The sequence below is a fragment of the Thermobia domestica genome, chromosome 1 (assembly GCF_964235325.1).
Source record: "Thermobia domestica chromosome 1, izTheDome1.hap1.1, whole genome shotgun sequence".
Classification (NCBI taxonomy): Eukaryota; Metazoa; Arthropoda; class Insecta; order Zygentoma; family Lepismatidae; genus Thermobia; species Thermobia domestica.
The window spans coordinates 363,374,548-363,518,726 of NC_137454.1; the positions used below are offsets into that span (position 1 = coordinate 363,374,548).

The window sequence follows — 144,179 nt, forward strand, 5'->3', positions numbered from 1 at the left end:
CGTCCACGTGCGTCCCAGATCTAAAAAGATCTTATTCAACCAAATTCTCATAACCTCAATTCAATCATGATGACACGAAACAATGTCACTTTCTTGATGTCCTCATTGTCCGAAGAAAAGTGTGGATGTTAACAAATTTATTACATAACATTACAAGCTCTTGTTGATAGACTAGAATTCATACAATTTGAAGTATACACATACTGTATTCTTTGCACATATCTCTTTAGAGATAAACAAGAGTAAATTAGGTCTCCTGAAACTCAAGACCGTACTACAATTAAACTAAACAAATTAAACCAATAATTAATAATTATCTATGGTCTTGACACCCCCGCCGACAAGACTCCAGCTTGCCGTCGCAAGTGGACGCCAAGAGCAATATATGAAACATCAAAATCTTTAAGATATATATAAAACAGTATTAATAAATATAAAATTGAAAATAATTGACTAAAATACAATATTGAGTACGATAAAACCCATAACCTCAAAATTAATGCAAAATTTATCAAAAGTGTATAAATATTGATATTTTACTGTATAAGATTTACAATGAAAATTAAATCATTACTTGATTTCTAAAAAAATACTATTGTTACTATATTTACATAAATTTCGCAGTACTGCTAAGTATCTGCGTGAAAAAGGTTGGAAACCAATAACCAATACATAACATTTAGTATATATATATATAGCATATAATATATTGAAAATAAACAGTTTATTAAATATATTGAAACATCTTTTTCATCCATGGCTCTCTCATTTGATTTAAAACCAAGTCTTTTAAAGAATAAGCTTGAGCCATCTGTTGATTTTTTCTCGTATTATGTTCGTTGAACAATAACTCACACATATCACACTTGTTGCTGTTAATTCTTCCTCTTAAAAGAAAGAAAGAAATGCAGTTAATGCAAGAGAGAAAAAGATGTGTATATATTTCAGTTACTCTTCTCCTTGCTGATGAAAAGGAAAACAAGTGCAATGAAGAACAAGAGATCCGACAAAGTCTCTGATAACATAGGTGTGGTTTTGCACTTTGTACCGATGTGGTCTGACTGAGTTACTGCTGACTAAGGGATCTCATGCTATAACTCCACCAGAGTAGAAAGCTCATTTATTTTTTCACTATGTTTAGACACAAATGAACACAGTGGGAAATAAAATTTCACTTTTCCCTCTTCTTCTATTTTTAACGTAACTAGGTACACTACACAGAAACAAAATATAGTACATATTATTCTTCACTATAATGAATGTAATAAGCTATACAGGGTGGCTGAAAACACTAGTTTATTTTCGCTCATTGTCCCCCTGTAATAACATTAACTCTCATCATATTTAGCAACACTAGTTCACATCCGGTCACTCTGGATGATGAAATACTTCGGAAGCGTCACTTCAACATGGGGCTTCTTCCGTTATAGACTCCATGCTACTCGAAAGTCTGATTTTTAGCGTTTTTTGTAGAATAACTGGACTATATTAATCGTATATTGCACGGGATTATCGCACTTCCGTGTTGTAACTGGAGAAGTTCCCTTTGAATTACGTAATTGTAAAATTTTACATATTTCGGGGTGTTTCTCAAAACACACTCCTCCACTAAGTCCAGTTCGGGCGTGGAAATCAGCTCGGGGACGGTGTTCTGGCTCGACTTCTTTGCTTGTGCTGTGCTCCTAGTGCTTTTATCGTGTGTCACTTCTGTGCTTTTTATAAATTCTGTGTTTTCAGAGTTAAGTGTATACAGGAAATGAAGACTGTCTAATTTTGCTTGAGTAAGAGGGGAGGGGGGTGGTGGAAATGAATTTGAAATATTGTTCTGTTCGTTCAAGATGGCTGTATTGTGCATTAGTGACTCCTCATTGTGCATAGTTGTGTGCGTGTCTGAAAGTTCCCCCTTATTTGTGTTCATGAATGAAGTATATCCCTTTTCAGTGTCGCAGTGTTCATTCTCACTGTGAAAAAGATTCTTGAATGAAATAATGTCATCATCATTGTTGTGTGTTGTAGAGCTTATGCTGTTTCGCTCTTTGCTTTGTGGTGAGTCCACTATAAAAATATGTGGAATAGACGTCTCACAGGAAATTACCTTCTCCGCTTTTCTAGTTGCTTTCTTAAAAAGACATATGCCTATCGCTACTAACATAATGCCTAGGAGGGAGGTTATAGCGATTGCTGCCAAGAAAATAATTACTAATTTTTCCATTTTTCTTTTCTGTAATAAAGACAAAATATGTTTTCGTCAGGCTTGTTATATCCCTAAATATATATATTGCTAAATTCTAAATACTAAATACTTTTAAAACTAATATATTTATTGACATATTCATGTACTTAAATCTGGCTTTTATTAGCTACTGAATCTCGCGTCTCACGAGATCATGCATTGAGCTAATTTACATGTAGGTTCTGTTTCGATATTATATACTGAATCAACCTCAAAATTGATTTATTAGAATAATATCTATTTTGATTTCAGACTTGAACGTAGTTACTTTTGATAGGCTAATACCTCATCTATTGTCTACGTAATATTTTCTTCTTTTTTTTTTCCATTCATATTTCATATTTATTCTTCATATTACACATAATAGTCAATACTTATCATTAAATACTAATATAATATAACGGTAAAATAAATAGTAATTGCCATTATTAGTACAAATTAGATACCTTAAACATCTAATACATATATATATGTATAAATTCTTGTTTCTATCACCTATAAGATTACATTGATAAATATCAGGCCTATACTAATAAATAATAAATCATCAATTGATTGATAGGTGATACTAATTATCAATAATTATTGATTGATTGATTGATTGATTGATTGATTGATTAGGTATTGATTGATTACTTATTGATTTATTGATCACTTATTGATTGATTTTTTTTTTTTTTTTTTTTTTTACAACCCATTACCAAATAACACATTTTTACTTTAATACTCTATTACTTATTTTAGCTTGACGAAAAACATATTTGTGCTCTATTCATTGTAGCTTATTAATGTATAACTTAACCTAAATCTACTTCTTATCCTTTCCCGTTTTCCGCGGTTCGCGATTTCTTTCAGTTTTATATAGCCGTTCGGTAACGTACCATGCATGTTTTATTGTTTGCAATTTTTTTTTTTTTTTTTTTTTAATTGTTAATTTAATGTTTGTTTTCCTTATTTATTACATTTGCAGAACACTTCTATATTTCCAAATTTTCAACTTTTATTTATTTATTTTATTTTTCTCTACTCATTTCAAAATTTCATAGTTAAAATATTTCAATTTAAACTGAATTTCCCACTTAGTGCTAAAACATTATGTAGATTCAATACAAGCAAAATACACTTGTACTCATTAGTAAAAATAGATTTTGCCTATGCAGTTTAAGTTCAATTTTAAATAACCTTAGCACTCTATTAAAATGTTGTTCAAGCTTTATTTATACTTATCATTAATTATTTGAAATCTATGTTCAAAATTTTGGACACATGTTTCCCTTTTTACGGTTTATCATGCTTTATTTCATATTTTGAAATGAGTTTAGATACTTTAACGTAAATAAAAATTGATAATATAATAATAATAGATAATACTCCTAAAAGTCCAATAATTGCATACATCATATAGTCATTTTTTAGTTGAAGATTTGGAACTACAGAATTTAATTTTAATTTTAACAATTTTTCAGCCAAGACATCTAGTTCTTGCGTATTAGCTGTAACATTTAAGTGTTCGTCTGAGCAGTTCCCTACTAAATTTATCATTTCGTTTGAGACTTGTAAAATTTTCTTCGTCGGAATTACAATGTCTCCAAAAATGAGATTATCAAATTTTTCATATGAAATGAAATATGATCTATTACTTCCAAATTGAATTTTTTCCGAATGTACTTCTTGTTGCTCACCTAATTTTGTCATATAGCCTGGTTCTAACGCTGAATATAACACTCCAGCATGAGTGTAAGAATATGATATGTTTGACTGATATTTCTCTGATTTTAATTGACAGTGTTCTACCGAATTTTTGAATATTAAATTATTCAAACATTTGGACTCCGAATTTAAATTTACATTGTTACAGAAATACAAAAAACTTTTAAAAGTACATTCATCTTTTTCTAGGCTATAGAATTTTCCTCCAGTAAAATATACCATTTCCGGTAATTTATAATAATATCGTCGATTGTCAATGAGAAATCCCATTGATATTACCTCATACATTTTCGATATGCTAGTTTCATAGACAACTGGTGTGCGTAATAATAAATCAACATTATTTTCATTATAATAAAATTTTAACAAATGAACACTCGATATTCTATAAAATAATCCAATGTCTCGAGAATATACTGTGTGTTTTAATACATCATGAGAATTTATGAAATCCAAAATTTCTTGATTACTCAAAATATGATATGTTAATTCGTTAGATAAAATATTTTTCAAAATTTCGGAAACACGTTGTTTCGCCATATGCAAAAATAAATTTGTTAAAATTTTCCGATGAGCTTGGTGCATATAACAGTAAAGTTCTTGTAATTTTGACCGAAAATCATCCAATATGTGCTTGACCTTAACAATTACACCATGAACTATACTAATTTGACCATTCACAGATTGTTTTAATCTTCTGACCTCATTTGTTAATACATTTTCGTGTTCGGTTAATTTATTTATTGACGCTGACATTTGTTGTCCATGCACTAAGTTGTAAGCTGATAGTCCAATGGAAGAAAATCCTAGAATCCATGAGAAAATAGATCTCCTTGTCCTATTGTTATTCATGCATTGTGCTATACCATCCTTGTATAAAAATGCACATGGGATGGAATTTAAAATATTTGTGCGAAATTCTAATTCTTGTTTTCGAAATTCTTCGGAAATATCTGGCACTTCCGAACAAACTTCATGAATTGGAACTGATTCATGAAAGTTTAGGTGTAATTTAACGGTGGTATATACCTCATTTACCGTATGTACTGCGAACGAATCTTCGGAAACTGCAATTCCTAATTTCTCCAAAGTGTATTGCTGATGTTCTGCTGCTGTTACAACTGCGATGCCGACTAATATTAATATTCCAAACATGATGTGACGGTTTTTTTTTTGTTCCACAATCTGTAATTTATGGAAAATTTACCTCTTATTTATTTATTTATTTATTATTTTGCCGTGTTTATGATTATTTCAGACATTTACAATTAGTTTCAATATTAAATATTATTTTACTTTACTTATTTATTTCTCTTTATTTTCCTTATAAGCATATGACACTGTAAGAGACGAGACCATTTCCTGTCCGTCAATGCGTTAGCCTTTGGTTCTTTGGGATATTATGTGAACTCTAAGTTCACTACCCAACTAGGTCGGGCTGACTCGACCTAGGTCAGTGCTCATACTTATAAGCAAAATAAAGTTCATGTTTTTTTTTTTCAGTCACCTAGCGTTTCTTCTTCTAATTCATCCTCAATATATGGTTTTAATCTACGAATTTCGACAGAGTCATATTTCACCTGTCCTTTATTATTATAATATTTCACCTTATAGGAATTATTATTTAACTTTTCAATTATTTCCGCTCTAATATTATATTTTTCTGCGAAACATGCTGGTGTCCCTGGTGTTGGCATCTGACGCACTAGAACCTTTTGGCCAATTTCAAAAGTTGGTTGGTCAAATTTCTTTTCCATATATTTCTTTTGAGATTTGAACCGTTTTTGCAAGTTCTTATATGCTAAATTTCTAGCTTCTTTTAATGCGGCAATACGTAACTCGTTATCTTCGTGTTCACATGGAATGTCTAAAGAATTTTCAAGAGGGGTTCTAGCCTCTTTACCGAATAACAAATAATATGGACTATATTTCATTCCGTCATGTATTTGTGTATTTAAAGTAAATACAATACTCGGTAATACAACGTCCCATGAATTAAGTTTCTTATCACAGTAGTGTCTCATTACTGTTTGTAGAGTTAAGTTCATTCTTTCCGCTTGACCGATTTTATAGTGGGCTCCTGTGTTAGCAAAGTTTAGATGAATTCCAAACCGCTCGGCCATTTCTTCCATTAGTTTCCCCCGATGTGAGGACAACCGATCTAGCAGAATCTGCTTTGGGATGCCATACTTTAATATTAGTTCTTCATATATAGTTTGACATATCGTTTCTGCGGACACATTTGGAATGGATTTCGCTATTAAATATCTAGTAGCTTGGTCTACTATAACTAAGATATATTTATGCCTATGAGTGCTTGATATCGGAAATGGTCCAGCCTCATCTATCACTACGCTATCCCACGGTTGGTACTGTGGGTATGTCTGTGGATGTAACGGAATACGTCCAGTCTTCCTCTTGTTTACTTGACAACTTATACAGGATGCGCACTTATCGTGAAAGAATTTCTTCATATTAGGAAAATAAATTTTCCTAACTGCTCGTGCATAACACTTGCTATAGGAGAAATGTCCTCCTCCGTATTGTTCTACATGTAATTGTCTAAATACGTATTCACGCAACGAAAATGGAATACACAGTAGATATTTCTTTGCATTCGCAAACCTATGTATCCTATACAGTCTTCCTTCTCGTATTTCATATATTCGAGCTTGTTTTTCAAGTTCCGGTGTACATTCATCTGGATGTTCTATTGCATTAATCAACGGTCCGAATATTTTGTCTTTTCTCTGTAATTCGGCTACATCTATATTATCTTCAAACGTTAGAAATGTATCGAGTGTATCTAAATCGAAATCATTTTTATCGGGAGTTATTGTTGTGTTTCTGCTCAATACATCAGATGGATTTTTACTTCCTTCACAATGAACCAGGATGTACCTGTATTCTTCGAGTTCTAAAGACCAACGTAAAAGCTTTGGTGATAGTTTAGGACATGTTTTTAAATACGTAAGGGCACGACAATCCGTATACAATTCAAATTCATTCGCATATAAATAAAAATTGAATGCTTTGCATGCTGCTAATATACTAAGTAATTCCTGTTCCACAATATGTCTTGATTGTTCATTTGGTCTTAATAGCCTACTATAGTATCCCAATGGTGTCCAGTCACCATTTTCTTGTTGCTGTAGCAACACTGCGCCTACGGATTTTGAACATGCATCCGTGCATAACCGTAAAGGTCTTCCCTGGACATATGGACATAACAATGGAGCAGATAATAGAGCAGCTTTTAATTCCTCAAATGCTTTTTGGTGGTTTTCATTCCACACGAACTTTTGTCCCTTTTTCAAAATTTTTTGTAAGTCTGATGTTAGATTCGCATAATCCTTACAAAATCTTCTTACATAATTTGTCAGTCCTAGGAATGATTTTAATTCCTTTGGTGATTTTGGTGGTTCAAACACCTTAATTGCCTTCATTATTTTCTCACTTATCTCGTATCCACTCTCGCTTACTAGATGGCCTAACGCTAAAACCTTTTCCTTCATAAACTGACATTTCTCTACTGACAGTTTCATTCCAAATTTTCTTAATCTTTTGAAGACATTCTCTAAAACTTCTAACATTTTCTCCTGCTCATTAGTAAATAGGAAAATATCATCCATATAATAGGATACAGACTCAACCGATATGTTCGCCAACGCCATAGCCATTATTCTAGAGTATACCGCCGGTGCGCTCAAGTAACCTTGAATTAGTCTAGTGAATCTATAACTTCCTAGACCCGGGATATTGAATCCAGTGCAATCACGTGATTCTTCTGTGATTGGCACTTGAAAATAAGCAGATTTTATATCCAACACAGAGTACCATTTATGACCTCCCATACATGATAAAATCGAATGTATAGGCGGTAAAGACACCGTGAAAAATTCTGCGTGTTTATTTAATTGTCTCGCATCTAATACACTTCTGAGACTCCCGTCTGGCTTCCTAATGAATAGCATAGGGCTGTTATAAGGGCTTGCAGCCTCTTCTATAATATCCTGTTTTAGAAGAACATTTATGTGCTCTCTAACTTTGTCTTTTAAAGCTACTGGTACTGGATATTGTGCGCGCCTAAACGGAACTTTTGTCTTTAACTCTATGTGATGGCTGTAGTTTTTAATTTTCCCTATACTCTCTTTTCTCCATGCAAATACATCTGAATATGCTCGACATAAAGTTTCCAATTTTTGTCTTATCCTATCTTCCGTTTTTTCACCTATGTTTAACTTCGTTTTATCAAACTCTTTTCTAGATTGTATCACTTCGTCAATCTCTTGCTGTGTCAAACCCTGATCTATCAACTCCTGATCTTCAACATAATCTTCTGCTTTTCCGATCTCTGTATTACGAGTTAACCATACCCGTTTCTGAGTAGGATTTACTATTTCCAACAACGTTTGATTTGGTGCTAATAGTGCCCTAGGAATAAAAATATTTTTCCTCTGTTCCGTTTCTCTATTTGGTTCCAATAAATATTCTTGATTTGTCCACGAATTTACCAATTTTAATGGAACAATTACTCTACTTCTGGGAGCTAAAAATGTTTTCTTTGCTACAACAAATTTCGGAACCATGCATACCCTTAGAATATGCGATATTCTTTCAGAAACATTTAGTGGATTATTATTATTCCTATTTTTGTTTGGAGGTCGACCAAATCTTTGTAAAATAATCTGTCTCTTGCCGTAATGAATTTGACAATTGTGCGGGTGTAAAAAGTCATTACCAATTAAAATTTGATTAGGGAAATCCTTAATAACTCTAAATCTATGGTGAAAATTGTTACCATTTATTGTAAATTGAACAATTGCTACTTTATCAATTGTCAATGAATTTTGCGTGATGCCTCTAATTTGAGTTTTCTCCGGAATGACTATTGCGTTTGTCGGTAATAATTTATCACTTATTATTGACAATTGTGATCCCGTATCAATTGTTGATCTTATTCTTCGGTTTGCTATGTAAACTGGTAAAAATACCATTTCATTGTCACAATCTATTGAGGCTACTATTTCTCTAATCTTCCTAACTCTATTACCTGTAAATGTGCCTCGTTCATTTACAGTTTGTTTCAGTTTAAAGACTGAGTAACTGGATTATAATATGTCACTCCATTTAATTGTTGTGGAACCACTGTTGGTACCGCAGACTGCGACTGTGGAGGTTGTTGAGATACCATTGGTATCTGTTGATAATATTGCGGCGGAAAATTAGGCTGAAATTGCGGATTATATTGATAATTATTCGGGAAATTATTTTGAAAACCTCTTCCGCGCCAATTTCTCCTGAAATTTCTTTGTCCTCTTCCGTTACCGGATCTGTAATTGTTTCCACGACCTCTATTATTTCCATTATTATATTTACCATTATACGACTGATTATTGTCATAGTTTCTATTGTTTCCCCGAAATTTCTGATTTCTAAAATTTCTTCCTCTAAATCCTTTTCCTCGATCTGACCTATGTTCTCTATTTTGGCCTTGATCCTGACTACCGTTTGACTCCTGACCTTGATCCTTATTATGATTGAACTGTGATGCATTCGTTAATGCTACTTGTAAATCCTCAATTTTCTTTTCTAATTTTGAAATTTGCGCAACACTAATTGGCTCTTTCTTAATTTCTTTGTCTTCTTTCTTTCTGATTAATAGCTTATCTATTTCTATGTCACTATCGTCACTTTCTACTTGTTCTTTCATTTTCTTTAATAAATCTTTCACCGTTACTTTCCTATCTTTATTATCTCTCTTCTGTCTCCTTTCTATTTTACACTTATTTTTCTCTACTTTTTGTAATTCTTCTAAGAATTCTTCTAATGATACAAACGTTTTTGTTCCTACTTTTTCCATAAAATATGGCAAAAGTCCTGCTGCTATTAATCCTATTTTCTTTGTATCGTTCATTTTCTCGTCTATTCTATCTGCTAATGTAAGAATATCATACGCGAAATTTATCACAGGTTCATCTTCTCTCTGTAACCTGTCTCTAATCCTGTCTTCTAAATCTAGGTTAAAATTAGAATTTGTAAATTCTTCTATCAAATCCTTTTGTAGATCTTTATAGGAAATGTCAGCTACATTTTTTCTTTTCAAAAATAGCTTTACCCATTGTCTACCTACACCTTTGAAAACTGTGGTTAGGAGTGTTTTCCTTTTGTCTTCATCGTACCCTGCTATTTCGCAAGCGTCATCGAACTCATCAAAGAACGCAACTATGTCTTGATCCTTTATTAAGTCAAACTTTGGTAATCTACTCATATCCGTAAATATTGCTACTCTTCTATCTGATGTCGCCATATCTTTATTTTCTAACCCTATTTTAGGTTCTTCCTGTTCCTTATTTATTTTTACTTGTTTTCCTTCTTTTATATCTGGATTTATTTCTTCAAATTCACGTGGGAAATCAAACGTTTTTACCGATACAGGACTACCTGGAAAATTTGAAACTGGACCCGGTCTAAAACTTGGTGTTCCTATTGTCTGATCTACTACACAGTCCTCGTTTAACTTCTTGCGTCCCCGCGGTGGTGTTAATAAACGTACTAACTTATCGACTCCTACGTCTACACCTTCTAATGCTTTCTGTGCTCTAGTTATAATTCGTCTTTCCGTCATTAAACTATTCTAAAATATGTATACACACATTATATAATTCTAAACCCTTCGTATAAGCTTGTACACAAACACCTTTTGTATTAATCATGTAATAAGGCAAATATACTTTTATAACACAGCCATTTCTTAATAATTCATAAGGAATTCTTATGTTTACTTCTAACTTATTAACTACACACATAATTATTGTTACCAAATGGAAAAATTAGTCATTATTATTATTATTATTTAACTTCATCACTGTTTTACACATTTCGCGAGGGTGGGCGGGAGGGTTTAGCAACTATCAAGCAAGAATGCGGGATGTAAACAACCATGCCTTGGTGGTTATATAATCTTATGATAAACTAGTTTCGCCGGGAATCGAACCCTAAGCATACTCCACCATGCCAACCTGGGTTGCTCTTGATAAAATTTTAGTAAAACTTGAATATGTAGAGCACTCTGAGCTCCCCAGATTGATCTAATTTGCATGAAGCAAATCTATATCTACTCGCATTTATATGAGAGGTAAGTTTGGGGATACTCCACCACTGGTTGCATTGATTGAGGGCCAACCAGAGCCCTATTAAAATGATAACAACAATGTCTACTTAAACATGTGTATTTTAACAGAACTAGTAATCATTTATGTGTAAAGTGTTGTTTGTGTAATGAAGACTTAAAAAGTGTAATTTAATGTGTAAATCATGTATAACGAATTGGATTAGCACAGAATTTGGTTGTGACACATACCTGTTGATGATTAGTCGAACCAAGCACTGAATGATCGTATACCAGTAACAGCAGTCGGTTGTATTTCAACGTTGAACTTCTTAGACTGTTCTCTTAGTATTTGAAGTTAATAATGTTTTAACTTGACGAATTGTAGAACTTTAAATGCTACGTCTCTAATATTGATCCTCTGACAGTGATCCTCTAATAATACTACTCTGATACTGATGTCATTGAATAAAATAAAAGGTTTTTATACAACTCAAACTGCTGACGATCCAGTAATACGGTTTCAGTACTCGGGCCGATTTTCGTCCACGTGCGTCCCAGATCTAAAAAGATCTTATTCAACCAAATTCTCATAACCTCAATTCAATCATGATGACACGAAACAATGTCACTTTCTTGATGTCCTCATTGTCCGAAGAAAAGTGTGGATGTTAACAAATTTGTTACATAACATTACAAGCTCTTGTTGATAGACTAGAATTCATACAATTTGAAGTATACACATACTGTATTCTTTGCACATATCTCTTTAGAGATAAACAAGAGTAAATTAGGTCTCCTGAAACTCAAGACCGTACTACAATTAAACTAAACAAATTAAACCAATAATTAATAATTATCTATGGTCTTGACAATATATATATATATATATATATATATATATATATATATATATATATATATATATATATATATATATATATAAGGAGTTTTGGTAATTCAAACTCTTTAAAAATTGAAATGAAATCTTTATTCTAAGGAAGACGGTCGATTAACACAAGTATATGATGATGGAAGAAATGATGGAATGAAATTGTGGGAGTAAACAGGAGTATCTCGAGAAAATCCACGAACACGATGTTGTCCCCCACAAATTGGCCGGAGATCGAACCAGGGGCTCCATGCACTAGAGGTAAGGAATATACCACTAAGCCACCGTGCCCCACAATACAAAACTTGAGATAACGTTATTTCCTTACAGTATTTTATGCATGCAATACAGATCTGAATTCAACTATTCTAAATGCTAAACATATTCTTACTTCTTGTTAGAACACAGAACGTGTGAGTTTTGATTCCAAGTCCTTTATTTATGCTCTTAGATTTTTATTCCTTAAAATGTCTGTGTGCTCTTTGTTGGAGAGTAAAAAATGGCGATAGCATAAATTTTGTAGAATCCACTTTAAGTTTCAGTAGGTTTTTTGGACAAAACGCTCGGAATGAGTTAGGAAGTGGACGGAGATCCCTTCTATACTTTTTCTCTGCCTGGTCACCGCGTTGCAACTCCATAAATTTTTCACTTTGAATCTTTCCGAGAAACCGTTAGTTCGATCCTCGAGATTGTCTCTGGTGTCTGGAGATTTCTTAGTGCTTTTCTCTACTCTTAAAGGAAACACATTCTTTCTTTACATTCACTTCCTTATGTATTGTTTATGTTGATAGTGGAAAACTTGAAAATAAATACATAAGTTTGTACTTCATTCAGAGTATTGCAATGTGAAGAGCAGTGAAATTTCAACAATATGATGTTCAAACTCCAGCGAGGAAAATTATCACAAATGTCCCATCTACAGAGTGGCCCAAAAGTAGGTATACACTCCTGGATTGATTAAGTATACTATAACATTCTAGTTTATGAGTTTATTTGCTTCGGATGTTCTGAGCTTAAGGTAGAACTAAAAAGATATTAACAACAAATATTAAAGAAACTAAGTCTATCTGATGGATAACAATAAGAAGTTACATAAAATGCAATGAGCTGTTCAGTACGGTACTGTAGGCTATACCTACTTTTGGGCCACCCTGTATAATAATTTCTTTATCTCCCTGAAAGAAAGCAACTGAAGCATTCCTATCGGGGTTGCTTGTTTTCTCCCCGAAACCACAATTAATGATGGAAGTTTCAGTATATTATCTATTACACTGTGGCCGCGCTTAGCGTAGTTGCTTATGCTCTCGTCTTCAGTGAGAGCGGTCCCAGGTTCGATTCCTGGCGGGGATATTTGGACGAAAAAGTAAACGCTTTTTCAGGTTAGCTATTCCGAGTGAAGTTTTCCTAGGTTTTCATCATTCACATCAGGCAAATGCCGGGAAGGTACGTAACGTACAGATCGCTTCCTTTCTTCCTCAATTCTTAATTGGGTAAGTACACCAAGTTATACGAGAAAGTACCATCTTGGTCGTTTGGTTAGAGTGTAGCGTCTCTTTCAGCAGCGATTCTGTATGAGAGGTGGGTATAGACCTTAAAGTGGAATCCGAACCACAGAGACAACACTAGAGCAAATTATACATGTATAGTATTCAAACTAAGTTTACAAGTAATAATAATCAAAATTTACTTTTGTACATCGAGCGGTCCCGGGTTCGATTCCTGGTGGGGACATACGGTGGGAAAAGTAAAAGGTTTCTTAGGTCAGTCATCCTAAGTGATATTTTCCTTTATTTCCCTCATTCATATCAGGCAAACGCCGGGGTGGTACGTAACATACAGGTCCCAGGACACTTCCTTCCTTCCCCAATCCTAACTTTATTCTCTTTCCCCGGATAGTGTGATCGCCGAAAGACGTCATCCCTCATGCGTGTGACGGGCTAACATGACCATAGATGCCGAAAGCCCAGAAATCTAATTCCTAATCCTAATCCTAACATGACCATAGATGCCGAAAATCCAGAAATCTAATTTTTAATCCTAATCCTAACATGACCATAGATGCCGAAAGCCCAGAAATCTAATTCCTAATGCTAATTCTAACATGACCATAGATGCCGAAATCCCAGAAATCTAATTCCTAATCTTAATCGTAACATTACCATAGATGCCGAAATCCCAGAAATCTAATTCCTAATGCTAATCCTAACATGACCATAGATGCCGAAAGCCCAGAAATCTAATTCGTAATCCTAATCCTAACATGGTCATAAATGCCGAAAGCCCAGAAATCTAATTCCTAATGCTAATTCTAACATGACCATAGATGCCGAAATCCCAGAAATCTAATTCCTAATACTAATCCTAACATTACCATAGATGCCGAAATCCCAGAAATCTAATTCCTAATCCTAATCCTAACATGACCATAGATACCGAAAGCCCAGAAATCTAATTCCTAATCTTAATCGTAACATTACCATAGATGCCGAAAGCTCAGAAATGTAATTTCTAATCCTAATCCTAACATGACCATAGATGCCGAAATTTAGAAGAAAGGAATTTTGGGATAAAATATGAAAATCCTGGGAATTTTTTGTGGTGGCTGATTGACCAATATAAATCCTTAAATTTTTCTTTGTTCTTCAGAAATAAATCAATAAAATAGCAATAGGTGTGTGTGGTGTGTGTGTGTGTGTGTTCAAAGTAGCATAATTATTGTATCCATTATTGCGTGTGTTTATTTGTGTGCAGGCGCGCACGAAGAAATTTTTGTTGGGAGGGGTCCGACACTACAAGCCACTACGTTTGTGAGTATTGAACAGGTATTATTTTGCACATGTAATTGTAAAATACTTGCACCAGTAGCGTACCCAGGAATTTATTTCGGGGGGGGGTTCAAACTAAATATGAAGCTATTTTATATTAAAATTGCTAAAATTGCCCCTAAAATTAGGCTAAATTTTTAAAAAGTCGAAATTTCGGGGGGGTCCGGACCCCGTGTCCCCCCCCCTTCCGTACGTCCCTGACTTGCACCTATATTTTTAGAAAAATGATTGATTGTTTTTATAAGAGAAAGAGTATCGATGAAATATAAGACCAAACTTTCATGCTACATCAATCATTTCCCTGGTAAACAAGTATAGTTTTATTCAGAAAGTGTACAAATGTATATTGAATTAGGAAGTTTTTTGGGGGTTCGGACCCGTTCGACCCACCGTGGGTGCGCCCCTGTTTGTGTGTATTTTTTGTGAAAAAAAGTGAAGGAAAAATTAAAAAAGAAAAATATTAGCAAAATACAAATGAACAAAACAAATGTGGTTGGCACTGCCTTTAACATAGCTAAGTTAATCTTATCACATAGCTTCTGTCATAAGTTTTTAATCCTCAACAAACTACGGAAAATTTCATAAGAAAAGGAGAAAATTTTGTGTCAAGGAAAATTTTCTTAAGAGTCTTTATCCCGGCGAAATTAAAATACCGCTAATTTTACAGTAATTAAGTGATATCTTCAAATAGATAAAAGATAATTGAAATATGGAACAAGAGCAGCCTAGACAATATTATCTTGCGTGAGGTACCGGTACCGTTATCACAAGTCACCTAGCGGCTTTCCATTTTCAGCTGTTTAGAAACGCGAAAATAAATGCCAATTTTAAAATGGCTCGAAATCGAAAACAGATAAGTGAGTTGTGATAACGGTTTTTCATGTAAAATAATATTGTCTAGGGCGCTCTTGTTCCACATTTCGATTATCTTCTATCTATTTGAAGATATCACATAATTACTGTAAAATTAGCGGTATTTTAATTTCGCCGGGAAGAAACCTACGAACACTGCTAAGAATTATTTCATCTTCAAACCTCCGTCCTCTTGAACCTTATTATTATTAGCAAACTGAATTTCCTAAGTTCTAAATGTCGCTCATTCTAACTTTGGAACAGATTCCCTTAAATAAAAATAAAATCAAAATCAGAACAAAGTAAATCACTTTTAATAAATATTAGTAGCTATAATTTTGTTAATATTAGTGTTACAGTTTTCATTGTCTTGTGTGATAGTGTGTTTGATGAATTAGATACTACGTTGCCAAAACTGAAACATTAAAATTGACTTTGTTAGGTCAGATTTGGGGACACGGTGGCTCAGTCGTAAAGCCTTAACGTCTGGTGCGAGAGGTCCCTGGTTCGATACCTGGCCAAGTAAGTTTGTAGTGGACAACATCGGATCTGTGGGTTTTCTAGGAATACTCCTGCTTCCTCCCACACTCTCATTCCACCGATTTTTCCATCATGATTCACTTTAATCATCCCTGTTCCTTAGCCTAATAGGACATAATTGTGAGACGTTAACCTCCATTAACAAACTGCTCTATAGCTACCTATTGCAAAAAAAAAAAAGAAAAGAAAAGAAAAAGAAAGAAAGAAAAAGAAAAAAGAACGTACATATCAATACAAGCTCTGTTGAAGATAGTGGAAAGAATCAGGCCTAGAAGTTTTAATTTCGTCCGGTAGATGTCAGCTATTTCAGAATATTTGGTTTCATGTAACTCCGTAACTTCCAACATTATATACAATTATCCATCTTTGTTTCAATACATGCTTATAATTTTTAAACAGGATTTCAGCAAGCAACCAAAAAATTATTTCTTGTATTTTAACTTGTGGTTATTTTCTTTGATTCTTTATAATAATTTTGATTTCTGAATGTTTTAATTGATTTTTTGTTCACCTCTATAATAATTTTGGGTTCTCTTGTGATGGATTTCTTTTGCTTCCCTCTTGATTTGTTTTGATTTCTCTTTTTGATAATAGTTTCAAAAAAATGGGATATGGAGAGCCAAAGTTAAAGTCAACGATATCCGTGAAGATTAATGTGTAGTGGTTAGAGCATTGGACTCACGTCCGCGTGATCCCGGGGTTCGATTCCCGACAATGCCTCTTAATTTTCGGTGTCCGCCCAACGTCGTAAGGTAAACTGGTGAATCAAATAAATAAAAGACGTGACGGCCAGTAGGTCTAAAAAGTTATTGATGCGCCTGTTAAGAACACGACAGGCTGGATATAGTTCAGCCGGTAGCTAAGAGATGGCGTTGGGGCGGCTCAGAGTCACAAAAAGGGCTGATATGCCAAGTGTTTTGGTTTTAATGTGTCACTGATACTAATTTTGTTTATTTGTGTCACTGATACTAATTTTGTTTATTTGTGTCACTGATACTAATTTTGTTTATTTGTGTCACTGATACTAATTTTGTTTATTTGTGTCACTGATACTAATTTTGTTTATTTGTGTCACTGATACTAATTTTGTTTATTTGTGTCACTGATACTAATTTTGTTTATTTGTGTCACTGATACTAATTTTGTTTATTTGTGTCACTGATACTAATTTTGTCACTGATACTAATTTTGTTACTGATATTAATTTTGTCACTGATACTAATTTTGTCACTCATATTAATTTTGTCACTGATACTAATTTTGTCACTGATACTAATTTTGTCACTGATACTAATTTTGTCACTGATACTAATTTTGTTACTGATACTAATTTTGTCATTGATACTAATTTTGTTACTGATACTAATTTTGTCACTGATACTAATTTTGTTTAATGTGTCACTGATACTGATACTAATTTTGTTTATTTGTGTTTTAAATTTCTTTTAAAGTAAGTTTTAATACATACAAGTTAGGGATGCGCACAAGACAAGATTTGAGGCTGTCTCGTCTCGAAAATGTGCTGTAAAACCGATGTCTCGACTCGAAAAAGGTATATTTCTCTATATTAGAAGAGCTTTGTCTCCACTCGAATTTTGTGAGAAAAAAAATCTGTCTCGACTCGTCTCGTGCGCATCATTACGGATACAAGTATTAACTAATAAAATCTCAAAAGTAATTTTTAATAAACAAAGAATTTTTCAAAATAAAGTACTATTCAGATATTTGTGATGAATTCGATTGTATTTCATGCCTATTCTATACGCTCTTTGGTTTATATCCTATGAAGGGCTAAGAGCGGCCACATGACTTTTAGTTGAGTGATGTAAGCTGAGTACATTACTTGCTATGGACAGAGATTGCTAGAACCGCTTACAATTAGTCAATTAGAGTTGCTCCTCAATTGCCTCACGACTCTGTTTACCAAAACGAAAAAATCCAGGTATTCACGGGGATCAAAATGCGCTCTAACCGTCCTTCTAATAAATAATAATAATAATAATAATAATAATAATAATAATAATAATAATAATAATAATAATAATAATAATAATAATAATAATATGTAATACTGATTCATTAATAAAATGAACGCACAAATTAAAAGAATTTCATATAGGAAAAGGATATTGAAACACCTTTTAAAAATTCCCTCCAAAACTTGTTTCTATTGTAATGTCCAACATCAGTTGGCAACACTGTGTATAATAATATTCAACTGGTTGACTTTACTTATCTTTTACTTAAAACTAAACAACAGATAGATACGTTAACCGTTTCTTTACTTCTTATCAATATTTCTAGTCTAAGAATGCTTTATCAGACAAACTTAACATTGTAAATATTTCACACAACCTTTTTAAATATGCAACTTTACACAATTGCTAACGGGAAATCGTGAACGAACAAATAAATCTAAAAGTAAATATGTTTATTAGATTTTAGATAAAGACAGTGGTCAGTTAAGAAAACAGTAGATACGTACGTAACACGTAAACGGGAACGTTCCCTTTTTTGCAGCAAAGTGGACTAACGCGCGTGTCTTATGTGTGCATGTTCTGGAGTTAGATTCCCGTTGTTACCTACCTCAGCCGAAAAGTTGTTCGGATCCCATTTATAAAACAATAGGTACTATCTCATATGGCTTGGGTGGTTCGAAAGCCTATTTCAATCAATTGGTATAAACGGGCATGAGGGCTGCCGTAGCCCAATGGTAGCTCGTTCACTTCTAGTGTGTGGGGTCGCTGGTACCACTCCCGCTTGCGCCAAGTGACCTTTGTGGTGGTCAAGCACCTGTGGTGTGTTTTCTCAGGGTTCTCCCACTTTCTTCACTCCACCATTTCATTCATTTCTCAACATCACCGTCTTTGATTTGTTATGATTGTAAGTTCAGCGTCCCGTCAAACAGCGAGGCTATACAAGACAAGGACTTATAGTTTAACTAAAGGAGCTGTCGAATCGAACCTGGACCTCCGATGCCAAAGGCACGTACGCTAACTGCTAAGCCAAGATGAACAACTCCTATAGACGATACATTCGTGGGACGTAAAACTGAAAGATTTCAATTTTATTCAGACGGACATGATTTAAGACAGTGGTTTCCAACCACTGTCTCGCGACCATGCGCGTACCTTCAATTTCTTGTTGAGAAAGGTCCAAAGTTTTTTTTTCGGGGGGGGGGGGGGCGGGATCCAACATCTATGTAGTATTAAACCTGTGTTATTCCGCACCCGAAAATACGATAAGTAATTGTTAATTATTGCCACCTGTATTCTCAGAAAATCTGATAGAACTAGATTAATTTTATAAGGAAGGTGTAAAATCAAAACTTTAGGCTACATCAATCATTTCTCTGATAAACAAGTATACCCAGTGGCGTATTTAGGGGGGACTTCAGGGCTTAAGCCCCCTCCCCGAAATCTTACTTACTATAATAAAGTGTATGAAATATCTTGCAGAATTTTTACAGTTTCAGGCAAAGCCTACCCCCGAAAGAAAATCGTAAATACGCCACTGAGTATAACTATATTAAAAAAGTGAAAATATTAGTCGTGTTACGAAGTTTTGGGGCGGGTATTCCGTACTCGGTGAACGCTCCGTGGATGCGACACACTGGTGTATGTTACGCAGCCTCACGTCGCGAAATTTTAAAATTTAAAATTCTTGAAGCATTTTATAACTAGTTGAAATCAATTTTGAGACATTTTCAATCAATGTTTCCAAGTGCACCAACCATGCTTAGTACTTGATGGAGGCATAGCTTTAATAAATAAATTTATAAAAGATGGTCAATTCCGGAATTTTTACTTTTCGGAATTCGGAAAGTAAAATCGGAAAATTCCGGCTTTCGGAAAATTTCCACAATTAGGAAAAACGACAGATTTCGAAAAAATTTCGATATCGGAAAAAATTCTAAAATTCGAAAAATTCCAAATTTCGGAAAAAATTCCGAAAAATTTCAATTTTTTCCGAATTCCGGAATTTTTTGAATTCCGGAATTTCTGAAAACCCTGCCGCCATTATTATATCAAAATTTAAGTCATATTTATTATTGAAGTGGGTACTATGTAATGATATGTGTTTCTTTAAACGTTGAAAAAAATGCTCTTCAGTGTGTTGGCATAATCACTTTATCACTTTATATTTTTTCATATTCATAATATGAATCCCGGAACACTAAAACAGTGTTTAAGATCTAATGCTTGGGTGAGTTAGTGTTGCATACGAGACACGAAAAATTTTCCATCTCGTCTCGATTCTCCTCTAGAAAACGAGACGAGAATTGTCATGCTTCTTGTCTCGGTTCGAATTTTTTAAAAAAATATACATATTCTGAAACAAGGTGAGAATTTTCTCTCGTCTCGGTACAACACCATCTACAGCCGAATTTCTCAAATTAATCGGTTATAGAATAGACACCGGTGAAACCAGTGAGCCACCGTACTGAACTGTTTCATTTTGATGAATAACAGTTAAAAACAACCATTTCGTTTTAGAGGTGAGGACCGTCTCACTTCCGTGCTCCAGTAGTGTCCCTTAACTTTATATACGCACATTTTTTTTTTCGATCAGTAAGTCATGTTATATTTACTGATAATTGATTGTATCATTAGATTGATCGTGATACGCAGAAATAATAATCATGATGGCGAAAGAAATCTTTAAGAGGAAGTTGGCGAAAGTCTGTTTTGTAAAGAGTTGAGAAAAAGACTCATAAAATGCTTCGTATGGAATATTGTACTGTATGGGACAGAAACATGAACATTACCTAAAAATGATGAAAAACAACTGGAAGCTTTCGAAATGTGGGTGTGGAAAAGAGTGAAGAAAATTTGCTGGTCCGAGAGTAAAACGAATGAAAGGGTGTTAGAAATAGTGGGAGAGAAAATAATAATTTTAGATATTGAAAAGGAGAAAAGAATCTGGTTGGAACATTAGCTGAGAAGGGATTGTATCATGAGGGACGTGCTAGAGGGAATGGTGGCAGGAAAGAGAGGGAGAGGCGAAGTAGACTACAATTGATGGACGATATCAACACAGAGAAAACGTACGTGAAGACGAAGAGGTTAGCGGAAGACCGTGGAGCATGGAAAACTTCTCAGTTGCGGCAAGTGACATGCCGATAATGGCAGAAAACTTCTGATGATGATAATGACTCAAACTTTCCAAATATAGCCTTCATAGCGTCGTCGCTAACGTTCTCGCCTTTAATGTGAACGGTCCCGGGTTCGATTCTCGGTGGATATACACGATGGAAAAGGTGTAAAAAAAAGTCTTTTCAGGTCAACCATCTTGAAGTTTTTCCTGCGTTCTCGTCATTTACACTAGGCAAATGGCGGGATGCTACCTAACATAAAAGCCCCAAGCCACTTCCTTCCACGGTTCCGCGGGTAATGTAATCGCCGAGAGACGCCATTTCTCATACATGACGTCCTTAAATGACCATAGTTGCCGAAAACCCAGAAATACAACGCTTAATCCGAATCAAAACTTCCTAATGGGGGCCACGGTGGCTCAGTGGTAAAGCGCTTACCTCTGGCGCGTGGGGTTGCTGGTTCGATCCAAGGCCAAATAAGTTTGTGGTGGACAACACTGTGTTTGGGTTTTCTCAGGATACTCCCGTTTCCTCCCACTTTTCATTCCATCATCATTAACTTGCTTTAATCATCGTCTCCCTTAGCCGAAAGGGATACTCAGGGACGTACGCAGGGGGTGAGTCCTGGGCAAGGGTGGCGATCCTAGGGGGCCGAGGGGGCCCGGGACCCCCAAAACTCATGTGACCCCCCTATTGCAGTTATGAGTATACAATATTTGGCATAATTTGAGTGCAATTTCTCTTAAAATCTTCATATATATACCTTTTGCATCTGAATGTTCCCCCCAAATTTACAGAGAAATCGGCGCCCTTGGTCCTGGGGGTCCGGATCTCCCTCGAAATTTTGACTTTTGTGTAAATTTAGCCTAATTTTAGGGGCAATTTTAGGAATTTTAATATAAAATACTCTCATATGGAATTTGGACCCCTTCTGAAATAAATTCCTGCCTACGCTACTGGGTATAATCCTGGGTCTTTAAGCTGAAATATTTCATTTCATTTCAAAACTTCCAAATGTGACTGGACCCGAAACAAGATTGTTAGTATATACAGTTCATTCTTGTCTGTCTTAACATAGGCCTAATTAATCTTTTCTAAACGTAGCGACAAAGCAATCTCAGAAATTCCAATTTCAGTTTACTTTGTTATACGAATGTATTTTGTAATACGCTGGTGATAACACACCCACAATTTGATACCATCCAATCTGTCGTGCTGTCATTCGCTCGAACAAGCCCCAGCTATACGATACAGCAATGGTTGTATGTTTTAGTAGGGGTTTCGTTTGCTCCTACAGAAGCAGAAAGGTTTTTTTTCGCGGAAAGAGACCATGCGCACGCAGAGCGGTGCTGCCACCTACCAAACGTTTCACCATAATATCGGCTGCTTCAGCAACGAGAGGTTTAGTTGTCAAAGAGGCAGAGAAACGTGAGAGTGCGGTCGAAGGCACAAACGAAAGTTCTGTCTAACGGTACACGGGCCGTGGTACCAAAGCAGAAAAAGGTTTTCATTTTTAAAATAAAATAAAATAACACAGTTCGGTGTTCCTTTAATATGTGGTCGCTGGTAAATACCGTTACCTCGACAATTGTTCAAACGTATAACGTGAGAAAAATAATCGTGTAAATTTTCTTCCGTTTTTCGGTGTTTTCATGATCGTTTTCTGTGAGTGAAATGACCAGTTTTGTCACATCTGGACATCAAAACAAGAAGAGTCATCGACGAGCAGATACAGGACATCATCTCTACGGCATCAGTTTAGTGATAGAAAACATCCGTCAGCCCCGAGTTCGTACCCCGCCAGTAGTTTCGGCGATATGTTGGTGAGTAGGTGACACCTAAGAAAACATTGCTAATGTTCAAACTGTCTACAATTCAAACTTCGTTGCTACAGCGCACATTTGCCCTGTATTGGTAGCGGGGCAAATATAAACATATTTTGTACCACAAAGTTAACAAATTGTGATGGTGTTGTGATATTAAGAGGAATTTTTTTTTAAAAACAACGAATTGTTATTATTTTTTGTTTTTTTCGTGGGGGAAAAATGGTGGTCTCCTTACAAAGTGTGATGAAAATTTGGACGACCATTGTTGTGGGCCTTCTATTGTTACTTGTGCCAGCGTCTTGTTTCAAATATGAAGCTCCAGATGATTGTGTGTGGTCCCTGGAGAATAATGACACATCACGGGTTGCGTTGTCATGTAAACTTCGCACAATATCTAATGACATAGATAAGACCAATCTCAGTATGTTACTGGCGGAAAATACTTTAAAACTTCGAATTGAGTGTAGTGAAGTGTTATTTTTTGAAAGTACTCTTGGGTCCTATGCTTTCCAAAGACTGTACCAACTGGAGGAACTTGAGATCGAGTATTGTAAAATTCTCCGAGTGCCCATGGATGCTTTTGACGGGTTACGGGACTTGAAGAAATTGACCTTGAGGACTTACAACTCGGATTGGCCGTCAAGATCTCTAGAACTTCAAGGAGGTTGTTTTTCCACTCTCAGAGAATTGCAAGTGCTTGACTTAGGTTGGAACAATATTAAGTCTCTTCCGGATCATTTGTTTTGTTCTTTGCGTAATTTGCAGACGTTAAATTTGACCCACAATAGACTGCGTACTTTGAAAAACTTGTGGTTTGAGCGAAATGAGTGTGGATTGGATGTAAAATCGTTAGATCTTTCTTACAATGAATTGCGTGTGTTTCGTAACCATTCTCTGGCCAAACTGAAGCGGCTACAGAAACTGTACTTACAAAACAACGAACTTACTGTTATCGAAGGTCAGGGCTTAGCGGGTTTGGCGTCCTTGCATGTTTTCAATGCTTCTAGTAATTATTTGGTCACTTTATCCGCTGATTTGTTTAAGGGCACTGGAGACTTGCATGAAATTCATCTTCAAAACAATTCAATTCGAGATCTTCCGGCTGGGTTGTTTGATCGCTTAGAATTGCTTCTTGTACTTGATTTGTCCTACAACCAAGTGACAAGCGAAAGTTTAAACGGAAGTCCTTTCGCTGCCCTTATCCGGCTCATTGTTCTTAATCTTTCCAGTAATAATCTTACAAGAATTTATGCTCAAAGTTTTCAGGGCTTGTACAGTTTACAAATTTTAGATCTGAACAACAATTCTCTCGAGACAATTGATGACAATGCTTTTCTGCCTTTGTATAATTTGCATACATTGAATCTGGCCAACAATAATTTGTTTCATATCGATGCTCTTGTTCTGAATGGTCTGTTTGTTCTGAGTAAACTTAACCTCAACAACAATAGAATCCAATCCATTAATCCTCTTGCTTTCCAGAATTGTTCTGACCTCAAGGAACTTGATCTCAGTTCCAATTCATTGAGTGTTGTTCCAGAAGCATTAATGAAGCTTACTTTTCTTAAGATTCTTGATCTAGGCGAGAATCAAATCACAAAATTGCAAAATGGTTCATTTCGTAATCTTCATCAATTGTCAGGCCTCAGGTTGACTGGTAATGGACTGGGTAATCTGACTCGTGGAGTTTTCGTGGATCTGACCAATTTAGAAATGCTTAATTTGGCCCAAAATAAAATTCAGCATATTGAACGTGGGACTTTCGACAAAACTACCCAGTTAGAGGCAATTCGCCTGGATGGAAATTATTTGTCGGATATTAATGGAGTCTTTTCAACCTTACCCCACCTTCAATGGCTTAATATTTCCAATAATCATTTGGTTTGGTTCGATTACGCTTTCGTTCCCAAGTCGTTGGAATGGTTAGATATTCATCAAAATTTAATTGAGAAATTGGGCAATTATTATGAACTTAAAAGTGGTCTTAGTATAAAGACCTTGTACGCTGATCACAACAAACTGACAGAGCTTGCTGCGTTGTCCATACCCAATAGTATTGAAATACTTTTCGTTAATAATAACAACATCTCGAAAGTTCATCCCAACACCTTTTTGGATAAGGCAAATCTTAGTCGGGTTTACATGTATTCCAACGAACTGGTTAAGCTTGATCAAGCGGCGTTAAGGTTACAGCCTGTTCCAGAGAACGAATCTTTACCTGAATTATACATTGGTGGCAACCCTTTCCACTGTGATTGTCACATGGAATGGCTTCAGTCAATCAACCAAAACGAGTTAATTAATCGCAGACAATACCCAAGGATAATGGATTTGGACAACGTTATGTGTAAGATGACCTATTCGCGAGGTTTGCCTCATCTTCCTATTGTTGAGGCGCATTCATCGCATTTTCTTTGCATGTATGAAACTCATTGTTTCACTTTGTGTCTTTGTTGTGATTTCGACGCTTGTGACTGCGAAATGATGTGCCCAACTAATTGTACATGTTATCACAACGAACAGTGGACAGCGAATATTGTTGATTGTGCTAATTTGGGTACGGACCAGATTCCACGGCGCATTCCGATGGACGCCACTGAAGTGTATTTGGATGGGAACAACTTAAAAGAGCTGAAAAATCACGTTTTTATTGGACGCTCAAAAATGACAGTGTTGTTTGTGAATAATAGTAAAGTGGAAGGCATACAAAATAGAACTTTCAATGGCTTAAGTGCTTTACAAATTCTTCATTTGGAGGAAAATAAAATTAGGGAATTGAAAGGTTTTGAGTTCGAGCACCTTTCACAGTTAAGGGAACTCTATCTTCATAATAATCTCATTTCGTCTATTAATAATGTTACTCTTTTGCCCCTGAAATCTTTAGAAATTCTTCGATTGGATGGTAACCAACTTGTCACCTTCCCTGTTTGGCAATTAACTCTAAATTCATATCTTGTGGAAGTTACGTTATCCAATAATAAATGGACGTGTAAGTGCAAATTCCTGCAAGAACTACAGATTTGGGTGCAGGACAATGTGAGGAAAGTTTCTGACAGCGAGGAAATATGGTGTTACACGAACGACATGGAAGGTGTAAGGCATGTGATTGATTATAACGGAACTTGTAATGATTCCGGTTCCAGTTCTGTTATTCACAGTATCATGATATCAGATTATTTCCCAATAATGATTGTGATTTTGAGTTCATTTTTCGTGATTGTTATTATGTGTCTGGCGATCTTTCTATACAGGGATGACATTCGTGTGTATGTATATTCTCGCTTTGGAGTGCGACTATTTCAAAAGACCGTACAGGGTGAGGACCGAGAGAAACTCTACGATGGATATGTGTGCTATAGTCCCAAGGACGAAGAGTTTGTTGTGCAACCAATTGTGGCGGAACTCGAACACGGGAACCCGTCATTTCAGTTGTGCCTCCATCATCGGGACCTTCCGCTGACAAGTTATGTTCCTCCAGTGGTCGAAGCGGCGGAAGCTAGTCGTCGTGTGATTCTTATTTTGTCGCGAAATTTTTTGCAGACTGAGTGGAGTCGAAATGAATTTAAATCGGCTCTGCATGAGGCCCTTAAAGGCCGGACCTATAAACTTATACTAGTGGAAGAGGGCAATTTACCGGAAGCTGAGTTAGATCCGGACTTACGCCCTTATTTAAAAACAAGTAGTGCGCGAGTAAAGTGGGGTGAGAAGAGGTTTTGGCAAAGACTTCGGTATGCTATGCCTAGTGAACATGTAACAAACTATAGACGAAACATTAACAACTATACATTGGATGGTTATACGAATACTGTGAAGAAAGGACAACCCTATGCTAATAACCATAATCAGCATCACCATCATAGTTTGCAACATAATAATAGTAATAACCATCCTTTGTTTAATAAAAATGATGGTACAGCTACTTCTACGCTTCCAAGGGGTTACACGACCGTCCTACCCGTTCACCGCGACAAGTCGGAAATGCCCGACCGGGAAGCCGGCTACTCTTCGGCCGTTACAGGAACTCCATCCCCGCGAACGCGGAATCACCATCATACCTACATGACAATAGACTCTGCAAACGCCGGTGCTGGTGCGAATTCTGCAAGAAATTCCGAACATATTTATTCCTCTATAGATTCTGATTATTCCACACTTGAGAGAAATATGTCTTCAGCGCCTAATGTTGGTAATAATCATCACCATCTTCTGTTTCATAATAACAGTAATGTGATTGGTGGTGGGCGTGATCTGTGGAGGAGCCGTGGGGGCAGTGCTACAGTTGTAGAACCTGGTGGGGGCCAAGCGTACCTTGTTTGAGATGTTAAATCTCGCGACTGCAAACAGTGATCTTCGTTTCTAATTTTCTTTTGTTTCACTTTTAAAACAAACTACTACGAAAAGTCAATGATTAAATGCAAAAATCTCAAGTAAAAAATGTATGTTTTCTGAAGGATAATTTACATTAAGATAATAGAAGAGGTGATTTTATGTGAAGAAGAGGATTTTATTCATTCCATTGGTGCCTTTTTAACAACGTTTTCTATTGGCAACTATGTGTGATGGCAGGGGACACAGAAGAAGAAGGCTGATTATTATTGGACCAAGATATCGTCAACATTGGCAGAATTGGAGCGAAGTGGCCGAAGGACAGTTAACACTTCCCTTCCTAGTAAAGGAGAAATACGTTACAGGTTAGTTTATTTTATTATTATTATATTAATATTTGTATTTCTTTTTTAAATGAATGGGCAATAATATGTGACTATTTTTGAAATTAAAATATATGGGGAAGCAACAGCGTAACTTGGAACTTTTCCTTGCGAAGGACGGGGGGGGGGGGAGGAGAGGTATTAATATTTGTGCCCTCTACAAAAAAAAATGTTAAATATGGCCCTGCTTAAGTTCTGGGCCCCAAATTTGACATTTAAAATCAAATGTTTTAAATTGTTTCTACGGGACGGAGTCGGCATTTCACGAAAATAGGACTCGTGATAGAGTACATTTGCGCTTTATTTTAGGGAAATATAGCCTATTTCGTTTCTAAGATGGGACAGCAGCAACGCCTTATTATTATTATTATTATTATTATTATTATTATTATTATTATTATTATTATTATTATTATTATTATTATTATTATTATTATTTTGAAATGATATGGTGGGGCCATTCTATGCTTTTCATATTGAATTAAGGGAACGATATGTGAGACAGCTTAAACAAGTATACTGTATATCATTTCTGGGAACCTTAAATGATGATGATAGTAGTCAGTTTTATTGAAATGGGACCAGTTCACGTTTTCGTTTCGTTTTTTAGATCTTATTTATTTATTATTTAGTGGTAAATTTATTCCGTGTTTCATTTGTACATTCATGTTCGTATCATATTGTACGGAGTAAGATAATTTTTAATCTGGAAATGCGTTTCATTTTGAGCGTGGCAGGGAGTTTAAATAGGGGAAACACCCCCCCCCCTCGCCCCACCCATAAATTACGGTATTGAGAGGAAAATATCAATGTTTAAAAGAGTACATAGTAACCTACTCAGTAATGATGACTAGTTTTAATTTGTTAGTATCTTTTTTTTTTTTTTTTGTATTATGTAACTTAGTAATATCGAATAATGTGACAAATTTTGGAAAGTTTTCTAGTTACTAGTTAAAAAATACAATATTATTTCAATATACGGGTATATCTTCTTTTCAGTAAATCAGTTTGTTTACAAGACATATATGCAACTCTGAAACAGAAGTGTCATTTCAGATTTTCCTCTTTTTATATTGGGGGGTGGGAGGTGTAGAGGCGCTCCCTAGAATAAATTGTTTTATTTCTTCATAGTATATTTCTATATTATTGATTTACTTACATTTATGTATCAAATTCGGGAAAAGCAATTGCCCCCTCCCCCCTACGCTCTGAAATCTTTAATTTTAAAATATTTAAAATTAAAGTTGAAGAGTTAATAATAGATGTAAGTTATTATGTCTCATTAACCATCTACTGTCAATCAGTGGCGGATCTGGCCTAAGGGACGGAGGCTTACGTCCCTCCACCCCAGTTTTTTAGGTGGCAAAAATAATTGAAGCTATTATTTATATATTTTTGAAAGTTTATAGTAAACTCATGATATAGTATACCTATCATAGTCGTGGTTCTGGCTGGCCCTCCAGTTTTTACTTTCTAGATCCGCCACTGACTCTCATCTTTCTAACGTCATAATGAAAGGGTGTGTTTTAAGTAGTCAGGTTTACCTGTATAGGTGATGTTTGTTTGAGCCTGCGTTGGTTGACTACACATAACACGTTTTACCAGCAAAATATTAGTTTGTGGCTATTTTCTCTTGTGTGTAACCAAAAGCGTCATTTCAGTTTTTGTTTGGAAGGGCAAGACTCCTTGATATAAGTAAAATTTCGCGTTCTTCACTGATTTAGTGCTATTTTATTAGAAAAGTCTATGTAAAACTCAAACTCAGGGGGGAATTGCACCTCACTGACTCCCCTGTGTGTAACACTGATAAAGCTTAAGACATTTGCATACATGGGAGTCCTCAAGATATTTCGAAAGAGGGGGCAAAGTTTGTGGTCGTTTTCTTTTTATTTTTTTAAATTATTTACATCCTTTAGGAAATTATGGTTTAGCTCGGGACAGACGAAGAAAAAGAACTTGAACGAGTCGCCTAGGGGGTTATTTCTATGATACAATCTCAGTATTTATAGTGTAGTTTCAGCAAAATGTCAAATACTTTTGTATTTTGCTGATGAGCTGGAATAAGAATATGGGAGAAAACGCAAAAACTCGTAAGAAAACCTACGAGTCATACGCAAGGGCGCAGATTTTTCTGTAAATTTGGGGGGAGGGGAGCATTCAGATGAAGAAGGCATATATGAGGATTTTTAAGACAAATTGCATTCAAATTATGGCAAATATTGTATATTTATGAATACAATATGGGGGGACCACATAAAGTTTGGAGGGCCCGAGTCCTCAGGGCCCCTCAGGATCGGCGCCCGTGGTCATACATTGTCCACTATGATTTATTGATCTATAATAGTATCATAACATAATTTAAACAAGGTATTTGCAGTCATATGTTGGTACTATTCAGTTGGATATGGATTCAATTGTTTTTGAGGCAATGTCACAACTTAAGAGGCTAACTTACTAAAAATAATACAAAATTTTCCATTTTTCTTTCGCTTGTTTATTCATAAGTGAAAGGAGATAATGAAATGCAACTTACCAAAATCATAGAGAATGTTATTCTACAACAGAAAATATGAACCTCAATTTTCACTGTTACCGTCCATAGAAATTACAGTGTTGCCAGAATATAATTCCCCCCAAAATCCTAGGAACGAACTCAACTGCATTTTATTACGTATCATGTTTTGGTATCCTGTGAACTACTTTTTAAAATAACATTATTATAACTGTTTGTAAAAGCTATTTTGTTTATTACGAACTAAATACAACTATTATTAAAGAAAACAATAGTAGTTCACAGGATACCAAAACAACATGATACGTAATCAAATGCAGTTTGAGTTCGTTCCTCTAGTCGCTGCCTTAACTTAGATTCTGAGGGAAATGTTATTCTGGTAATTTCTGTGGATGGCAACACTGAATATTCTTCAGGTTCATATTTTCTGTTGTCAAATTGCATTATCGATGATTGTAGTAAGTTGCATTTCATTATCTCCTTTCACTTATGAAAAACAAACAGAAGAAAACTGGTAAATTTTTGTATTACTTTTAATAAGTAAGGCTCTTAAGTTCTGTTCACCACAATACAGAGAGTATTTGACGATCAGGATTACCAACGTTTCTGACGTCAAAAATTGTCGTAAGATATCGGAATGAGGTAGAATTAGTGTGTAATATATTTAGGTGAAGGTGAAGAGTTTAAAAGTTCGCATTGAAAGTGGGGAAAAAAAGATAATAATTTCCAGAAACGGAATACTTAAAAAGGAGTAACTTTAAGAGCAAATCTTGCTATGAAATTCGAAACAATCTATTTTTTTTTTTTCTGCCTAAAAGTGTAGACTTAAAAAAAAAATAAAAAAAAATAAAAGGAAGTTATTTACTTCAAGGCCAGGTCAGAATGAAGTCAACCGCTGGATCTAATAGTGTATAAGAACAATAATATAAAAGCTCACTAAGATATTGTATTCCAAGGACGGCTTTGTGTCTGAAAAAAAGTTTTTCTCTTTTAATCAATTAATTACGCCTGTCTGTCAAAAAGTGTTAACTATCCATCACTGTTGCATTTTTCTTTTCTGTTTCTGTCGAGTATCTGCACGTGTGGAATTATATTAAAGGAAAAGTATTTTATATTCTTACAGGAAGAGAGAGAAACAAAAGAAAAAGTCACTCAGTTGATATGATGTGGTCAAAACTTGAATTAATTGATTTCTGTGTTGTTTCCATGGAAATGTATTGGGTGTCGAGCTTTTCTTTGCTTACGAGCAATCCAAGAAGTAAAGAAAATCTTGTTAAGTTGAACAAGGTTGCGCCCAGGAGTAGTTTTTAGGGTCAAAATTTTACTTTGCAGCGAAAGATTGATAAGAAAGTGGCATTTTGAGTGATTTTCGAGCTTTCCAAGGTAATAGTATACATGAGAACCCCCTGATCTGCGTTTCTTCTGTGTTCTATTACCACTTCTACATGAAATACCATATATTTTCTGCGTAGTGCAATAGTAAGTAGTATCCATGTGCACAAAACATGTGATATGCGTTAAATCCCCCCTTTCCACACACACACACACACACATAGTCATAGGTAAAGTACAAGGACACAACACATGCAGATATAAAGTACAGGTACGTTCTTTTTTGTTTTCGTATCAGTCGATAAGTTAATAAAAGTCGCTTTGTTACCCCCTTTGTAAATTCGTACATACTCAATGAATAATCTCTAGAAGTATGAGCGTCCTGCTCCTTCGGGAACTGAATGCAGCTTCATGTATAATATATCCTTTTCCAATATGTGCTCGTGTTTTTATGACGAATACTTCCCTCCCCCACTTTCAGTGTCTTGAATAGCCTACATTTAGGAGAGACTGAGGTAACTGGTGTCGTCTAATGAAAATTTTATATCAATTGGAAACAATTTTGTTTATTGTAATGCAAGTTGTGGTATACCGGTAGGATCTTCTTTCGTATACGCGTAAGGTGCAATTACAAATGAGTTGCTAGTTTTCTTTAGGTTTTCGGGGCCCTCAAGAATCCTCAATTATATATTACAGTATATCAAATATATCAAAGGTGCAGTTATATTTTCACCACAATATGTTGAAATAAGCACTCAGTTAGTACAGTCCAAGACCACGGTTAAATTATGGTATCAAAATTATTAGGTACCAATGTATTAAGGCCTGGAACGCCCTACCCCTAAGTATCAGAGAACTACAAATTTTTAGTAAATTAAAAAAAAAAAAAAAATCAGTTGAAAGAGTATTTGAAAATTGAGAAAATACCATGTTAATGTGTCATTATTTTTATTATGAAGTTAAGAATTTATAACCTCATGTAATTTTGTGTTATCTGCATATATGAAATATTTCCTCACCATTCTATATTATGTAAATTCCTGAAAGGGAGAACCACAAACACCAGAAGTTTGGTCTCTCCCTGAATTGTTCATAAAGATTAAGTAACTGTTTTGTACTCATATACATATTAATAAATTCTAAGTGCAGAAAGAAAGGAAGAAATCCCTCGTATAATAGAAATAGACGCACTATAAGTGAAAAGAGGAAAATGACTACTTAATGTATTAATTCCTATATACAGCTTTCTGATGCTATATTACGTTTCCAACGAGACGAGAAATAAGGCTTTCTCGTCTTGTTAAAGTAAATCATGTAGAAGTCTTGTCTCGTCTTGCTTATACGAAATTTTTTCTTGTCCTGATTTGTTTTTCGTAATTTTGTTTAGAAACTATCAGAATTCTTCTGCGCCACGGGAGATATGGTATATCAACATTGAAAGCCTACTTATTATTGAAGTATGTGTGTGTAATGACTTGTGCATCTTTAAACGTTGAAAAATGTTCGTAATTATGTTTGTACAATCAATTTATAAATGTTATACTATAAATCATGTAACACTAAAAATAATGTTTGAAATCGAAGACTTTGTAAACTCGTATTCCCCACGAGATTTGAGACATTTTTAGTCTCGTCTCGAAATCTAGACTAGAGTTCTCGTTTCGTCTCGGAAACTAGACTAGAGTTCTCGTCCCATGGGCAACTGTAAGCTTTCTTCCCTTTACCTTATGGCGATGTTTTTATTTTTTTTTTTTTATATAAACTGTATGATTTCCCTCAAGAACTGCCACTGCTCCAGAGTTTAAGGGTTGTATGTTCCTTACCCATATAGTGAGTTACTAGTTAAAAGTCCGTTGTGTTGGCAACTCTGATTTTCATCGCGCTTCGCTTCTTGCTATTCGAGTGTTTTTCAGAAATCAAGAAAGAAAAATGATCGTTAGGGGACTCCAGTTTCCTTTTTCTTTTTTTAAAAAAAAGAAGAAAAGAAAAAAGAGGCTAGAGTGAAAATTTGCCCTCTTCAGTGCGAAAGGGGAGAAACCTAAACAAATTTCTCCCATGCACAACATACTAAAAAGAAAATGAAAGCTCACTCGTAATACGTGGCCCTTGCCCGAGATGCACACACACTCTCACTATCACACACACGAAACTGCCTGCCCCTTCCTCCATGTTACCAGTACCACATGCAAATATGAGCACTTTTGCTTTTGACAGTTATTTATTTGGCCATTACCGCTGGTTTCCAATTACATACTCTGGTCGGCTGGACTGTTGGGTACAACTTCCTTCCCTTTGTTGTCTGGAATAATTTTGGGTCTGGGAATAAATCCTAATTTTAGCCCCCTCACCATACACGGAAAACCACAAGAGTACGATAACACACTACGCGGATAGATGCATCAATCTATTGGGTAGCATAGCTCTGCAGTGATGATTTAGAGTAGTGTTTATGCAGTGGTAGTACCTGTATTCTAATACATATACTATGTCAAGAGAACGTCATTCTGCATTGACAATAGTAAAATCATACTATTGGAAGAACGATTCTTCCAATAACTTCAGATTGGAAGGACAATTTGAGTACAGTTTTCAGTAAATTAAAAAAGAATGTAATTTTCTTTACGTTCCAGCCACATCACCATTATTAACCAAAATAACTTTTACCGAACGGAAAGAACCTTTGTCGGTGACTGTACAATATACAGGACATGGTGGGACGTAAAACTATAAATGTAATTTTATTTCATTCTAAGCATCATAGTATATTAATTTGATCAAGTTCTACCATTAGTTTGATCAAGTTCAGCATCCGCCTAACTAAATTTTAGACATAGACAATACTATAATTTGTACGTATAATGAATCCATCACAACCATGTCAATTCTACATGGTTGTAAAGCAGTTTAGACACGTATAATTAAATATTGTGGTCCCGGTTCGATTAAAATTACTTTAATAATCACCAAAACATACCACGATACTTATTTCAATAGGTTAAACTCTTTTTATTCATTTTAAACTTTGTGTTTTCTTAATACGGATTATTCGTTTCACAGAAATTAAAAATACACTCCAATCAGCTATGGCTTCCTCACTTAATATATCTTTAACAGCATAAATACAAGTTTAAATAGGTCTGGCCACACTCCGCCTTATGCAGAGTCGTTTTGACGTATGATTAGCGTCATACTAAACTACTGACTACTGCAGGAGACTTATGTTAGTCGAACTCTTTAGTATGGCACTAATCGCAATTCAAAACGACTCTGCATAAGGCCCACTGTTGCCAGAGCTAATGGTTTTGCAGAAGATCTCCTGCTTTTTTCACGTTCTACTGATCTACTGCGAACGAAAATGAAAATTTAACAATCTCCTGCTTTTTCCTTATTTCGAAAAGTTAAAGAAATATTATTAATATTGAATTTTCATTTTCTCCTTTCGTAAAAAGATTAAATTTCTCTGTATGCATACACAAAGATCTCTAGAGCATATAGAGCTTTGCTGTATATAATATGAATACAAGGATACAACTGTACGTCTCCTTCTGTATGCATGATGGTTAGTGATCTTTATGACTTACTGTAAAATTTACGAGTACATGTTGTTTAGATTGGGACTTTGGTTGGAAGAGTAGCTTAGATCACCTCTCCACGATCGTTTGCGAAAAATTCTCTTACGTCATGATCACGAGTGACTGTACCGTATAGCTATACTATCGCTAGGTGCATGATAAGACATTTTCGCACTCCACTTTCCTCTTTCACTAAACTCTTTCCAGTCTTAGAACAAAGTAGACATAAACAAAGCGAAATGTATTACTCCGCGGCTCACACGTGCTTCGGCAGCCAGAGACGTGAACAGCAAGATCGTCTGCTAGCTTACTGTCGTCGCATAATTTCCACAATGTTAAGGCTGTAGTTGGTTGGTAAATAATTAACTCACTGACACTATATTGGAAATATGTATTTTCTTAAATCCTTATATAAACGAGCTTACCGCTGTTCCTGTGTCCTCTTTTGTGTTTTATAACACGAGGCGAAAATGGATTATTGTCACATATTGTCGCCACGAAACTCTGCATTCTGCTATAATTTTAAATGAGTGGGGTAGGCGCGCGAATGCATACGCATGCGCAGTAAATACTATATGTCCAAATACGCGTGAGGCTGAAATAAAGCTACATCTGTTGTTAAATATTATATATATTGTGTTTATTATCATGAAGTGCAGGAAAAATTCAGATATATTTATTTCAATTATTATTTTAGTAGGGATTATATTGCGGTAGGATACTAGTGCAGTGAGTCCAACAACCAATCACTGGTCATCGACCCACTGGTAGTCAGGTGGGTTTGTTTACGTCTACTTTTTTCTAATGCTGGAAAGAGTATACGTCTTAGTTCACACACATGTGTATCAAACATTATTGATATAAAGGGTTCATGAGGGTCTTTTCTACCTCCAAAAGATTACCTAATCATCGGAAAACATGATATTTAAAATTCAAATTTATGTTTTGTATGTGTTGTTTTATTTTGAAAGTAATAATGCATTCTGGACTGCTTGTTTTGACCACTGTCCCCCTTAATAATGGCAAATTTTTTTGCTCTCCCTGGATTTGCACTCAAATGACGCTCCTTTATATGTCTACTGCTTTCTCCTGCTTTTTATCTTAGAGTCTTTTGCTTTTCCATCTAATCGGTCTGGCAACACTGTCTGAGCACAAGATTTGTTATCATAAGGTACCGGACTATTGTCCTTGTTGTCCTTGCAACAATATGCACATACACATGGAAAAAATCACACGTTATATCAAATAAAAATTAGAATTCCACTATTACTACTTACAATATCAATCAGAAAGGAATTGTAAAGGTTTTTATTTCAAATATGGCCGTGAAAACATTTGAAAATAAGTCCATATTTTCGTTTTTAAAATTAGATAATTATGCTGTTGGCACTCACGTAACCGAAGAATGTAATAGTTGAGCAGGATGTAAACAAAACTGTTCAGGATTCTCGTGGCTGTAATTATGTCTGAAAATTAGTGCAATTTAACTTAGCCGTGCTTACATTTCAATAATTTGAGTGTAATTATGTGTATTTATCCACTGAATACGTTCACGTCAGTAATTGTCGACTGGTTATGATTTAGTGAAAGATTAAAAAAAAAAAAAAAAGTATACAGAATGTTTAAGCTGTATAGCTGCAGGATACACTGGAGTAATAATACAGTGGCGAAGCGTGGCGTTGTATTTTTGAGGATCGAATCAGTCATTATCTCCTTACTTCCATGTTTTATTCTACAGCATTGGAATACTAATGCATACAACATGACACACAGGGGCGTAGCAGGAAATATTTTTGGAGGGAACATTCAAATATTTTTCTTTAAGAAGTTTGGTTTACTATAACTTTTATATGCGTATTTACTCTGCCCGTGCGTCTGGGAGAGAAATAACTTCAAGAACTATTTGATGGGTCGCTGTCTGTTTTGGCCAGGGCATGGAGAGTCAAAACTTAGAAATCCAGTTCATTGTAATGATTGTGATATCCAAATCAAAAGTGGTGGTAGTCATTTTCGAACGTTGAACATTGTAGAGCAAAGGCTTCTACCTATATTTTCAATAATAATACTAATAAGAAGAAGAAGAAGAAGAATAATAGAACAAAAAGTGTAGATGATGTGTAATATCAAATTTTCGTACTACATCAATCATTGCTTTTTTAAACAAATATAATTTTCTTCAGAAAGTGCATAAATGTATGTTAGGAAGCTTTTTTTGGAAGGAGGCAGATCTGGTGGACCTCCGGTGAGTGCCCCATATCTATGCGTGCTTAAGAGACCCCATCACGGCGAAATTAAAATATCGCTAATTTTACATTAATTATGTGATATCTTCAAATAGATGAAAGATAATCGAAAAGTGAAACAAGAGCTCGCTAGACAATATTATTTTACATAAGGTACCGTTATCGCGAATCTCTTATCTGGTTTCGTTTTCCAGCCATTTACAAAATCAGCATTTATTTTCGCGTTTCTAAGTAGCTGCAAACGGAAAGGTACTAGGTGACTCGTGATAACGGTACCTCATGCAAAATAATATTGTCTAGGGCGCTCTTGTTCCACATTCCCATTATCTTTGATTTATTTGAAGATATCACATAATTACTGTAAAATTAGCGGTATTTTAATTTCGCAATAATTAGTCCTCTTAAAGACGTATGTATTCGCCACTGTGCTTCTGTGGCAGGCATTTTGGCTCCAGAACGAAACATTTCTCAACAAAATTCTAGATGTTAAACATCGTGTTGTGGCATATTATTATTATTATTATTATTATTATTATTATTATTATTATTATTATTATTATTATTATTATTATTAAACTTTTATACGCTGTAGGTGTTGTATACATAAAACGATCTTTGATCTGTAAAGACCTTTCCGTGAAGTTCTTTTTGCGCTTTTTGATGTCCGTGTTCCATACTGGAATATAAGAAACTTATATACTAGTGACCGTATATTACGTATTTATATTTGATACGTTAAATGCATAGAGAAACTGGCCTAGGATTGATATTAACGAGGGCCCAAAGGAGAAAGCTGGGAAGGGGGTAAATATGTGAAGGAAAAGCGAAAGCGTAAAAGACAGTAATTTTGCTTTGATTTCTTCGCCCAGGACTGAAAATTTAATTTTCTCGAAAGAAAGGAGAAGGAAAAAAGGAAAACAGCTAGCAGTTTTTTCTATAGTCATTTTATCACATCGACTTTCTCTCTCTCTCTTTCTCTTTCCATTTCACAGTCCTTTGGGGAGAGGGTGAAAGCGGATTCAGGGATAGAACTCTTTTGCCTTTTCTTTTATCGTAGTTACGCTGTGAAACACTTCCCATTTCTCTATTCTGGTTCATTTCTGCCCATATTCCGAAGAGGAAAGACTTTTTTTTTAACGGGGAAAAGAGAAAAAGAGGGGAAAAGAATGGTTTTAATTTGGGAACTCTTGAAGCGACGGTTATTGTCGGGAAATGGGTTCAACGATAAATCAATTGCTGTAGCCGCGAAAAAGTCGACAGACCGAATTTCATGGCGGTAAGCATTAAAAAAAAAAAAAAAAAAAAAAAACTGAAAATGGGAAAAAGATACGTTGAGTACCATTAGGTGTGTGCTGGTGATATGCATGAGATTTCGGTCTCTCGTTTCTACTCTGAGGACAGGTGGATTCGAACCTTGCTGAAGTCGATTGTTTTTCCCTAAGTCCTATCAGGTCTTGAATTCCTGAATTTCTTTTTTTTTTCTCTCTCTCTCTCAAGCTTTTCCTGTTTTATATGTTTCATGAAACTTATTTACTGAGTTTGACTGGATAGTCAGTTGAGTATAGGAAAAATCTGGCGTTCCCAAGTCCCAGATATGTCACTAAGTTTTAGGGGTTTTCTCCGTTTAAACAAACAAAAAACATGGTAAATACCTCGCATATTTAATGATTTACAGAAAATCTGGCGGTCCTGAGTAGCGCATCACTTTTAATTTTACGGGCATTTGTATTCCAGAAAATACAATATTTTTTTCAGCTCTTTTACAGTGAAATTCTTAAATTTTCTTGTGCCACATATGTTCCTCTAAATTTTGAGCTAATATACAGGGTGTTCCAAAACAACACTGACAACGTTTGGAATGTGATTCCTGACACCAAGATAAAACAAAAAGTGTATACGAACCTGAGTACACAAATACTTCGTTTTGAAGTTATAGGTTGCCGAAGACATGAAAAAAAAAATTAAATTTAAAGGTCCATAGCTCCAAAACTATGGGACCTACCGTAGTCGGGCCAAGTCTTCACTTGGGAACTAATATGTGCACTATCCAAAAATACATGTTTCAGAATCCTGTTGTACACACGCAACAATTTTTGTAGAGGGGGTTTGGCTACGGATATATAATTTGAAGTACTTACCAACTAACTCTATAAAAATTGTTACGGAAATACAGGAGAATTCTGAAGCTTGGATATTTGGATTGGTAGTTCCTAAGTGAAGTCTTGACCCAACTGCGGTAGGTCCCCTTAGTTGTGGTGCTACGGACCTTTAAATTTTTTTTTTCATGTTTTCGGCAGCCTATAATTCCGAAAGGAAGCATTTGTGTACCCAGGTTGGTTTATACTTTTTTGTCTTATCTTGGTATCAGGAATCACCTCCCAAACGATGTCGGTGTTGTTTTGAAACACCCTGTATATATGCAGCGGACTATTTTCTAATTTGGAATATCTAGTAACTTGCATTTGTAATAACTTATATTGAAGCGAACAAAACTGCATAAAAATAATAGGCCTAATACAGTCCTAGTAAGAAAATTCATGTCCACGAGCTTTCACGTTAAGAATAACCTGAAGAAACAGTGCTCTATAAGGAAAATCAGGTAGCTAACAGGCCCTAGAGCTAAATGGTATTCACCAGGTTATAGTGTATGCTGATTATTTAAATCTGATAGAAGAACAATAGAAAGAAATGCAGAGGTCTTATTAAACGCTTGCAGGGACATGGTTTTGGAAATAAATACAGAGAAAAGTAAATACATGGAAGTTCGCTGGAATCGTAATATTGCAAATTATGGATAGGTTAAAATATTAACTAAATGTAGACTGGAAGCAGGAAATTCGTATTATTCATTTCAGAATGTTTTGTCGTCGCGAATTCCTGTTGGGGAATTTGGAGCTTAAAATATATAAAACTTTAATCATGCCTATTGTGCTGTATGGTTGGGAAAAATGGTCGTTTATTCTGAAGGAAGAACCCAGACTAAAGTATTTGAGAACAAAATCCTGAATCGAATATTCGGACCCAAGAGGAACGGGAAAGGGGAACGGGTAGGGTTGCCAACTGGCCGGTTTTTCACAGGCCTGGCCGGAAATATTGCTGTTATTTTGTTTAAAGTCGGTGGCCGGTACAAACTTCTTACCAGCTCCTTTGTGATCGGATTTTTCAAATTCGTTTGTAGTTCAAAACAATTTCATCTAATTTTAAGTATAGATTTAAAAAGAAACCTTTTTCTGTAAATCCGAAACTATCATCTTTCACCATCTATCAACGATTGATATATTTTATTCATCTGTGTAGATCAGCGTTTCCCAACCTTTTTCAACTTGCGGCACACTATGGGTGTAACTTGAATTCTCGCGGCACACAGATATTATTATTTGTAAATATAAAATACCATGTATTTTTTTCCTGTGATTAATGATCTTTCTCACAGAGAAGAAAGCTCGATCACTGGTTTTCCCCCGTGGTTAATCATTATGTTTACTTTTCATTCTAATTTAAAAATAGAAAACAACTCAATGAAATATTGGACTCAGGTTTGCAGAACTACGCTTTCTTTTTCGAAAACTGTATTCAACCTTACACTCAGAATATGGATCACTAAATAACGAACGGACAAACAAATCTCTTTTACTTTTAAAACATAAATAGGTAATTTGTATGTATGTTTGCTTTATCCAAAGTATTGAATTATATTTTAAAATTTCAAGTTACGAAATAGTCTGCAACAATGGTCATAACAATGATAAATACCTTTTTCAACATTAAAATTGTACACGGTATGAAACTTAAAATTGTAGATTCATAGTAATGTGAAATACAGATATACATTTTCCCTTATGTCTTGCAATTTGATTGCTATAGAATTAATAATTTTGTTTCGATTTCCCCGCGACACACCAGCAGCCCATTCACGGCACACCAGTGTGCCGCGGCACACCGGTTGGGAAACACTGGTGTAGATGATTTTAAAGAATGACAGACTGTTTCAGGGAAAATTTCAACTTTATGTATACGGAATTGTATACACTTATTGAGAGTGAAAAAAAAGACTTAAAGCAATTTCCTGTAGTTGAAGTGTAAGTTTCAAGAATATATTTAATTTTCCAAATCCAAAATTGTTACGTAAAGATCAATATACTTTTGCTAATCTGTTTCGATAATTTTAAAGAAGTGGTAGTTACTGCTAAATACAATAAAATGTTCAATACCGATTTCAGTTTCTCATTTAGAGCACAGTGTATCTGTTAAGCTTATTAGTGAATGTACTAAGGATATGTAGAATACAGGTGCTAATGCACTTTTGTTCACGATAGTACATTTCCTTTCCATGCATGGGTCCGAACAGAGATACTTCACACTTAGATCTATGTCATAGGGAATTTTTGAGGGGTGCCGTTTTTTTATTTTCCAGAGTTGGCATTACTAGAAACGGGAAACTTCATAATGAGGAACTTCATAAATTTATACCGTTTACCGAGCATTGTTAGGGTAAACAAGTCTAGAAGGCTCAAATGATCAGATCATGTAGCCAGGAAAGCTGTCAGTTTTGACTGGAAATCCAATCGGAAAAGGACCATTAGGAAGACCTAGGCGCAGATGGGAAAGATTAAGATGGATCTCGCAGAAATAGGAATACAAAGTTAAAACTGGGTCCAGTTGGCCAAAGACAGAAAGTCAGTGAAGAGGTTTTGTAAACGCGGCATTGAACCTCCGGGTTCCATAGGCCATAGAGTTTGTTAATAATAAACAACAGTCTTTATCTTTAAAACATCATATTATTGATCCAATGCCGCAAGCAAACAAACGTCATTTTCTCACACATAAGTTAAGCCACATGCTGCAGAAAGTACAATATGTAGAACACACTGAATTAACACACAAAACCACATACGCAAATAACAACGTTGATTGTATGTTCCTGCTTCAAGAATTTCGTAAATGTTTGTTCTGATTTGATTGTTTCTGCACGGTCATTAAAGTCTTCAGTTTCACTTAGGCGTATTGCGTGAAATATTTCTTTAATAGTATTAGAGCCTGTCTATTCCACCTGTGCCCTCGGAAAATATTTGAAACACCCCCACCCTCTGATGGATGAAACAATCCATTTGCTTAAGAAAAAGGACTGAATAACCTCAGCTGTGTTGCCAATTTGTCATTCAGTCGTTTGGTCTTGACGAGTGAAGAACGTAGTCTACTTTAGAATGGCTAACAAGACAAAACACAGCGATGTCCATTAAATAATTCATTGTGGCAACGCTTCCACATCCAACAATTGAAAGATCTCGGCCGCAGCAACTTGTCCCTCCTCTTTCGACAATGTACAAGAAAACACACGACAGCAGCGCCATCAAGGGCACAGTTGAAATAAAAAGGCTCTAATTCCCATTCAACAAACCTTTCTAAATACAGTAAAACCTGTTTTCAACGGACCCTTTATTAAACGGAAAACTGTCTTAAACGGAAATATTTCACGGTCCCATGAATTTTGGAGAACAAAACGTGTAAAAGTCCCTTCATTAAGCGGAAACTGTTACGCGGACAACGGAAAGAAAAATAAACATTTAACGAAAAATTCTGAGTTCCGGACTACAGCGTTTAGAAGATGTTTAGACATTCTGTGAGACATATACATTACACTGTCTGCGATAAAATGTTCGTTCTTTTGTTAAATATTCCTGGACAGTGTTGACCTTCCCAAACCACTACTCATATTCACCCCCACAAATTGTCCTTAATCCCCGCAACTTGATCAAGAATCATACGGAATGTCGGAGAGAAGAAAACGAGATAGAGGAAGAAGAGGAATATGATACCGAGTTCCAAGAAGAGTGTAGAATAAATACATATCAAGATTCTCTCAGAAGTTTAAAGGAACTGCAAAAATTTGCCTTACGAAAAAATGATTCTGATTCACTTAGTATAATTTCTCAGGCTAAAGTGTATGCGGAAAGTCAAGCAGCAATGTACACAGAAAACCCTGCTTGGCTATTAGAAAAATAAAGAAAACGTCTGCATAGCATATTTTGTATTCAATTTTAAATTTTTTGTGTACTCATTCGTAGAAGAAAGAAGTACTGTAATCGAACAATGTACGTACAGCAATATATTTTCTCAGCATGCCCCTTTATACTGAGAAGAAAGGAAAAAGAAAGGAAAGATTTACCTCCACTAAGCGGAAACCTGACTTTAACGGAAATTTTTGCAAGTCCCGCTCGATTCCGCTAAATACAGGTTTCACTGTATTTCAATCATTCCGGAAACTTTAGATGGATTTAGCACAGTGGTGCCAACCTGAGAGACAATAAAATCCCACCTCGAGAGGCAGAAATTCCCATTTTGCTCTTGAATTTCCCACTTGAATACTAACTACTGTTTTTAAGTATGAAAAATAAAACTATTGTATGCTACGCATTTTCTTCAACATTTGAGTAGACTACTAGTAAATTTCGATCTTCTGCGTTAATCAAGTAGTTGGTGAATTACTGTTTTTCGTAACTGAAAGAGAACTGACAAAATGTTTGGCGAAAAGTACATTTGTTGTCAGGATTTAGTGTGTGTATGTATAATTCGTTTGTGTTATATTGTAATTTACGTAACGATACTATAAGACTTTATTCTCCTTTCATTTTGTGTAGCACGTTGTGTCTTTAAAAAAATAATAATAATAATAACAAGATACTTCTGCAGTGGCATGTATTTTCCGGTAACAAAATTTGACAGTTAAGAGTCTTCATCCCGGCGAAATTAAAATACCGCTAATTTTACAGTAATTGTGTGATATCTTCAAATAGATAAAAGATAATTGAAATATGGAACAAGAGCGCCCTAGACAATATTATTTTGCGTGAGGTACCGTTATCACAAGTCACCTAGTGGCTTTCCGTTTTCAGCTGTTTAGAAACGCGAAAATAAATGCCGATTTTCAAAATGGCTCGAAATCGAAAGCAGATAAGTGAGTCGTGATAACGGTTTCTCATGTAAAATAACATTGTCTAGGGCGCTCTTGTTCCACATTTCGACTATCTTTTTTATGTTTGAAGATATCACATAATTACTATAAAATTAGCGGTATTTTAATTTCGCCGGGATGAAGACTTAACACTAATTTCAAGGTTATTAAGATGTCATCATTGGTCTGCTTTTCCGCTCATAGAGAATGATGTTGCTATCGATGAAAAATCCCATATTTGCTGCTAATTGTGTCGAAAATTCTTGTTTATCCCACTTCGAGAAATAGATATTTAAAACACACACACACACACACACACACATATATATATATATATATATATATATATATATATATATATATATATATATATACACAAAAAAATTGGACTTTTCCCACGGGTTGATATCAGGGTTTGGCACACAATGTTTCTTTTACTTCATCGGCCAATTTCGTTTTAATCATCATCATCGTCGTCGAATGTATTTATTCTCTCTATGTGTTACTCTTCCTTACGACTGCATCTGGACAGCTGAAACCCAATTAAAACTGTATTCTTCTGTTTGCAATCAATGCAACACTAAAAATTATTTTACTGTATTACTTCGAATTATCCAAACAGGGGGTTCAAATGTTCGATTTATCCACGATTTTTGGTATCGTTTTCAATATTAAAAGGAATAATTTGCAACTATGTATAATGACCTTTAAAATACATAGGTTACAGAAAGGCGACTACAGATGCGGGAACTTAGACCAGTATTGGGGAAATGTTTTTAGGGGAAGACTCTGGAAACTAGAAAAAAATTAGATGGGCCAATCTAATTAAAAAAAAAAGTTTATTTTACAAAATTCTTGTAATACTAAGCTTTTTTTAACGGTAGAAGGTTCTCTAATCTGGCTCGAACTGAAAAGCACTTATTCTAAGAACTGAAGTTAAATGCGTGTCTGTCAGAGTGCTTCTAATACAACTCATTCAAATCTCTAATTCAATCATCACATTAGGAATTTTATTGCTAGCCGGATAGAACCTTTCAGGGTGCTGCTTTTGGCTCGCGAGCCGTAGTTTGCCTGTCACTGACTAAGATAGTGAAATTCAGAATTAAAATATTTAATGGAAATTCCAAATAGTTGTCACTAGTATAAAGTATATTTAATTTCGGGTTTTTATCCTGAAAAGTGTATTTATTCCTTTCTTTCTTGTAAAAAGTTTTTCTTCTCTCTTGGTTAATTCTTGCTTTTGTTCTTCATTTGATTATTTTCTTTTAAATAATCGGGGCCGCGGTGGCTCAGTGGTAGAGCGTTCACCTCTGGTGCTTGGGGTCCCGGGTTCGATCCCAGCCCCCGCCAAGTGAACTTTGTGGTGGACAAACACCGTGTGCGTGGGTTTTCTCGGGGTTCTCCCGTTTCCTCCCACTTTCTTCATTCCACCATTTCATTCATTACTCATCATCACCGGCATCACCTAACCGGCATAACCGTGGGGCGTAAAACTCACAGATTTCTTTTAAATAATCAACCACAAGAACAGTTTATGTCGCACGCGGTTAATGAAGCTCACTCAGTCCTGATCAGAGACAACACGTCATACTTACATTTAATTAATATTTTTTAAACAAGTTTACTTTTAGGGATAAATGACTAGAAGTTTGCAATTGTGAATGCAAAATTAGACAAAATTTTAATTAATTAATCATATGAAAAAAACAGCTTATTTGGCCATAAAATTGCTAAATTGGCAACACTGACAGACATCGGGAATTAGAGGGTGAAAAAGAGAAAATTGGCAACACTACACATTTTTTCTTTTTTAACGGATCCGATAAATCTCATTGATGTCGAGATTTAATTCCATATCTTTCGTTGAGAAAAGGTATCACACGATGCTGCTAACATGTTATTGTGAAGTTCATATTATGTAACGAGTCAGTTGTATAACGTTCAGGATAATTGTTCTTTGATGCTCACTACGAAGCGGATTTGACTTGTTCCCTTTTGTTCCAACTGAGAAGAAACAAAATGTGCTTGTCTGTGATTTAGGGAGTTTTGAATCACTTATACGTACGTCTTTAGATTAAAACACTGTTGCTTATTCATTTCTGCACTTGGAACCTCGTAACGTCGCCTTTTATCTTCTGTGATCTCCCATATATATATAATATAACGAATCTCGATGCTGAACAAGCAATGCGAAAGCATGGTATTGAAGTTTCCCGGGTGACTCGGTGTCTCGGTAGTAGTTTTCAGTTCTTCTTCTTCGTCTTCTTTTCTGTCTCCTAGGAACTTATCGAAATTAAATTCTCGTTTCAATTATGCGATTCCCAATTTCGTGCTTCACGGACGGGGAGTTGGGAGCTAGCGGGTTTTGGGACGGGGGCGGAACGGGAAGGGAAAGGAACTTGTCAATGGAAAAAGTTTTTGAGAGATACAAAAAAAAAAAAAAAAAAAAAAAACTGGAGCTTATATACAGTAGGAGATGATACTGACTTCGTGAAGTAAATATCATTTTTTCATGATGTAGGAGTGCTTGGAATTTCCCAGATTATATTTTTTTCATTTAAAATAAAAAAAATATAAATAGGAAAAAAGGCTTAGTAGTAAATCAATATAGGTTATGTATTGTGTACATTGGAGGTTGTGTTATATACGTACGATGGAATGCTAATTCCAGTAGTTAACGCTCAAGGCTGAGTTTTACGTCGGAAGCTTTCTTCTTTTGTTATTATGACTATGTTTTTATTTTGATTATATATGTAGTAATTCTTTTTTACTAGCGTGCCTTCGACGTACAATATTAATAAGATTAAGAGGAAAATATTACATAATCTGAAAGAGTAGTGGGTGGATGTTTGAAGTAAAACGAGATTCAATTTTGCTGTTCTATCCTCGGTTCTTTCTTTTCTTTCTTTTTTTTTTCTGGTTGGTTTTCTTCTCTCAAGCCTTATAGGCTCATCTGCGAATTGCCTGCCCTACACACACGCTATCGACATCTGCCGGCTGTCATGTAGGAGGCACCGCATGTACGACAACTATTTAATCTGAGTGTAGACTCAAAAATTAGCGTGACTCACATACTGAGGCTCTTGGTTTTATAACAAGTATTATTATTATTATTTCGGGTAGGCAATTCTGGAAAATAATTAAAAAAAAAAGGCACCCCCTCAAAATTCCCTATGATGTAGGTCTAAGTATGAAGTATCTCTGTTCGGCCTATCCATGAGAAGGAAATGTACTATCGTGAACAAAAGTGCATTCGCGCCTTTATTCTGCGTATCCTTAATTATGATACATTCACTAATAAACTCAATAGATACATTGAGCTATAAATGAGAAACTGAAATCGGCAGTGATCATTTTATTGTATTTACCAGTTACTGCCACTTGTTTAAAATTGTCGAAACAGATGAACAAAAGTATATTAACATTTAATGACTATTTTAGATTTGCAAAATGAAATTTATTCTTTACAGTTGTACTTGAACTACAGGAAATAACTTTAAGAAATTCTTTTTCACTGTCAATAAATGTATAAAATTCCTTACGAGTAAATTTCAAATTTTTCCTGATTCAGTCATCTCTTTAAAAATTATCTAAACAGATTAGCAAAATACATTAATCGTTGATAGGTGGTGAAAGGTGACAGTTTTGGATTCACAGAATAAAAGTTATTATTTAAATCTATACTTCGAACTAGATACAAATTTGAAATACAAAAACGGTCATGAAGTGGCTGATAAAGAAGTCTGTACCGGTTACCGACTTTAGTAAAAATAACAGCAATATTTCCGGCCAGGCCAGTGAAAAACCGGACAGTTGGCAACCCTATTATTGTTACCATTATTATTATTATTATTATTATTATTATTATTATTATTATTAGTAGTAGTAGTAGTAGTAGTAGTAGTATAGTTCCAAACTATGTTATGCATAAGTGTCGGAAGCTCCATTCGTTCATCCGTTCGTCTCTCTCTTTAGACAGAAATAAGAGCAAACACTATAAGAGATATTTCTTGCAATCCATTCAACGTTGACAAGAGTAGATTCCATCTCTTGAAATAATTCTCTATTGAAACCGGAAGTGGTAGAAATGAACCATTTCCGGTTTTAAAAATAGTAAGAGATAGCGATCACACACAGTGGGCCTACTACTCTACCCAAACCGGAAGTGTTGAAAGTCACTAGTACGTACTTTTCTCAAACCGGAAGTGGTCCGGTGTCAACATTGATCGCCATAGAACGAAAAGGGTGGTAAGATAACAGGAAGTGTGTGTGTGTGTGTTTCCTTATCGCTTTAGTGGCTCAAAGAGAACATTATCACCACACTATATCAAAACCCGCAACACGAATTGAGTTTTGTCTTGATTTTTACTTATCTGTACAGACTGGAAGTGGCGAAAATCTAAGATTCCCTGTTTCAACATTGATCGCATGGATTCAGTATCAAAGAATAATCTTTACTTTTGATTTTATTCCATTACGGCAGCCGGAGGTGATAGACACCAATTAACACTTTCGGTTTCAATGTAAATCTCCAATACAGCAAAAAACCGCAAGAAAGAGTGAGTAATGGCTTTTTGATATGGATTCGGCGTTCAAGGAACAGGTTCTGTCTTTGTTCTTATTAATCTATTGCAACCAGTAATTATAGATGCACTAGTTATTTTAGATTGAAGTAGGTTACTCTGGCACGAGCGGTCCCAGGTTCGATTCCCAGTGGGGACACTTGGTCGAAAAAAGTGTAAAAGCGTTTCCTGCTTTTTGCTCATTCATACCAGGCAAATGCCGGGATGGTACTTAAGATAGTAGTCGCGAACTACTTCCCTCTGTGTCCAATTTCGTCTTCCTCCCCCAATTCCCCGAGTAGTTCGATCACCAAGGGACGTCATCCTTCATACGTCACGGGCTAACATGGCGATAGATGCCGAAAGCCCAGAAATCTAATTCCTAATTCTAATCCTAACATGACCATAGATGGCGGAAAGCCCAGAAATCTAATTCCTAATCCTAACACGACTATAGATGCCGAGTGCCCAGAAATTTAATTCCTAATCCTAACATGACTATAGATGCCGAAAGCCCAGAAATCAAAACATGACCATAGATGCCGAAAGCCCAGAAATCTAATTCTTAATCCTAATCCTAACATGGCCATAGATGTCGAAAGCCCAGAAATCTAATTCCTAATTCTAATCCTAACATGACCATAGATGTCGAAAGCCCAAAAATCTAATTCCTAATTCTAATCATGAAATGCATTAATGTTGTATCCAGCAGTACATTTTAGAATTGTAAAAAGGAAACCCAAACAGAAAGAGAAAGAAGTGAATCATAAGACTGGTATTTGGAAAGGTGCTTCACCTTTTGATATTTACTGTAAAGCAATACTTCGACAAAACACAATACGATTAACTTATAACCTCAAGGGTTATTTTTGTAAGGATAAATTTTCAGTCCGTGTTAATGGCATGAATTCACAATGGCAGCCAAGTAACAAAAGTATACCTATACAAGTCTTGCAAACAATTTGGACACATGCAGTGTATATATGTATTTTTTTACAAGATAAACTTTACACTGTTCCCCCTTTCTCCATTTCCTTTTTTTTTTTCTTTCTTCTTAAAAATAAGTAGCTTCTGAAACCTAATAGACAATAACAAAGCTATATAAAGTGCAAACGAATATAAAGAGTGTGCTGGATTCACACCTATAACCGAATTGTTTGTTTCTCTCAAACTTGAAACAGAATACGCTTTTTGTATTGAGTAGTGTAAACACACATATGTTAATTCAATTTAGTTTGCGTGCTAGTTGAGAAGGGTCCGTTAACCTTTTTCGCCTGTTTGTGGAACTAATCAACTGATCATGTATATAGTATGTCTGTATGTCTGATATTACCACAAGAAAGGAGCTAAATACTTATTCCTTTTCTTATTATTATTTAAAGAAAAAATACGTATGCCTTCCAATTTGAATGGTATTTTGTTTCTTTTTTTTCAAGGTTTGGAAATGTTCCGTGCGAGTTCCTGTTCGAGAGATTTGCAAATTGGCAAGACCGCCCTTTTTGTAAACATGTTTCTTCTTCCCCTCCCCCCTCCATATCAATGTCAAAAGAAAAAGAACTCGAAAGTAAAGTATGATGTGATACTTACTCTTTACCTTTTGCACTAACCGAAGATAAGTTGGTTCTGATCTTGGAAGTATTTGTTGTAAATATATTAGCACACTATTAATAAGTGAACATCCCAAGTACGTGTTTATTTGATATTTATTTTCTTTATTATATGTCGTCTTCTGAATTATGGATCCATACAGAAGACTTGTGAAACATTTCGCAGATGTTCTTATAGTTCAAGAGCGTGGATAAAAGATTACCATTTTTGGTCCACATTCCTGATCTTTCGGGGTCGAATCTCCTGGCCGCACGTTCTGGCTAGTTTTTCTGATATATACAGTATGTCGGAAACGTAACGGAACTTTCTTTTTAACAGTTAACCACTAATGAAGCAAAATATCATCGCCGTGCTCGTGGGTTTTTCTCGGGGTTCTCCCGTTTTCTCCCACTTTCTTCATTCCACCATTTCACTCATCTCTCGTTATCACAGTCTCCTTTAGCCTAACCGGTATAACTGTTGGACGTATAACTTAGATTTCATTTTTTTTATGAGAACCAATTAACGGAGTGTGAAGTTATAGCAAGAAAATGAATGTATCTGGTGTCACCTCGTCACAAAAACACGATGGAGCAAAGAGCCAATACTAAATTTTGTTTCAAGCTAGGTAAAACATTTACACAAACATTGGAAATGATGAAACAAGTGTACGGTGATAAGTTTTTATATCGTACACGTGTGTTCGAGTGGTATACGCGATTCCGGGACGGTCATGAGTCCTTGAAAGACTACCCAAAGCCAGGCAGATCGAAAAAAAAAAATCGCGATGAGTTGGTGGAATAAACGCCTCCGATGCGAATTCGACTGCGAGATGGATGGCGGAGGAATTAAATACGACGGAAGATGATTCACGAAGTTTTGACAAAGGATTTAAAGAAACGGAAAGTCTGTGCTCGATTTGTTCCTCACACCTTAATTGACGACCAAAGACTTGCTCGCGTTGAACATTGCAAGGACCTGATTGAAATAACCAGACGGAACAGTACATTCCTGGAATCAATTAAAACTGGGTGATGAGACTTGATGCTTCAAGTACGACCCGCAAACAAAACGCCATAGTGCTACGTGGAAGTCCCCAGGTTCTCTGACAGCGAAAAAAAAAAATGCGTTTTCAAGTCACGTGAGAAGACAATGTTAATTTGTTTTTACGATTCCAAAGGTATTACTTCGGGAATTCGTTACATAGTGTCAAACTGTTAATGGTGAATATTTGCTGGGTGCTATGGAGCGTTTGTAGAAGCATTCGCGTAAGGCCTGAGTTTCGCGCGCAAGGCAATTGGTCTTTATTACACGACAATGCACCATGTCACAGAATAGTCGCAGTTCATCATTTTGTGGCTAAAAGACAAATCTGTGTACTCCCGCATCCTCCGTATTCGCCTGATTTATCGCCGTGTGACTATTTCCTATTCCCAAAATTAAAATTGACCATTAAATGAACATTTTATGACAATATTACACACGTCCATTCTGCCTTGACGAGAATCATTGAGTCGATTCCGACAAAAAGTACATTAAAAGTTGTATGCTAGAATTGGTTGAATGTTTCCAGCGGTGTATTGATGCGGAACGAGTGTATTTTGAATAAAAAGAACTACAGTGTTGATAAAATAACTAATTTTCATGGTTCATAGCCAATTTCGAAAGCTAAGCTCTTTTTTATCTCCACCTTCTCATATCTTTTTGATATTCGTAATTTTAGTAATTTTAAATATTTTGGTTTTCGATATTTGATATTTTTGGGTATTTTGGTAGACAATATTTTTTCCATATATCGATCAAGTTTTGATATACCTTATTCAATATCAAATTTCAGATATCACACTGCTGCACTTCAGTGCTGTAAAGGATAGAGCATTACTTACTTACCACTCAAACACTGTAAATATCTCAGAAGGTTGACGTCATCATATTCTTTGTACAGTTCTTCACGTCTTGAACATCACAAGATATCCCCGATAGCTATTCAAACAGACCAACTTTCATCCCTCGTTTTCTTTTGGTTTGCAATGGAGAAGAATAAATCATGGGAGAGCAAATAGCATAAAAGAAATAAGACCGAAAAATAACTTAAGATAATAACGAATTGAACAATGAATACGTTCCAATGTGAACCTGCTGACTAAGCATAAATAATCTGTCAATATGGAGGGAGGAAAGAAAAAAAACGCTGATGAAAAACGCAAAACCAATTCCACTTAACCTCAATGTCAATATTCAGGAACTTCCATTTGTTCGATTCTATTGTTTCTTTGAATTCTTTCTTTTTTTTGTTTTGTTTTGTTTTAAATTTTGTTCTTGTTACTTAATTTTTTTTTTTGTTTTTTCAACCTTTGACCTTCGGAATCACACAGACTTGTCTTTTCTTTGTCTTAGTGCTTTAGCTGACTGTATGATACGGTTGTTACGACGTGATTTTGCTCATAAAACTAACGAAAAGAAGTTAACAGTGGAGGATCTACCCCGGGGATTGAGGGGCCTAGGCCCCCAGTTTTTTTTTTTTTTTAAAGTGACAAGAATAATTTATGCTATTATTTACATATTTTTGAAAGTTTATACTAAACTCATGATATACCTATCATAGTTTGGGTTCTCGCTGTCCCCTAGTTTTTATCTTGTAGATCCACCTCTGGAATCTAAATATTGTTCTTGCCTCTGATTTTATAAAATTGTGTGTATCCGTTTCTGGGTGCGTACGGGTACGGGCTCGATTCCGGTTTTAGGTGCAGAGTTTTTCGGTTGTCGATATATATTCGAAATAGGGCCTCTTAAGATTTTTTTTTCGAGATTTTGGACAGCCCTAGGTTTGAAACTATGCACTTTTCGCCATAGGTCCATATGAACTTTTTCTCTTATTTTGATGTGAGGAATCACCTCTTACAATTTGCCGGTATAGTTCAGTAGCATCCTGTATATATATATATATATATATATATATATATAATATAAATCTTAATTAAGGTGTCGCTCTGAATCTCTTAGCTGTTCATTCAGTTTACATGAGAAAATCATTGTACTATATCTTGCAAGTAGTTAGTTCTTTACAGTTAAGGTGGGTGTGTCACAGATGAGAAAGATGCATCACACCCTTCGGAGAAGACAATACAACGTACTCCTACAATGTATCTCTCTACGTATAAGTTACCAACGGCGGACTTAGAAGGTAAAAATGGGGGGGGGGTAGCCAGAACCTAGACTGAGTGTTGTATCATCAGTAAACTTTAAGAAATAGGTCTAAATAAATAATAGCTTAAATAATGTTTGTCATTCGAAAAGCTGGGGGCCTTGATCCCCTTGGCCCCGGGGTAAATCCGCCACTGTACAGTAAACAGTAAATACATTGTCCGGTAGACAGTAAAAAGAATGGCATACTAGAAGTTTTAATTTCAACCGGTAGATATACTTCCCACGTTCAAATCGTCCCCAATCGGCTTTCGTTGTACTCAAACATAAATGTTCCCCTAACCGCATTTATAAATAACACTAGCTAGCCGGCTTTTACTTAATTGATGCGTGGCCAGCATCTCTTATTTATTAATTTGTATTTGTAGACCGAAGTTTGCTTCTTTAGTACTGCCTTAAAATGCTGGATCAATACAAAGTATTGTCCCCTACCGGGAATCGAACCTGGGGTCACATACACTAATTATTCGTCCACTGCGGTTAGCGTACGCACCTTTGGCGTGGAAGACCCGTGTTCGATTCCCTGCGGGAGATCATGTGGTTCGGATTCCACGTTAATCAGTAGGTCCCGTCCCATATAGCCTTGCTGCTGAAAGGGACGTTAAACTCAAAATAAAAAAAAAAACTCAACTCGCCCACTGGGAAGACAGAAGTGGAACCATTGTTGTTTAAATTATTTGAAAAAAAAAGTTTTTGTACTGCACAATTGCTCTATTATTCGTATAAGTAATGTAAAGCTAGGACAAGGAAATGTTCGAATTTGAACTATAGTACGGGACCTCTGGTGCGAGGGTTCCATTCCATTCGATCCGCGGCCAAGTAAGTTTGAGGTGGACAACATCATGCTCGTGGGTTTCTCGGGGTACTCCTGTTTCTCCCACTTTTTCATTCCACCAATTCATCGTCATTTACTTGCTTTAATCATCTTGTCCCTGAGGCTAACAGACATATTAGTGGGACGTTAAACTCAGATTTCATTTCATTTTGTACTACAGTAGATGAGACTCCTATCTCAGAATTTCAGTACCGCACATTTCCTCTTTGCTTATGAATTAATTGCCATACAAACACCCAATAGGGAAGGGGTTTCAGGAACAGCAAGTAGAGTCTCTGCAAAACAAGCTTGACCTGATAACAAGTAAAAAAAAAAAAAAGTAACGAAACACGTGTGAGGCTGAAAACCGACAGGATTTTATTAATCTTCTGAAAGGGGTTAGGAAAGAGGAAGACGAAACGAAGTGAAAAGAAATATGACGGCCATCTTGAACAAGAAGAAATGGACGGTCCTCGAGTTAGCTGGAGAGAGGGAGAGAAAAAAATGACGGATAAAGGGTGGAGAGAATATCACTATCTGTAGAACACCCAACATCTGTTGGTAGATTTGTTCCACGGAGCTACTCGACTGAGAATTTTTCCTATCGATTTTCCATCTCTAAAACTCCGTCCTCGAACCAGTGCGGAGGGTAGGAAAACGCACAGGCACACGAGCTGTAGTTCTATCTACCCCTTTCTTTCCTTCCTTTTGCCTTTAAAGTGGTTGCTTTGGTTATAGCTCTCTTTCACACTACGCTCCACTCTCTCGCTCTATATCAACAGAATTGGTTTGCAAATAACCAATCAAGAGATGGTATTAACTTCATCAAAAATTGCCAGAAAAATAGAGAGAAAGCTGGACGCTAAAAAGTTAACCACTTAAAAAAAGTTTCCAGCTTTATTTAATTAACCACGTCAAAATGAAGATCGTTTAGTTTCGTCCCTTTTTTTAAATGCAATTATCTAATTAAGCGGGAATTCATGACGACGTGGGACGTATTCAGTTAGCTTTATATTATCTATTCAAAGATAGATGGCGTGTTCAAGATTTTCATCGTCAATTTCATACCACCTGTTCAAAGGTTCATAAGGTTTGTTCCGTACAGTGGCGGATCCAGGGGGGAGGGGCGATCGGGGCAGAAGAGCAAACTTTCTTATTTTATATATATAAATAAAGCCCATCTCAGTTTGGAGCTCTTAAAAGTAGCTCTAAATAGAAATATTACAGCCTATCGCCCCCCAGAAGTCCGTCCTGGATCCGCCCCTGGTTCCGTAGACGGCACTGAGCCTGAGCCGAATTAAGTAAATCGGCAGAGATCGAGGTAGCGCGATTCTCGCTGAGAATAACGAGGTAGCGCGATCCTCGGTCTGCAGTATTTCGATATATCGATCATGTTTTCATATTTTGTCGATACTTACTTTCGATGTCCAAATCTGAGTATCACATAACCCTAGTGCGTGGGCCCTTCATTGAGAATAGTGAGCTTACTAGTTATTAGTGTTCCATATCAGACGAGAAATGATTCCTCGTGTAGTTTTGTGAATTTGTGTATAATTCCTGTCTCATCTCGATTCTCGGAAGGCGTATCTCGTCTTATTTCGTTCTGTAAATTTATGTCCTGAGTTGTTTTTCTTAATTTCACCTAGAAGCTGGTTTAAAAACACACATACACACACACACACACACAAAAAAAAAAAAAAAAAAAACGAAAAATGCTTTAAATCGTGTGAACTTCATGGTGACGTTTCCACATATACAATAGTTTTATCTACTGTTTATCTTTTAATCATGGGGTCCCGTGTTCAATGTTCAATTATTCATCGAACAACAACCCTTCTTTCAAGTGTCTCAATATTTCATAAGAATGTTAAGCCTAAACACACGAAACGAAACCAAATTATGTATTTCCGCTTGCCTGAATGCCTGTTTATTTATGAAGAAGCCAAGGTTGCTTAAATATGTTGATAGAAATTGGCAAAAATTTATTCACTACCCACGTAGCTTCCAACATTGGCTTGGATTGGACTTTGTTTTAACTTTATTGAATGTATCTACATACTAAATTTGTAATTTAATGCCTCCGTTTTAGCATACTGATTATGATACGTTGACCTTAAAATTTTACATGCAAATACATTTAAAGTAATAACATGATTTTCCCAATGGCTAAGGTGAAAGTTTTCCGACTTATGTATATATATAATGCTGTATAATGTTTTTAACTTGTGTAACTGTTCATGTTTGGCCTTCTGAAATGACTCTTGACAATTATATTAACAATTGGGCCTATGTAGAGATCAGTACAACGTATTTTTATCAGGCGTCCTTCGTGAGTGAGTCGGCAGACTCATCGCATTTGTGACCAATTAGTCCCGTTTTTGCGTCCAAATGGACAATTTCTCTTGGATGTAAGCCGAGAAGCGGTATGAATTCCGCTTTAAGCTTATATGCTCCTTCGAGCGTAACCCTGTCGTTATATAATAACACTAAGCCGAAACAAACTTATTTCTGTTCATATGTAATATAAATACATAGAGCAAATTATTTAAACAAAAAAAGAAACTGGTTTAAACTAGTGGTGGGCACAAAAACTGGTTTTTGAAAATTTCAAAAAAACTGTTTCGGTTTTCTTCAAAACCGGTTCGGTTTTTCACCGAAACCGGTTATCGGTTTTCTCCAAAACCGGTTCGGTTTTTTACCTGGTCCGGTTTCGGTTTTCTTCAAAACCACTTCCGTTTGTTTTTTTTTTTTCAAAATTTGTTCTATTTCTGACCAGAATGGTGTTTCGTTGTTCTCCGGAAACCAAATCCATTTCCACACAAATAGTTTTGTGTGTTTTCGAAAAGTTTTCACCGAAACCAGTTTCGGTGAAAACCGAACCGGTTTTGGAGTAAACCGAAATGTCGGTTTTTCGGGTTTCGGTTTTTATAGAAACCGGTTTTCGGTTTTTATAAAAACCTGTTTTGCCCATCCCTAGTTTAACCCCCCCCCCAAAAAAGTTTTTTTTTTTCAATAAAAAACACGGTTTTTACCAACTCTGCCTAGAAGTGATAATAACTCTTCTGCGCCGCGGGAGGTCTACGGAGGACGTGATATAGCAACATTTAAACAATAATTCTTGTTGGCAGTGTTGTGTAATTACTTGCGTATTTTTAAACGTTGATACGTGCTCTTCATTATGTTCGTACAATCAGTTTTATCAATTTATGATTCTATACTAAGAATTATGTAATACTAAAACACTGAGATTTGGGGTTAACTAGTGTTGCCCACAGGACTCGAGAAATCTTTCGTCTCCTCTCGAATTTAAAAATATACTTTTTATCTCGTTTCCGAGAAGAAAAATTTATCTTTTCTGGTAACATTAGCCCTGATCAATTAACCCTACTCGCGATAACTACAAAACACCAGTACGGCTAGGATATCACGTAAAAAATAATCTTCACAACATAATTGTAAATACGTTGTTAATATGCGTTCTATTGTCAATTTACTGTGATGTTTTAAGAACAAAAAATATTTTTGCTTATCAACGAACTTAAAAAGTTCGTTACTGAATTTCTGTCTCTGTCTGTCTGTCTGTCTCTCTCTCTCTCTCTCTCTCTCTCTCTCTCTCTCTCTCTCTCTCTCTCTCTGTCTCTCTCTCTCTCCCCTCTCTCTGTGTGTTTTCTTTGCGATTTTTTTTAAAATTTTGATCCCTACATCCCCGATAGAGCATCAAAATCTGAGTAAGTGATGGAAATTTTCGCATCTCTCTCTCTCACCGTTCCCGAGATATTGACCAAAAATGTTCCGATTTCGGGAGCTTTAAGTAGCCATATCCCGAGAACCGTAAATCATAGAGAGATCATATTGGTGTTGATCAATACCTAAAAGGATGAACATTTTGGTACCAAATAGTGGCCACTGGCCAACTAGCCACCGTTCCCCAGATATAGGCCAAAAAAAGGTCGGATTTCGGGAGATTTAAGGAGCCATATCTCAGTTGGAGCATTCTCAACTGTTTTTGACTTTAGTAGTACAAATAAAAAAAAAAAAAAGAAAAAATGTCTGATGTACTCTAAATATTTAATAAGATTGAATGAGATACAATCACCAACAGAAAAGAGAGAGAGAGAGAGAAAATCGCTCATGTAAATGCCAGTGAAAAACAAAAATCGATAGTATACTGTATAGGGTGCAATATATGGCCATAAGCGTATATATGGAACAAATGTCCCATTGCGTATGGAATTTCATTTGCCATTTTGTTCCTTTTTTTTTTTTTTCTCGTTTACCTTTTTATATTGAACTGAAATGTTGTTAGATCCCACCGTTTGTGACGTGTATTGTGCGGTTTAAAAAAAAAACTAATAAATATTTAAAAAAAAAAAAAAGCATGAAGTAAATACCATCCTTTTCTTGTATTTCTTGAAGCGCGTGCGCGAACTGATTCCACTCTTTCGTTGAATGTCACATTTGTCAGTAATTTATACCCCTCCCCCTTCCTCCTCTCCCCTCAATATTTTTTTTTTCCGTAACTAGCTTCCTCCCTCCCTCTTCCGTTTGCTGTTATATACCTGGTTTATAACTGGACCTAGCAAAATAAACACAAGCTGCAAAACCAGTTTCGTGATAAAAATCATATCGTATCGTATCGCATGCATGCGTGTTTGTAGGGGAGGGGGGGGGGGGGAAACAGCTGCCAGATATTTACTGTGGCATTATTTTCGCTTATTATTCTCTGGGCTCCATAATAGATATCATCTCCTACTGTTCTTAAACCATTTTTGCCACTTCGCGGTTATATAAACTCGTGATAACAACCGTCTTAATAGGAGCACTTAATACTTTTTTCTTCTTAATTTTGGATAGTCGAGTAATAGTTCTGGCTTACTTCCATCAAACGGCCGGTGAAATCATGCATTCTGCTCTACTAGTTTTCAGGCAATAATAATAATAATAATAATAATAATAATAATAATAATAATAATAATAATAATAATAATAAAATGAAATGAAATTTTTGAGTTTTACGTCCCACGGTTATGCCGGTTAGGCTAAAGGAGACGGTGATGATGAGAGATGAATGAAATGGTGGAATGAAGAAAGTGGGAGGAAACGGGAGAACCCCGAGAAAACCCACGCACACGGTGTTTGTCCACCACAGTGTTCACTTGGCGGGAGCTGGGTTTGAACCCAAGACCCCTAGCACCAGAGGTAAACACTCTACCACTGAGCCACCGAGGCCCCCGATAATAATAATAATAATAATAATAATTAATAATAATAATAATAATAATAATAATACAAATTCGCATTTTCACGGTCTGGATGAACAACTTTTCTTCTTACCTACTTCTTGAAAGGTCCTGAGTTCAAACTTGAAGTTTAGGCCAAGTTGACTGTTGTCTTGTGTAAGCTTCCCAAACATTCCACCAGGAGAATGTCAGTATAGTATCTTCACTATCTTTAATTTACAGTTCCTAATTGTTAATATTTCCCAGTATCAAATGACGCTTTGGCTCTGTCTATAAACGTGTGTGTAATAATGTAATGATTGTGACAATTTAATTATCTCTAGTTTGTGGTGGACAATATGGTGTCCGTGGTTTTTTTTTTTTTCGAGGTATTCCCGATTCCTCCCACATTCGCATTCCACCTATACTTCCATTATCATTCACTTTCCCTTAATTATCCGTTTAAGAGGGCATAAACCCTGGGACAACCAACTGAAAAATTTAAATATTTCATTTCATTGCTTAGACTTTTCTATACCTTATACCTAGGGTTGCCATCATGTGTTGATCCCAAATACGGACAAGCCTTAAAATGACGACCCATCAAAGATATATGGTGCTCAAATACATAACAAATATTTTGAAATTTCTTACCTAAAAATCACCTTTTTAGGTTAACACACAATTGTTTACTGTAATACTTGAAAACTAAATTAACATGTTCTATATTTTTTTCATATATTTTACGTACATTAAATCTAACCAAAAGAACCTTGGAATGGGAAAAATGAGACTTTTTTTAAATATATAACCTACTTTACTAATAGTAACTGAAATATAATATAAGTTATGTACCCTATGATGAAAACAATTTTCTTTGCCCGAGATTTTAGCGATTCCCGACTCGAAAATTTTCGGACAGCTCCAAAAACTGTAAAATATGGACGTTTTCCTATTTCATGCTTGGGGGGGGGGGCGGTGGCTCAGTGGTAGAGCGTTCACCTCTGGTGCTTGAAATCCCGGGTTCAATCCCAGCCCCCGCCAAGTGAACCTTGTAGTGGACAAACACCGTGTGCGTGGGTTTTCTCGGGGTTCTCCCACTTTCTTCATTCCACCATTTCATTCATTACTCATCATCACAGTCTCCTTTAGCCTAACCGGCAGAACCGTGAGACGTAAAACTCAAAGATTTCATTTCATTTTCCTATTTCATGCTTTGTACGATACAGACACGGAGTCCAAAATACGAACAGTCCCTACTAAATACGGACGTATGGCAACCCTACTTATATCTAAATTCCATTTGGGCATGGTGACTCAGTAATAGTTCTTATCTCTGGTGCGAGAGGACCCTGGTTCTATCCCAGGTCATGTGCGTTTGTGGTGGACAACATCGCGCCCGTCGGTTTTTATGGGGGCTCTTCCGTCTTCTTCCACATTCGCATACCGCCAATTATTCTATCACAGCCAGTCACATCCAATAATCACCCGTCTCCTTTACACTGTGGGACGCAAACTGAAAAATTTCGTTTTCGTTTTTTTTTTTTTTTTTTTTTTTTTTAGTTCCATTTATACAAATTGAATATTTAGTAACCAGTTCTTAATATCAATTTTCTTTGTCATAGATTGACGTACATTTCATATCCGTTGGATACACGCTGTTACATAAAGACACATCCAACGGCAAGTGTAAGATTGACATAGGTTATTGTACGTTTGAAGAGGCTGCAAGGCGTGTATGTTCCATTTCATCGCTGCAGATAACAATTAGTTCCGGCGTAGATGATAGGGACTACAGATAAGTTTGTAATAAACCATATGGCATCGAAAGTGTCTTATCGTGAATTTCTCATTTCCTCTTATTATTAGCTGATTGACATGGTCGAGAGGCTAAAGCAATTATTAGACTGAACAATACTAAGACCTGTTTATTGTAGGTTTGAACACTGTTCAAATTATGACCTATTTATGAGTTGATTTTTTACCATTTGATTGATTTACTTCTCATCGTTTCTTTCAGCGTAAAGAACAGAGTTTGTGAGACGCAAACTGAATAAGCCAGTCCCTGGCCTAGCTCGGCCACCAAATGGAGCAATTTTTATTCGTTAGACGGTGGGCTACTTGTTCATCAAATTTAGTTCAGATTCGGCTAATACTCGTCGAGAAGTATCACACACAAGGCGACTCGAGCCTATTCCTAGTCTAGCCCAGCCACCAAATATAGCTATCTTTATTCCTTTGTTACCGAGAAATAACCGGTCTTTCAGCTTCCATAATCCTTCTTTGTAGAAAGTGTCACATTGGCAGGGGAACCGGTGCTCCACTGCAGCAATTACCGCCGCATCTGAAGAAAAACGCTGTCCCTTCAGAGACTGGAGCCAAGAAGAAATCTGATGGCGCGAGATCATGTGAATATGGAGGATAGGGAAGTAATTGGTACCTTTGACGTTGGACAAGATTCATGTTTTACTGGGCTTTGTGAGCGGGAACATTGTCAACTAACAGGCGAACACCTTTTGTGAGGATGCCACGATGCTTCTCCTTTAGGGCATTGCGAAGTTTCTCCAGCAGATATCTGTAATATGTTCCAGTCACACTATGCCCATAAGTTATGTAATCCTTAAGAATAACGCCCTTGCAATTTCAGAAAACTGGAAGCATGATCTTCTTAGCAGAAGGCTACGCACGGGTCTTTTTAGGGGGTAAGTGATATAGGTACCCAACATTCATTCATTCACGAGACGATCGAAGAAGCCATGGGAATTCCTCAACTCATTAACAATAGTGTTTATGGTTATTCGCCTGTCGTCCATCAAATAAGAGTTCCCCTTTCCGAATCATATCGTCATTAATCGCTGAACACGGTCTTTCCTCTCTAGATTCAATCTCCAAACTCATCCGTCCACATTTCAGCTATCTCATCCATGTTTTAATAGTGCTTAAGGATACTTTTCACCATAAACAGTTTTCATCTCTGAATAGATGTCCTTGGCTTTCATTCTCTTTAGATGAAGAAACTTTATGACTGCGCGATATTCCACTTTTGCCACTTCACTCTTTCCGGACGCCATATCAACAGTTTTGAACCTAGAATAGCGCTTCAAGATGAAACAGCGTGTTGTTGCGCAGAGACTGTTCGCAAATTACGTGGAGCTCATGCGCTATTCAGCGCTCCGTGACTTCCAACTACACAGGAAACAGATGAAAATCGTGTAACGTTCAGAGCTGCCAACTTACTGGAACAGAAATGGCGGGAGTTTCAAAAGTTGTGCTCTTTATGGGACATTATTTGTCCTGGAAGAGAAGAAAAACAGTTCAGTAAGTTTCCGCCGTACGAGGAGTTTGACGTGCGAGAGACTGAGTTCAGATGAGTCCCATATGGAAGTGGTAGAAAGAGGAATGCGAAACATACCCACAGTAATTCGTGGAAACATTGACTAGTTACAATATATATGACAAATATAAATTTAATGTAAAACCAAATTTTAAAATGATTCGAAAAATAAAATATCTTTAAATTACCACGGCATCATAAACGTGGCTTTGCCCCACGGTTATGCCGGCTAGGCCAAAGGAGACGGTGATGATGAGAAATGAATGAAATGGTGGAATGAAGAAAGTGGAAGGAAACGGGAGAACCCGGATTTAGAATTTAGATTTCTGGCCTTTCAGCATCTAAGGCCATTTAGCCCGTCATGTTTGAATGTTGACGTCCCTCGGTAAGCGCACTATCCGGGGAAAGAGAAGAAAGAAAGCGACCTTGGACCTATAAGTTATCATCCCAGCATTTACCTGATGGTGAATGTGAATGAAGAAAACCTCATTCAAGGTGGCTGGCCTGTTAAAGCGGGGAGAGCTCCGAGAAAACCCACGCATATGGTGTTTGTGCACCACAAAGCTCACTTCGCGCGAGTTGGGATCGAACCAAGGACCTCATGCGCCAAAGGTGAACACTATATCACTGAGCCAACGCGGCCTTTAAAACGATTCAAGGTGATTCTTGGGGTTGAAAAGGTTGATAGTCTCTGCTATAGATTATATAAACGTAGACAAGGAAGATTGTATTGTAAAAAGAGTAAACTGGAATGCTGTAGCATTGAAACCATCAATATGTCCTTCGTGAGACAAGTAAGGTAGATAAAACCCTATCATTTTCATTATTTATGGAGCTTGACGAAATGTTACAAGAAAAGAAAAGAAAGAAAAATGCATTTATTAGCATTCTCTTATGCATTTTTGAGTGTAACCGCTTTTACCGCGTAAGAAAAAAATATAGAATATAAAAAAAAATTGCATTTCCTCATTTCTTGTGACTTTGACCTGTTGTGGGAAGAAGACACAGCAGAATGACGAACTAGTACGTATATATATATACAAAACACAGATACACTGAAAATGCTATTTGTATTGATGCCAAAATCGTGAGTTTCCTTTTTGTGGGAAGACGTGAGCCTGAAAATTGACCATCATTATGTGTAACTGGATCGAACCAATTTTCGTTATTCGGAAAGACTGAAAGAGAGAGAGAAAAAAAAATTCGCTTTTGCATGACCTCCGAAATATCCCTCTCGGAAACAGATGTTCACTCTTTAAATGTGTTGTTGTTGTTTTGTTTCTTTCGCCTTTTTTTGTTTTTTTCCGAAAGAAAAAAGAAGAAAAAAGTAAGTTTTGTGTGACTTTTACGTCTTTCGCGAAGTTATTTTTTTTTTCTTCCTTCGCAGCTACGTTTTCTTCAAGCGGAACGACAATTTCTAGATATATGTGTGTTTCCTATTTTGATACTTTTTCTTTCTACTTGTCACTTTTTTTTCCTTCTTGTTTCGTTTTATCTGTTTGTATGTTTGTAAACGATTTTGCTTTGGAAGAATGATGAAGATATCTCTGTGAATACCAGTAAAGAACGAACCGTGTATTCGTTATCTTGGCAACTGTTCAAGAATATTCCTGACAAGCGTTTTTGAGGTTTTTGTTCAAGCACCGTGTTAGATTTATTTTCAAAATGGAGAACAGATTGGAGAAATTTTAGTTCTTTTTTTTTCTTTCTTTCTTGGATTCTTTAATGTGAGATATCTGTGTGAATTTTCTTTTTGATTGTTCGTTCACGCCATAAACACGATCGAAGCGTACAGGAAGTTTTTGTCGGTTGGCGTTTTATTGATCCTATCCATACCATATGGACATATAACAAAGATAAACAGTTTGCTTCAATCAGCTGTCATTGGAAATATTAATCAAATACAAGTATTGAAGTAGCATTTTACTGTACATTGAATATACAGTATGTAATCATTTTTCTTCCAAAGCTTCACACTGCATAACATGAGATCAATTGGTGTATTTTGCTGTTCGATTTGGTCGTTGCATGGTTTTTTGCCCGTAATGATTTTCTACTCGTGGCGATTGACTGAAAAAATCACGAGTTTGGGAGTCGATTCCGAGTAATGTTGAAGAACTCATTGGCTCTATTTGAATTCTGAATCGCGAGCTGAAACATTAAAACCAACCAAATGAAATGAACGAATTAAAAAAAAATGAAGGTGAACAAACTGAAATATGAATTTAGGGATGGTATCGAGACGAGACGAGACGAGACTTTGTACAGTCTCGGTCTCGTCTCGGTTGATAAATAACTGTCTCGGTCTCGGTCTCGTCTCGAGTGAAAAATCACCGTCTCGGTCTCGGTCTCGTCTCGGTCAACAGATGCTTGTCTCGATCTCGGTCTCGGTCTCGAGTACCAAATCTCGGTCTCGTCTCGAAAGTCTCGAAAGTCTCGAAATAAATACTGTGAAATTAAAATAGTGAAAGTATTATTCAGGTACAGTCTGTCGTTTCCGCTTATTTTTTCCTTCCATTTTGACTTAGAATTAGGGTATGGTGTACCTCTTCGTAGCTAATTTGCTAGTGCTAATGCTTTCCATGTGCGTATTCCAGGTTCAATGATCAGTGGGTATATCACGCTAAAACCCTAATAGAACCCAGATTTCACTTTCAGCAATAGACTTTGTCTAATATAGCCTCAGAACTGCGTATACAATTAAACTCTATTAAATTAACTCCAGTACTATACAGTAGTTTATTTCCTTCCTTTGAATCAGAATTGTTCAATACCTCCTAACGGATAACGCAACACATAGCAGCACGAATGTATTTAATCGTACCGAAATTGAAACTTTACAATTTCTCATTTATTATTCAATACATTCTGCTTTGACTGCCATTTTAAAAACAAAATATAACGTTCATTATCTTAACAAATAGGGTAAAATTACTACAATATACGTATTTTGTTTGAAATTGATGAAATGCTATATTACCGTTTCACATCTCCGTGTTTAATTGACACTTTATAACACGAACGTCCTTAACCTTGTGGTGGGAGCTACTACACTAATCTTTGCTATGTGAGGTCTCGGGTTGGATCACAAAACAAGTTAGATTCAAAGTCCGATGTTGTGCATAATTCGCGTCTTATTTTAAATGCATTCTGTTTCTTATACAAGTTCATAAGGTGGTAATGTATTACGTAAGCACATATCCAGTGCCGTAACATAGATTAATCTTATTCCTGAGCTCTCAACGGTGCATGCAATCTTTATTCGAGAAAACTAATCTTGCGTTCATTACGTTGAAATTTTATATTGATTAAAATTGACTTGCGAAACATGGATATACATATTATATAAGTATATAGGTAATTCGAGTTATCTGTATCTATTTTTTCTCACTCGCCAAAACAAGTGATTCTTAACTTTCTAGTTTTCTTTTGTATTAATTTTCGTAGTTTAGCTGCAACGTGATGGATTGAATAGTCAAAAATATTTTTTTCGCTCTATGACTTTCAGTAAATTTTGGATCCATTTTTACCCTACCTTACCTAGTAAAAGTTATATATTTAGTCTTAGTTGAGGAACCGGTTTTTCGCTTCTGTAAAATTACGAAATTATGACTTGGTTTAGTTTACCTCCGAGGTCCAGATATAATAAAATCATCACCATCATCATAATCAACCATTATCAATCCATTGCTAGATGAAGGTCTTTCCAAGTCTTCTCCACAACTATCTAACTTGGGCAATTCTTTTCCAGGTTACTCCTCCGTGGTTCTTGATTTCGTCACACCTTCTTGTATGGGGAGGTTTCCTAGGCTGTTTTTGTCCCGTGAGATCCAGTCTAGAATTGTTTTCGTCCGTCGATCATAATTTCTTCTTGCAATACGACCAGCACACTTTCTAGCTCATATTAAATTATTTCATTAGCACCATCGATTTCTATATATTTGGGCTACAAATAGTTCGAATTCGCTACTTTCGGAGTAGGCCTACAAACACGCTACTTTTTAATCTTCAGATCTGGCAACACTGACTGAATGATTTAAATCAACACAATGTGAGGACCCCCATTTGGTCTAGCGGCTAGCACTCTTGATTTCGGTCCGCGTGGTCCCGAGTTCGATTTCTGGTAGGGGTAAAGTTGAACGACTGAAGTGGTTCGGATTCCACTATAATCATTAGCTCCACGTCTCCTTTAACCGGCCTAGCATAACTGTGGGACGTTAAACTAAAACAAAACAAAACAAAAGTGAACACTGTGTATTACTAACTGTAAGTCCTTGAATAATTGCATATAGCTATATGGTATGGATCGAGTTTGAGATGGTCGGTGGTCAAACTAAAGCAAGTGAAATGTAATTAGGGTGTAATTAGTACCTTTAATTAAGCACGGTCTTAATATAAAGTGTACACCAGGCCTAAAGCTTAGGGGGAACAACTAGTCTTACTGAAAATGGATCAGTTACAATTTGCATTTACATGTGTTGCTGGAACGAAGACTTAAACATTAACATTATAAGTAGCCCAAAGACTGTGAAAAACGTCGTCTCTTGAAAGCATTCTTGCACCATGAAACAAATTACGAGCAATTTTAAAATAGTTTGCAGTTTATCTACGTTATTTGCACATATTTAGAATAATATTTAGCAATTTATTTAAGTGGACAACACTGCTTAAAATAATGTAACTGCGACTTGTAATTAAAACCACCAAAAACTATTGTTGTAATGTTATAGAAGCAAAGGAAAGCAATAATCATTATAAAAATTTAATACAAACACGTCATTTTAAGCAGTATAACAATCACTACCAATGTGTTTGGTATCTCTGAAACGATTTGAAATAACAATTGTTGTAAATGGCGTTATAATCATTTAAGTCTTTTGGAAGCATCTGCATGATGAGACGTAATATATCAGAGCGTTTTCGAAGTAAAGTCTCTAGAAACATTTAAATTTTCCGTTTCTTGTAACTTTGTTCCTTCATTCATTCGAAATATATTATACCATGATCACAGTATTTGACGCTATGGTACAGTTGATGCGCATTGCACCGTCCATCCCATTTGCGTTATTAGAGATTTCCAAGGTACACTAAATAATATATGGGCTATTGTGGTTTTGTTAAATAACTAAATTAGAAATATGTAATACTTCACATTGCGCAATTTGAGAAAACGCAACTTTATTTTGCTTTAGCAACATTGCTTGTTTATCTAGTGATATTGCAGAGTATAAAGAAGAATTACCCAACTTGGTACAAAATTTCAGCATTTTCAATATATATATATATATATATATATATATATATATATATATATATATATATATATATATATATATATATCGCAGATTCTAGGGGAGGGCTATAGGGACTATAGCCCCCTTAACTCTCAGGTATGCACTGGATAAAATGGGCTTTAATCCTACTTTCTTTACACTGGATAAAGCGCAAACCATGGTTTAGCCCCTCCCTTGATCATATACTGGTCCGTGGCTATATATATATCCAGGATGGACCATTTTAATGTTTCCACGGACATATCTCGAAAACGGTTGAACATAAATGAACCAAACAAAAACTCAAATAGAAAATGCCATGGGGCACACTGAATGGTGTCGTCGCGGCGCCTCCCGGGGACGCCTTTCATGGGATACCAGGGCCAAACTTTAAAATTTTAAATGGAAAGATGGGGCGAGTAATACCTCGTTCCATAGATCTTTAAAAAGTAAAAAGCGTTGTGACAAAATATTTTTCATATCGGTCACCGTATTCAAGATGGACGCCAAGACATGGTGCCTGTATCTGATAAAACGTCCAGTACCATTATTATGAAAACAGTTGGAGTTAAACGAACAGTCAGAAAATGAAACAGGAAAGGCATGGGGCGCGTCGAGTAATGTTCTCGCAGTTCTCCCAGGGCTGCCTTTTAAGGGGGCCAAACTTAGAAATTTTAAACCGAAATATGGATCAAGTGATACGTCGTTGGATAAATCTTGAAACACTAAACAGTGTTGTAGCAAAAGATTTTTCATATGGGTCACCGTTTTCAAAATGGCCGCCAGACATGGTGCCTGTATCAGATAAAACGTCCAGTACAACTAGACCCCTAATATGAAAATAGTTGGAGATAAATGAACAGAATAAAACTCGTATAGGAAAGCACAGAGGGTATTTATCATTCCAAGGCTCGAGTATAATGCAACGGAGAAAAAGATTATTAAAGTATAATTGACATGATGCAAAAGAGGAAATGATAGAAAATTATCTTTCCGATCTCTGTCCGTAAATAGGTGAAGCGGGAATGAATGGTAAAAATCTGAAATGAGAACCTCAGTTTTATTTGCAATAGATATGGTTTGTCTGACACACTTGTGTACAAATGACTGGTACTATAATGAATAAAAATAAAGTGAAATAAGGTGAATAAAAATAAGGTGAAATTCAAGTTTAATAACATTTTACCCGACTCTTCGCCCCTGATAATTTAACGCATTGCGTGCAAGATTTTTGCGACATATCTGCATCAGTATGTACCATTTAGTTACTAAGGATCACAACTGAAATTACCGTTGAAAGTTATTCGGAATGTAACTGTAGACATCTCAGTGAAACTCATATTCTATCACATGCAAGAAGACATAGAAGGAAAAGAAGCGAACCAATATCATGCAGACGACTGTTGAACAAAACCAACGTTTGTAAACATTGTTCTAAAATTGCATTGCTCGACAAATTAGTTTCGCATTTCAGTTGATTCATTTTTGCATCAAACCATTGCCCGCAATCAAAATGGAAGGTACCATTTAACAAGAATTTTACATACTTTATCCCATTACAGAGACATTTATCTCTTATAAAAACACATTTCAAGTAACTTTGTTTCGTAGATACAATTTGCAAAAACTAAGGCTCCCATTTGTAATTTCACCAATTCTTCCTGTTTCACTCACGTACAGAGTGAGGTTGGAGCGATAATTTTCTAGGAGTTAGATTTATTCCTCTCCATTATGGCACTTTCCTCTAATCATCTTTTCGACTGTTGCAACATTCCAGAGCTATAGAATGATAAATACACTCTGTGATTTCCTATTCGAATATTTGTTCTGGTGTTTTCATATTAGTGATACTGGACGTTTTACCTGATGCAGGTACCATGCCTTGGTGGTCATTTTGAAAACGGTGACTCATATGAACATTTTTTGCAACAGCACTCTTTAGGTTTTAAAGATAAGTCGAACGAAGTATCACACACCCCATGTTTCCATTTACAATTTTGAAGTTGCGCCCTGGGCCCCCATGACGGGTGGCCCTGGGAGTCTCCGCGACAATATCAATAGATGTGCCACATGACATTTTCTATTTGAGATTTTGTTCGGTTCATTTATGTTCAAACGTTTTCATATTAGTGGTACTGCACGTTTTACTGTATCTGATAGAGGCAACATGTATTGGCGCCCATTTTGAATGCAGTGCCCAATATGAAAGATTTTTTTGCCACAACGCCTTTTAGTTTTTCAAGATCTATCGAACGAGGTACCACTCACCCCTTGCTTCCATTTAAAATTAAAGTTGGGTTCCGGGAACCCATACAGGGCGGACCTGGGTGGCACTGCGGCCATATATATATATATATATATATATATATATATATATATATATATATATATATATATATATATATATATATATATATATATATATATAGCGAGAGAGAGAGAGAGACAAAGAGACAGAGAGAGAAATCTATTTGCATCAGCAGTGGATTTTGTTTCGGGAGATGCTTGAGGAACGAGTAAAAAACATTTGCGTTGTACGTGCAATGCAAAAAATTATCACAAATTTATTTTGGGAGGGGTTTGAGCCTGATTACCACCCCGTAAATACGCCACTGTACATCAGTCAACTGTTCTCATATTATCTAACACAGCAACGAAACAAATTTTCTGTGAAGGCAATTTTAGTATCTATCAATATCAATATTCGAGACGAGACCGAGACTTTCGAGACTGACCTAAGTCTCGTCTCGGTCTCGTCTCGATTTATAGAGGTCTGTCTCGGTCTCGGTCTCGTCTCGGTATTTAAAAGTCCGTCTCGGTCTCGGTCTCGTCTCGGTATATAAAAGTCCGTCTCGGTCTCGGTCTCGTCTCGATAATTCGAGACGAGACCGAGACGAGACCGAGACTGGTCTCGGTCTCGGTACCATCCCTAAATATGATTAGGGGCGTACGCAGGAATTCTTTTTCAAGAGGGAGGGGGTCTAAATTCTATATAATGATAAAATATATTAAAATTTGTAAAATCACCTCTAAAATTAGACCAAAATTTACAGAAAAGTCGAGATTTCAGAGAGAGTCCGGACCTCCAGAGCTCATCCCTGCTTACGTCTCTGTTTGAGATGAGAACAAAACAAGTTTTATAGTTGCTGTAGCTTCTTTCCCATTGGTTTGATTGTATAGCATCCTTACCTGTTTTGTTTGTTTCTTTGAAACGTGAAAAACTTTCAAAAGTAACCTTCAGTTTGTAATCTGTTTCCAAATATCTTATAGTAAACAAAAGTTCTGCATGTTCTACATTATTTCGTGTTTTTTATCTTTCTGTTCGTGTTTCGTTCTTCCATGGATGCACAAGTTATTCTATGGTTTTACTTATTTTTCCGCGTTTCATTCCCGTTTCAGTGTTGTTGTTGTTGTTGTTCTGTCTATGCATGATAGGTACTTCTATCATGCATAATTTTAATTCTTGTAAAATTTGTGCATATTCCAACCAAACCAGATCTGACAAACATATTTCCTAAAATTGATGATAACAATACACAATTGTGACCAAAATAAGTGATTTTTTTTTGTCAAATTCCGGTGGTGGACAAACACCGTGCTCGTGGGTTTTCTCGGGGTTCTCCCGTTTCCTCCCACTTTCTTCATTCCAACATTTCATTCATTTCTCATCATCACCGTCTCCTTTAGCCTAGCCGGCATAACCGTGGGACGTAAACCTTAAAGATTTCATTTCATTTTTTTTTTTTTTTCAAATTCTGACGCTAGCAAGTTAGTTAATTCCCTAATCTACTTCAGTTAGAGGAATTTCAACTAGTGGTGGGCGCAAAAACCAGGTTTTCGTTTTGTTTACGAAAAGCGGTTTTTGAAAATTTTCAAAAAACCGGTTTCACCAAAACAGGTTTCGGTTTTCTCGAAACCCTGTTCTTTTTTCCACCGAAACCGGTTATCGATTTTTATAAAAACCGGTTTTGCCCATCCCTAATTTCAACCAATAATGTATTACTAGCGAAGAAGGAAGAATATTTCCACTTTAAGCAACTATTGGTCGTTTATCGAAAAACTGTTAGGATAATAATAATAATAATAATAATAATAATAATAATAATAATAAATAGCAACACTACTTTATCCAAGTTTAATAGATTTCAAACTCTTTTAGTGTACATGATTCATAGTATAAATTGCTAAAGTGATTTGTGAACCTACTGGAGCGGTTATCAACGTTCAAAAGTAATGTAAGTCATTACATAATCTTGCTTCAATAACAAAATGGTTTTAAGCATTGTTTAATTACATCCTTTGTGGTGTTTTTGCGATGCAAAAGGATTCTAGAAACTTTATACACAATTTAAAATAACCAGACGATAAAATTTCTAGAGTAGATGAAAACGAGAAAGAATTTTTCGAAAGTCTAGATGAGACGAGACTTGTACAAAATTTACGACTCGAGACGAGAAAATATTTCTAGTCTCATCTAGTCTCGTGGTAGAGGTCTGCACGGGCTCGGGCCAGGCTTGGGCGTACAAAACATAACTTCAGGCCCGGCTCGGGCCGTAAATTTTTAAATATACGACCATATTTCTCGGGTCTTTTCGGGCCTGACTTTGTAAATATACTGTACAACGATACACATTGCACCATTCTTTCTGGAGAACTTTTAAAGCACAACTGCAAAATTAAACCTCTGATTGTTGTAAATAAAAATACAATCTTGCGTTAATTATTAAGTTTCTGTAATTCGGGCTCATTTGATTATTGCAGGGTCTCGGGCCTAAATGCTAAAACATATTTCGGACTCGGGTCGGGCCTCACATTGTAAATTCACGGGCTGGGCCGGGCTCGGGCTGAAAATTCCGGCCCGTACAGACCTCTATCTCGTGGGCAACTTTACCAACGATTTGAATGTGCGCCGTCTGGAGGACAATAGAGCAACCATTTCTTTACGATTTTTCGTTCGTCTCCCACTTTCATTAATAATCCGGTTTTCTTTAGCTTAGTACAGGGTATATAGGCCTATAATAGTGTAATGTTAAATTCGATTTGAGATTTTTTAAATTTAACGTTCAACGATTATGCTCCGAGGATTCTAAGGGTGGTGGTGATAAAAATGAAAGAGTTGGTGGCACAGGCGTCTCTGCCGGGGGGACGCGTCCCCCCAATATTTTGAAGTGCAAAATATTTAATATTTTATTCTAAGTTAATTTATTTACTAACGACAGAATAACATATAGGGCCTAAATGATAATAATTATATTTATTTGGAATATCATATTCAGGCTGTGAAACAATTATAGCAGAGTTCATGATATACCTCAGGGGGTCCGAAAAGGTAAGGAGACAATAACTAAGTTAATGGAATTGAAAATATTAATCAGGTTAGGCCAGGTAATAATATTTAAATCACTTTCTTTGGTGACCGAACTTTACATGCCAGAGACGCCACTGGTTGGTGGAATCAAGAAAGAAAGAGCAAACAGAAGTAGTCCGAGAAAATACATAAATGGTGTTTGTCCACCACAAAAGCCGATTTGGAGCTAGCTGGAATCGAAACAGGACCTCAACGCATCAGTAATATGAAATTAAGTGAAATTTTTCAGTTTAATGTCCCGTGATTATGCCTGTTAGGCTAAGGAAGATCATGATTAAGGAAAGTGAATCATAATGAAAAAAATGACGGAATGAGAAAGTAGGAGGAAACGGGAAAACCCTGAGAAAATCCACGGACACGATGTTGTCCACCACAAACGTACTTGTCCGGGGATCGAAACATTGACCCCACACACCGGAGCGCTCTACCAGTAAACTACTGGGACCCCTTCAGATTCCTTGCTGAATTCTTTTTATCACCATAAACTGTAACTCAAAACCGTACACGTGCGTTCCAAGAACAATTCATGAGTCTGCTATCACCTGCTGGAACATAATTGTCGCGAATGATTTGATACGTGATCGAAACGTGTCTCGTATTACGTGTCCGTGTGACCTTAGCTAGAAAATTAGTTGTGTAGGCCAAGGTGTTAAAAGTAAACGACGTGATACATGTTCAGACAAGAATGCTGTTCTAAGAGAACGTGTGGCGGCATCTTGTGTTTAGTCTCTTCCAAAAAAGGAAGTGCTAGGAGAGTTAACATAGAAAGTGAAGCCCTTACGTAATAATGCCATGGCCTTGAACTATAAACAGTAAAACTTTTCTACCTGGCTGTGTGTCTTTTTTTTTTTTTTCCTAATCTTTTCGTTATTAGTTGTGTATCAACGTAAGGTACTAATACTATACCCCTGACACACAATTAGTCATTCTTTTGCCTGGAGGATGCGGCTGCTTGGATCAGTTTCGATTAATTCACCTCGACATATTTTTACACAAGTCATCAGGGCGACACCTGGTGGTTGATTCCTTTAGTAGTTACCTCACTCAGCATTTCAAGGCATTCGACATACAGTTTTCCGGTATAATTTTAGATTTTGTTGTGCTCTAATGGCAGATTTTATGCCCGCATATCACACCATATGTTTGTGTGGCCCTAATTTTTTCTTATCATTAGAAATTAAGGACAATGGGACAGGTGTTAGAAGATGGATCAGGGACATTCTTCTGATGTGTGTCTTGTATATTAACTTTAACATGTGGTTTTGAATTTTATTAGTTAAGAAAAGATCATTTTAATCATTTAGCTACTACAAGTGAAAATATCTTGTCGCGAATACAAACTGCAACTATAACGTTTATGTAATATTTAGTTAGAGGTAGGGTTACCATGTGTCCGTATTCTGTACGGACTATTTGTATTTTGGGGTCCGTGTCCGTATCTTACAAAGCATGAAATAGGAAGATATCCATATTTGGAGTTGCCGGAAAATTTCCGAGTCGGAAATGGCTAAGATTTCCGGCAAAAAAGATTTTTGTGTTTTTATCATGTAATTTATATTTTAGTTACCATTAATAAAGTAGGTTATGATTTTAAAAAGTCTCATTTTTTTCTATTCTAGGGTTCTTTTGGTTAGATTTTATATACATCATTTAATGGCATGGTTTATTATATTTGTGTTAATCATATATATATATATATATATATATATATATATATATATATATATATATATATATATATATATATATATATATATATATATATAACATGTTAGTTTCCAATGGTGTTTTAAGTATTACAGTAAACAATTGTGTGATAACGTAAAAAAGTGATTTTTAGGTAAGAAATTTCAAAATAGAGCTATTTGTTCTGAGATTTGGCACCGTATCTTTGATGGGTCGTCATTATAAGGCTTGTCCGTATTTTGAATCAAACAATTATGGCAACCCTAGGTATAGGACAATAGGGATAACAGTCCGGTACCTTATGATAACAAACCTTGTGGCCAGACTTGTTTAAACTTGTTTTATTTATGCTGTTAAAGACATAATAAGTGAGGAAGCCATAAGTGAATGAAGTGTATTTTTAATTTCTGTGAAATGAATGATAAGTTTTAAGGAAATACAAAGTTTTAAGGAAATACAAAGTTTAAAAGAAATAAAAAGAGTTTAATTTATTGAAGTAACTATCCTGGTAAGTTTTGGTGGATACTAAACTAATTTTAAACGGACTGGGAGCGCAATATTTATTTATAGGCAGTGGCGTATTTACGATTTTGTTTCGGGAGGGGCTTTGCTAACTTTCGGGGGGGGGTTGCCTGGAAATCTGAAAATTCTGCAATATATTTCATTTACTTTACTATACTAAGTAAGATTTGGGGGGGGCTTAAGCTCGGAAGCCACCCCCCTAAATACGCCACTGTTTATAGGCCTATATTTGTGTTACAAAACTGATGATGAATTAGGTTGATTTGCACTTGCCGGAATAAATAATCACAATTTCGCACGTGCAACTTGCCAATTAACAGATAAATGTATTCTTATCACTCATCAATTCAGGTACTTACAACAATACCATTCACAAATTTTTGTATTTTGAAGTTACTCAAAATGTTCAATTTTCTTTAAATGTTACACTGTCAGTGTGAACATCTCGCAAACGCGAGGAACCCATCAAGAAAACCAACTGCTTTCTTCATGAAGAAATTTTTCAATATTATTTTCTGCACGTATTTTTATTAGTTTAGTCATTCTTGTGTTCCCATAGTTAATATAATAATAATAATAATAATAATAATAATAATAATAATAATAATAATAATAATAATAATAATAATAATAATAATAATAATAATAATAATAATATAGTTTTAAGGATCCCGCTTCGCAGTTCAGAGATTTTGGGTTCGATTAATTGTTGATTGGAGTTCAACGCTAATATTCAGTACAGAGATTGTATGATACTTGGACGTGTGATTCGAAACTACATGAGCTTCCGCCTGGACTCGAACCCAAGTCTGCCCGCGTCATCACGAGATGAGAACAGAAATAAGGTTGTCTCGTCTCGTAAATATTTGTAAAATTCTCGTCTCGTCTCAATTATCGACTAATTTTTTCGTTTCATCTCGTTTCTTGGATAGCTTTTACAATCTCGTTTCCTTTTGTAAATCAATATACATAACTTATGTCCTGATTTTCCCCTCTCCCCTTAATTTCATCCACGGATGAAAGTTATCAATATTCTTCTGCGGCACAAGAGGTCAACGAAAGATGTGATATAACAATATACAGGGTGAACCTGAAAAATGGACAGAAAACTCCGGGAGATGATTCGTGATATCAAAAAGAAGACAAAAAAAAGTCATCTTGCATATTGTCGAATTCCGCGTCATGAACGAGTGACAGGGGTACTAGCTTGGAATCGAAACTCGAATCCTGGCAATTGGAACGGAATAGAAAGATGTGCACAGCGTACACGACGCGGAATCCGACAACATCCAACAAAACCAGGGGCGTAAATAAGGGCCCCGCATTGCGGGAGGGCCCCAAACCATCAGGGTGGCCCCAAATTGTAAAGTAGTACATTCGAAAATGTACTGCTTATCCGTCCCCTTTTCGAGACGAGACGAGAAATCGTCTCATCGACGATACTACCTCAACGAAAATAGTACTTTTCGTACCTGAAGACCGTCCCCTGAAAAGACTGAATTCACGCTGCGCCATTGCTCACTAAAAATTTGCACGTATCAAACATAGGTTATAAAAAAAAAAAAAAAAAAAAAAACTTTCCTGGACCGTTTCGTTCACATGGTTTTTCTCTTTTATCATTATTGGTTTCCATGCCTTTACTTTAGCTAATCTGTTTCAACAAACACATCCAGAAACAACAACGGAATTCCTGAAAATCTATATTCCGATATCTTTCCTTCTCAGTAACAAACTTAAAAAGAATCTTCTGTCTGAAATTGAGTTTGGGAGGTACTCTGCAATAATGTTGTATTGTCACGTTATCTTTTGCTTCCTCAAATACATTGAGCGTGATACCATTTAGCACACTTTATGCAATGGTTTCTTTCTTCAGTACTTTTGTGCAGGGTGTGGCTTGAATACCGGTAACAAGTATAATAAGAGCGGGAAGGAACTTTAACTGGAAGATAAAGAAAGAAAAAAAAGTTTTGCTAGGATAAATTGTTTGCTCAGCAAACCGAGAAGAAACAAACGAGATATCTTTTTCTTTCTTTTCCACGGAGAGAAGGATATGAATGAGGAAGTTAGTGCCGTGTGCAAAATTTTCCGACCGTGATAATGATTCTTTGTGAGTCATTATTATTTAAGCCTTGACTGCTATCGATATCGTTTTGAAGAAAGAAAAAAAAGAGGAAAAAAGAGTATGATGATTCTCGGGAATCAAAAAAGAAGAGACAATGTGTACTGTTATTCTAAGCAAAGACAAATACTACATGTCATCCCCTTTGCGTCAGTAAACAATCATAATGGATCAGTTAGTATCAGAAGCAAGGGGAGTAGTATGTATATTCGCGACAACGCAGTTTCCCCACCCCTTTCGCCGCCCCATTTTACTTATCGTAACGTCTAAATCCACACAGCACCTCTCGGTAAGTAATTAGTTTCCACACCGCCGTTCACTGGTGTGATTAATGCCCGTTAATTTATTTAATATTATGCAAATGCGTTCTTCGTCTCCTAGCTCTCCCTCCTTAGTTTTCCATTAACATTTGAATTACAAATGACATTGTACACTGTGTCAGGACTAAAACCTTCTCCTTTCGCGCTCGCTCGCTCGCTCGACCTTCCGTCTGTGTTCCTTTTCTTCCATAGTTCATCCCTAACACGTAGTCTTCCCTCTTATTCGCCCTTTGGCGTCCTATCTTCCAATAGGTTTTACTTAACTCCGTTTCAAGTGCCCCCTTATATTCTGGATTTCAAGCTTTAGTGCAGGGAAAGGAAGGCTCTTTCCTCGTGTAGGTAGATCTAAAATGGTGAGTGGGTGAATGGAAAATTATACAGAGTTTTCGCAGCGCTTAGGGGCAAAGATGGTTACATTTACCCCTTTCTTTCCCTCTTAGCTATTTTCCTACCACACAAACATTCCAATTAAGTTAACAATCGCTGTAGTTTGGTTTATTTATTTAATTTTTTTTTGTCTTTCTTTTCAAAAATAAAACAAGCATATCTCGAAAATGCCGTTGGCAACCAGAATTATTTTTCTTTGCTTATGAGAACGAGAGGATAATTACTTAGATACATTTTACGAATAATTGAGATGAGCTTGGGGAGGTACAATTTATCCCCAATAAAACTTCATTATACGAGGGGTTGGTGAAATAAAACGGTAAATGAGCACTGTAGAGCTACGAAACAAAGAGAAACTTCTATTTGGACAGTGAAATTCAGAATTTAAATACGTAATAGAAGCCTTTAATAGATGTAAGTAGTGTTAAAGAAACGCCACGTGCACTACAAGGAATGGTCTGAAAATGTGGTCCCTGGTTCGATTCTAGTTGGGAATATTTTCTTCGGATACAAACCATAATAGTGGTTCAGTTCAGTCTCATACAACCTTGGTACCGAAAAGGGATATGAAATTTGTCCGTAATATATATATATATATATATATATATATATATATATATATATATATATATATATATATATATATATATATATATAAAATATTCAAAATAATTTCTTTCTAATTTCTAACATTGCCTAATCAGAGCTGTTTATTTAAGCCACTCAAGTATGGGTGCCAAATGTTCCACAGTTCTGAATGGTTTTTTTTTTTTTTTTTTTTTTTTTTTTTTTTTTTTTTTTTTACAAAAATAAATTGCGTTCAAATAATAATAATAACTATTCACTAAATAAATGAATGGGACCCGTAACAAGCGGCTATAAGGTTGTCGATAGTGTTTAGGACGAAAATTAACACGCTTTCAGCTGCGACCATTTCTGTATAACTTTGAGAAGGGCAGTTCAGGTTATGTGTTTCGATGTCAGATATCGATATCCACGTGTGAAAGCAAACTTTGGGACACACGACTCCCCAGGATTTGCACCCTTGATGGTTGTCCGGGTTAGTGATATTAGAGAGTAGATTATTTTGTCCCGAAATTAATTTTAAAAATTTAAACGTTCTGGAAAGGAAGTTATTTTCTTTACTCGGAACAAAATACACCTTTGGTATTGTCTGGGTTCAAACCAAGAAGTGAGAGCTGTATCACTGTTGCTACAAAAAAAATTATTGATCTTCATCGAATTGTATATTTGGAAAAGTTAGGAGAGTTTAGCCGTAGAGTTAGTGCACGCTTTTTTGATGTAGGAGACCCAGATTCCATTTCTGGTGGAATCTTATCTCACGTTAAGCTTACAGGTATTCGGATCTCACGTTAAGCTGTAGATTTTCGGTCACGACTTTTGTCCGGGTCATCCGGGTCTGGTTTTCGCTTGTCGGACCCGGTGATCCAAACATACCCGGAGACCCAGACAGACACGATGACTCAAACATGGTGATCTAAACAGACGCGGTGACCCAGACATACACGATGACCCGAACATATCCGGAGACCTGGACAGACATGGTGATCCAAACTGACCCAGACACGATGACCCGAACATACCTGGAGACACTGACAGACATGGTCAGTCGAACATACCGGTGACCCAGACATACACGATGACCGGAACATACCCGGAGACCCAGACAGACATGGTGATCCGAACAGACACGATTACCCGAGCATACCCAGCGACCAAGAAGCAGCTGAAATATAATCTTCAGCATTATTGCAGAATTTTATAGTTAAGGCTGTTCACTGCTTGACCTCGAACATTCATTTGCTTAATTCTCGGTGTGACATTGTTTTAACCAAGATCCTATGTCTTGAATATTTTGTTTCCACAAATGTAATTAATTTTATGTTTATTAATTTTACCATATATGGGTTTTGAACACAGCATAACGCTGTGAACAAAGAGAATTAGCATAACACTGTTAGGCTCTGCAGTATCTTTTATATATTCTAAACGACAAGTTTTACATGTCTATTAAATTTTGACGATCCTTATAAGAGAAAGATGTAGCTTCTCTTCTGTGATTTGACGCGTTTTGTACTATGAGAAGATAATGAGAGGGGAGAGAATCTTGTTTGTTATAATTGCATTAGTGGCCTCAAGACAAATTCCCCATCAGTGTTTCTTCAGACATTTATTTCCCGGAACTCGGAGAGTGCTCCCCGGAGAAGACAAAAATAATACATCTATAATATGTGTAATAAATCATACCGAAACCGTGTGAAAATAAGTGCCAATTCGAATACTAAGGTGCTCCCCTCATGTGTATGACGACGTTTCGTCACCGGGTCATTCCAGATAATGGGTCTGTCCGGATCAAGTGTCTATCCGGATCATTCAGGTCACTCTGGATAATGGGTCTGTACGGTTCAGTCCGGATCAAGTATCTATCCGGATCATTCAGGTCACTCTGGATAATGGGTCTGTCCGGTTCAGTCCAGATCAATTGTCTATCCGGATCATTCAGGTCACTCTGGATAATGGGTCTGTCCGGATAAAGTGTCTATTCGGATCATTCAGGTCACTCTGGATAATGGGTCTGTACGGTTCAGCCCGGATCAGGTGTCTATCCGGATCATCCAGGTCACTGGATAATGGGTCTGTCCGGTTCAGCCCGGATCAAGTGTCTATCCGGATCACTCAGGTCACTCTGGATAATGGGTCTATCCGGTTCAGTCCGGATCAAGTGTCTATCCGGATCATTCTCGTTACTCCTGGCCACCGGATCATTCTGATCACTCCGGGAAATGAATCTCTCCGATTTAATCTCGGTCAAGTGTCTATCCGGGTCACCGCATCATTCTGATCACTCTGAGTCATGAATCAGTCCGGTTTAGTCCAGATCAACTGTATCCAGATCAGCGGGTCATTCTGGTTACTCCGAGTCATGGGTCTGTCCGGGTCACCGGGTCATGGATCTGGCTGCCTCCAAGTCACGAAGTCCATGATCCATTCCATCACTCTACTGGCTACTCTAAAAGAAAGTTATATTCCAAACTTTTTCCACTCATTAGAATCTTAAAAGAAAACATTGGAATAAGTTTTTAGGCATTGTACTAATGATAATTGAATGTGCAAAAAAATGTTGATTACACAAAACTTTCTATTCATGATAATTTGCAATGGAAACCTTTTATCAATTTGCCTTCTTCATAAACATGAATATATATATATATATATATATATATATATATATATATATATATATATATATATATATATATATATATATATATATATATATATATATATATATATATATATATATACATTAAAATTTCCGTGATTGTAATTTGCAGTTCATATTTATAGGGTACATAACTTGTGTTAATACGACTGACTGAACGTCAAATGGCGTAGTGTTCAAATATTTTCACATGTCATGTAATATTTTTCCGTGTTCTTTTCAGCGCCCCGCCTACTCGTCAAGTTTGTGAAAACTCCTCCTGATTAAAACACCGTCTCATCAAACAGGCCGCCAGGCTTGTGCTAATTACGTCATGGATCACGTTTTAATTGTCGACCTGCAGAGGTAGAAGGGGGAACAAGGAAGGGGGAGGAATTTGACAGTGATGGAGGGAGAAAGGGGGAGGAGTGTTGAAATTGGAGAGAAGAACGTACAAAACTGGATCATTGCGGAAACTAGCGGTAAAATGTCAACTCGTTTCATCGTACCTTTTCTACCACCACCCCTCCTCACCCTTTACGTACACCTTGCACAGTAACAGAACTTCCATCACCCTTTGTTCAAAATAAAAACCCTCTCATATTTCGTTTCCAGAGCAACCTCGTTTCTGGTGTAAAGTAATCAAACTTAGTGCTAGTATTTCATTGTATTCTTCAAGAAATTCCAGTCAGGTGCTCTTTTCGTTTTTCCCTAAATGGGGGGAAAAAATGAACTTCAGTTTCAAGTGTCGTAAAAAGGAAGAAAAAAGTTTTCTCATGATTAACTTTCATGTTTCTCACCAAATAATATTTTAGTTTTAGTACTTGCTGCTTTTATCGACCGCATAATTACCATGTTTCGATCTTATTACATCTACATCCTCACCTTATATTGTGTTATTTCCTTGTTACAACAGTGTGTTTCACGATTGTATAGTGTACCAATCAGAATTGTTATTTGCAAACGATAAACAAGGCCACCCTCTTTGATTCCAAAAATGGCATCTTGGAATTTACAACAGAATCCGCAAATTAAAAACTTTTTTCTTTTGTTTTTAAGGAAAGGCTTCATCAGGGGCAGCAGATTTCATTTCATTTTGAATCAAGAATTGTTACTTTATAATTAAATATATACTAAGATCATTGATTTGGTGAATGAAAAGTTGTTGCATCAAGATCGTACATATGATGAATGATAAGTTGTTATACCATGTGTTATCTGTACCAGGATCGATCGTATGGTGAATGAATTGTTACATTGACTTAAGAGTCTTCATCCCGGCGAAATTAAAATACCGCTAATTTTACAGTAATGATGCAATATCTTCAAATAGATAAAAGATAATCGGAATGTGGAACAAGAGCGCCGTAGACAATATTATTTTGCGTGAGTTACCGTTATCACAAGTCACCTAGCGGCTTTCCGTTTTCAGCTGTTTAGAAACGCAAAAATAAATGCCGATTTTCAAAATGGCTCGAAATCGAAAGCAGATAAGTGAGTCGTGATAACGGTATCTCATGTAAAATAATATTGTCTAGGGCGCTCTTGTTCCACATTTCGATTATCTTTTATCTATTTGAAGATATCACATAATTACTGTAAAATTAGCGGTATTTTAATTTCGCCGGGATGAAAACTCTTAAGAACGATCGTACAGTGAATGGAGAATTGTTGTGACTTCTCAGTTGAAAGGAAATGGACAGTTTCCCTTTCATTGTGGGGGAATAATTTATTCAAACTTTTTTTTTTTAATGTTCGTGCAGAGTTTGTTCATTTTCAAGGAAATAGTGTCCAGGAAAGGAAAAAAAAAGTTTCTAGATACAGGCATAAAACAATCGAATGTATACACAGGAAACAACCGGCGTGTTGCACGACCTAGTTGCTTGCTTATGTGCAATACCCTAATTCAAAAGCCGTGACCTCGTAACCTACAGAGAACGTTCAACTTCTGAGGAGCTGTTGCTTGTTCTCTCAAGTTACACTTCGGACGTACGCAGAAGACCCCCTGATTGTTGTAATCCTGTTTACGTCTCCCCACCCTCTCTCCTCCCTCCTCTTCCCCCCATAGAAACACCCAATCCACTTGAAAAGGTAATCTGCTGCTTGCTGTACTCAGCAATCGAGCAAGGTCTCTCTGCTCTCTCTGCTCTCTCTCACGTAAATCCAGTTTTGTAAGAAGAAAATACTTCTTTTGGGTCAATATTGACACTCGCAAACTCATCAAGTGTAGGTGGAGTTTTAAGAGAGTTAAAAAAAAAAAAAAAATGAAAACCTCCAAGGTAAGGAAAATGGAATACTTGGAAGGTGTAACATAAGCGATACAGGTGAAACCTTAATAAGGGCACATCCTAATTGAATTAATTCGTTCAGTTTGTCATTTGGAACTCCATAAAATTAAAATAATAGTAATGAAATGGCATAATAAAATATTTTACTGCTGACCGAAATGCATAATTAATCTGAACTTCTAATATAATTTTGTTGTTGTTAACTGCTCGTGAATATTGTTTTGTCGTCTTCACATGGCATGGAATTTTCCTAGTTGAAGCATTTGGCGGGCTACTAACTTGTCTTCATCCCGGCGAAATTAAAATACCACTAATTTTACAGTAATTATGTGATATCTTCAAATAGATAAAAGATAATCGAAATGTGGAACAAGAGCGCTCTAGACAATATTATTTTACATAAGAAACCGTTATCACGACTCACTTATCTGCTTTCGATTTCGAGCCATTTTGAATATCGGCATTTATTTTCGCGTTTCTAAACAGCTGAAAACGGAAAGCTACTAGGTGACTTGTGATAACGGTACCTCACGCAAAATAATATTGTCTAGGGAGCTCTTGTTCCATATTTCAATTATCTTTTATCTATTTGAGATATCACATAATTACTGTAAAATTAGCGGTACTTTAATTCCGCCGGGATGAAGACTCTTAAGGAAACCCAAAAGACGAAAATATTGATGATCAGTGGCGGATCTAAAAGGTAAAAATTGGGGGAGGGGCAGTCAGAACCCAAACTATGATAGGTATATCGTGAGTTAATAGTTTCATGGGTCCTGCAGAAGTTTCTAACTTAACTCTTTCCCGATGAATATTATGGCTACGTTCGACGTTGACATGGTGGACCTGAAGCATTGTTTTACACATTGCATAACGGAAAAAACACAAATGGAACTATATCTAATGTTTCAAAAAATTTACAATAATGAATAGAAGGCAACGCTTACTGTATAAACTTTCAAAAATATATAAATAATAGCATAAATTATTTTGTCGCAAAAAAAAACTGGGGGCGTAGTCTCCCCGGCCCCAGGCTAGATCCGCCACTGCTTATGATATCAGTGAGTTCGCAAACTGTGTAACGTATCACCAAGTTGAGTTTGCTTTTGAGTGACCATAACCCTCTTCAAGCTAATATAAAACCTAAAGAAGCTTAATTTTATATTACAAATGTATGGCCTTTAAAAAAGAACAGCCAGGACACAAGCCAGGAGCTCATCTCTGGTGTGTGGGGTTGCTCGTTCAATTCCCGGCCAAGTAAATTTGTAGTGGACAACATTGTGCCCGTGGGTTTCATCGGGGTATTCCTCTTTCTTCCCGCATTCTCATTCCACCAATTCTTCCATCATCCACTTGCTTGAATCGTCTCCCTTAGCCTAAAGGGCATAATTGTGGAACGTAAAATTGAATAAATCTAATTTTCCCAGGTCATATGGATTTCTGGTACACAATATCGTGGGTTTTCTCGAGGATCTCCAATATTTCCCATATTTTCATTCCACTAATTATTTCATAATTATTCGCCTTAAGAGTCTTCATCCCGGCGAAATTAAAATACCGCTAATTTTACAGTAATTTTGTGATATCTTCAAATAGATAAAAAGATAATTGAAATATAGAACAAGAGCGCCCTAGACAATATTATTTTGCGTGAGGTACCGTTATCACAAGTCACCTAGTGGCTTTCCGTTTTCAGCTGTTTAGAAACGCGAAAATAAATGCCGATTTTCAAAATGGCTCGAAATCGAAAGCAGATAAAGGAGTCGTGATAACGGTTTCTCATTTAAAATGATATTGTCTAGGGCTCTCTTGTTCCACATTTCGATTATCTTTCATCTATTTGAAGATATCACATAATTACTGTAAAATTAGCGGTATTTTAATTTCGCCGGGATGAAGATTCTTAATTACCATCAGTCTTCTTTAAAGAGCGTAATCGTGAGAGTTAAAGTAGAAATTCCATTATCGTTTAATCAGAGTATTGAAATTAAGTAAGTTGAGAGAATAGGGGCTTTTAAAAGAGATAATATAAGAATGTAGGTAATGGTGCAACTTGATTCACTTCGGTCTGTGATGCATGTGGTCGTGAGTTCGATTAGTGACAATCACTTGATCTCGATTTGCCAGAAGAGGGTACACGGTTGCTCAGTGGTAGATCGCGTACCTCGGGTGCGTGAGGTCCCTGGTTCATCAATCTTGATTACTCGAAAAAACCCGAAAACTCGACTTTGTCTATTGTTTTCAGCTTCGACTTACCTAGATCCCATTGTGTTAGAAAAAGTAATGTAATATAGGTAGTAACAATTATGTAAAAAAAAATTGTATATTATTGCGTATTTCGTATAGCACCTATAATGTAATTTAATTTTCCCAGGGGACTGGATAGCGATAGATTTTAGAGAACAGAACGTCTAGGAAAAGTCATAAACAGCACGAGGTTAAAGCCGAAATCTATATATATAAAAGAGAACGTACAAATCCTTTGTTCCCTCATCACGCTAATACGGCTGAACCAATTTCTTTCATTTTTGGGGGGTTATTAGGATTTGGACCCTAGATGGTTTTTATCATATCACTTTAATTTTTAATTACCAGTGTCTTGAGATAATTGACCATTCAAGTGTCCATAACGTACAAATCCTTTGTTAGTTCATCATAGGTAAAAATAAACGTATTTATATGCAACCCGCATGACCGTGTCACTCGGCGGGTTAACATAAATGACAGGCGATATAATGTTAACATTTACTGCAAGCATATTTCACGGGTATTAAACACATGAGATATGGAGTTGTGCATTTAAATTTTCATTTCAACCCAGCGAAGCGGGTAATATATGCTAGTTCTTTATATAAAATCCGTATATATCAAATTAAAAGACTGTAAGGTATAAATAGAAGGTGCTTACAACTCTCTGTGACACCCGTTTACTTTGGTGTGGTTAGCCTTTAGCCTCTTTTGGATCTAATACTGTAATTTGGTTGTTATTTAGAGAAGTTAAGCTATTTCAGAACCACACAGGCGGACTTCCTGTTCATTACCTTTTCCCCAAACACCAGCTAATTTAAAGATGGTTATATTGTGAAGTTTGTGGCCAAAAATGGTTTCAGACTATGCATTTATTGTAAATAATACCAACATGGGGTGTCCTTTTTCATATTGCTTGCCCTTTTTTTCCCCTTTCTCTTGCTCTGTCATTTATTATAATGAGTACAATACTAAACCTCACACCTTGCGGGCTACTTTGGTGGCGTATTGGAGGTACATTGCAAGCTCAACTATACATACCGCTAACAATGTGTTCGTAGGTTAATTTAAGGGTCGCGGGTATACAAAAACATGCACAGGTATTCACGCCTTTAAGAAAAGATTGAGGTAAACGTTTACAAAAAGAAGGGAAAATACACCACGATCGTTGTATGAATGAATAGGAACGACAAGGGCGGAGCAAACAATTGTGCAAGGCGAAGATGGCCACCCAGGAATAGATTTTTCTCCGATCTCGAAAAAGAAATTGCTGAGCTTGAAAGAAACTCAAAGTGAATGGAGCAAAATAAAATTTAAAGGTAAAAAAAGTTCTTTTTCTCTTGTATAGGTTAGCGAGCTCTCGCGTGAAGGAAACACAACGCCAGCTGGAAGTTTGTGTTCGTATAGAATGACCCTTTGTGAGATACGAAACTGTATTTTCTTCCAGGGTTACTCAATACTTTACAATTTTCGTTTCATTTTTCGGTTTTATTTTGAAATCTGCATATTTTCCTTTTCTTGATTCAGTTCCACAGTCATGGAGATTGACTCGTATAATTATCGGTCCATTTCTTTAAGAGGGTCCATCAAAGCAAAATTAAAATATCGCTAATTTTATAGTAATTACGTGATATTCTCAAATAGATAAAATATAATTGAAATGTGGAAGAAGAGCTCGCTAGACAATTTTATTTTATATGAGATACCGTTATCACGAGACAATTATCTGCTTTCGATTTCCAGAAATTTAGAAATTTGGCACTTATTTTCGCGCGACTGCAAACGGAAAGCCACTAGGTGACTCGTGATAACGATATCTCATGCAAAATAACATTGTCTAGCGCGCTCTTGTTCCACATTTCGATTATCTTTTATCTATTTAAAGATATCACATAATTACTGTAAACTTAGCGGTATTTTAATTTCGCCGTGATGGGGGCTCTTAAGGCTTTATTTATTTAATTTTTACTGATATGTTGCCCTAGGTCCTATGGCTTAAGTTTAGAGTTGCTCCTTCAGTTTCAAACTGAAAAAAAAAAGCAGTAAAAACATTAAAACGTGCAGTTTTATTATACAGATCAATAGTATAAGTAGTAGTAGGAATACGGGTGGTAGTAGTAGTAGGAACGGGTTAGAAGCTCCGCAGGGGTTCGTTGGGTTCTGTTCTCGACATAAAATGGGCATGTTGCTGAACAATGAAATCTTCCGCGTCTTGCAAATAGTACAACTTCCACACATCTTTCCTCGTATTAAACATAACTTGACTACCAAACGTACACATCTAAACATCACATAAGAACTCCAAATCATAATTTCTTACCTCATTTCTCCTGTAAATTTTCCTAATTTTTATAAAAAAAACGGAGGGACAACTCTAAACTTAACCCGGTCCTATATTACTGATATATATTCAAATTTTATTTTAGCTTATTAAATGCTTATTGCAAAAATATTGTCGTACAGTCCAGATTTATAACATTTATTACAAAATTCTGAACTTTCGCCACACACCTGTTGGGACTCGCTGCCTTAGGGTAAAATTTATTTTTAAATTCTAAAATTTCGCGATATACCTGTTGAAATCGCTGCCTTAAGGTCAAAATTTATTTTTAAATTCCAAAAATTTCCGCAATACATCTATTGAGAATCGCTGCCTTAAGGTAAAATTTATTTTCGCGATACATCTGTTGAGAATTGCTGCCTTAGGTTAAAAATTATTTTTAAAGTTTTAATTTCGCGACATACACGTTGGGAATTTCTGCCTTAAGGTAAAATGTTGCTTGAATTAAGCTGAATGATTATATGAGATAAAGATTCAAACAGATTGAATTTCTCACAATTAAATGAAGGTCACGGCTCAGTGGTAAAATGCTCACCTTTGGTGCGGTCCGTGGGTCGATCCCAGGTCATGTAGGGTTTTGCCAACTCTGAAAAATAAAATTACCGGCATCTGCTCACAATTCTTAAAACATATGAAGAATAATTGCATTTTAAACCTTGAAATATATATATATAGTTGAGCCTGATAAAGAATACCGGTATGCCGATAAAATACCGGCTTGTTGGCAACCCTAAGGCCAGGTGCATTTGCGACGGACACCACTTGGTCCTTTTTAGTTCTTCCGTTTTCTTCTATAAGCTTAAACCGCCAGTTTTCATAACATCTCCCTTTAGACTATAGGGTATGACCGTGCAACATTAAATCAGTTCCATTTTTCGTATTTAAACGGAAGAGTTACGCCTAGTATTCAAATGTGAATATCCACATACAGAACTAAACTCAATTGCCTGGGTGAGCTCCTTCATGGCTAAGCGGTTAGCGTATGTGCCTTTGGCGTGAGAGACCCGGGTTTGATTCCCGGCGGAAGCTCATGTGGTTCAGATTCCACGTTAAACTATAGGTCCACGTCTCATACAACCTCGCAGCTGAAAGGGACGCTAAACTAAAATCAATCAATCAATCAATTGCCTGGGAAAAGGTGCGGTGCTTGAGCGCACACATCTTGTGAGAAGAGTACTTGATCCAGTTCCTGGCTATGCGAGTTCGTGGTTAGCAAACATGGCATTTGTGGGTTTCCGTGTTTTTGTTTCTTTTTCTTGCTGTGTGTGATATTCTGATTCTACAAATTATTTCCATAATCTTTCGCGGGACGTTAAACTCAAGTTTTTCATCTGATTTTTATATCGAAACAGACCATTAAAATAAGATAAACCATTAATTTTATTTCCTGAATTTATAAAAATTTAAACATTGTAAAAACAATCCTTCATACCATGAACAGCTTTATACCATTTGACATCTTAACGTTACATCTACCAAATTAAGTGCTATAACAGAAGAGTACTTCGCTAATCGTACATTCCATTCCGTATGTACGTCCACATTTACAGCACCCTAGAGCAGCGTTTCCCAACCTTTTTAGCGTGATGGCACTTGATTCAACGCCCCCAGCGCCTTGATACACCTGTCTGATTTTATTCTATTAACAATAGAAAGTATAAGAACTATGCTTATATATTGGCCCTCTGTAATTTTTTGCCGCCGGAGGCGTTGACTGGCCTACGACAGCCTGCATGAAAATTAATTGTAAATAATTATTATTAAATGTTTCTGATTATTTTTTTTTTAATTCTAAAATTTCGTGGCACATCCTATGAGACTGGTCGACACAGGTTGGGAACCACTATCCTAGAAGACCTTGATAGAGCTAGGTTGCACGTGAAACTGGAATTGATTAGACTTAAAAGAACAGTGTGGTAATCTCTCTCTATATATAAAAATAAGAGTGACTATGTTTGTAACGTAATAACTCTTGAACCACCCGACCAATCTCGATCAAATTTGTCACATAGATGAGATTCTGCTTGGGATTTTTTTTTTTTTAACCATTTCACTTTAAAGGTGCAACTTGGCGGAGGGGTAACTATATATAAAAATGATCGAAAATGACCGATGTTAGTGTCGAATCCATAGTTTTCAGTGCTTATGAATGAACAGTGACACTTCTCATGCCGTTTAAATTCAAATTCAGGTGGATGGTGACATTTAAAAATAATTGAAAATTACCGATATTAGTGTTGAATTCATAGTTTTTGGGATCCCTAAGTTGGTTGGTGACTGTTTTGGTGTCCTTTATGTCCAAAATGAAATGTATTCTCCCCGTGCGAAGAACGGGTATTCTACTAGTATTTTCAATAATTTCTGAATTGAAGCTACAAAAATAAATAACATATATATTTTCCAGTTGGAAATGCTGTTTTCGCCTTGAATTTCTTTTCTTTTCAATGTCGTAGAGAGAAAGAGAGAGAGAGAAAAAAATAAAAGAAAAAGGAATCTTTTTTCGGATTCATTTCCACGCAGAGAGAAGAATCTGTATACATACAGCCATAGCAAGGTAAGGCGGAACAAGTCGTTTCGAATGCGTGTGACTTGCGGAGTACCTGAAACAGCTAGAAACGGTCCCAGCGTCACGCTCTACAATTTGAGAAGAGTCTGTTTTTCCCACGGAAAGTCAACGTTTTCCTGGCTTTTCTTTTTTTCTTTATTTCTTTCTTTTCATTCACCACCTTCTCCCCCCGCCCCGTGTATACAATTGAAGGAAGAAAGACATGGTTCAATTTTTGGTCCAACGAGTATACCGCACATTCTTCTTTCCTAAATAAAAAGAGAAAGATTTATGGCAGGTTCGAAACCTATTATTCAGTATTGTTGTTAATATATACACAACACCGTAGGCTGCTTGAGCATTTTTTGTTTCTTGTGAAGTTTCTATTCAATATATTGGGATCACGACCTCTATTAGATTCAATATCAGCTCTATACATATTGAAGAAAAAGTAAAAATTGACAAGGCATATTATAATAAGGACCACGTGTTCGATTCTTTGTTACTTTAACTTTTTTTTTAAACTCTTTTCCCCATGGTTAGCACATAAGCCTTTCGTCTTCAGCTCGATTCCCGAGAATTAGGTGTCCCGGGTTCGATTCCCGGTGGGGCACTCGGTCGAAAAAGTGTAAAACGCTTTTTCGGGCTAGTCACCCTGAATGAGGTTTTCCTCATTCACACCAGGCAAATGCCGAGGTGGTACCTAATTATAGGTCCCAGACCGCTTCCTTCCTTCCTTTCCCCGGATTGTGTGCTCGCCGAGGGACGTCATCTCTCAAAACGTGAAGGGCTAAGTGGCCTTAGATGTCGAAAGCCCAGAAATCTAAATCCTAATCCCGAGAATTACGAGGTAATTGGGGCAAGCTGCTTGAATTAAGAAGTAGCGAACTATGATCTAGAAAGCCAGAAATGGACAGCTGCAGGAATAGTTTCGCTGGTAACACATTATTCGCCAATAAAATCATCTAACTACATAATGTTGTGTTTACGTACGTCCTCTGTGAGTAGTCAGTCTGTATAAGACGAGATTTGAACTACATCTAAAAAGTACAGGAACTAGCTGTTACAATTCATGCTGGTCATTAGTTTTTTTTTTAAGTCACCATGCTCTACAGCAAGTGTTCTCAATCTATGGCACGCGAGTCGCTGTTGGTGGCACGTACGACATGTGGTAGTGTTGATTAATATACTTTGGTGGTACGCCGGTAGAAAAGGTTGAGAAACCCTGATCTAAAGAAATACGGAAAAATATATAGACGTAATAAACTTTTAGTTACAGAACCAAATAACTAAAGTACGGTAGCGCATAATAATATGAAACAATTTCTAAATTACGAATGCATTAGATCAGCGTTTCCCAACCTTTTTCAACTTGCGGCACACTACAGGTGTAACTTGAATTCTCGCGGCACACCCATATTATATATCTATCTATCTATCTATCTATCTATCTATATATATATATATATATATATATATATATTATTTGTAAATATAAAATACCGTGGTATTTTTCTGTGATTACTGATCTCCTTCTTACAGAGTAGAAAGCTTGATCACGGGTTTTTCCCCCGTGGTAAATCATTATGCTTATTTTTCATTCTAATTTTAAAATAGAAAACAATTGCAATGAAATATATGACTCGAGTTTTTAAAAATCCACTTTCTCTTTCGAAAACTGTGTCTAACCTTTTACTAAAAAGGAAGATCACTAAATAACGAACAAATAAACAAATCTCCTGTACCTTTAAAACACAAACGTAGGTAATTTATACGCATGTTTGCTTTGTTGAATTTATTGAATGATATGTTAAAATTTCAAGTTACGAAATAGTCTGCAACAATAAAGGAGCAATAATGGTTATGACAATGATAAATACGTTTTTCAACATTAGAAATGTACAGAAAAGTAACACAGTATGAAACTTAAAATTGTAGATTTATAGTAGAGGTTCATAGTAATGTGAAATACAAATATACATTTTCCCTATGTCTTGCAATTTGGTACCTATAGAATTAATAATTTGTTTCGATTTCCTCGCGGTATACCAGCGAACCATTCACGGCACACCAGTGTGCCGCGGCACACCGGTTGGGAAACGCTGCATTAGATAGATGTGTATCACTGGTCGTAAACTGAAATGATTTTGCACATTGAAAGTAGTCATAGAAGGACTTTTTTAAACAGGGATAAAAGTAGGATATTTTTGCGAAGAGATGGACGCTCGTAATCATCCCTTACTTGTGATAATATTACAGACTCATCGCACTATTTCCAATCAAGAGGAAAATATAGATGGACGACAACCTTCTTAGAGAAATTCTTTCCTGCATTCTTCCTAGTTACTCATTACTGCAATTGGTTTCAAGACAGTCATAAGTGAAGTGCTATCACTGACGTTCCTGCTCGCTTCGTTTAACAACTGTGTGACTGGCCGAAACTTCCGCGAGGAGAGAAAGATGTTTCATTGGCAGTATACGTCTATGGATTACCCTATGTAAACAGTCTTCAGTATTTAAAGGCATTAACTGTTCCCCCCGAGCTTCAAATTAGTCTACCTGCACACTAGCGACATCTCTTGGCGTCATGTAGAAGACAGCATCTCAGCTAGCGACAATTATTGGTGTGACCGTGGACTATTGAAAATTAGCATGACTGACGCGTTTTGCGTTTATAATACAGATTAAGAAATATCTAACTTAAATATTTTGCCTAGATGTTTATGCACTCTGTTACTTCTTAAGGTTTCACAATTTGCATATCAGTATTACAGAGTGATCATCAATAATACAGGGTGGCCCAAGAGAAAATATGTGGTACCGTATTGATCAGCTAATTGCATTTGATCTAATTGATCTAATTATTATTATCCTTCAGACAGACTTAGTTTCTTTATTATTTGTTCTTAATGTGTTTTAACTTACATCTTAAGCTCGGAAGAGCCGAAGCAAATAAACCTATAAACTAGAATGTTGTACTTGATCAATTGTAGGGGTGTTACCTACTTTTGGGCCACCCTTTATTTGTGCCTAGATGTTTATGCAACTCCTTACTCCGTAATGTTTCACAGTTTGCATATTAACATTACTCAGACGTCATTATTATTTTGCCTAGATGTTTACGCAACCCGTTACTCCTTTGTTTCACAGTTTGCATATTAGAATTACAGATTGATCATCAATAAGGTGCTAAATTAAATAGGTTGTATTTTTCGAAATTAACTTCGCTTACACATACATTACTACACTTCGAAGCGGTTTCAATTTCATTTCATTTTAATCTCTCTTCATTCTCTGCTTTCTACCAATCAGTTTAGACCTACCATATTTTCTGATGTATCAAATATTCTACCTTGCTTTAATCGATCCTTTTATCAAAGCTTTCCGCATTTTAAGTATTCCCGTAGCTATTCTTTTTCACTACTAGTTTTCAAGGCGTAGTTTCGAATGACGTCGTTTGGCGGCGTGCGTGTCGTTATAAATAAAAATCCCTTTCTTCGTTCGCAAACAGCTTTTTTCGTTCTTCCTACCAACCAACCAACCAGGTGGCTTGTTAATTCTTCATGGGCTTCTACCTCTGGTGGCTCATTGTGACAATGGAATAGGAAATTGGTAGTCGATAGAACGAAGAGTCGTTCAGACTTTTACCTTCTGTATACTTTTTCTTTTAACTTTCTTTTAGAGACTGTTTTATTCTGGAAAAAAAAAAGAGATTGAGCTGCGTTACTGCGAATGATGGTAGAAGAGGTTGAGAGAATAGAGTGAGGAAGGATTGAAAGACACGGAACAAAATGCACGCGGTTTAGGGAAACGAAGAGGAAATGATACGAATAAATAAAATAAAAATGAGAGAAAAAGGTAATTCTCAGCAGTGTTTCCAGTTTAATAACTTATCTACCAAAAATAAGCATTTTCTTCAAACATTAACTCTCAGTTTAGATCCGTAACTACGGGTGGCCAGACGGACTGAGAGCTTCCTGCGACCACCTTCAGCCCCATCCTTCCAAGAAACTTTCAGTTGTCTGTTTAGATCAGTGTTGCCAGATTGTGCTACCTCGCTACTAAAATTTCAAATTGAACGGCACGCTACTTTTAGGGCTACTTTTAATTGTTACTCTTAAGAATGCGCTACTTTATTATTATTATTATTATTATTATTATTATTATTATTATTATTATTATTATTATTATTATTATTTTTATATATAAATTCCCAAAATACTATTAGTATTTTATAATACAAGTTTTGTTTGTTAAATATTCTATTCGCAACGAAAAATAGTTTTACTAAAAAGTAATATGCTCAATACTACTTCAATTCTTATTTTTAGAACATTTCAATCTTAAGAGTCTTCATTCCGGCGAAATTAAAATACCGTTAATTTTACAGTAATTATGTGATATCTTCAAATAGATAAAAAGATAATTGAAATGTGGAACAAGAGCGCCCTAGACAATATTATTTTACATGAAAAACCGTTATCACGACTCACTTATCTGCTTTCGATTTCGAGCCATTTTGAAAATCGGCATTTATTTTCGCGTTTCTAAACAGCTGAAAACGGAAAGCCACTAGGTGACTTGTGATAACGTTACCTCACGCAAAATAATATTGTCTACGGCGCTCTTGTTCCATATTTCAATTATCTTTTATCTATTTGAAGATATCACATAATTACTATAAAATTAGCGATATTTTAATTTCGCCGGGATGAACTCTCTTAAGATTTGAAAACACTTGACTTTCGTTGAGTTTCCGCTATTGCAGCATCACTGATCATGTTGTCTCTGTTAATGCCCAAGCTAAATAGTTGAACGGGGCTGTGTGAACGTGAAACATTGCAGATTTAATTATGTTACTATATTATCTATATTATCTATATTAACATATTGAACAAAATGCAACTAAAACTAAAAGACGTTCATGGCTCTTAGGTAAAGAATTTACCAAATAAATTAAAGAAGTGAGGAAATAACAGTGAATATGCGTACTGTAGACTTGGTAAAGGGTATCTCAGATTCTACAAAACTTACTTCAGCAAACATGTATTTCCTTGGAAATCAAAGGGTGATCTTTATCGTACTATCGCGATCTGCTCAACTTATTCCATACTGTCATTCTACTGTCTCTCATGCAGTACGGAGTTTGCCCTGCCACCAATAGTCCGGAGCTGCAGTCACCGCCAGACCGTTGCGTACTGAGGTATCTGATCTGACTTATTTCCAACTTCAGGTGTCTCCATTAAATCAATGACTATATATATATATATATATATATATAATATATAAATTAGTAAAACTGTATAGTTGCAAGATAATTCATTTTTATATTTGGGCTACTTTCGCTACATTAGTTCAAATTCGCTACTTTTGAAGCACATCCTCGCTACCTTTTTGATTTTCTGATCTGGCAACACTGTTCCCTATTTTATTTACCTGGTGCCTCCATCGCGAACCCTGCATACTTCACGCGTCTCTCCTTGCCGGTCGTTGATCTGGCAGTATTTGTGGTTTCAGATGCAGCATTCAATTTGAAATCTTCAATAATAATAATAATAATAATAATATACCAGCCGTGTTGTTAATAGAAACACAGTTCTTACTCAGTAATCTCCAATGTCGGTTATAGAAGCAGTTAAGGCTAGCTCATATATCCCTTTTGATCCCGAGAGATATCCCGACAACCCAATCCGGGAACTCTCTGAAATCAGGAAGGCATAAGAATAGTATATTAATTGACTCCATGATGTATTTTAAACTTCCTTAAGAGGCCTCATCACTGCGAAATTAAAATACCGCTAATTTTACAGTAATTATGTGATATCTTCAAATAGATAAAAGATAATCGAAAAGTGGAACAAGAGCTCCCTAGACAATATTATTCTGCGTGAGATACCGTTATCATGACTCAATTATCTGCTTTTGATTTCCAACCATTTAGAAAATCGGCATTTATTTTTGCGTTTCTAAATAACTGCAAACGGAAAGCTACTAGGTGATCCGTGATAACGGTACCTCATGCAAAATAACATCGTCTAGGGAGGTCTTGATTCACTTTTCGATTATCTTTTATCTATAAGAAGATATCACATAATTACTGTAAAATTAGCGGTATTTTAATTTCGCAGTGATAGGGACTCTTAAGGTTCAGAAACAAAATCTAGTCATAAGACCCTCTTCTGTTCAAAGCCAATTCAGTTTGTCACTATCCATCTACCGAAGAGTCTACATGTTCAGTGGTAAAGCGTTTACCTCTGGTGCATGGAGTTATTGGTTCTATCCCAGCTTGGACCAAGTGAGCTTTGTGGTGGACAGACACCGTGGGCGTGGGTTTTGTCGGGGTTCTCCCACGTTCTTCATTCACCATTTCGTTCATTTATCATCACTGTCTTCTTTAGCCTATCCAGCAGTAATTGTGAGACATAAAACTTAAAAGAATTCATTTCAATTCTACTTTACACGTATATTGTCTATATTCTCTACCCTCTTGGTTTGTTCGGACTCTTTTTTTATCCCATACAAGTGATGTATCCCGCTTATCTCGGACGTCTCGATTTAATTTTTGGAATGGCATTTGGTGACTTGTGGTTCCTTGCGTGATGCTGTTATATAAACCGTGCTTTTAAACGAACTCCGAGAGAAATAAATAATAATACGCTATTAGATCCAGCGAACAAGCTGGCCACGAAAATGAACGTTAAAATATTATTTTTCTTAAGGATAACTAAAATATTGTAAATTGTGACTGTCATCGAAATCTTGAAAATGACGGTTCGGGGAGTCGTCAAAATTTGAAAATAATGACTGAGGACCTTAATCTAATGCTTGAAATCGTGTAAACTATATCTAAGGGCGTCACTGAAACTTGAAAATGATTGCTAAGAGAATCTCTGAAGCTTAAAAATAATGACCAATGAGTAACCTAATGCTTGAAATAGTAAGAAAAAAAATGATTGGAGTGGCCTTCGAAAACAAAATGCTGTAAATGATGGTCAAGAAAATCATCGAAAGCTTAAAATGTTGAAAATGGTGACCAAGGATGTTAATCTAATGGTCGAAATCTTGTAAATTATATCTAAGAGTATCATTGAAACTTGAAAATGATAGCCAATGAAGTGATCTAATGCTTGAAATTACAACGAGATACTTTGTATAAATTGATAATTATCTGTATTTTTCGGCAGAAAGTGCTTCTACATAAGCACTATATCAGATATAATGTTAATTTAAAAATAACAAAAGAAGAATGTTTTTAATATATGTAAGAAACATACATTATAGTATAATTAGTTGCTATGTAGTTGTTTATGGATACCTAATCAACATGTATGTTTGCAAGACAGTTTGTGTGAAAATACGTTAAAAGAGTATCAACTAATAAACCATTTAATACCGATCATCGACTTGTAATTTCGATAGAAAAGGTGAGAATAATAGTGTATATAATTATTGAAGATATTTTTATGTGTAAACAATTACTACCACTCAAGATTTACTTATATCATTAGCCGAACCAGGTTGACGACTACCTTTGGTGAGTCGTTGTAAAATGATTATATATTAAATATGATTAATATAAAATATGATTGGAGAAGCCATTAGAAGGTTGAAAAGCTGTAAATGATGACGAACGAAGTTTGAAATGTTGAAAATGATTACTAAAAGAAGTCATCGAAAGCTTGAGATACTGAAAATGATTACTAAAAAGTCATGGAAAGCTTGAAATACTGAAAATGATTACTAAAAAGTCATAGAAAGCTTGAAATGCTGAAAATGATAACTAAATGTCATCGAAAGCTAGATTGCAAATTATCGTCAAACACAGTTGAAATCCTGCTGAAACTTCTGTAATATTAATTCGCAGTAGAAACATGAATTTCTTCATTAAACATGTTCAGTTAACTTAATGAAATCTGACTAGTTGTTTTGAATAATCTATAGAGTATAGGGTTAATTTTAGAATGTTTACCACATAGGATTTGGTAACACTGATTCTTAGTGTCGTGTGCACATAGAGTGAGCGAGAAATTTTTGCCCCGTAAAGAAAGACAAAACGATTAAAAAAAGAAGAAAAAACTTAACAGGGAGACTTGGAAGAACACGTAAGGTCTGGCTTTGAGGTATGGAAGAAACAGGCTAGCTTTTTAATTTGACATTGAATATAAATGAAGTGAAATTGCCTGGGACAGGTGTTCCCTGTATTCTCTACCTAGTTAGCTACGAAATAGTAATTATCTACCAGCCTCTATATTACGTGGATAGCTTCATGTATTATTAAATACCACTCCAGATTTGCTTGGCAGCATTCATCAATATTAACAAAAAAAAAAAAAAACTGTTTCCTCATCGTTTGTGTGCACTAAATTTTCCAGACATGGAAAGGGGGTTTGTGTTTCATAAATTGTTAACAGAACACATTTATAGTTCTTTATACATGTTGATACTGTTACCATTAAGTTTTCTAGGCAAAAAAAAAAAAGTACTGTAGAGTACATATTTTACAGAATGTCCGTAAAATACCGATTTCTTTCAGTTAGCTGAAAATCTTAGTTCTAGTGGCGGAGGCACGTACGAGATCAGTGAAAACCTATTTTCTCTTCCTTCATTGAAGCAACTTTACCGTAGATATTTCAGGCGTTTAATTTGTCTTGACTATAGCGGACGTTAGACATTTAACGGAAACAGAGACAATTGCCCCTTTGAGTTTGAGGGACACATGGCTTTTAATAAATTGTACAGAGACGGATTTAAGATTGATTGGGCCCTAAAGTCCCAATGGGGGCCCTTATATATCCAGCTGTGCAACCAGTTTGTTCAAAACGTAGGGACCCTATATATATAGAAATGAGCAGACGAGTGATATTTTACACAAAGGGGACCCATTGCTTACATCATAAGAAGCTATACATAACGCAAATTACTGTTACTATACATAGGTTTTATTTGTTTTTAAAACATTATGTATTGGAAATATACAACCAGTTCTTTTTTTCCTTGAAGTTTTGGGGCCCCCAAGCAAGTGCGGCCCTAAGCTATAGTTTGTTTAGCTTATATGTAAATGCAGCACTGAAATTATATACTAATATACAAATATAAAAAGGTGAAATTTATGTGCCGGTTGAACCCCCCCCCCCCTCCTTCGACAGATCTGAATGACACTACCAAGTGGAAATCAACGCTATTTTGTCAACAAAATTTTATTTTCGAGCAGCTTCCTTGTGGTTAAGCGGTTAGAGTGCGCACCTTTGGCGGGGAAGAGGGTTCAATTCCTAGCGGGAACTCATATCGTTCGGATCCTACATTAACATATAGATCCACGTCTCATTTAGCTTCGCTGCTGAAAGGGACGCTAAACTCAAATCAAATCAAAATTATTATTTTCAAATAATGAAGCAAACTTCGCTCTAAAAATCGTCTTGTTTAAAAATAAAGCCGGTTATCCACTTTTTTGTATTCTTATCAAGCCTTTTCACGAAATTTTAGAATTCAAAAATAAATTTAACAATAATAATAAAGCAATTCAATAATAAAGCAAGGGCGCCGATTTCTCTGTAAATTTGAGGGGGGGCATTCAGATGCAGAAGGTATATATGTGAGGATTTTAAGACAAATTGCATTCAAATTATGCCAAACATTGTATATTCATAAATACAATAGGGGGCACACATGAACTTTGGGGAGGCCCGGGCTCCCCAGCACCCTTGTCTGGAAGACCTTTAAATTCTATGCATTGGCTTCATGAGACAAGACAAGATTTGAATGTCTCGAACAAGTGTCGTGAAAGCGAATACTTCTCTCAAAAATTGCTTTCGTCTCGTTTTATCAACTATAGTTTATAGTTACAATGAAATCTTTCAATTTTAGGTCTCACGTTTATACCGGCTAGGCTAAAAGAAGACTGGGATGAATGGTAGAATCAATAAAGTGGGATAGAATGGGAGAACCCCGAGGAAACCCACACACACGGTGTTTACCCACCACAAAGTCCACTTGCAGCGAGCTAGGATCAAACCAGGGACCCCACGCACCAGAGATGTAAGATGAAAGATCACTAAACTTTGAACCCATTACGGTGATTCGGATTCTATCTTTAAACTGTAGGACCTGGTCTCTACCTTGAGCTCCTCCGTGGCTAAGCGGTTAGCATACGCTCATTTGGCGTGGAAGACCCGGGTTCGATTACCGGCGGGAATTCATGTGGTTTGGATTCCACGTTAATCAGTAGGTCTACGTCCCATATAGCTTCGCTGCTGAAAGGGACGTTAAACTCAAAATCAACTCAACTAAACTCTCATATTACCTCGGTACTGAAAAGTGACGTTAACTTCAACAAACAACATATTAGGCGGTTGCGGTGGCTTATGGTAGTGAGCTCAACTCTAGTGCGTGGGGTTCCCAGTTCGATCCAGTCTTTTCCTCGTACAAGCACAATGTACGTTGTTTTCTTCGAAGTTTCCTCGCATTTTCTTCCTACCGCCATTTCGATCACTATCATTATCTCCCTTATCCTCGGAGCATAAATGTGGAACATATAACTAAAATTATAATTATTACCCATGAAGCCTTTAATAACTTAAAATCTGTTCTGAAACAGGGTGCAACTACCAGCAGTGTTTTCTCAGACATGTAAGTGATAGGTGATAACCCCATTTTGAAGATATAAGTAGGTGATGAATATGGTCTTCCCCATAGAGCTTTTGATTCCGCTTCTCCCTCCCACCGAAATCGAGAATACTGAGTAAAACTGGCTACCATTCAATATCATTAACCATTGCAACGATGTATCATCAATTCTAACCTAATCTAACATAAGTGTGTCGCGATGTGACGGGAGGATTCGTCACGGAGCTTTAACTGTATGCAAGATCGAAAAAGAAGCGTTCTGCCATGACAGTAATTGTTTTCTGTTGCAAAACTAGCCACTTTGGTAATAAAGTATAATCGTAGGTTATATATTATTGAAAGAACGAAACAACTGAATTTTTAACATACCAAATCATCTGTGGGTGCGAATTCAATTATACACAAAAAGTTCAGAAAAATGCGTGACTGGACCGTGACTTAAACCCGGTATCTTCAGCATACCGTTACAGCTCTCGGTTTCGAGTCCTGGTCCAGCCATCCACTTTTTCACTCTGTGTATATAATTGTAGATTGTTTTCTGTTGCAAAAATAGCCACTTCGATAATAAACTATGATCATAGGTATATCGCATTTTGCGATACAATTTTTCATTTGCATCGCATTTCTAGGATTTTATGTAGCAAATTGCGATGCGATAACGCTTAAATAAAACACTGATATACCGTAATATGAATCTTCTTAGGCATGTAAATTGTCATGGTTTTCGGTGAAACAAGTGGAAATTGTACGAGTAATGCCAACTCAATCTCCAATCGAGAATGGAGAGACCAGTGAAGAAGGCTGAAATAGATTAGTACCTAATGAAGATATCCAAAACCAGTGGCGGCTCGTGGTACTTATACTTAGGAGGGCTGCATAAAATAAAACACCTTATTTAGAAATTAATTCCATACGATGGTCCTTCCTTGTAGTAAACTTTTCGATAACTCTATCATTGAAGTTAGGGATTTTTTCAACCATTTCCATTTCTATTGATAACATGGCAAATACCGTTAACCATTCTTCCCTTGTATTTCTTAGAAAAGTTTTCACTCTTTTAAGGGTAGAAGAGCATCATTCAGTAGTTGTATCACTTGTAGTTAGGGGCAGTGTTATGAATATTTTCAAAAGTTTGAGAAAAAGTGAAAGCAAGACTACTGTTTATAATATCTGGAGGAAATTCACAGCACCACCAAGTTTTCTGATCTCTTCTCTTGCATAAACTACACTAAGTTCAGTATGAAGTTCATCTTTATCAAAAACAGGAAAGAGCTCTGTACATTTATTGGAGATTTTTTTCTGGAAAGGAAGCACTAAATTGATCAAAATTAGATTTCTGCAGAAGTGAATATACATAAGTGGTCTGTAAAATGGAAGCGTAGGTTTACTTGCTTTAAAATAACGTCAGACTTCTTTGGCTGCGTTTGCTCTTGACTGTGTATTTGAAACAATTCTCTTTTGGTTTTGATTTTATGTTTCGGTATCAACTAGTCCTATTGATTCCCTGATTTTATTAATGTCAGTAGTGAAGACAGATAAATATGACTGAACTTTTCCTGCATCTATATGATAACTATGTAGTTGGTTATGTAGAATATCTAGATGTTACGTAACTAAGTTAAAAAATAGGCAGAAACAAAATTCTTCAATTCAGTAAGCATTAGGGTATATCTCTCCCACTACAAGGCAGACGCTTCATTTATTGTTGTAGTGCTTGAGGTCTCGGATTGTGACAAAACTTGGAAGCATTCAATTAGTTCTTCCTGCTTTTCATGTACCACATTAACAATCCTAGATTTAAAATTTCATCTGATTGGTCCACCACTGGGTATCCGCTTTGCAAAACAGGAATCTAAAACTGCTGTTCTGCTATGAGAGCGAGAGAAAAACCAGGATAGCAGAAAGATTAGAAAATAATATTCTGGCTTTACTGTTTTGTCTGGTGGCTCTTTCCATTACAAAATATAATTTATGAGCAAAACAGTGCACAAAATAAGCATTAGGATACACCTCTCTCACTTTGGCCTCGACTCCATTTATTGCCCTACTCACTACAGGTGCACCAATAAGAAGGTCACTCATAAGAACGAAACAGACCACTCTAAAAGTACTGCAAAAAAATTCTAAATGTATAGTTTGATATTTCATAAATTTTTTCACTTGTCTTTTGGAAACACTGATACAGAAGATAAAAACCACAACTAACACCACGCAAATATTGAAAGAATTAAATATAATCGAATTTTGAAAGAATTAAATATAATCGAATATTGCACAGCATAAATCAGTTGCCTACTAGAAACACCCCGCCAGCAGACAAACAAAGAAACCTTAAACAACATAAGTATACTCAGCGTTGCTAATGAAAGAAAGGGGGATTATACCACTCGAAGCTAAAATCAGAAACTAAATAGGATATGCCAGGGGATATTTTCCATGGAGTTGGCAAGCCTGAATATACGTACTCGTCGCTGATCAAAGCAGACGAACACAAAACGAGAAGAGCGCGCTTGCGCAAACTGTCAAGCATCCGAAAGGACTGCATGTATTGCAGTCCACACGTTACCAGTATAGACATGCTGAAAAGAGGAGGAAGTAGAATCACAGCATCGTAAGAAAGGCCAGGCGAGATTGTACTGACAGTCCCAGGGGGTGAAGTGGAACAACAAATTTGCTTCAAGGAGGTGAAAAATTGAACAACAAAACGCGCGTAAAAAGGACATAAATACAAAGATTGATTATTAAATCTCGTATCGGAAATATGGAATTAGGTTGGGGGGGGCTGCAGTCCTGCAGCCTTCCCCTACGGGCCGCCGCTGTCCAAAACAATTCTCAGATTCCCTAAAAATGGCTGCTTTGTCATTACTTGTATAATTTCCATTTACTCTTGGTCTCGCTGACCGTTGTCCCATCGTTCGATCGTGAAATACTTGACCATTGGACGGTCTATATTATACGAACAAGGAGGCTATCATAGTATCTTCCGTCTATGGCAAATACTCTACAACCAAAGTGATATCTTGCGCTTGTTCTGTAATGAGGGGGTTTTATATTACATCAAAAAACAGTGTAAAACCCGAGATCTATATACTCTTATAACTGCCTTTATAGTTCAGTCTATAACTGCCAGTTTACGACCAAATTATTCACACAAAGTGGGTCTAATTTTTTGAATTATTGTCGTACTTATACACCGTTTTTGGTCGTGATAAAGAGCTTTAAAAAAACGTTGGTTTATAGCCAATATACAGAGTTAATTGTGGGTTTCAAATATTGGTTGCCTGGTATATATATATATTTAAAAAAAAAAAAAAAGCGAAGAGAAAACGCAACGGACATTATCGACTTTTTTTTTTCTAACCTTCTCTGTTGGTGTTTGTTCTAGCGATTTGTGTTCGAAAAGTAATAACATACAGGGCAGACGAAGAGATCCACTCATGAGGACAAGCGGTATGATACACTATAGGGATTACGCATACTATTTGGATCATAATGATGATGCGAAATGAATACCTGCAGAGATCAAAGAAGAAATTTATTTTAGGAATGTGTTTTTTAATTACACACTACACCAGTTACATAGTTCCTCTCTCCACATCACACAGGTGCTCTTTTTTACACAACACACGTATGTATATATACATGTACGCATCGCCGAACTCCTCCTCCGCCTGTTCGATTTACTCCGTTCGCAACCATGCTATTCTGTGTTTCAATTAATTGCGGATTCTGCCACAGGTTTTGTAGTTTTCTCTCGGTAATATGAGCTTTGCCTACGGTTATTGGTGTTAAAGTGCATTTTATATATTAAAAGAAAGAAAAAAAACTGAGACTATACGATAATAGGTTTTCTGTATTCTACTGACTGAAATTCGATATAGTAGGCATGATCTTATTATCTAGATAAAATGGGTGAATATATTTTAGTTACGTTTCTGTATATTCACACGAGCAACAATTATATAATTGACTAGGGAAATGCTGGTTCTTCAGATGGGGAAAATAGATTATGGAAAATATTAAAAACCCTTTCCCTGTGGAAACTTTGTGTTTGGGATATAGTTTTCACTCTGTTGAAGTAGGTACTATGTATGTTCCAAAAGTCATTTCAAACTGTTCAGCTGTTTTGCTGTGATACGATCAGAAACAACAGATAATATTAATTTCAGTACGGCGAAAGTAGAATTACAGAATTTGTTCACTACCTTTTCGTAAAAGCGGAGTTTTTCGAGAATTCCCGAACTCCTGTCCACTTACCGTTCTGTTCGACTAAACTTTGGTCTAAATTTCGTTGGGGCTGTAACCAATCAGCTTAGTGGCTCCGAAAACAAAGGATTCAACAGTAATTACGTTTAATTGTACACCCGTTCTCACCACCCCTATTCCGATGGGGTTAAACTTGGACTTAGTGACACCCGCATCGGGGGTGTCACTATTCATCTAATGAACTTGGTTTCCATAGTGTGCAGGACAAAAATTAATGAACTTTGTTTCCATAGAGTGCAGGACAAAAATTAATGAACTTGGTTTCCATAGAGTGCAGGATAAAATTTAATGAACTTGGTTTCCATAGAGTGCAGGATAAAATTTAATGAACTTGGTTTCCATAGAGTGCAGGATAAAATTTAATGAACTTGGTTTCCATAGAGTGCAGGATAAAATTTAATGAACTTGGTTTCCATAGAGTGCAGGATAAAATTTAATGAACTTGGTTTCCATAGAGTGCAGGATAAAATTTTATGAACTTGGTTTCCATAGAGTGCAGGATAAAATTTTATGAACTTGGTTTCCATAGAGTGCAGGATAAAATTTTATGAACTTGGTTTCCATAGAGTGCAGGATAAAATTTAATGAACTTGGTTTCCATAGAGTGCAGGATAAAATTTAATGAACTTGGTCTCCATGGTGTACGGGACAAAAATTAATGAACTTGATTGCAATGATGTGTAGGACACAAATAAACTAATATAATTTTCATGGTGTACAGGATACAAGTAAAGAGTTAAGATCTTTATGGTGTGAAAGACAAAAGTAAGACATCCATGCTGTGCAGGGTAAAAAATAAACTAGTGTATCATCCATGGTACAGGACAAAATAGATCCAACGATTAAAGGTTGTCTTTGGTGGCGAAACTGTGTCACCGAGTAGCATTCTGAATCCTATTTTGTACTAAACACAAAGTAGCATAACACTATCAAATTTTGCAACCAGCCCAAGCTTTAAACTCCTTAATACAAAAATCTCATAAAACCAGGTGCCCATAATCTTTGACTCAAAACTAAAACATGTCTAATAAATTTATCAAATGGAATTGTTTGCTTACATTATATATATATATATATATATATATATATATATATATATATATATATATATATATATATGTGTGTGTGTGTTTGTGTAGGCAGAACTTTATAAAGGAGCAATCTATCCGGTTTTCCTTTGCCTTCCTATATGTACGAGCAACCTGTTTTTCCAAACTTAACATTTCTTACATACCAGTGGACTGCTGCTGGCTCCTTCCTCCTCCTCCTTGAACATGGGATATGATTTAAAAGATTAAGCAGGTGTCACAATGAATCAGAATAAGTGTTATGCCTGCACGGTTCTTTTTTTTTTTCTTCTTTCTTTTCTTCCTTCAATGTTGTATGTATGTATCTTTCTTTTGCATTTGACTTAACATTAGTTGCATGCAGAATAGAAGTTATACAATGTGATGTACGATGGGAATGACCGTCGCTTGCACCATTAATGGTAGTACTCCTGTAGTGTATATAATGTGCATGTATGGGACCTCAAGGTCAACCGGTTGAAATTCATTGCAAATGATGTTTGTGTTTGCATATGTAATTACGTGTAAAAGAGCGTGACCAAGGAAGAAGGTGCTACAAAAATTACACTCACTTGATTGTATTCTGGCAATTAGAAAAATAAACAGTGCAACTCTTCTTCCCAGTGTTTTGAGTGGTTTAAAAGAATGTGTTTATCCGTTTATGATGGAGTTAGACGAGTTTTAGAAGTTCGCGATCCGTGTTATTCAATCTGTGAACTCCAACTGGAAGTGCTTGTTTGCGGCTATCGCGAAGTAACTATGTTCCTATATACTGTATGCTTCTTCATCACAAACTGGCTAACGTATGTGGTTCCGGGTCCCAACCTGGCGGGGGTACTTGCTTAGAAAAGTCACCCGAGTAATGGTTTAGATCAGTGGTTCTCAAACTTGTTGTTACTGCGACCCACATTAAGTAATAAAAAGTACTTTGTTTACCACCTACTTTTGTTCAAATATACATTGACATTCTTTCTCAATACGTGTATCATATGAGATCGTACGCATGTGCAGAGAGGGTTATAGTGTTTCCATAGAAAGGTAACTAGAGCTAACACTACTCCCGACGCAATACCATACTAGTGACAGATTTTGATTCATCCACTCTTTCCATCCTAACCCAGCACTGACTGTACAACAGGGCAAGACTCTAAGTAACTACTTACTCTTTGCCTCATTTACAAACGCTTCTAATTCTCATTTTCTGAATAGTACTTCACAACATAAGTTTCTGCATCAAAATAAGATTTTCATAATTAAGAGGAAAAACTTTCGCGACCCACCAATGGATCACGACCCACACTTTGAGAAACTCTGGTTTAGCTACTGTTGCCCGCGAGATTAGAAGTATCTCGTCTCTAATATCAGACCAGAGTCGAGACGAGAAGTATATCTTTAAATTCGAGGGGAAACTAGAAGTTTCTCGAGACCTGTGGGCAACACTATTTCACCCAAGTCTTACATTTTAAACACTGTAGTGTTACGTGATTCAAAGTGTAAAAACTACGTATAAATTGATAAAGTTATTGTATAAGCACAATGAAGAGCATTTATCAGCGTTTTTAAAGATACGCAAATCATTACACAATATACTCTAGTAACAAATATAGTTCAAATGTTGTTATATCACCCCCTTTCAAATATCTAGGATCAATGATAACAGACTAAAACCATATTCACGAAAAAAATCAAATGTCCTGAAAACTGTTATCATTCAGTTCAAAACCTTTTGTCGTCGCGAATTCTGTCAAGGACTTGAAGCTTAAAATATATAAAACTATAATCATGCCTGCTATGTTGTGGGTTTGTGAAACATAATCGCTTACTCTATGGAGGGGGGGGGGGGGCATACACTGAAAGTATTTAAGAACAAGATCCTGATACGAATAGTCAGGTCCAAGAGTTACAGGAATGCGGAATGGCGGAAACTTCATAACGAGGAAGTGCATAATTTATAACATTTACCAAATATTGTAGGGGAATCAAGTCTAGGAGAGCAGGTCATGTAGCCAGAATGGAAGAAAGTAGAAACGCTTTCAAAATTTTGACTGGAATTCCAATCGGAAAACTATCATTAGTAAGACTTAGGAGCAGACCAGTAGCCAGTCCAAAAAAAATGTAGGGGGGCGCAGTAGAAGTTAGGTGGGGCCGATCCAACCATATTATATTTCATTTGCAAGCCTACCGTGAAAATTTTAGGGGGCCAGTAAAAATTTAGGGGGGGGCTAGACCCCCCTGGATACGGGCCTGTCTAGGAGCAGATGGAAGGACAATATTAGGATGGATATTGCAGAAATAGAAATACAAAATAGAAACTGGATCCAGTTGGCTGAGGGCTGAAGTCAATGAAGAGTTTTTGTGAACGCGGCATTGAACCTCCGGGTTCCATAGATCATGTGGTTAGTCATGCTATTTTTACTATTTATGTGGTATTTTTATGGTAGTTTTTATACCAAAAAAAAAAAAAAATAGTTATATTCATTGCTAACAATGAACAAATGACGTGGCTGATAGTAGACTAATTTCCGGGTTACGAGACGTTGGACGCTAGTGTGTCATGGCCTGCCATTCTACGGTATCATGTTCAGGCGCAACTTCACAGGGGACGAAAATGTTGCTATTAGATATAAGCCAGTCAGACTCTGTCTGGTACGCATGATGTGTGAATAGAACATCAGCTCTTCACGTCCTTGTTTGGTATCTCATGGCCATCCAAAATTTTCCTTTTCTCTGTAAATTATTCCGAACACTCGTCCAGTTTGCAAACCTGAGCTTTTTTTTGGCTTTCTATTGCCTTACTTCTACCCGCAATTGATATAATTTGCTGTAGATAATATTTTACTACATACTTAACAGCTGTAAACCCACCTTTTCATACTAAATAAAGCAGCAACAAAACTGAATCGGGATTTTACACAGACATTGGGTTATCCAGCGTCCCCACGTAAGACTGAAAAAAAACTTGTCAGGATGGGCGGTCGTAGAATTTGAACAAGGGACCTTCCAATTTCAAAACAACAAAGATAACTATTCGCCTACGCCAGCTCAGTTTCGTGGCAGTTTTGTCTTTTACCAGAATCGAACTAGGAATACGTCTATCAGAAAAGAGTTAAACTATTCATATTTGTAGATTGCAATGCTGTTTGTTGGATGCCATCCCCGAGATTTCAAACAACACGATGAACTCTAAAGAATGAGGTAGTTTAGTACACAAAATAAATAAATTAGCTTTTAGAATTAAATAAGAATCGTATATATATATTTCCCCCTTCATAAAAACATAGACTGGCGGATATTGCTGGAATGAAGTAAAAGGGGGGAATTTCTTGAGTCGTTCTCAGAAAAAAAAAAAAAAAAAAAAAAACTTGGAGCGAAATGGAAACGTGGAAGCGCACCAGACGCAGGCTTTCTACACTTTTTACTAAGTGGAAGCACGTCGCAGCCGCGATACGTGCTTGCACTTAACAAGCAAGTAACCAACGTGGAGAATTCGGGTTTGAAATTTACTGAAAATGTATTGCACAACCGTGTTTCTCGATCTCCTAATGATAACCAGTGTAGTAGTTGGGTGCTGCCTCTTCTGTTTATTATGAAGACGGTTTTAACAAAAGAAACTTCTTAAGGCTTTAACAGGACGAGATGAGAATCCCTTAAATTAAAGGATTTACGCTAAGTAAATAGAAGTAGTAGTTGTGTATACGCGAGATGCGTTTCTTATTCAGGATTTGCACTTTTAACCTTCTGCTTTCACTATTTTTTTTAAAAAATGTTGTTTAAGTTTAGCGTCTGTTTTTCAGCGTTGAGACTATATAAGACATGAATATACAGTTTAATGTGGAATCTAAACAGATCACTGTAATGTGTTAAAATTTCAACGCTCTCCCACTGGGAATCGAATCCGGGAACCCGTGCACCAAGGGCGCACGCGTTAGCCATTAAACCAATGGGGAAGGCATTTTAATAACTAGTAGATATAGATGGTATAACTAGTATTTTCGCTATTTCTCTAGTGCAATGCTATTCAACCTTTTTTTTTTTTTTCTCACGTACCCCTAGATACAGTTCGCCATCCAACTGTGTTTCCCTGAAGCTGTTTAAAAGAAATTAAATCGAAATGAACTAATTTAGCTTAATACACATATTCTGTTGATTAAAAAGGGGAACAAATAGAGACCCAATAAAAGGGTAATCAGTGTGCCAATCAAAAGACTGTTTACAGGGGGATAAAATACACATCCCCCCCCCAAAAAATCATGGGAAAGTTCAAAACATATGGGAGACATCCAGTTCTACTGAGGAGGATTTCCCCCTCATTCTCCCTGATAATTCGTGCACTGAGGACAATGTTAAAAATTCCAAAACTAAAAGTAACTTTAGAACTAACCTGTTAAGAGTCTTCATCCCGGCGAAATTAAAATACCGCTAATTTTACAGTAATTATGTGATATCTTCAAATAGATAAAAGATAATCGAAATGTGGAACAAGAGCGCCCTAGACAATATTATTTTGCGTGAGATACCGTTATCACAAGTCACCTAGTGGCTTTTCGTTTTCATCTGTTTAGAAACGCGAAAATAAATGCCGATTTTCAAAATGGCTTGAAATCGAAAGCAAATAAGTGAGTCGTGATAACGGTTTCTTATGTAAAATAATATTGTCTAGGGTGCTCTTGTTCCACATTTTGTTTATCTTTTATCTATTTGAAGATATCACATAATTACTGTAAAATTAGCGGTATTTTAATTTCGCAGGGATGAAGACTATTAATGAGATGACTGAGCTTGCTTCCGGGACGCCAACTCCTCGATTCTTGGTCGAATCTTCGAGAGTTCGAGAATCAGAGCTGATTCTGGATTCAAGCAATTTCTGTGCTTCGTTTTTTGTTGATGGAAATGGAAGAAGTTGTGAAATAGCACTGTCAGTAAGTTCTTTGTACTCTTTTCGAGCATAAATACAAAAGTCACAAAATGACAAGTTATCAAATTTCATTTGAAGTGAAACTGTCAACAGACATTTCCAGCAAAGCCCCAGAAACATCTTCGCGTACCCCCGGCCGAATAGCACTGTTCTAGTGTATTTTGTAGGAAGCGACAATATTTGCAGTTTTATGTCCGATCGGGACGTGCGACCCGTTACGACACTCAGCGCGCGCTCTCGAAGCACCATGTCAAATTTGGTGACGAACGGTTCAGGAGTCCCGAAGGAGTAAAAAGGAGCTTCGCTCCAATGACTTTCGTATCTTTAAGAGTCTTCATCCTGGCGAAATTAAAATACCGCTGATTTTACAGTAATTATGTGATATCTTCAAAGAGATAAAAGATAATTGAAATATGGAACAAGAGCGCCCTAGACAATATTATTTTTGGTGAGGTACCGTTATCACAAGTCACCTAGCGGCTTTCCGTTTTCAGCTGTTTAGAAACGCTAAAATAAATGCCGATTTTCAAAATGGCTCGAAATCGAAAGCAGATAAGTGGGTCGTGATAACGGTTTCTCATGTAAAAATAATATTGTCTACGGCGCTCTTGTTCCACATTTCGATTATTTATTATGTCTTTGAAAATATCACATAATTACTGTAAAATTAGCGGTATTTTAATTTCGCCGGGATGAAGATTCTTAAACGGTGATAAATGATGTTCATTGTATTCGTATAGTCACCTTTTATCAATTTACAGTTCTTATACTATTGAACCATATTATAACACTAAAATAGGGTTTGAGATCTAATTCTTGGGTGAACTAGTATTGTCCACGAGATCCGTGAAATTTCTCGTATTGAAAATGAGAATTGTCATGTTTCTCGTTTAGTCTCGAATTTAAAGAGATACTTCTCATCTCGTTGGCAACCCTATACAGCTTACTCATGAATTAAGTGGGTATGAATAAGGCTCAAGTCACGGACTTCATGCAATTGTTCACCTCTATGGTAGATATATTTTTGTTTAAAAAAAGGGGGAGAAGGGAAACTTCCGCTTCACCTGGGTAATTCCATGCAGATATACAAATATCCTTTGCTCTCTCCTAATATATCTAGCAATAGAGTAGACCTAAGCATTTTTAAACGTCCATAACAAATCCCACACCGCATGTTCTGGTGTTGATCAGCAGTGGTTTTTCACGTCGTCTGTGAAGCAAGAGTAATACATATTAAAAAAAAAATCTTGCCGTTAGCTACCAAAGGTGCTGGTCTCGCGCACTGTAATTTTCGCCCAGATAATCTCCAAAAATTGCAGTGTTGCCAGCATGTTTTCGACTGTACAAATGAGGGAGGGATGTATATGAAACAGCCACTTTTACACCAGTTGATTTTTTTGTATTGCACGATTGTTAGTGGTATTGCATTATATTTACACTTCCCTGCAAGCGTTTCCTATATATTTTTGCTTTTTCGAGTCTCGCTTCTGTTGATTTCACCTTTTTTCTCGAAACGTGACGAGACCGACATGTTAGAATTAAAGTTCCCTGACCTGTTTTTAGTTCTTGTTTGGGGGCGATGCATGCATAATTCTCTGGGAACTGTTGAAATCTTTTTATAGTGGTGTGTGCAATAGCCTCGAAAAAAGGTGCATACTCCCACGATCTTTTCCTGTTGTTGTTTGTTTTTCAAAGTTTAACGTCCCTTGTTAGATTTCCAGTGTATGTTATACGAAAGTATACCTTTCATAGAACGGCTTTGTCCATCTGTCTCTCTACCAAGTATCTGAGCACGACTTTGTCCATCTGTCTCTCTACCAAGTATCTGAGCACGACTTTGTCCGTGTATCCATCTGTCCGTCTACAAATACCTGAGCAAATACGGTTACATATAGCAAGAAGCGGTTTCTTGGGATCTGTTCAACATCCCAAGAATATATTCAATCTCTCTACTACTACTACTACTACTACTACTACTGAAAAAGAAAGAAAAAGAAAGTAGAACCGGAAGTGGTGTAGAAACACACTAGGGGCTACCACTTTTGCTTTCAATATTAAGAGTATTCATCCCGGCGAAATTAAATACCACTAATTTTACAGTAATTATGTGATATCTTCAAATAGATAAAAGATAATTGAAATATGGAACGAGAGCGCCCTAGACAATATTATTTTGCGTGAGGTACCGTTATCACAAGTCACCTAGCGGCTTTCCGTTTTCAGCTGTTTAGAAACGCGAAAATAAATGCCGATTTTCAAAGTGGCTCAAAATTGAAAGCAAATAAGTGAGTCGTGATAACGGTTTCTCATGTAAAATAATATTGTCTAGGGCGCTCTTGTTCCACATTTCGATTATCTTTGATCTATTTGAAGATATCACATAATTACTGTAAAATTAGTGGTATTTTAATTTCGCGGGCATGAAGACTCTCAAGCTCCGTAGAACAAAGCGAGAGAGCGAGCAATAAGTTTATGTGGATTCTGTCACAAGGACAATTTTGCTTGAAAGAGTATACTTCCCGGTGGTCCCACAAATTTCATGTGGATGTAATCAAGGGCACCCGAAGGGTAGGGCAGGGTGGGGCCCGAGCTCCCCCCCCCCTGGTTACGAAAATGTATTAATTTTCTTAAGATTTTCTTAATACAAATAAAAAAAATACCAAATGTAATATAACAACGAGAGAATTGAGCTCCCCCTCTAGAAAATTTTCTTCAGACGCCCATGGATGCAATAATAATCTTTGGCGCTAGACTAGGGTGACCAAATCGTCAACTAGAAAAAACGGGACAACTTTTTTACTTTTGGATACGTTACTCCCCTAAATATATATTTTTGCCTCTCCATTCTCTCTTTCTCTCTCTGTATCTCTCACCAAAAAAAGGACAAATTTACACTTTTTCGTTTTAAAACCTATTGAAGAGGTTGTGGAATTAATTAAATAACAAGTAACTATCAGCAGCTAACAAAAAATGAAATTTTGAAAACATTACTAAAATATATATGAAACATTTATCAATATCTGTCAATCAACAAAATATGTCATCGGTAGGATTTAAACAAAGTACTCTCAGCATCTCTTTCCAACTTCCTTTATTTTCTTTTTCTTACTTTTAAGCATTATTTCACTTACAATTAGTTTTCTTTTTACTTTCACTTTTATAGTTCTATACTTTTGTTCCCCTTTCGTAAATGAAAATACGTTATATCTTAATCAAATCATGGAAACAGTGTATTGTACTGATGACAGCGCCTCAATCTTCCACCGCCCGAAACAGAGTGTAAAAACAGGTTACATTTGTTCTTCATAAGGCTTTCAGCCCCTTGCACTGTCGTCTGCGGAGTGGGGAGGCCTAGGAGGGAAAACAGGGCAGCCACCACATCCAATATCGCAAACGTCGTAATGACGTTGCTTAGTAATTAGACATATCCCAGTATAATTACATAGCTTAGGAAATAATAATATAAATTAGAAAATATTAGATTGGGAAGTTTTTTTTGTACCCAATGTACGTAAATACGGGACATTTTGGCGTCCCGGGAAAATTTTTCGGGATACCGGGAATGATAGTGAAAAAAACGGGACAATCCCGTTTTTACGGGACGGTTGGTCACCCTACACTAGACCAAGAAACTCCTAAGTGGACTACAGTGTTCATTATTAATTGTTTTGGGCATAATCATCCATAACTTCGACAAAGAAGTATCCATTTTGATAGTTCTTTCTTTGTTTTAAAAGAATATTCTTTTCATGTGGTCCCACGGGAATGTCATAAAGATCTAACAATAATCTTCATACAATTTTGTAAATACTATCTGGCTCAGTTCTTTGGCTCAGACATTTTTGGTTTTCTTTATTATCTTTATTCAGTAAAACTTAAAAAAAAAAAAAAAAAAAAAGGTTAGCGTAGCGAAGAGCTATGAAAAGAAGATGACATAGTAAACAGAAAATTTGACTTTGCGAAAAGATTCTTTTTCGCATTTCACCTAATTTCTGCGAATCCATCTAGAGCTTTCGTTCACCAACCAGTTTATTCAGCAATTTCTCAACCCGTCACCAACATATGTATTTCCCTAGCTTCTTTCCCACCCAGAGCGTCTCATTAAGAAGGAATTTCTCATTACCTCGAAAATCATTATGGTCCACTTGTGACGACGACGCGTATGTCAGCAACCTCAGCGCGCTGATCTTGATTATTTCTTTTTGTCGATTCTTTCTCTTTGTTGACATTGTTATCGTTGTTGCGTAACAACGCTATTACTTTGTCAACATGGTGACATTTATTCCGTGAGACGTATATATATATATATATATAAAGTATACTGTCTTTGGGAAGTTTTTACCTTTAAAGAAATTGCGTTCTACTTGTCTGTATACGGTAAAACTTGTCAAGGTGGCCACTTACTAACAAAATGGCTAACTAGAAGAACGAAGTTCTATAGTCATATCTGTGATCAATTTATCATGGTGATGTACGAAATAGTAACATTTAATTATTTCTAGATACAACAGGCTACGTAACTCACTCACAGTGTCCGTTACATGTATTAAGCAATTATAACACATTCATATTATAATACGCTTATACTTATAATCAGGGGTAAAAGTGAAAGGGCCGCGGGGGAACGGCGTGATGCCATGCCGCTACCTACCGTTCCCCTACCTTTTCAGATCCACTTTTACCCCTGGTTTATAATGCGTTTGCAATATCATTAATGTTCTTTCATGTTAAATACAATTATTTCTTATTACAATACAAAGAACTGCCTTGAATTGAGTTATACTGTTAATATTCAAATCTTTTCTGTATTTTGTTAATCTATTGTAGGTCGTACTCAATCTCCATACTGGTGACCTTGTTTGCATTCGTGTTTAATCTGTCGCAGTAAAAGAAATTGAATGAACATGAGCTTCATGCTGGTAGTATTAATCTCTCACATACTCACAAACTAGTAAAAGATCGGATAAAATACCATTCTAAAGATGAATGAAGATGCGGTACAAATAAAATAACCAGAGATAAATTTCTAACAAAACTCTAATCTCGTTTGCTGCGCAATATGATGCTTTATTGTTTCTTTCTGTTGTAAAGCCTAAAAGTCAAGATGGTGTCTATAATGGATACTGGACGCGTTGTCAGCACTTTTTTTGCACTAGACCCTAGCCAACTGTTTTCAATTGGTCGCAAGGAAACCTGTAAGGTTTGTTTTACATTGAAGTTGCACCGCCCGAGTATGACGTAATGTCACGTGGTATTATCATGGGTGGGGGGGTCAAGGTAGAACAAAACGAGCCCTTCGGGGCTTCTAACCCGCTTCGTTCGGTCAGCTGTGTTTCGTAACATAAGCAAAGCATTTTTATGCATTATATATTACATACGAGGGAAAATAAGTATTGTTTTTATCTTATTTTAATGTAATTTAAAAAAAAAAAGGTTAAGTCGGGTTTGAATCCACGTCAAAAGCGATTTTCATTATTACTCCGTGCGCTAACATACTCAGCCACGATGGCCGACACCACATGGTGTTTGATTTGTGCTATATGTATGCTACATGGCGAGAAACTGATAACTTCAACCAATCAGAACTGTGTATTTAGCTCCTATGGCTAGAGTCGAGCGCGAATAAAATTATGCGTTTAGTCAAAACGTAGAATCACTTAACCAATAAGATTTCTTCTTATATGGTACTACTATACCTAACTATTTGCTTTTATTTATTTTTTTTGAAAGTAATTATAAATATTACTAGTTACTTTCACAATTTTTGTCATGACTTGCTTGTATGCATTTTGTTTTATGTAATATTATTCTAACATTGTTAACGTGCCTGTATTATTCTAATAATTGTATTTGTTTTGTATTTTACAGATAATTCCTGATCGAAGACTGGACAAGGATCAGTGAGAAGGATACCTAGTTGGAATTTAAAAGGCAGATAATATATTTTTAGGATAATGGAAATTTAAAAATAAACTAAAATTCAGAAGGGAAGTGATAATGGTAATATTGTATTGTCTGGTTTGATGGGTCCTTTTTCTAGTTCAGATACAATATATGTTAATCAGCTAGGAAAAAAAAAAACTGGTGTAGAAGACATTATTACCATTACATTTTCTATAATGTAAAAAAAAAGAAACAAACAAAAAAATATAGATTGACAATAATTTGTTTCGTTTTGTAAAAAATAACTTGAAAAACACCTGACGAAAAACTCAAATTAGCCTTCATTCATTACACACAATATTATCCCCTTTTCCCCGCACTTGAACCTAAAAATACCCTTCTACCACAAATAAATAAATAAATATTAAAAAAACACCTCTTGTCGATATATTTGAAATGTGTAGATAAAATTCCACGTGCTTTCATTTTTTCTCTATTTTAATTTAAAATGTAAACAAAATTCTTTGTTTTTTGGGGGGAGTTGAGGGTGCTGTCAGGAAGATGCTAGAATTGCAAATCGGTCTTCCTTATTATTATATGTATTTGTTACCGCTGTATTACTGACTGTTGTAGTAAGTAAAAATGTTAAAAAGAGAATCTGAAAATTTATGAAACTAGGCAAAATATGATAAACATGCAAAATTCATTTTTTTAGTTATGTAGTGGGTAACACATTAACTTATGAGGGAAAAAAATGCTCTTGTTGCAAGGGATTCAATTAAAAAAATAGAGCGAGACTGTAATATTTTATAACAAAAAAGCCCTTGAATTTTTATTTATATATATATATTTTGTATGGAAAAACAGTACGGTAAAACTCCTTTAAGTTGTACACACACATATATATATATATATATATATAGATATATAGTTAACTTACCACTACTTCTAGCAACATTCGTTAAATATGCTAGATTACTTGTTTACAATAACAAATCTATAAGATTCGATTAAACTGAATCATTGAATCTGTTCTGGTAACGAGACTTTAAAATAACATTAACGATATGTTAGCGGTTACACATATGCAAATGGTATAAGATACAGAGAAGTCCAACACTAAGGAGTTTGTCTATACTTGCAAAATAATTCAGTATTTTTTTCATGTTCATGTTTTTAGTTGTGCAAAATAGTTTTTTCCCCTTCCAATCTATCTCCAATATGATTTTGCGTGTATGTTTGTTTTTTGTGCATGTATGTACGTATGTATGCATGTAAGTTTCATGAGTGTGTATGTATGTATGTATGTGTTAATGCAAGATAAAGAAGGATGATGATTTGCAATTGAAGAAAAAAAAAATAATTCTTTCAGTCCAACGAGTACAAGGTCTAAATGTTTAAGAGAGGAAGGGATACAGGCGTAATGAATATACTGTGTAGTACTCACAAATTACAAAAGAGAGAAAATGAAATAGTCTGCTCATAATTAACTTAAATCTTTTGTATACATGAACGTTGTGTTCTTGTTCAAATTTTTTCAATATTTATCAGCCCGTCCATACTTTTAACTGTTGCTGATTACATAACCGGAAAACCAAATGAAGTGTCGAAATCATGTTATTTGTATCAGTGCTGTTAAAAGAAAACATACATAAATGTTCGATTCTGGAACGATTATTCGATCACATTCGTTTAATCGATAGTTTGTTCAAATAATTAGTATTCAAATCATTATTTGATCAGTAATTTGATATTCGGGTCTTTATTTGATCAAATAATTTGGTATTCAATCAAATAATTTTACATTTGAATCATTATTAATAAATAATCTGATTTTCGATTAATTATTAATCAATAATTTGGTATTCGGATCATTCGATCAAATTTTGTATTCGAATCATTATTCGATCAAATTTTGTATTCGAATCATTATTCGATCAAATAATTTGACATTTTGAATCATCAATATATATAATTCGATTTTCGATTCATTATTGATCAATAATTCTGTATTCGAATAATAATTTGGCATTCACATCATTACTCGGTCAAATAATTTGATATTCGAATCATTGTTCGATCAAATAATCTGATATTCGAATCAGTATTCAATCAAATAATTCGGCATTTCAGTCAGTATTCGAACAGTTATTCTAAATTCGAAACAAGTTATTCGAATATCTGAATATAAAAATATGCAAATATTTTAACAGCACTATAGTCAGTTTTACCCAGACGATAAGATAGTATTGATGTTTCATCTCCCAAAATTAAACATCTTTTTAAGCTTAAGTATAATGTTCTCTATACTTAATAGACAGGTACTTACTATGACTAACAGTCCCATTTATATTGTATAATCCATTTTAACATCTCTTCCCTTTTGTTAACATTTGTAGATGCATAAATAAGGAACATGACTGTTAATATATATATAGTAGTTCTTTTTATTATTATTATTATTATTGTACCATGAATACTAGTCATTTTTGCAAGATTAAGTTTCTTTGTCCTAAGCTCCTAAGGTAGTACATTGAAATAAATGTAATTATTTTATAAGAAGTGATTATTAAAGAAGAAAAATATGTATATGGAAACAAAAAAAGGTGCTGCCAAAACTATTGTAAATATTATATATAGTATAAAATAAAAATCATTTTCCCTTTACCTTGTGTTTTGTTACTAAATACACCTGTTGTCAAAAAGAAGTCTATATATACAGGGCGTTACAAAAAAGTCTCAATATTTTGGCAATAGATACCTCACATTAAAAAAAAAAGAACAAAAGTTCATATGGACGTGTGGTCGGAAATGCATAGTTTCGTAGTTATAAAGTGCCGAAAATGTGAAAAAAAAACTAAAATTTAAAGGCCCATAGTTCCTTTACTATAGGACCGATCATAGTTCGGTCAAGATATCACTGAGGAATAGTATGTGAATTATTCAAATATCTATATCTTTTAAGAACCTCCGGTATCATTTCACTTTGAAGGGGAGAGGGGAAAATACATAAAAATGATTTTTTTAAAAATGACCGATATTAATGTCGAATCCATAGTTTGCGGAGTCGCTAAGATGAACAGTGACACTTTCGATGTTGTTTAAATCCAAATTCAGTCCCCATTCGTACTCCTAAGGGAGGACTGTGACATGTAAAAATAATTGAAAATTACATATATTACTATCGAATTCATAGTTTCGGGGGTCCCTAACTTGATTGAGGACAGTTTTGATGTCCTTTATGTCCAAATTGAAACATTTTTCCCCCGTGCGAAGAACGGGTATTTGCTAGTTTATTTATAGGAAAAGAAAATAACTTAATAAAATTATTTGTTTAAAATTGCATATAAATCGGAGAATAAAAATTAAAATTACAGCAAAATAATAGTGTTACGTAACGAAGACGTACACCCCCTCCTTCCTCCTTGTCATACTTCGTAATACAAAGCCGAACCCCCTCCCCCCGTTGCCGCGTTATCTAATATGTGGACGACGTTAAGCTGGACAGATTAACTGAGGACTACATATTGAATTTGAGAAGTGTCACGGAAGCTTCAATTTAAGAAGTGACCTGGTGTAAGGTCGCCCTCAAGACGAATCAGAGGTCTTCCAGTAGAAATACACTTTCGACTAAGGTTGCCAAGTAGGAAAAATAAAATAACTAATACCCGGTCATAAATCCTGACCGGGTGAAGATTGTACTGTATTTTATACCTTGAAATGTGTAATAGAGCCAGATAAAATAACCGGTCATCCAGTAAAGATCAGTTTGTAACCGTATCTCGGGGACATGACTTTCATTACACGTTCTTCGAGATGAGATTAGCTCAACATTTGTTTCATAGGCAACCTTAGTTGATAGAATTTAACGCCATTTTAAATTCAAAAGAAATTCATAATTTTACGTCCGACAATCATGCCCTTAAGTCGAAGTAGGTGAACGACTAATGAAAGTGATTGAATAATGAAAATTTTACGGGAACGAGATGGAAGAACTCCGAGGAAATTTACAGACACGATGTTGTCCACCACGAACTCATATGGTCTGGGATCAAACCAGAGATATCTCGCACCAATGGTGAGCGCTGTGCCACGGTACTACCGCTCCTCCTAGCTTAAACTTGAACAGCTCACCGGGATTCAAACTTCGGTCTCTCGGTCTTGAATCTAATCATATAGTCACGAGGGAGCTTTTGCCAGTAATGGCAGAATACTTAAAATCATAAATAACAGCTATAACTTAGTTATTACACTTTCAGTACACAGATCACACTCTGATACGATGGCGCTCTGAATTCTTACGGTGAAAAGAAGTCTGATCATTGACTGGCAGTGATAATGAAAGATTAATAACCTATAGAACCCTTAATTAGGATAACCCTTATTTATTAACCCTTCAGTGACTCGGGGGCTAAAATCGCCACTTGACCGTACAGGCGGAAGGGCATTTACAAAGCATCCTTTCTTTTAAAGTGAGAAAACTCCGCACTGGATGTATTAAGTAAATTATAAGTTACGTCATAGCAATCATCACTGCAAAAGTTACTACGTACTGCAAAACTCACCACGACGTAGTGATGTCGTAGGTTGCAATTACGTAGGTAAGTCAGAACTGAGGAATCAAATAGTTAAGAGTGGACTGTTTTACATTGAACTTTTGGTGCAGATTAAGATATTTTTGTAACAGGTAAAATATCTTAATTCAGAAATGAAGATTACTGTTTACGAACTTAGTTACGGTGCAAAGAAAATATGTAAAATCCGTGAACACAAACAGCATTTAAAAGGACAGATTATTAGGTAATTGTAATGCAAAGGTATCTTATAGTGAGTACATGCTCATGCTTGTTTTTCGCACTTTTCTATTATTTCGCGTGATAGCACCGTTACTAACGCACCTGCTTCTACGAACACAAGCCCTCCACGTATGTCTAGCTCTGACTTAAAAAAAAAAAAATAGAAAGATATCTATCTTACAGTGACCATCTATCACAGGTTGGTGCATGTTTATTTGTCGTATTTGTGGCACAAGCTTGCAGACGAAATTGATGGGCAAGCGTCAACAAATAAGAGTGTAGAAGGCATTAAAAGTTAATTAGTGAAATGATTTTATGCTTGCCCAATTATTCTAGGGACAACCACCTGTTATATACCCTATTTGTGTTAACTAGATCAGTGCTATCCAACCTTTTTTTCTCGCGTGCCCGCTAGACACAGTTCGCTATCCAATTGTGTATCCCTGAAGCTGTTTAAAAGAAATCGAAATGAAATTATTGAACTTAATACACATGTTCTGTTGATTCAAAAGGGGAACAAATAGACACACAAGGGGACAATCAGTGTGCCAATCAAAAGACTATTTACAGGGGAATAAAGTACACATCCGAAAACATTAACATGAGAAATTTCAAAATATATCGGAGACATCCAGTTCTACTGAGGATTTTCCTCTTATCCTCCCTGATAATTCGTACACTGAAGATGATAAAGTTAAAAATTCAAAAATCAAAAGTAACTTTAGAACTTACTACATGTATTTTCTCCAACTTAATCATTCAATAAATATTGGAAATACGCTTATTTTAGGATCACGTACCCCTAGAAACATCTTTGCGTCCCCCCGGTTGAATAGCACTGAACTAGAGTATCGGAGCATCTGACAAGAAGAAACAAGAAAGCGTTAGGATATTACAGTATTCACATGAAGAAATGTGAAATGTTGTATCAATTGGACCCGTATTTTTAATCTGTACCATCATATGATCAGACTTTCTTTTGTACTAAGTTTAAGAAACAGTTTATAATTCAACATAATACGTCATCAAATGTCATAAGTTTTGCGAAACCAAAATGAAGAAACCACGATATTAGGAGATTGCAAGAACCTGGTACTACTTCCAAGACTACACGAGCAGTCACGATAATGGAAGACAAGAATAATACATCAAATGTCTGAGCGAAACGAATCTAATGGGAGAATGAAAATTTCTTCAACACAACAAAATAGATTGCAAAATGTATATTATAGAATTGTAAACGTAATATCACCAAGATAAAAATAATCTAGAATTGTATTATAGGGTTTACTAATGGTTTCGTGTTCCTTAAACTTTCTGATCAATTGTTAATTCTCGTAATAATTAAAGATAGATTCGTACCGCTAAAACTTATTGGGCCTTATGCAGAGTCGTTTCAACATATGATTAGTGCCATACTAAGGATTTGACTAACGCATAGTTATCAGAAATATATCAGAATCTCGATTAGCACGCAGTTGTTGACTAAATTAATGTGACCAGTCTACTTAGAACAGAGGGTACTCTGGTTTAGCCACAATAAACTTACATTATGAGAATACAAAGGCAATTAATCTGTCTGTCTTTCTTTCCTTTCATCTTACAAGTCTTCTACAATAACAGAACTGTTTCTTAAAGTGAACAGTGAGAGATAGGTAAAAATTTTCAAGTTTTCTGTGGAATACATACAACCCCAGAGAAAATAGCAAAGCAGAGGTGTAACGTAAACAAGCAAACGTCTACGCGATTTAGCAAGGGATGGCAGTAATCCAGCACCAGACGGCTCTGGCAGTCTCATTAACGAGATTAAATATTACAGGAATTTTTATACTTTGGCGCTCAATTGCAGAACTTGCTACTTTATTTCCTGATAAGGAAAACAATTAAACAAAAGTTAAGCTAAACAAAACCGAAATTCCTGAAACAATGAATCATTTCAGAAGACTGACAGAGCCATCTGGTGCTCGATTACTGCGATCCCTTGCTAAATCGCGTAGACGTTTGACTGTTTACGTTACATCTCTGTAACTGATCGAGAAGTTATTTTTCCTTATAATTACAATATAATCCTTCTATTGTCGCTAATATTGATTGACTTCTACTTATTCCCCCCCTATTTCATATATTTTCATTTTTACAGACTACGCATGCGTCGGTCTATATTTCGTAGTTGCCACATTTTTCTCAGTCGATGTATTAAGGATAAACTTCTAATCATACCCAAATCAACTTATTAGCTAAAGTCCAAGCAATTCCGAAAAGTACGTCCTTCTTAGTGCAGAACTAATACGACACTAACTAATCGCATGACTAATGTTTGATTAACGAATTCTCTCTGAATAGCACTCATTATGTTCAATAATAAGAGTTGAGTTGAGTTGATTTTAGTTTAGCGTCCCTTTGAGCACCGAGGCTATATGAGACGTGGACCTACTGATTAATCCGAACCACATGAGCTCCCGCCGGGAATCGAACCCGGGTTTCCCACGCCAAAGGCGCGTACGCTAACCGCTTAGCCACGGAAGAGCTCATTCAATGATAAGAGACATTCGTCAAACGACTGATGCTCAACTAAATACCTAGTGTATGTTAATTTTAATCGTTTGTAAAATCGTCATGTTTTACAGGATTTCGTTTAATAATTTAATGAGTATCTAACAATTCTATAAAAGAATCGAAAGATTCATTAATGGAAATAAGGTAAACGATTACTTTATGAAATAATTAGTGTATAAAAATAATAGACAGAAACAGAAAAATTGTAAACACGATACTGTTCACTGATGGTCTGGTATCGAATCTAAAATCCCTGACCAGGGTCGGTCCTGGGTAATTTGCCACTCCGTATAATGGAATCATTTGTTGCCACCTCTTTCTCCGGAGAGAAGAAATCTTAAAAGCCACGCTTTAAGTGTGCTACCCCATCATGAACAACTATAGGGAAGGAAATGCACTGGCACTCAGAAAGGCCTTAAATACAATCTCGTTGTGTTTGTCTTTTTCTTTAAATAATCTATTCCGATGACCATTTTCTTATCAGTAAAACAAAATGTTCATTTTTCGTGAGCGATTACCATCTTTGTGCAGTCTATCATTGTTGTAATACAACCAATTTTGAGCGAATTAGTTGTAACTACGGTACCAGTATTAAAGACTGCAGTAGATTCTATGTTGTAACCTGCGTCCAATGAATAAATATATTTATATTGCAGTATATACATCGAATTCAAGACGCCATCGAATCTGAGGCGCACCTGAATTTTGGACGTCTAAAAGCTGACAAAACGGTGCGCCTTATATTCGAAGAAATACGGTATATCTGCAGAGGAAAGATGGTAATCCTTTTTATGAAATTCAATATCGAGCTTCAATCTCAATATATCAGTTTGCAATTCCAGTGCAACTAGCTCTTGTATCTTTATTTCTTGATTTTCTTTCTACATCTCTTAAAAATTAAAAAGAAAAGAAAGAAAACTTGTTTCCACCTTCAATGATAAGAAACTTAATTGTGATAAAGACAAAACTAGGTTTCATATCAGAACTACGATAACTACCTAAATGGAACAGGTGTTCGCTACTGTTCGAGAATTGAGTTCTTGTATTTGACAACAATGAAGCAACTCATGCTGGGATTTGTTTCGCCATTTGCTTTAGCACTGTCCATGTAAACTTAAACTAATGCGACCTAAACATGATTTATGAATGTAGTATTCAAACAGGATGCCAAATTAGTAAATTTAACTACCATCATCATGAAGTCTGTTTCCAACAAGAAATATTTATTTTAAATATAGTTTTGAAAGACTTAGCTGCCCCGTGCAAAATGCACATGTTGCACATATGGTAGAGCCGCTCCTGCCATCAAATTGAGAGCTTTACTACTGAACCATTATGTTCAAACCTAACTGATTCCATTATGATTAATGGCAGCAGAGTTGGTAAAATAATTTTATTATATTAACGAGGCGCTAAGTAGTATTTTATGATATATTACTCGTAACCGATATTTGGTTTGTTGGGACTTAAAATTCCATTTAGCACCGAGGTTATATGGGACGTGGACATTCGCACCTTCTCTAGAAAATTGACACCAGTCAAAAAACCTAAAGTTCTAAGTTCATATCCCTCGCGAGAAAAATGACATAACTCGTAACTTGTTTTAAAGTTATTTTATAATCACGATGTTTTTTTTTCTTTTATGTGTGAAAGTGTTGTAAGTATAGCTTTAAAATTATCTCAAAATCAGAGTATATTACGGCAAATTTCGTGTTATGTCACTTTTCTCGCGAGGGATACGAACTTGGACATTTTTAGTTTTTTTTTTTTTTTTTTTTTTTTTTTTTTGACTTGTGTCACTTTTTTCGAGAAGGTGCAATATAGCTTAACGTGGTATCCGAACCAGATGAGCTTCAACCGGAAAAGCGAATTCGGGTCTCTGCAGCGAACACGTGCACGTATACCATGAAGGAGCTTTCTGACGAAAGTTGTACTACAAACGGCCAGGGATTCTTGTAAATTTAAGATATGATCAGGCCCGCAACCAGCCACATAGGTTTGGAAGGGGGGGGGAGTCATTAAAAATTCTCTTACACATAGCTAAATTGTGTTTTTTGTATTAATAATAGCATTTTGTGTAAGGTCTATAGTGCTGCCAAAATGTCTTGAGCCGTGGCTAAAATGCGAACTAAAGCTCACACCCACGCGTTGAGCCAATGAGGACTCAGTTGTTGGTAAGCAAGAGAGACTTGCAGCCGTCTACGCCAAAGGGAGTGGAATTCCTTAAGCCGACAGCAGCGCTTGGAACGGATGACTAGGTGTCAAGTCAATGTAGTAGTATATATCTATAGGAGGGCCACGAAAAGTTTAGGGGGGCAGACCCCCTAGCCCCCCTCTAGTTGCGGGCCTGGATCGATGTAGAAATACAAAAGTGATGTAAACCAACGTTAACAAAGGAAAAAAAAACTCGATTTTGTATTAAATTTATGTGAAACGACATTGTCGAGAAAGATTTTTTTTTTGTTACCAGGTACGAAAATATTGAAAAATTTCAGTTTAAGAGTCTTCATCCCGGCGAAATTAAAATACCGCTAATTTTACAGTAATTATGTGATATCTTCAAATAGATAAAAATATAATCGAAATGTGGAACAAGAGCGCCCTAGGCAATATCATTTTACATGAGAAACCGTTATCACGACTCACTTATCTGCTTTCGATTTCGAGCCATTTTGAAAATCGGCATTTATTTTCGCGTTTCTAAACAGCTGAAAACGGAAAGCCACTAGGTGACTTGTGATAACGGTACCTCACGCAAAATAATATTGTCTAGGGCGCTCTTGTTCCATATTTCAATTATCTTTTATCTATTTGAAGATATCACATAATCACTGCAAAATTAGCGGTATTTTAATTTCGCCGGGATGAAGACTCTTAACGTCCCATAATTATGTCCGTTAAGATAAAGAAGGCGATGATGAAAGCAAGTGAATGATGGAAAAATTGGTGGGATGAGAAACTGGGACGAAACGGGAGCATCCCGAGAAAAATCCACGGACACGATGTTGTCCACCACAAAGTTACTTGGCCGGGCATCGAATCAGGGACCCCCACATACCAAAAGTAAGGGCTCTACCACTGAGCCATCGTGCCCCTGTGTGTGTCTAGATACGAGACAAGAGAGTCTCAGCTTCTGGCTTTCGAAGCCATATGTAAAGCTAATGCGGGTGACCTATGCAAAGGTGTAACTATTCCTGCGTAATAGATAGAATGAAGATAGACATTTCGTAATGTGATGTTAAACCAAATATGCAATAAAGTTGACCTACATCTCTTTTCCATTAAAGGCTCGTTAATAGTAGCGCAATGACAGCGAGTGTAATGTTTGTTACAGTAGTCAGTCTGAAGAATCAAAGAAAAAAACTATGGAAAGAATGTGCCCGTTCTGTAATGAGTAGTTAAATACTAGATTGAGTGAGTAATAGTAATATTGAAGAAATGGCGAAATATACAGTGCGTTCTGCTTGCTTTACAATAAAAAATAATGAGAACATATACACAGAAGATTTTTTTTTCTCAACTTTCAGTGCTTTCTCCAATATTTACTCTATTTTCTGTTACATACAGTAATGAAACCAGGAAGTGACCCGGGGAAAATCCCTCTAGAGTTTCAACATTTCTCATGCGAATGTTATATAGTGAAACCTGTCCAACTGCGCACTCAGGAATTTTTGTTGTGGTTTCGTCCAAGCTTTGGGGGGGGGGGGATCTACTATGTAGTATTAAACGGGTATTATTCTGCATGCAGAAAGACAATAAATAATTGTAAAATACTATGTTTTCGGGGGAAAAAAATACAACTAAATTGTTTGTATATAAGAGAAAGAGTACAGATCAACTTTTCATTCTACATCAATCATTTTCCTGTTAAACAGGTACAGTGTTATTGAGAAAGTGTACAGATGTAAGCTGGGTTAGGAAGTTTTCTGGGGAGGGAGGGTCGGACTCCATGGATCTGTCCTTAAGTGCGCCTCTGAACCTATGTTGGCTACGATTGTAGTGATGAGCGCAAGAGTCTTGGTCTTGCAGTTTTTGCAAGAGTCTTGCATGCAAGACCAAGACCAAGAGCAAGACCAAGACCAGGTATCCCGATGCAAGACCAAGACCAAGACCAAGGGGTGCAAGACCAAGACCAAGACCATACCTGCAAGACCAAGACCAAGACCAAGATTCTTGCGCAAGAGTCTTGCACAAGTATGGTACTACTTGATTTTCTATAGAATGTAAAAAGGAAGGGGAAAAACCATTACATCTTTCACGTGAACTTCTAGGCTCCAGTAAAAATACCACCGGAGTGAATGTGTTCCCAGTAGTTTATGCAATCCATGTGAGTCGATCTGCTCCTGTAACGTATGGCTACAGTATGTCGTTTTTTGAATCGGTTGTTCACGAGACGACCGACAGCATAATTCTATGAATCGTTACAAGCTATAATAACTTCAATGTCTGATTTACTTTGGCCATCATTTGATCATTCACGACGGCCCATGATTGGATTTTGGAAAATCATACGAAGAATAGTCGTGTCCATAAGAAGTGGATAAGCAAAAATAAACTAGAGCATGTTATGGACACGGTAGCTCAGTGGCAGAGCGTTCACCTCTGGTACATGGGGCCCTGGTTCGATCGCAGCTTGCGCTATGGAGCTTCTTTGGTGAACAAACACCCTGTACGTGGGTTTTCCCGTTTCCTCGTACTTTCTTCATTCCACCATTTCTCATCATCACTGTTTCCCTTAGCCTCAGTGTAATAATCGTGGGACATTAAAGTAGATATTTCATTTCATTTCAAAACATATTAGTGGTGTTCTTCCAAAACTAAAGAAATGTAGTATTGAACATCGGCAATTCCGTACACCATAGGTGCCGACTACATGGGTATGGCCTTGGCTCTGAGGTTCAAGCATCCATTGGAAATTTTTAATGTGTAGTTATAAAATTAATATTGAAATAACATTTTCATGACATTGACAAAAACTTAGCGCATGTGACCGCAAGTTTGATTTCATGGGCGGATACTTATACGTTGAATAATTGTTTATCAATATAACTTATAGCCCCTTTAGGTATACGGCATATCTAGGATTCAATGATATAACATTATACAACAATAAATAATCTATATTCACAACTGAGAGTGATTTCGTACTTATTTCAAATAGTTTGAAGTTTGATGCCGTTATTATGTATTTCTAATATAAGTCAAAAATATTTATATAAATTGAGTTTACACAAAAGACATAAACAGTTGAGTCGTTTTCAGTTTTCACTCAAATTATTCTAAAATATTGGGGGCGCGGTGGCTCAGTGGTAGAGCGTTCAGCTCTGGTGTTTGGGGTCCCGCCAAGTTAACTTTGTGATGGACAAACACCGTGTGCGTGGGTTTCCTCGGGGTTCTCCCATTTCCTCCCACATTCTTCTTTACACCATTTTCATTCATTTTTCATCATCCCCGTCTCCTTTTGCCTAGCCGGCATAATCGTGGGACGTAAAACTCACAAATTCAATTTCATTTCATATTCTAAAATATTAAGAGGTTTAATATTATTATTATTTTAATTTTTGCCTCTTTTTTTTTTTTTTTTTTTTTTGGTCAATATTGCAAAACATATTATCATCGTCATAATAATAGCTATTCTGCCATTATTGGCAGGTCACTTGCTGCAACTGAGAAGCTTCGATGACTGTGGTCCTCAGCTAGTCTCTTCGTCTTAACGTAGCAATTTTCTGTCTTAATATCTTTCTTCAACTACAATCTCCTTCGCCCCCTCCCTCTAACACGTCCCTCATAATACAGTTCCTCCTCAGCCAATGTCCTCCTCTTAATTACATCTAAAATTCTTCTTTTCTCCCCGACTGCTACTATTTCTAACACCTCATTCGTTTTCCGTTCAACCCAGCTGATTCTCTCCTTTTTTCTCCATGCCCACATTTCGAAAGTCTAATTGTTTCATCGTTTTTGCGTAATGTCCTTGTTTCTGCCCCATACAGTAAATATTAGAATCAGTAAAACAAAATTTCAATATTGGGAGTTTGTTCAATACAAAGGTGAGCTAATCGTGGTTGGAAAGAAAAAAATCTGACGCCTTTGGAGTGTAAAAATAATTTTGCAATTTATGGTATTTCAGTAATCTGTGCCGCCTTGGTTTTCTTTCATGCGTCTCACTGTCAGGGGTAGCCTCCCCAGTTTGGGAACCAGTGGAGTATTGGATCTGTTAAATCATATAGAAATATTACGAAATGTTGTGATTTATCTTATAAGCAGTGAAGCGTGATCACCCATTGAAAAAAAAAGTTAAGATCATCGCCTATGTTGTACAGTATCATCACACTTACACGAAGGAAAAATATATTACATTTAGAAATATACATTGTATTTCCCTCACTATTGACGCGATGTAGGATTTATTACCCCTTATATCCAGAGTAAAATTTACTTATGAAAATCATAGATTTCTTAAAAGCAAAACTTGCAAGACTCTTGCAAGCAAGACCAAGACTGGGTGTGCAAGACCAAGACCAAGACCAAGACTAGGTGTGCAAGACCAAGACCAAGACCAAGACCGAGGGTTCCAGTGCAAGACCAAGACCAAGACCGCATGCGCAAGACCAAGACCAAGACCAAGACCACCCGGGTCTTGGTCTTGGTCTTGCATTTGCACATCACTATACGATTGGTTCCATTGAAAGGTGTCCAATTTACATAAATTTTGAAGCAAAATCTATTGTAGATTGTATAATACGATTTCTGATGCAATAAACTAATATTCTATACATATTGATTTAAACCTTGAAAATAAAATGTAAAAAAAATGTTTTTGTATTACGTAGCGTGTAACTGGTTAGCATGCACGCCTTTGGTGTAGGAAACAGGGTTGCCAACTCTGGAAAATAAGAAAACCGACACCTCCTCAAAATTCCCCATGATATGAACAAGTATCTCTGTTCGGACCCATCCATGGGAAGGGAATGTACTAACGTGAGCAAATGTGCATTAGCACCTGTATTTTGCATGCCCTTAGTACATTCACTAATAAACTTAATAAGATACATTCTGCCATGAATGAGAAACTAAAATCGGCATTCGGCATTTTATTGTATTTACCAGTAACTGCCTCTTCTTTAAAATTATCGAAACAGAAGAGCAAAAGTAGGAAATTTGATTTGTCAATTTTTGTAGCAGTTAACTTTTTCTTTTATTCCAGTAATATTTTGTATATTGTTATTTATAATTTAGTATGTTTAATTTTGTATGTATATATTTTAATATAAAATATTAATCTTTACGTGACAATTTTGGATTTGGAAAATGAAATTTATTCTTTACATTTATACTTCAACTACATGATTTTTTTAACTAGTCCTTCACTCTCAATAAATGTATAAAATTCCTTGTAAGTAAATTTCAAATTTTCCGTGATACAATCCCTGTCATATCTTTTTAAAATTATCTAAACGGATGAATAAAATATATTAATTGTTGATAGATGGTGAAAGGTGACAGTTTTGGATTTACAGAATGAAAGTTACTTTTTAAATCTATACTTCGAACTGTATACAAATTTGAAAAAAAAAAAAACGGTCATAAAGGGGCTGCTAAGAAGTTTGTACCGCTCACCAGGTTTAGTCAAAATAACAGCAATATTTCCGGCCAGGCCGGAGAAAAACCGGCCAGTTGGCAACCCTAGTAGAAAATCTGAATTCGATTCTCGCTAGAAATTTATGTAGTTCGAATTCGTCATTAAGCAGTAAATACATGTCTCATATAACCTTAGTTCTGCAAAAGAGAAATTAAAATACAATTATGTATCCAATCTTTGATTTTTTTTTTTTTTTTTTGTTAAACCGTAATAATATTTATTTTATTGTTTAATTTTGTAGTCTTATTGATAGTCTAGGAGGCTTAGGTGGGCGGGTCATGTAGCTAGAATGGAAGAAAGTAGAAACGCTTTCAAAGTCTTGACTGGAAGACCCATCGGAAAACGACCATTAGGAAGACCTAGGCGCAGATGGGAGGACAATATTAAGATGGATCTCGCAGAGATTGGAATACAAAGTAGAAATTGGATGCAGTTAGCTAAGGATTGGAGTGGAGAGCTTGTGTGAACGCGGCATTGAACCTCCGGGTTCCATAGGCCATAGAGTTAGTTAGTTAGTTAGTCTTACTGATAATAAACATGTAAACCGAAAATCAACAGGCAAACGAACTAAAGTGATCAGAATTTTAACTCACTAAAATGGGACAAATATGAATCGGGTAGGGGTTAGCGGCGGATCTAGGCCAGGGCCGGGAGGGCCTAGGCTCCCCAGTTTTTTGTGACAAAAATAATGTAAGCTATTATTTATATATTTTTTGAAAGTTTATAGTAAATTCATGATATACCTATCATAGTCTGGGTTCTGGCAGCCCCCCCCCCAGTTTTTACTTTCTAGATCCGCCACTGGTAGGGGTGGGGGGGGGGATCTGTCAACCTCTGCTTCCTAGATTGTATTGCGCGATAAGTGTTTTTTTAACTACAAAATACACACTGAAACGTATTCGAAAGCTCGAAGCACTCAAGGTCATTTAAAAGTTTCAAGCATGACCTAAAATAAAATAAAATTATTATTATTATTATTATTATTATTATTATTATTATTATTATTATTATTATTATTATTATTATTATTATTATTATTATTATTATTAATGTTCCACGGCTATAGCCTTAACGTAAATTATATTAATGTTTAATGAAAATGAATGATTGCAAGATAATCCCCCAGGAATCGAACGGCATCACGGTGCAGCATAGATACGAGCAGTGACGGATCTAGCCCAGGCCCGAAGGGGCCTAGGGTCCCCCAGTTTTTGTGAGACAAAATAATTTAAGCTATTATTTATATATTTTTGCAAGTTTATAGTAAACTTATTATATATCTATCATAGTCTGGGGTCTGGCTGCCTCCCCCCCAAATTTTTATCTTCTAGATTCGCCACTGGATACGAGCTAGCCACTAGATAAGCAGGGAAGGCTGAATGGCCTTAAATTTCCCATTGAGTATTGGTATAAAAAGTAGCTCTGTACACAGTCATTTCAACGAAAGGGTCTATAATTTGTTCTGATAACGGTACCTTATAATAACTGACACGTGTGAGCTCTGATAAATATTTACGGGACACCTTGTTTAGTTTTACTTAAAAATCTGAGATTTAGGCGTCCCGTTTGAGAATAAGAAAAAAAGAGGAGAAACTTGTAACACACATGCATGTATACACAACTAAATATTGCGGTTCTAGTTCGTTTAAAATTACTTTAATACCCACTAAAACTTACTTCGATAATTATTTCCATAAATTAAACTATGTTTGTTCCTTCTAAACTTTGTATTTCCTTAAATACTTATCATTCATTTTGTAGAAATTAAAAAGACACTTCCATCAACTATGACTTCCTCACTTATTATATTTTAACAGCATAAAGAAAACAAGTTTAAACCAGTCTGGTCACAACATTTGTTATCATAAGGTACCGGACTATTATCCTTGTTGCCCAAGGTGACCAGACGTCCCGTTTTAGCCGGGACAGTCCCTTTTTTCCAACCGTTGTCCCGCTTTTTTCTGATTCTCGAACGGGACACCTAAATGTCCCGTTTTTAAGTAAAAATGACCTAGGTGTCCCGTAATTATTATTGAAAATATAGATCGTCAATGCAAATTTTACTCTCTTCCGTACCAACACTCGTTGCCAAGGTTCAGCCGTGTCTAGAACTTCTGAATTTTCAAATGGGAACTGAGTTTTCGTGGTTCAAGTGGGAATTGAGTGGGAATTCTGAGTGTTCAACTAGTTAAAAGAATTGTTGGGTAGAACTTGCAATTGGGAACCATTATTTGTTGTGTGGTACACATAAAGTTAGAAATGGTGTGTTATCACTCTTATTTGTGTATTTTGTAAATTGAGAACATAGCTGTCCCAAAATGTAATCTGGAAGTAAGATATCCCCCCTTCCCGTAGCTGATTCGTGTGTGTCCCGTTTTCGCAAGTGAAAATTCTGGTCACCTTGTTGTTGCCCTAAAACTAAATCGTTGCAAACGGAATGGACTGTTCCAGCTAAACTGGAACATCTGGTCATCTTAAAAAGAACATACAATATATCTAGTTATTTTAAACACTCTTTCCATTAGCCAATCCACTTAAAATGCTTCGACAGAACTAGTTTAATTAGAGATAGTTCCCTATGGACATATGTGAACAGATATTGATGTTTTAGCGGTACGTCTAAAACACATGTATTTGTGTATTGAGTGTTACTTGTGCCGTTAAAATGTACACGATTTGTCTTAACGTGGTGATAAACCAATCATCTGTTAACATAGCTTCTAATGGGACCCTATTGTTGCATTTATACATGAACTCGTATTGTTGAAGAACCTCAAGCAACTGTATGCCATCAACGTACAACAATATTTTCTAGCTCCGTACATCATATGAGTGCATAACATCATTGTTTGCGAAACAATATCGTCTTGTCTTCACAACAATACAACTGGGTTACATTCCATGTACTAACTAACACTTCGCGTTCATTGCCTGCCAACAAGTTAATTGCAAACACGCCCTGTAAGCAGTGTGGGAACGTACAATGTTCCCTTTTCTCTGCAACGGAGTTGCATTTCGATTAGTGCAGATCAGATAATTAACAGGCAATAAGTATTTCTCTCCTCTCTTTTTTTCATTTTTCTTTTTTAAACTGAATTAGTAAACTCTAAATGAAAGTAGATCTGTGGCACTATATCCTATTCATAATGCACAAAAAAAGTATCAGTTTGTGAGTAACGCTTATGTGTGAATTTTGAAACATTTGAGTTACAGGTTGCATAAGCATCTAGGCAAAAAATATTTAGTTATTCTTTTCCCATTGTAAACGCAAGACGCTAATTCCCAGCAAGTGGCAGTCAGGCTATTAGTTGTCGCTAGCTGCCTTGCCTCCTACATGACACCAAGATATCTCTACAACGTGCAGGCAGTGATACCAACCCGTGGAAAAAAATACTATATTGTGAGATGTTTTCGACATTAATTTTTCCAATAGGGATGAAATCAGGGCTAATTGTCTCCTTGTGTTTTTTTTTTTTTCTGTAAACAATAATCTATTATATTAGTCAAACATAAAGCAAATATACCTGCAGAGGAAAGATGGTAATTCTTTTTATAGAATTAAATATCGAGCTTCAATCTCAATAATATACCAGTTTGCAATTCCAGTGCAAGTAGCTCTTTTATCTTTATTTCTTAATTTTTCTTTTACATCTGTTACAAAAAAAAAAAAAAAAAAAAAATCTTTCCATCTTCAATGATAAGGAATTTGTGACAAAGACAAGGCTAGTTTCCATATCAAAGCTGCGATCACTAACTATTTGTAACAGATGTTCGCTACTGTTCGAGAATTGAGTTCTTGTATTTGACAACAATCAAGTGATTCATGCTGGGATTTGTTTAACCATTTGCTTTAGCACTGTCCATGTGACCTAAACGTGATTTATGAATGTAGTATTCAAATAGAAGGTCTCAACTACCATAATCATGAAGTCTATTTTCAACAAGAAATATTTATTTTAAATAATATAGTTAAGACAGATTTTGCCACGCCGTGCAAATGCACGTGTTGCACATATAGTAGAACCGGCCCTGGCAACATTATTATTTTAATCGTCTCGGATTGTTAGGACTATGTTCCACTTGAACCGAACTCAGTCTTCTGATACAAAAGACAAGAGCTGTACCAGGAAGCGGAAGGGCCTATTTGTGTGTGTTGAAAAGAATAGGTAATATGCTTCAGTCTTGTCAAAACGTAAATAATAGGATTCATCTTTCATAATCTTGATTAGTTAGTTGGTCTTTTTCAGCATCGGGGCTATATGAAACGTACACTTACAATTTAAGGTGAAATTGAGGCACGGTGGCTCAGTGGCAGAGCTCTTACCTCTGGTGCGTGGGGTCCTCAAGGGCGCCGATCCTTGGGAGCCGCAGGGTCCCTCCCCCAAAGCTCATGTGGGCCCCCTATTGTATTTATGAATATACAATATTTGCCATAATTTGAGTGCAATTTGTCTTTAAATCTTCATATATATACCTTCTGCATCTGAATGCCCCCCCCCCCAATTTAGAGAAATCGGCACCCTTGGGGTCCTTGGTTCGATCCCCGGCCAAGTAAGTTTGTGGTGGACAACATTGTGTTTGTGGATTTTCTCGGGGTACTCCCATTACCTCCCACACTCTCATTCCACCAATTCTTCCATCATCATTCAGTTGCTTTAATCATCGTCTCCTGTAGCTTAAAAGAGCATAACGTGGGATGTTAAACTGAAAAATTCCATTTTAAAGGTGAAATTCAAACCACAGTAGTGCCTTAATATTGCAAGGCTCTACCCGTCTGGAGCTCCTTCGTGGCTAAGTGGTTAGCGTACGTCCTTTGGCGTGGGAGACTCGGGTTCGATTCCCGGCGGGAACTCATGTGTTTCCGATTCTACGTTAATTTGCAGGTCCACTCTCCTGAACGCCTTGCCACTGAACGGGACGTTAAACTCTAAATCATCATCATCGCTCTACCCATCGGGAATTAAACCCGGGACTCCGTGCACGAAAAGCGCACGCGCTAACTACTAGACCAGAGGACAGGGGTTAATAACCTTGGTATTGCATAACGACATGCAGACAAATCATCCAATAAATTAATCAATGTAATGATCAAGCTCAGAAATACAAAATAATTTATGTTTGTTGACCGCTACCTGAAACTGAACCTATGACCTTGCGAGAGGTGAAGGTGGGTGAGCCATAATGATCTAAGATTACAAAACTAATGCAGATAGTTGACTTAAAGAAAAAAAAAGTATCAAGTTTTTTAAACTGAATAACTAAGTGCAGCTACAAGCAAGAAATCCCATTTCGCGATTCGCTGACGAAACCTGTGTTCGAAAATTGTATCTGCGTTTGTTGAAGAGCTTCGTGAAACTGTTTTTTCTTTCTTTCTTTCTTTTTTTTTTATTACTTTCTTTTAGGAAAGTACTAGCAGGCAGAAGGACGAGAGAGGGGCGGGTGGTGAGTCTACGTTTTTCCGAATCAATAAATTACATCTCGCGTGGCCTGCACGCTAGCTTGTGTCGCATGGACGTCGTTTGCCGAGAACGCTGAATAATTGGGCTGACAAGAAAGGTAGCCAGAAAAGGGGTTCTTGTTCGTTCGCTTGACGTTTTTTTTTAATATTTTTTTTTGGGGGGGGGGAGGGAGAACAAAGTTACCCTTGTTCATAATTTCCCTAACTTACTGTCAACAGTGGCACCAAAACAGAAAATAATACTAAATATTTTTTATTATTATTATTTTGTCGTGTAGACAAATGTTTCTATTTCATTTGTCAAACCACTCCGGTTTTTTTTTTTTTTTTCTGTTTAATAGTCTGAGCTTAATGCATGGTTTTGAAACATTAAATTAAACGTTTTAATTTTATTGTCAAGTGGTTATGCTCTTCCGTTAGACTAAAACAGTTTTTTTCCCAAACGTGATTTCAACTCAAAGATTTCATTTCCTTTTATTTTTATTTTCAGCTTAACGTTCGATGATTATGCGCTTTGGGTTAAGGGAGACGGATAATTACAATTAATTAATTATAATTAAACCAAGTGAATGATAATGGAAGAATTTGTGCGATAAGAAAGTAGAGGCAAACTTGAGTACCCCGAGGGAACCCACGGACACGATGTTGTCCACCACGAACTTACTCGAACTAGGACCCCACAAACCAAAGGTAAGCGCTATAACATTGAGTCACTTTGCCCCCCCATGTTAAATTGGAAGATTTCTATTTCATTTTCTAAGTAACTTTGTATATACCTGGCAACCCTATTCATTGCCTCGTTAGTGTTACTTGCGTTATTATTGGTGTAAAAGCCTCAAAAATTTGGATGTTTGTGACAGTGTAATTTCCTTGGTTTGTAACGCTAATAAATGTGAAAATCGCAGGGCCGTTTTTATCCCCGGCGCCCTAGGTACTTCAAATTGTTACGCCCCTCCCACTATTTCAAGAGCACCCCCCTCCTTCAGTTATTATTTAAAAAAAAAAAAACATATACCACATTGACTTGATCCCTAGTCTTCGTTGCAAGCGCTGCTATCGGCTGAAGGAATTCCACTCGCTTTCTCTTGCTTAGCAACAGCTGAACCCTTATTGGCTCAACACGAGGGTGTGTGAGGATGTGATCTTTAGTTCGCATTTTTGCCACGGCTCAAGACATTTCGGTAGCACAATATCTTGCCAGTTTTGGTTCGGGAGGGATTTTTCCTTAACTCTCTTACTCTTTTCCCTTTCTTTGTTTTTGCTCTTTGGAGCGTCTTTCCATTATCCACCACCTAGGATCCGACGCCATGATGGTTACAAACAAGCACTGATAATTGCTGCTAAATAAGCAAAGTGACAAGATAATCCAATGCATGTATAGGAGATTGAAATTTATTGGGCTCAGTTTTAATAATAATACACTGAACTTATCAAAAGTATATTATAATTGTGGTTTTCTTTTTTCATTTTTTCATCATGTTGATGTTCAGTTTATTATATTGAGTGACAAGCTAGTAGTTTTAAATGGACGGAGGTTGCATTTATAAGTTTCTCGTAAGTGAACAAGGAATCATTTCCACAGTCTCGGCTTTTGTCTGCTAATAGCAAAAAACACGTATTTTTCCTAATATTAGTACAGTTAATAGTTTGTTTTCACCCTCCAGTTATTCTCAGACAATTGTTCTTAAGTATTCTTATTTATCAAATAATATAAATCTCTATTTTCAATTAATAAAAGGTAAATTATACGTATCACCTATTAGAGATCTAGCCGAAATCTAGTTTGTAACCAGGTAGCTCAACCGGGATGGAAATGACGTTTTCTGCACTAACGTATTTTAATTTTTTCTCTTTTTTTCGACCTCCAATCTTTTTCGCCCTAGGCACGTGCCTAACGTGTCTAAGCGAAAAAGCAGCCCTGTGATACTGTAATTTTTATTGTAGCAGAAATCTGTAATATCTAATAACGTGACATAGTGCCATTACTTTTTTAGAGTTGGCAACACTGTTAATCTGGGTGCACAGGGTGTTCAACAACTTCTTCCTCTCGATACTTCTGCCGTGTCGTGACAAAACGCTGTAACTTTGGCGCAGCAGTTTTGCGAAAAAGAGCGGTAAAGTTTTCATCCGAAAATGTGATCTGTATCGTGTAGAACCAGTGTATCTTGACTTTGGAAACACGTGGTTACATGTAATGTTACGTAAATGCATGTTGTGTGATTAAATTTGGTGAAAATTGATTGGTTGACCATTATTGCCTAGTTACACTGGTTCTACACGATACAGATCACATTTTCGGATGAAAACTTTACGGCTCTTTTTCGCAAAACTGCTGCGCCAAAGTTACAGCGTTTTGTCACGACACGGCAGACTTGCACCATATAAAATTTCAGATTAAAAAGAAAAAAAAAATAGTTTAAAACTTACAAGAGCATTTCAAGAAAAAATTTAAATTCTTTAATAGCACTTCAGATTTTGAATAGCTTTTACTCAAAGCTTCAAGGCTAAAGGTATAGGCATGCACAACTTGCATTTACACGGCTGCAAACCTAACCAAATCTATAGCAAACTTGCTACTTCCTCGAGTGCAATCTTGCCTCAAACTTGCCAATAATACGTAATATATACCGTAGTAGCAAGAAAGCTTTTGGGCCAGTTGACCCTTGCTTGACTTTTGACTTTCTACGCTTGCACTTGAAGCGCATGATTTCATACAATCTACCTTTTGTTGTACTTGCAAGCGATGCTTTAGACCCTTCGCAGAGCGTCATAGCATGACTGACCGTTCATTGGCTATTGACTTGACTTGACTTGTAAAAAGCTTGCATCAAGTTTGAATAGAACACTGAACGCAAGGTTGCCCCATGTAACTTCGCTACTGGGATCCAGCTTGCGGTATGCTTGCACGTTTTCTAATCAAGCTGGATGCAAGCTTGGCCGACTTGCAATTCAAGCTTACAGCAAGTGGTTTGCAAGTTATCTTGCTACTAGGGTAAGGCTAGCCTTAAAATTTGTTTCTACTAACACATGTGTCAAGCATGGCTGAAAAAAAAAATTACACTTGGAAAAGCTCATACACAAAGAGAATCTCTAAGGTTAAGTCTAATGTGCATGCTTTTTTAGCCTGGTCTAGCCGCATAGGGCTACAAGTTTTACGACAAGGCTATCTGGACTCAAAGCATGATTTAAATTTGCACTTGACAGTCATACATAGAGACAAGGGCGACTCGACCGTATGCGCAACACGTGCATTTACAAGAGCCGGCAAAAAAACCTGGCATAAAATATTAATTATATTGTATTAAAAATGTTTTATTTAAAATATAGCTATATATTTGTAGTTCGATGTGGATACCAGAAAACATACTGTAACTTTGTACGTCCTCACTAACTTACAACTCTTCTTCTTCTTTTTCTCATTATTATTATTATTATTATTCGGTGAATTTTATGTTTTCATTAATGCTATTGTAATCATGATTAGGGTAACGTACTTTTCATGGCTTTCAAGATGTTCTTTCTAGGAAAGTGTGGACACCAAATGTACAGGGTGGCAAATTACAAGGTTGGCCCTGTACAGAGGTTAAGTGTATCAAAAGAAATTAAGGGTAAACGTTGACGTGATTGCTTGCTAGATCCTGTATATATGAGTCATTGAAATCCCAATTATTTTGAATGGCTCTGTATAACTGTTTGTTTGAAACTCAAACGAAATTCTAAAATATGGGAATAACCATGATTTATACTATAATATTAAAACACCGAAACCTTCTGATTGCGTCATATCTAGTTTGTTTTCGTCTTAGAAAATCCCATTAAGTAATTGGATAAACACACTAATCTTCATTATTTTTGTTACATTATTAATTAATACAGAAAACATCACGCGGAAAAAAGAAAAGAATGGAAAAAAATACGGTAGTTGCTTATTGACGCGTGAGGCTAGAAACAAGAATTACACAACACACCACTTTTATTATTTTGTTCTTTTAAGAGAAGCGTTTGTGGAAGTCAGGTGCTTAAGAACATGTTCTAAGAATCCCTTAACTACTTAAGTTAGTTGTTGTACTGCAAAGAAGAGCGCTATAAAATATAAAAGAAACCACCTGAGTCAAAAGGCACAACGAACTAAAGCAAAATTATGACGCAACGTTTTGTTCACCAATAATAAATTTACTAACTGGGTCAAATAAAAGTCTTTTAAGCCCTCTTTATTTCTTCATAAACTTACAAAACAAACTTTAAAAGACTTGAAATACTTGCACAAGTTGTTAAAATTATGAAATGAGTCCTGAGTTGTTTTTTTCAGAGGTGGAAAGCCAAGAAACCATATTCTAAGAAACATGAACTTGTATGCATTTGTTTATCTAGGTTTTAATCAATCAAGATGGCGCTCTCCGTTAGGGCCGGTTCTACTGTATGTGCAACACGTGCATTTGCACGAGGTGGCAAGTTTGGAGGGGCGTCAAATCTGTCATATTATTTAAAATAAATATTTCTTGTTTGAAACTGACTACATGATGATGGTAGTTAAATTTACTAAGCTGACATTCTATTTGAATACTACATTCATAAATCATATTTAGGTCTCATTAGTTTAAGGTCACATGGATAGTGCTAAAGCAAATGGTCAAGCAAATCCCAGCAGAAATTGCTTGTCTGTCGACAAAAACTTAATTCTGGAACAGTAGGGAACACCTGTTCCATTTAGTTAGTTATGACAGTTTTGATATAAACACTATAGCCTTGTTTTATCACAAAGAAGTTCCTTATTATTGAAAGTGGAAACAAGTTTCTTTCTTTCTTAAAAAAAGTTGCACTGGAATTGCAAACTGGTATTTTAAGATTGAAGCTCGATATTAAGTTCTATATAAAGGATTACCATCTTTCCTCTGCAGGTATGTGTTTGATTTATCTTTCACTAACATAATAGATTATTATTTAAAGAAAAAAAGCAGACACAACGAAGTTGTATTTGTAGTGTTTAGGCCTTTCTGAGTGCGAGTGCATTTCCCTCCCCTTTGTTATTCATGATGGGTAGCATACTTAAAATCATAGCTTTTAAGATTTGTTTTTCCTGGAGATAGGAGGGGGTGGGAGGAGAAATGATGCCATTCAAACTAGTATGTAAAAGTATGACAAGTCGGTAAGGCGTCTATGAATTGATCCCGGGGGAAGCGTCTATGAATTATTTTCTCGGTTTATCCTTGTTTCAGTACGACTCAGGTGCTCTCCCATCCCACCCTCTATAAAACGGGTTCCTGAGAAATCTTGAGAGTAAGGCCGGCCGCGCCTTGAACAGAGGACAGTTGGGTCGATGTACAGCACTGTAAACACTGCAACAAAGGCACGTACCGGATACGTTCGTTAAGGCTTCTTCAACGGTGCAATTGAGACACATGGTCAATACACTCGGGCTCGATCTCTCCGCCTTCCTCTGCCGTGGCTTGCTGTCTGGCCAATGAGTGGCCGTCCCGGTGAGAACACCCAGTCGAAAACGTGTAACAGTTTTTATTTTATTTATTTATTTCAG

The 144,179-nt window shown here is 36.1% G+C and overlaps 1 protein-coding gene across 1 annotated transcript; it reads left to right on the top strand.

Moving 5' to 3' along the window:
- Positions 1–22,647: 22,647 nt before the first annotated feature.
- On the top strand, positions 22,648–120,864 carry Toll-7 (Toll-like receptor 7). The gene is made up of 2 exons (XM_081730702.1): positions 22,648–27,775; positions 118,183–120,864. The coding sequence occupies exon 1, from the start codon at positions 23,304–23,306 to the stop codon at positions 27,399–27,401; it is 4,098 nt and encodes a 1,365-aa protein (XP_081586828.1). The 5' UTR covers positions 22,648–23,303; the 3' UTR covers positions 27,402–27,775; positions 118,183–120,864.
- The last annotated feature ends 23,315 nt before the right edge of the window (positions 120,865–144,179 follow it).

What these genes read in the sequence shown, in the direction of transcription:
- Toll-7 (XM_081730702.1), top strand. Translation starts at nt 23,304, where the DNA reads ATGGTGGTCTCCTTACAAAGTGTGATGAAAATTTGGACGACCATTGTT.